Source organism: Zingiber officinale, chromosome 8B (genome assembly GCF_018446385.1).
Source record: "Zingiber officinale cultivar Zhangliang chromosome 8B, Zo_v1.1, whole genome shotgun sequence".
NCBI lineage: Eukaryota > Viridiplantae > Streptophyta > Magnoliopsida > Zingiberales > Zingiberaceae > Zingiber > Zingiber officinale.
In genome coordinates, this window is record NC_056001.1 from 8,754,997 (window position 1) to 8,881,452 (window position 126,456).

At 36.9% G+C, this 126,456-nt stretch overlaps 6 protein-coding genes across 7 annotated transcripts; 3 read left to right on the top strand and 3 right to left on the bottom strand.

Moving 5' to 3' along the window:
* Positions 1-7,493: 7,493 nt before the first annotated feature.
* Positions 7,494-8,790, top strand: LOC122015212 (NAC transcription factor 29-like). The gene is made up of 3 exons (XM_042571978.1): positions 7,494-7,721; positions 7,790-8,118; positions 8,198-8,790. Exons 1-3 carry the CDS (start codon positions 7,541-7,543, stop codon positions 8,585-8,587), a joined length of 900 nt encoding a protein of 299 aa, XP_042427912.1. The 5' UTR covers positions 7,494-7,540; the 3' UTR covers positions 8,588-8,790.
* Positions 8,791-12,156: 3,366 nt separating this feature from the next.
* On the top strand, positions 12,157-29,668 carry LOC122015211 (alpha-L-arabinofuranosidase 1-like). 2 transcript variants are annotated; one of them, XM_042571976.1, is made up of 18 exons: positions 12,157-12,378; positions 12,777-12,989; positions 13,649-13,703; positions 13,846-14,054; positions 14,552-14,673; positions 14,771-14,924; positions 15,232-15,301; positions 16,989-17,134; positions 17,251-17,296; positions 17,374-17,426; positions 17,740-17,884; positions 18,861-18,979; positions 19,089-19,160; positions 19,271-19,374; positions 28,028-28,084; positions 28,660-28,858; positions 29,064-29,204; positions 29,381-29,668. In XM_042571976.1, the coding sequence occupies exons 2-18, from the start codon at positions 12,813-12,815 to the stop codon at positions 29,501-29,503; spliced, it is 1,992 nt and encodes a 663-aa protein (XP_042427910.1). In that variant the 5' UTR covers positions 12,157-12,378; positions 12,777-12,812; the 3' UTR covers positions 29,504-29,668. The 2 variants fall into 2 exon arrangements, with proteins under 2 accessions (XP_042427910.1, XP_042427911.1); XM_042571977.1 differs by lacking the exon at positions 12,157-12,378 and adding an exon at positions 12,457-12,480.
* A 968-nt stretch (positions 29,669-30,636) lies between these two features.
* LOC122017503 (proteasome subunit alpha type-3) lies at positions 30,637-40,527 on the bottom strand. The gene is made up of 10 exons (XM_042575139.1): positions 40,288-40,527; positions 40,113-40,152; positions 39,949-40,032; positions 34,621-34,694; positions 34,332-34,418; positions 34,163-34,247; positions 33,581-33,627; positions 33,370-33,435; positions 31,969-32,059; positions 30,637-30,925 (listed from the first exon to the last, which is right to left on the bottom strand). The coding sequence occupies exons 1-10, from the start codon at positions 40,389-40,391 to the stop codon at positions 30,854-30,856; spliced, it is 750 nt and encodes a 249-aa protein (XP_042431073.1). The 5' UTR covers positions 40,392-40,527; the 3' UTR covers positions 30,637-30,853.
* A 4,541-nt stretch (positions 40,528-45,068) lies between these two features.
* LOC122014342 (putative RING-H2 finger protein ATL69) lies at positions 45,069-45,660 on the top strand. The gene has a single exon (XM_042570554.1). It carries the CDS (start codon positions 45,069-45,071, stop codon positions 45,543-45,545), a length of 477 nt encoding a protein of 158 aa, XP_042426488.1. The 3' UTR covers positions 45,546-45,660.
* Positions 45,661-47,856: 2,196 nt separating this feature from the next.
* On the bottom strand, positions 47,857-50,610 carry LOC122014341. The gene is made up of 2 exons (XM_042570553.1): positions 50,446-50,610; positions 47,857-50,238 (listed from the first exon to the last, which is right to left on the bottom strand). Exon 2 carries the CDS (start codon positions 49,918-49,920, stop codon positions 47,902-47,904), a length of 2,019 nt encoding a protein of 672 aa, XP_042426487.1. The 5' UTR covers positions 49,921-50,238; positions 50,446-50,610; the 3' UTR covers positions 47,857-47,901.
* Positions 50,611-50,905: 295 nt separating this feature from the next.
* Positions 50,906-77,938, bottom strand: LOC122014340 (long chain acyl-CoA synthetase 6, peroxisomal-like). The gene is made up of 23 exons (XM_042570552.1): positions 77,672-77,938; positions 74,828-74,888; positions 74,685-74,762; positions 74,349-74,420; positions 74,180-74,261; positions 72,992-73,097; positions 72,830-72,906; positions 72,411-72,455; positions 72,239-72,325; positions 57,504-57,593; positions 57,331-57,410; positions 57,149-57,242; positions 56,301-56,389; positions 56,106-56,194; positions 55,718-55,847; positions 55,512-55,630; positions 54,050-54,173; positions 53,881-53,967; positions 53,052-53,155; positions 52,893-52,978; positions 51,558-51,644; positions 51,390-51,476; positions 50,906-51,308 (listed from the first exon to the last, which is right to left on the bottom strand). Exons 1-23 carry the CDS (start codon positions 77,787-77,789, stop codon positions 51,210-51,212), a joined length of 2,091 nt encoding a protein of 696 aa, XP_042426486.1. The 5' UTR covers positions 77,790-77,938; the 3' UTR covers positions 50,906-51,209.
* Positions 77,939-126,456: the final 48,518 nt, after the last annotated feature.

The window sequence follows — 126,456 nt, forward strand, 5'->3', positions numbered from 1 at the left end:
GCGCAGAGGTCGTCCATTTCTAGTCACTCGTTCAGGTTGGCCTCCTGCTTCTTCTTCTACTTTCTACATTCCGAAGATTTGTGACAAGTTCGACCACAGTTGAAGCACTTCCCAGATAATTTCTTAATGCCTCCTCTGGGTCCCATCTTGGAAGTCTTTAGGTTCTTCTGCTTCGAGTTTTGACTGTGCTCGACCATATTGGCTTTCATAGTGGCCTGAGAAAATAGCTTTCTTTCTGAACTCTTGTTGTCTTCTTCGATGTGAAGTCTAATATTGAGTTCTTCCACATTCATCTCCTTCCGTTTGTGCTTCAGGTAGTTCTTGAAGTACTTCCAACCTGGAGATAACTTATCAATAATAGCAACCACCTAGAAGGTTCACTCAAATAACCATTCCTTCTTATTGGCTCTTGTGTAAGATCACCTGAAGCTCCTGACTTGGCTGATCATCGTCTTGGAGTCAACCATCTTGTAGTCCAGGAATCGACCCATGATGAACTTCTTGGCCCCTACATCTTCCGTCTTGTACTTCTTATCTAGGGACTCCCACAACTCCTTAGTCATTCTCTTCATGCTATACACAGCATACAGTAAGTCGGCAAAACAGTTGAGGATATAGGTTTGACAAAGGAACTCAGAATGAGTTCATGCCTTTACTGCACTGATGGTCTATACATCAGCATCCTCGGCACACTTGGAAGGGTCCTCGGTCAAGAATTGATCAATATTGAGTGTGGTCAAGTAGAAGAGAATCTTCTGCTGCCGCCTCTTAAAGTTCACTCCAGTGAACTTCTCTGGCCGTTCCCCATGGTTGATTGGCACAGTTCCAATCAGGGCGGAGGGGGCCTTAAGGTGTTGAGTTTATTGCACCTCAACACTTTATTCTGTAGCCATCTCAATAGAACTCGATTCTGTTTCAAGATTGTTAGACAATCTGTTGCTAGAGATATTGGGGAAAATTATAAAATTAAAATTGCACAAAATCAATTCTAACTTATCTGTTGAGATGACTTGAGCGGATAATCTCAGGTTGTAGCGGGACTGGTTCTGCCAAGCTTCCGATGGTCCGAGTTGTGGAGTTGAGGCGATGCGTAGCAAAATTGGGAGTTGATTGTCGAATTGGAAAGAGAATTCACTGACTAAGATACCGAGATTTGCATTCAACGTAGTTTCCCTGAAACAGATTCATCCCACCTCCGGCTGTGCTTTGAGGTTCTTTCAGGTCGTCTATTTCCCAGGATACAATGGCAAAACCACGCACGTAACCAAGCACTTGTTGTTCGTGGTGAACTGAGAATGTACCTTAGTGTTATCACGAGTAGTTCAGCCGAACGGATAACGATTGAGAGAAAAGAATCAGGGAACGAAGGTGAAGAAACTCTTTTGCTTTTGCTTTTGCTTTTGCTTTTGCTTTTGCTTTTGCTTTCGCTCTTGCTCTTGCTTTGCTCAAGATCCGGTCTCCTTATATAAGAACTCTCACTTTGCCTGCAATGAATGACTAAATTATGGTTATTTAATGTTGGATTTAATGTCGTCATTAATGAGTTTAATATCTTCATTAATATCAAGATGTTGCGGAATCATTATTAATGAGTTTAATAACGCCATTAATGTCAAGACGTTACGAAGTCACCATTAATGAGTTTAATGTCATCATTAATGTCGAAACATTACGGAATTGTTATTAATTTTATATTAATGCTTCTGTTATACTCTTGAACAGATAGCAAAAATAGATTCAGGTGGCAAAACGTTGGTTTATTCACTTGGATAAATCTTGTCTCGATCGGTCTGGCATTCAACATGCACAGGTCGTGCTCGCACACGAGTCAACATTGGTTCAGTATAATCCGAGCTCTAGATTTACACCCACCCCTGTGTATCCACACGTGAGAGTCTCTCCCCATGCATATGTTTACGACATCAATGCATGTGTCATAATTTAAATCAACAATAAAACCAAGAGACTTCTAATGTGGAACAAATATCTCATGCACAATAGAGTCTTTTCGTCTCCATCTCTTTATTCCATTCACACTTCTAACAGATTACGATATGATTTTTTGAAAGAGGAACCAGAATCACAATGAAAAAATCTCATGATCTTCAAAATCCCGCGCCACTAGACACTGGGTTAATTTTGCGACTTGCCTCTATAAATCCTTAATTGTCATCATGTATCGAACGTTATGACCACGGTGCTCAACTTTCTCAATAGAAATCTGTTGTTGTGATCGCGACCATGACTACGACGACATTCAATTAAATCTGATAAGCTTTAATATCAACTAACGTCAAACAGAAGAGCAAGTATCCTATAGGTAAATGTCTCCCTTATGTGCTAGTTACTATTCCAAAAATTAGTAGCCGTCGTTGGTCCTGGGATGGGTTGGCGGGGGCATTGGGGGCGAGTGTATTCGCCTTTTGCCACCAATTGATTTGTTTTGTTGCAATTGATTGTTAGAAAATTTTAGGTAAATGTCTTTAAAAAAATTTCTTTTTAGAATTTTTTTTTTCCAAGTATATATAGTTTATCAAGAATTATCTTAAGCATTTTTTTAATTATTTCAAAAATGAGCATTTTAAATTTTAGAAATTTTATATTCTTAAAAGTTTTAGTGATTTTAAAAAGAATGAAATTAAAGAAAGTGAGGAATTGAGTCCATGCATACTTTAATTTGGATTGGCATGTCGGATTGATCCGACGTCAAATAAATTAAACTTATTGAATTATAATTTTATCAATATATCTTTAAAGGTTAGTCTAGATGGGCCGATTTATCTGGGCCTGTGATTTGCATGGGTCGGCCCACAAGTTGAGAAAAGCCAAGAGAAGCAATGCAATTCCTCGGATCACAAACACAATTATCTTCCATAGCATGGACTTGTTACTCCTAAAAACAACAGGATTTAGAGATAACCTTGGACCTTCACTTGGTGCAGGAGGAAAAACAATCTCACTAGACTAAACCACTCACATCAGGCAATTACACCACTCAGGCAATTACACCACTAGGCACAGGAACAATAATATTTAAGAAATTAATAGATACAGATAAGTTTGTATCTGTAAAATCTAATTTAGGCAAGTTGGTAGCGGAGAGATTTGTGGCATCGTAGGCAAGGAGACCAAGCACAGGAGTCAAGTAGGTATAACAAGGAAGAGGGTAGTAGAATGAAAATCAGTTGCTCAGATTCTGATAAGCCAGAACCAACCTTTTTACATAAGACTGAACAACAATATCAGATGGGATGTCAAATTCCTTATAGCTATCAACTCCTCTTCTTCTCATGCTCCCATTTCTAAGTCTTATTATTGCAATCCTAATGCCGGTGAGACTGGAAGAGACAGTGCCATCATATACAAATCTAATGCGGGGATGAACATGAGCACATATAGTAAGCATAGTCTTGAAGGAGAGTATCTAACGATCTTACATCACTTGTAGATGAACTTCGTGACTGGGTCTCACGGGCATGTGAATGACACCTCGAGAAGCATAAGGTGAGTATTGTGCCCTAAAGATATTTATACATTTTTATAATGATATAATATTATTCACAATCTACTCTTATGACTTTACTCTTAGATTCTATCCTAAAAACTTTATTATCATACATCTTTTTAAATCCATAATCTTTCTCAAATCTTTTCAATATGGGACTTTGATTGAATTCCAACAATCCTCCCTTCAAACGAAGGACCAACATTACTCTCATGATCCGGGCCTCCCGCGAGCATCTTGTCACTTTTGACCTGCTTCGGATCACTCTGTGAGCATCCGGTCATCCTGACCTATTCCAGATCTTCCGGCAAGTATCTGTGTTTGGTCACTCTTGACCTACTTCGAGTCTCCCCGCAAGCATCCAGTCAACCTGACCTGCTCCGGACCTTCCCCGTGAACACTTGGTCACCCTGACCTGCTATGGGACCTCCCTGTAAGTATTCAGTCAACCTGACCTGCTCCGAGCCTACTCTTAGCTTCGTACAAGGTCTCCCCACATGACATCTAGTCTAGGCCCAAAGTGGATAATATCATGTCATTATGGAGATATGTGAACATCCTTTGGGCAATCAAATGATATCAGAGTCATGGTCCAGACTAGATGTCATGTAGGGCGGTCTTGAACAAAGTTGAGGGTGGGTCCGGAGTAGGTCGGGTGACCGGATACTCACGGGGAAGCCCGGAGCAGGTCACGAGGACCGGATGCTCGCAGAGAGACCCAGAGAAGGTCAAGAGTGATCGAACGTGAATGCTCGCAGGAAGGTCCGGAGCAGGTTAAGGTGATCGGATGCTCGTGGGGAGACCTGAAATGGGTTTAAAATAACCAGATGCTCGCAGGGAGGTCCAAAATAAATCAGGGTGATCGGATGCTCGCAGGGAAGACCCGGAGTAAGTCAGGGTAACTAGATACTTGTGGAGAGGCTTATAGTAGATCACGATAACTGGATGCTTGTAGGAAGGCTCGAAGCATGTTAAGGTAACCGGATGCTCAAGGGAAAGACCCGAAGTAGGTCGGGGTGATCGGATACTCGTGGGGAGGCTTGTAGCAGGTCATGATGAACGAATGCTTGCGGGGAGGCCCGAAGCAGGTCAACAGTGATCGGATGCTTGCGGGGAGGCAACAAGTCACGATTACCGAATGCTTGCGAGGAGATCCGAAGCAGGTCAAGAGTGATCGAATACTCGCAGGGAGGCCCAAACCATGAGAGTAATTATGGTCCTTCATTTGAAGGGAAGATTGTTTGGATTTAATCAAAGTCTCACATTGGAAAGATTTGGAAAATATCATGTATTTAAAAATGATGTATGATTTTTTCATTAGTATGAGGGTCTAGATCCAAAATCAACAAGTCATTATAAAGATATGTGAATATCCTTTGGGCACAACATAAAGTAATGCAGTTAATGGTGAAGGGACTCTGTGGATTTTAGTGGGGCTCGCGGGTTGATCTGCCTAACCCACAACCTGTTTTGGATTAGGTTGGGTTGGGTTAAGAATTTCCCAATCTATCAAGATAATGGATCGGCTCGTCTCTCCTCGCCTTGTCAAATGGTCAGTCCACTATGAGTCAGTCCACCCCGATATGGATTGTTATGTCTGACAATTAAGCACGAATCCTCTATACCGCAAAATACTATCTAAAGATATACCACTCCATTCATTAGTGGGATCCTCTGGACCCCACCTATTATATAAATGGAGTTCAAGAAATCCCACCTACAAGATACCTCTGGTCGGAATGAACCAGGGATACGGGTCCATAGGATCCCGTCCGCTGACAACCCTGCATCCAGAAGGACAGTGAAAAGAAATACAATTTTAAACCTGTCAAGTCGCATATGCTTCAATTGAAGCAGCGAGGGGCTTTGCTCATCAAATTTTGACCAGCCAGAATTTAAGAATAAGTTCTAATCCTTAAATTGAGTTTGTGGTTTTGTTTTATAGCTAGTGTATGGGTGCATGGGTGCTTTTATGGTTAAGACATCCATGAAGTTCTAATTAGTCATATTCTTTTTATTCTTTTAGAGCAGCTTATAAATAACCTAATTTTCAATCTTTTATACAGTTGAATTATTTGCTTCTAAAGCCTCAAATAATGTAACGGCAATGGCTTTTAGTTGTTATTTAGTTCCTCATAATGTTGAGGGAGTTTCATTGGTTGACAAAAACTTCTACGGTTCGAATTTAGTGCGTATTCATCAAGTACTCCTACGGTCCTACCTACTTTTGTACCTCGTAACTTGGCTCAGGATGCACCAAGGTCGACAACCGTTATGATAAGATCAGATTTGAATTTGGCATCATGATACACCAGGGCCAACGCTTCTGTGGCTTCATATATAAATCCCCTTCCATTTTATAGAAAAGTTCTCCTAATATTATACTTTTAAATCCTTTATAATTTTACCAATAGTAATTACTACTTCCAACTTCCTAGCAATACTTAGTTGTAACCATATGAAACTTACGAAGTTGTATGTTTTTGTTTTCAAGCTGTAGTCAACTTTACCTTTTAATTAAATTTTCTTCTACCTGCTGATAATATATATATTGAGCTTTAATTTTGGTCAATGAAGGAACTCCTCCACACGTCACTGGTAATTGTCAACTTTGAATGATTGCTATGAAGAGTTCAAGATTATGGTGTGGTTTTCCTAGTGCGTACATAATTTTATCCTAGTGTTTATACGAGGCTGTTTTCATGATTCCAACCTTTAATCACAAAATAATAAATTTACTATTGCACTAAGGTTCTCTTTCTAAGCAAAACTAGTTAAAAAAAATCTTACAAAATAATAACAACCCTCCATAATTGTTACATGCAAGCTATGCCTGCCCTAAATTTAGATTATTAAATTTATACGATAATATATAGATGATAATATATCTAGAGGACAAATAAAAAGATTGTAGGAGTTGAAAAAAAAAATGCATGACTTTAGATTAAAAAAATTAATTATAGGTTGAGTCGGTCCTCGCTGTTTGAATTCTCCGTCGATTTTAATTTAGAGTCTTTCATGCTGCAACATGTGATATCTCTCGTTCTAAATATTCAATATCGTTAGCTCACATATAAACGTATGAATTAGGTACCGAGTAAACTTCGACGTGGTAGGATATTTTTCCACGACTTCACCATGATTCAACTCTTATCTCATGTTATAAATATACCGATATGATTTGACTAAGCCTGGGGGGATTAATTTAAAGTCTTTCGATTCCACAAGAAGTCCTCATATGCAAGTTCAACGTAAATTCTAACATAAATTAATCAAATATAAATTAGCTTAACTAAAATAAGGTCGACTTAGCATTGCTGCCCAGGTAATCATAGTCCTTGCCTAGTGGGCAAGCAAAGTAGATCATCTTTTTTATTTCATTATATATTATTTTGACTATCGGAATTGACTAACAACTTGTTTTTTTCATGGCCATATCTTCTAATTTCTATATTTATCCTATATAATTAATTTGGTAAGTGTGGTTGACCAAGATCTAGTCTATATATACAATATAGCATCTCTCTCTATATTAATTCCATTTGGAAGAGTGAGTAACCATCTCTAAGCAAACCGATCGAGTCAAACGATGAATATCCATTCGAGCCATTTGGCACGTTAGTCAAATCCTGAATATCCAAATTCCAAAGTAAATCTTTTAATTTTCTTGACAGAGAATAAATAAAAATCTGAACTTCGTACGTAGGTAATTAAGATGCATGATACGATCTTCCCCGGTTTGAATTGGACATGGCCGGTACTTATATTATATATATAATGCTACGACTTGTTCTTGTGAATGACAACTTGAACACATTCATACACGATTACGTGATCATTATTCACTTTAATTGGTTCAAAATTAACTAATATCCATAGCTTACGTACGTCTGTGATAACAAAACAAGGAAAAAATCCGCCATGAAACAACTATATAAACACGCTAATTGTCCCCCTCTCTATCAAACTTAATTCTCCATAGAACTTCTTCTCCATCGGCATCGATCGACCAAAGCAGCTGCATATTAATTAAAAATGTCGTCATCGATCGGAAAATGTGATACCGTCGTCTCGCTTCCACCGGGATTCCGGTTCCACCCGACTGACGAGGAGCTCATCCTCCACTACCTCAAGAACCAGGCCGCCGGCCTCCCCTGTCCGGTCCGGATCGCCGCCGAGATCGACATATACAAGTTGGACCCATGGGACCTACCCGGTGAGTACTCTGATCATTGTTTCGTGGATGGTGCTTATGAGTGATTACATATATATGTATGAGTGCAGAGAAGGCGGTTTACGGGGACCGGGAGTGGTATTTCTTCAGCCCGCTGGACCGAAAGTACCCGAACGGCGTCCGGCCGAACCGGGCTGGGTTGTCGGGGTACTGGAAGGCGACCGGGACTGACCGGGCGGTGTTGACGAGCCAAGGGAAGGTCAAGATCGGGGTGAAGAAGACGCTGGTGTTCTACAAGGGCAAGAACCCGAAGGGGGCGAAGACGGAGTGGATCATGCAAGAGTATCGACTTGCTAACGACGACGAAGACGACGACGACGACGATTCATTAATTGGAAGACCCAAGAACAATTTTGGACCATTTAATTCTTCCATGAGGGTGCGTATTTGTCTTGCCATAATTAATTATTATATATGCGGTCTCAAATACGTGAATTAAAATTTTCAAGTTGATTCAGTTAGATGACTGGGTTCTTTGCCGGATCTACAAGAAGAGCAGCCAGCAGTTTTCAGTAGCCGATACGGAGAGATCAGGAGACTCGGTGACATCGCGTATGTTCAGATGTTCGCCGGAGATTCCCGGAGCGGCGGACTCGGCTGGCTTTCCTGCAGTCTTGCACCGAGATTTCGACGACGACGGCAACGTCGTCGTCCCTGCTAATTGGTTGGCGGAGGATTCGGCTAGCTCGAAGCGGAGGAGGGCGTCAAATAATGGTGGGTTTATTCATGAAGGGATCAGTGAGGGTTCCAGGAGATCGACGGTCGGTAATCAGTTGGATGCCATGTGCCAGTCTGCGTTGATGCAGCAGTTGATGATGAATCTGGCAGTGAGCTTGGGCTTGCACTGAATTAACTCTGTGGCCCTGTCCTGCATCAAATCTCCAATATTTTAGGATCTCACTTGCAAAGAGAAATATTAAATTACAGTGAGAAATAATTTGGGTTTAGATGTTAGGTTTTTTTTACGTCGACCACTCCGTAACTTGTTCATTATTTTAGTTGGGGGTGTATTTTATTTAAATTATCATATATAATTTTGATTATATGATTATTGAATAATCATATAATTTAAATTATAGAAATAAAACATAATCAGATGTCATGTGGTTATAATAAAAATTTATCTAAATAATTTAATAAATAACTTAATTTAATATTTTACTATATTATCTTTAGTTATAAAATTAATCATATATATTATTATTATTTAAATTCTACGTTTTTTTATATGTTTTATTATTTTTTCTTTTTCACATTTTTTTTATGTTTTTTTATTTTTTTTTACATTTTTTACCTTTTTTACCTTTTTTAATTTTTTTACATTTTTTATTTTTTAATATTTTATGCTTTTCCTTTTTTTATTTATTATTATTTTTTTATATTTTTTCTAATTTTTATTTCTTACTTTTTTTCCCCTTTTTATTTGTTTATTTAATGTTTTTTTAATGCTTTTGTATGTTTTACGTTTTATTATTACTTTTTTATTGTTTTTATTTTTTTATTTTTTTTAAAAAAAATTACAATTTTCTATTATCGGAGGATATTTTTGATAAAAAAATTCATCAATTTCAGAATTAAAAAAATTTAGTTTACTGATTTGTATACCTTTTTTTTGTTGTATGTCCATTAAGAACTTTAAATGGATAATCAAATTAAAATCAGTAATTTTATTTCATCGCCTCCCATTATTGCTCCTTAAGCCATCCCCGTTAATTAGTCTGAACTTAAATATATGTTATTTCTTTTTTAAAAAGATATAATATTTTATTTTATTAACATATATTTATATTCATTTTAAGATTATTTATAAATTTCAATGTCTACCTATTATTTATGAGTCCGTCCACTTATTATTTATGAGTCAGTTGGCCCAAACCAATATACGCATGCTCGAATGATTTTCTCTTTTTTTTTTAAAAAAAATTACTTATTAACAAAGAATGGACTAAGGGCATCCATTTTAGGACGTTAAATGAATATTAAAATACCTATTTAACATACTTATTTATTATGAGTGGACATGAGAGAGCAAAGAGGATGGATCATTCTTCATCAATAAAAATGATAGCTCTATATGTAAAATAAATGAGAGATATCACTCTCCACCAATGATAAAGAATGACTCATCTTCTAATCCACATTTTACAGATTAGATGATCCGCGCTCATGAGAGAGAGGGGGAGACATTTAAATGCATTTATGCCTTTGAACGTCCCTCTCTCATATTTTCTTTTTTTTTCTTAATTTTTTTTAACTGTAAAAAATTTATATTATTTTTTAAAAATAGTAAATTTTTTTAGAAGTACTATTATTATTAAAAGAATAATATTTTAAATATTTTAAAATATATTTATTTAATATTATATAATTTTAAGATTAATTGAATAATAGATGATGAAACTTATAAATAATGAATGTTAATAAATATATAATAATAAACTCTATATTTTTTTATGAGAGGATAAATAACATGTATATTCACGTTCAATGATGAATGCTATAAATGCATATTGATATTAACACCAATGTGATGCAGTGTTAATGCTATCACACCATTGAACACTGAAGTTCAATGAAACATGAGTGGATTAAAAAAATTAGAAAATATCATATGCGCACCAGATGAGATTTGAGAAGAATTTGTAAAGTTATATATTCCGCAAGAATATTAGGTTGTTCATAAGGTTTTTTCATTTTTGTAATAGTAATATTAAGTCTCCGGCTCACAGAATGTAATTTTTTTTATATATTCACCTGTAATACTTCGATGCTTCTTGTTTGACCCTCTATTAAGAAATTAGAAAATTCAATATAGATTATGACCTAAATTAAATTGATCCTTGTATTTTTTATTAAAAAATAAAATTAATAAATAAAATTAAATTAGTGATGTATTTTTTTATGAGATTAAAATAAAAAAAATTATACAGCTAGTTAACAACTAGTAAATCTATATAACAGCTGGTTAATAATTATATTAATAAAAAAATTAAATTTTCATCTATAAATACTCATCATCTTGTTACTTGTACAACTTATTTCAATCATACAAATAACTAAATTTCTCTAAATAAATATATTAATTTAATATGCATATAACATATGTACCCCACAATAATGAGTATTGATGTTAAAATGAATATGAGAAAATGAAGATGTTAATAGATATATGTGACATGTGAATCTCATATTTTTTTATGAGATAGTGGGTGTTTATAGGGTATCCATATTGGATGCATTAATGAGGTGTTACAGTACTCCCTTGGTGTAAAAATCAATATGAAGGGGTGTTATAACATCCTTTCTCTTAAACACATTCAATGTGGTAAAAAGGTAATTCGCTTGCCCCCAGCGTCCCTGCCAACCTGTACTCTTGAACGCATTCAAGATAGCATGGGTGGGCGGTGGCCCACCCCACATGAGTATATTTGTTTTTTGTTAAATTTTATTTATTTAAAAATATATAAATTGGGTAAATAAATAATTATTTATTTAAAATTATTATTATTATTATTTTAAATAATAATGGTTTAAATTGGATAAATAAAATTGAAATTTAATTTATTTAATGTAAAATAACGATAAAGATAAATGAGTAGGTAATGAGACCCACAAATAATGAATTTATTTGTTAAAACGAATATAAGAGAATGAATGTGTTAATATAATAAATGTGCGGCATGTGAAACCCACACTTTTTTTAATGAGATCATCCACATTGCCATTAACACGCATTAATGACAATATGTTATATTTTTTTAAAAAATTTATTTGTAGCCATTAACACATTCAATTCTTTGAATCGTTAATGCTACAGTAATATAAAAGCATTACATGTTGCCGTTAATGCTTGAAGCATTAACGACATTGCAGAAACCCTTAGAACCAATGTGGATGCTCTATATCATTAAGTATTATAACAACCATATATTAATTTAATATGAATCCTTTCTTTTCCTCTAAATGAGACTTGCAACTGAAAGATACTAAATTTCTACCATCGTAAGTACTTCCTGATTTATTCTGATGATCAGTGGAAAACTTTTATAGGATCGAATTGATCATCCCAGATTCAATATTACTCAATCTGATTAATCATTTTTTTTTAATATGGATCCTCTTTTAGTGAGAAGTCGTTCAAGTCATTTGGATAAGCCTCTGCGAACGCCTTTTAATTTTTTGTAGTGATTGATAAGAAATTTTTGTAAGATCATTTTAAAATTAATCGGATCATTGAATTGTATATTTAGATAATAATAATAATAATAATTTAAAAATGATAGGGGCAGAATGATATTTTTTTAACTATTAGAGGTTGAACGAAAACTTTGATAAAAATTTAGGGGTCAAGTTAAATTCCCCCCCGAGACCAATCCGTTGCCGGATAACTAGATAAGGAATATGGCGGCTGCGGTGGGACCGCAATGTGAAGTGGAGGCTTCCAAGCAACAAGAGGTGGAGGCGGGGTGCGAAGTTTGCGTGCGGTCTGCAGATCCCAACAAGCGTAAACACAATCGCACTTCCACGCGGCTCTGCCCTCTGCCGATGTGTTTTTGTCGTCGACTTCAGCCTCCCTTCCGCCCGGTTGATGACCTCGGCATGATTTCAGCAGTCATCGCTTCGAAGGAAGATATGCTAGGTGATTCTTTCCCTGTAATTCTGTCCGTCGCTTCTTTAAATGCAATCTGGGTTTGCCTTTAGCTTTACTTTACTGAAAAGAAGAGACAAGTACATTTTAGCTGTTGAGTTTCCACTTCGGATGAACGTTCATGTTCATTTGTTTTCAATTTCTGCATTTTGGTTTAGAACTTGCTGGGTCTTTAAATTTATTTTACTTCACTTTCCAAACGATTGTTTTCTTACTAAATCCTTCTTGTTTCTTTTTATCTTGTTAAATTGACGCGTGAACTCACTATATGTTTGTTTTCTTGATTTTCATTTAACGATGCATTGAACCCCTAATGTGCGTTAAGGATTTTAATTCGGGTTTTCTTATTTTCTTGACTTGTCTTTACCGTTCCTATTTTACTAATGCAGGCTGCTTGGTAACCAAGTTGAAGCTGTGAAATCATAATGGGTCTTGGAGGGACATCTCGAGGTGCTTCACTATGCATCGTTATTCTGCTATTTGTTGCTCCTCATTGCTTTACTCATACGTTGGAGGCCAACCTGTCTGCCCTGCTGACGATTGATGCTTCACCTCAATCCGGTCATATAATTCCTGAGACTCTATTTGGTATCTTTTTTGAGGTCTGTAACTTCTTTTGAGCATACATTTATCTCTCTGTTTGCTGACACCACATATTAGGAAAGGCTCTTGAGAGTTAGGGCATGTCCAACTCTTGAGATTTTTATCCACTGTTTATGCTTATCCTCTACTCTGTTGTCTTTTGGTTACAGATAACAAATAAACATGAATGCACTACTTTCAAATTATGGTGCTAATTCTGCATATTAGTTGAAATAGTTTCACACTCAGTTCTAAGATGTAGGTGAATTTGAGGATCTCTGTTGTTCTTGTCAATTCAATTCAATTGTTCCAGCTATTTGTGCTTTCTCGTCTCTATATAAGGTCCATATCTTGTAGTGTAAAAGACACAACACACACATCCAAAAAGAAAAAGAAAATTCCTTTCATTCCAGATTTTCATTGCTAAGCTCACTCAACCTTGATGTATATTTAAGAAAATTTGTTTTTAGCAATATTCATCTACTTAAGCATAAGTCAATTTTTAAGCTATGTAAGAAATTCCTGCTGGTCTATGTTACTTTCTTTGTAGTCTCTAAGCTAAGAAGTTCCTACATGGTTTATAGTTTATAAGCTACGTCACTTAATGAAACAGTAGCTAGTCTATTCTATTATCTATTAGCAATTACATGTATATTTATTAAATTTTACTTGAACTCAGGAAATCAATCATGCTGGAGCTGGTGGGATATGGGCAGAGCTTGTGAATAATAGAGGCAAGTTAAATACTCAAATCCTGAAATCTCTGAAGAAAAGTTTCTGGGAAAGTTATAGGAATGAACTAATGTTCAATCAAAGCTTTGGGAAATGATTCAATTAAACAAATCTTAATTATTCATCATTTATGAATCATCTCAGGGTTTGAAGCTGGAGGTCCCAACACGCCTTCAAACATTGATCCGTGGGCCATCATTGGAAATGAATCTTCCATTTATGTATCTACTGATCGAACATCTTGTTTCAGTCGTAATGAGGTGGCACTAAAGATGAAGGTATTCTGCGGTGATGGAGAATCTGTTGCCTGTCCAGATGGTGTGGGCATATATAATCCTGGGTTTTGGGGCATGGTATGCATTTTGGATTTGCTAAACTCATTGTTCCCTTTTGAATTAACAAGAAATTATATGATCTGCATTTTACAGAATCTGAAATAGCCTTTTAGTAGGAGACATAAGACAATTCTTTATTTTTGCAGAGTATTCAATTTTCTTTTGTAAAATTTCTTTTCATCTTCTCTCCCATTTTTACCAATACTCCATTCCATAATGGCCTTATTTTGGGATAAATACTTCTTTTTGAAACATATATATATATGGTCAACGTGGTTCTGTTAGAATCCCCTTCACATGAATGCATGGAAGTACATGCTATCTACATCCTTCATCTTAATTCACCGAAATACATGATATCTATATGCATAGTCTTATCACTGTAGGTAGTGAAGCCCCAGGGTTTTTTAGGCCCTTCACTCTAACTATTTAACTAGACAGTAATTTCCAAAAAAACTGATAAATTTCTTATGGCTAACATTTCTTCCCACTGTTTTCTTATTGGCATTCTTCAGAATATTGAAGAAAAGAAGACATATAATCTTATATTGTATGTAAAATCACTTGACATGATCAATATAACTGTTTCACTTACAAGCTCAGATGGATTGCGCAAACTGGCTTCTGCCAATATTATGTGAGCATCTATATAGTCTTGAGCATTTGCTATAGTCCTTGAATCTTCAGATACTCTACATTAAAGTCGAATCCATTTTTATGATTGTTTCTGGTAGAGCTGATGCTACAGATGTGTCAAACTGGACAAGAGTAGAACTACAGTTGGAAGCTATGGCAACAGACAGAAATGCAAGGCTTCAATTGACTACTATGAAAAAAGGAATTATTTGGTTTGATCAAATTTCGCTTATGCCATTAGACACTTATAAGGTATGCTATGTTTAAAAGATTCTGAGTTCACTTTTTCTAAAGAGGAAGGAAATTTAATTAAGAGAAACACATACAGATAAAGAAGAAAAAACAAAAAGGAACATTCTATAGCCATCAGCACAATTGAGTTTCATAAATTGGAGCTTAATGATTTGGTTAATACTCAAAGCCCAAGAGTAGTTAAGCAAGTAATAAGCATACAATAATTTTAAAAATTAGCTAAACATGAGATATTCGTAGTGTCTTACACTGAAGTTCTCATTTGGATTGTTTATGGCCTTAAAATTGGAACCTTTCTATTACACAGGGACATGGCTTCCGTAAGGAACTGATATCCATGATTGAAGATCTGAAACCCCAGTTCATTAGGTTTCCAGGTATGAAATTGCTTTCATCGTAATTTTGAAAGTTTATATGTGGGTTTATGTTTTCTGTTTATAAACAGTAAGTGTTGCGATCTAAACAATCGAATCATTAAATCAAAGGGAATTTCACGAAAATCTAAAATAGTTATTGTTGCAAATTTATGCTTTCAGATTTGAATGGAGATATTAGGCTGAGAATATGGAAAATATACAAGTATTCGTGGAAGATGTGGGTTTGCAGTAGGAAACAAGGACATTATGATTTTCGACTTTTCTACTTCACTGTTAAAAGAAAAATGCATTTGATATCGTAGACAAGTGACTAATTATAATCACATAAACTTTCTCTCAAACAAATGTAGATAGGATTATGTGTAAAAAGTTGTAAAGGCATGCTCAGTCAAGCACTATGTAGATGTTAGATACTTGTAAAACTAACCTGATTTATGGGTCAATTGTTAGGGGTAATGAAACATCCTCCAAAAAGTTAAAAGAGGAGATGAGAATGTTGAGATAAATGTGTAGTTCTAAGAGAGGTAAAATAAAATATTATTATTTATGAGCGATGAGATATAGCATCAATACTACCAAGTTGAAATAAAATAGATTAATGTTAAAGAAATTGTTCAAGACAGCCGATAAATTTTATTAAGAATATCAACATAAGGTGAAAGTGGAAAATACCACCTGCCTTTCTGAACCTTTTTTAAATTGCTTACACACCTAGACACTTGACTTGAATAGTGGGAACTACCCCAATGCTCTAGTGTGAACATGAACAAGAATTCTCTTATAAAAATGAACTGTATACAGCAGCTGATCATTTTATAGACTAGTTCCTTTCCTAACAACCTATGATTGATGATGAGTAAAGAGATATGATTATCCACTTGGTTCCCATGGAAATTAAAGTTATAGAAAAAATGTAATGTGCATGCAAAGGGGAAAAAATTGTATTCTAGACATATAAAATACTTGTGTTTCCTCATTAGTAAATGTGATCATGATACAATAGGGAGAAAATGGAACTTTCAAAGTTGAGCACATCAAATTCCTCTACTTACAGCCCTTTTCTGTCGGTCACAATTTACAAGGTGTTTATTATGACATCTTAACAACTTTTTTTTTGTTATGGTTTTCCTTTTTTACATTTTTTTTCTAGATGGTCTGTAAAAAATTCTCTCACTATCAAATGACTTGTAAGTTGAATGTTAAAATCATTAACTCCATATTTTCTCTTGTTTGGCACCCTATTATCTTGGAAAGAAAATCATCCAAGAATCTAAGGTGTGCTTGTCCTTCATGAGCTAGGTCATTTATAAGTTCCCACGAGAAGTTTATATGGTCAAATCCTCTTGCCGGATTAAAAATACTAGTAGTTGTTGGATATTTGGAAGGTTTTATCGTATTAGCATTTGTTTTTTAGCCCTTGATATATGGTTATTCTGGCAATGCTAATTTTTGTACCAAATGCTTGATTTGAGATTTTCAGAAGGGGTAAATTTTTTTTTATTAGTTAATTTGTTCTCAATTTTGTCACTCTATTTTTCACAATCTGGAGTTTATTAATATAGTATTAGCTACAACAATAACTTAGTTCCTTTTTCGATTTTTATAATATTTATCATTATGGCTAACTATATGTTTTATGTCTCATAATTTTTAGTTTTTGGACTTATCTGTATCTTCATTGTTATAGGAGGTTGCTTCGTTGAAGGCGAATGGCTAAGGAATGCATTTCGGTGGAGAGAAACTATTGGGCCATGGGAAGAGAGACCTGGGCACTTTGGTGATGTTTGGATGTACTGGACTGATGATGGACTAGGATACCTTGAGTTTCTTCAGGTTTGATTTGGAAGCTTTTTAGTTCAAAGTTGGAACTTGGAAGTTCCAGTATAAAGGAAAGAAATTCCATAATTCACCTAAGGTTCTTATCTTATTATCTTGATGGTCTATTGCAGCTTGCTGAGGACATTGGTGCAGCCCCCATTTGGGTATTCAATAATGGTATTTTCATCTGCATAGTAAATCAATTGCTTAAATACAGAAAATTTGACACTTTTCTTTGTGCTCTTTTAATTCAGGAATTAGCCACCAGGATCAAGTGGATACTACCAACATTTTTCCTTTTGTACAGGCATGATTTGAACAGATATCTTTATAGTCTTACATGCAATTTATCTTGAAATTTATAACATGCTTTTGTTTTCATTCTGTTACTATATCCAACCATTAAACATTTAATTTATTGGCATATTACATGCGATTGCACGAATATATGCAGTCTAAATGTGAGGATACTATATACCTTCCGTGAATGTATTTTCTTCTTAAAATTAAAATCATATGTAAAATTTATTCACAATTTAAAATATGTAAAATTCATTGACAATTGAAAATCATATGTAAATTTATCTTCTGGAAATCACTTACACCTTTGTTTAATTCAGGATGTTTTAGACAGTATTGAGTTTGCTAGGGGAAGCCCTGATTCAAAATGGGGCTCCCTTCGTGCTGAGATGGGACATCCAGAACCTTTTCAACTAGAATATGTTGCTGTTGGAAATGAGGACTGCTGGAAGAAAAATTATAAAGGTAGAGGATATATGGGAGAAAAATTATTCAGAGCAATGCCAATGCATTATCTTAATACTAGACTTATTTCATGAGATAATAGTCAAGTTAGGAGTTCACAAAGGCACAACTGGTACAAAACTTGCCATTATAAACAACCATTCTTTTGCTTCATTATTTGTGCTGTTTTAGGTTTCTGTGGGTTAAACTGATGATTTATGCACAAATAATTAATTACAAGAGTTTGATTGTGAGCTTGTGTCAATCCACGGATTTATTTGGAGTCCATACTGGCGAAATATACACATGTTACTTGCAGTCTCATAGATCTTAGAATTTATATCATTGATGTAACAATGTGTTTTCCTTTGTATCATTGAAGTTACTCTATATGAGAGATGTCAATGCTTGTCATCATATTTATGAAGCTTCAGAATTACATCAAATTGAGATCCAAACAAGTACTTCTTTGGAGATTGCATTGAGGCAATTATTTCCTTCTTAACATCTCATTAGGTACTAAGATCAACTGAATCAAACCATATTCACAGGATCAGTTCTTGCAATGCATAGCAACTTTTTCCCCTCATATTCTCCATTCAATGTGCATAATTACATGAATTGGGTTAGTTTATCTTGACTAGTTTTTATGGGTGTTGATATTGCAGTTTAACAAATCAATTTCTGCTGGCCATGTTTGACATCCTTCAAAAATCCAACCATCAAAGGAGACCAATTCTGTTGCCCATCAACTAAATGGTGTTGAATGAAACATTGTGATTTGTGATAGCCTTTGGTCTTCCTTTACCTCAGAAAAGGAATAATTGATATCTGTTGCATGCACAATTTCTCAATCATGCTTCTTGCTTGATTCTCATTTGTAATTGAAATTTTAACTACCATCCAAAGTATTAAAATGACTTGGAAATTTAGACATGTAGCATAAGCAAGAAAAATTTAAAGTCGGGGTGATGATTATGGAATTCTCCTTGGACAGGAAATTACCTGAAGTTCTACTATGCCATAAAAGCTGCCTACCCAGATATTAAGATTATATCAAATTGTGATGGTTCATCTAGTCCATTGGATCATCCTGCTGATTTTTATGATTTCCATGTAAGTTATGCTCTTCACATCTTCATTTATTTTTTGTTTCATAGGTATCACAATCATACTAAATTATCAAGCTTTTATATTGTTACTAAAGTTGGCATTTCTTTCATAGGTTTATACCTCAGCTAGCAGTCTGTTTATGATGAATAATCAATTTGACCGCACATCACGGATTGGTCCTAAGGTGTGTTAGCTTAAACTTCAAAAAAAAATTGTGTGTCTTTTGTTCTATAACTCTGGACTTGTAAAAGCCCTATATGATCCTCTTTTTTTTTTTGTGTGTAATAATCACAGGCTTTTGTTAGTGAGTATGCTGTGACTGGATCAGATGCTGGGAATGGTAGCTTGTTAGCATCACTAGGAGAGGCTGCATTCCTTATTGGAGTAGAAAGAAATAGGTAATGTTGTCATCATCATCGTTATCTGTTTAAGTTCTTTCATTTATGTTTCTAAATAGCAACTTTCTGCAAGGGATATTCAGTCATTCAAGTTGGATTGGCCAATATTTTGCCCCAATTCCAACTGAACTGATTTTTTTTTTCACGTAAAAAATGAGTTATTGAAAAAAAAAAGATGTATGATCTTGTCTCAGTTCTATTTTCTTTTTCCCCCAAGGTTTTTTCTTGAATAAAATCTGGGTGTAGCTTTTAGATATTTTAATTCTATATTTGATTTTTTTTTTAAGTTTAATTTTAAGTTTCTTGATAAAAATGTGGAGATTTAGAATAAAATGCAGGATCTTGTTTCAGGGATTTTTTTTTCCTTGAAAATTGTCTTCTTCAAACTTGGTCTCTCTTTTAAATATTTTATTCTTTATTTGATTTTGCGTGCAGAATTTTTAATTGCTTAAACCAAAGCTTGGTTAGGTTGGGCGATACAGGGTTGATTCAAGTATTTATTGTTTCTTCAAATTTTATAGATATTTCGTTTTTAAAGTTGTATGCATGTTACCTTTTTTTTTTAAAAAAAAAAACAAAACTCAGGGGCAGGTTAGATATTCTAGGTATTTTAATTGAAAAGCAATATCTCAAATTCCCTTAAATAAATTTTGAGATGTGCCTAATCTGACTCCAATAAGAACTCTGTTTTTCTCCCTCTCTTCTTGTTTTTTTTTGGGTTATGGTCGGTTTTCTATGCAAACCTAATCAGATCTCTTTTTTGGACCATCAAGCTCAATGCAATTAACTTTATGAAGATTGAAGACTATGATCAAGTTATTGGATAAGAATATGAGACCATTTTGTTACTCCTTGGTGGATCAGACATTTAATGTCCTATCTTAAAATGTGCATAATGTGCAGTGCCAATAGGACGGACCTTACTGATAAAAAGTGAAGGGTTGGGGATTAGTTCTGGCATTATAGTTCATCTATGTAAATAACTTCATTCATGAATATGAATCTTAAGTGTATTCAAAATTTTTAACATGTTACAATGTTTAATGGTCAGATCTCATTGTTTTTTGGGGTTTTTTTTTATAATAGTGTTATAACTTTTTTTCTCTTTATCTGATAATGCTGTTCCTGTTGGTGCAAAATCCCTCAGGTCAAGGTTGACCTGGTTAACCAAGCTGAGTCTTGGTTTGGGTTTAGATGTTTGACAATAAGATATTGATCGAAGAAGAGTCAAGTAGGTCAAGGTTGACCGGATACTTGACTAGGAAGTCCTAGTGAGTGAAGCTAGGCAGAAGGAAATCCTAGTGAGTGAAGCTAGGCAGAAGGAAATCCTAGTGAGTGAAGCCAGGTGAAAGTCCTAGTGAGTGAAGCTAGGCAGAAGGAAGTCCTAGTGAGTGAAGCTAGGCAGAAGGAAATCCTAGTGAGTGAAGCTAGGTGAAAGTCCTGGTGAGTGAAGCCAGGTGAAAGTCCTAGTGAGTGAAGCTAGGCAGATGGAAAACCCTAGTGAGTGAAGCTAGGTGAACGTCCTGGTGAGTGAAGCCAGGCAAGGAAGGAAATCCAGATGGATCAAGGATGATCGGACATCTGGTGTTGGGAAGTCCAAGTAGGTCAAAGGATTGACTGGATACTTGGCAAGGAAGGAAGTCCAGATGGGTCAAGGTTGACCAGACATCTGGTGGAAGTCCAAGTAGGTCAATGGAGTGACCGGATACTTGGCACGACGAGTAAAAGTCCAAGTAGGTCAATGGAGTGACCGGATACTTGGCACGACGAGTAAAAGTCCAAGTGGGTCAAAGGAATTGACCGGACACTGTGGGAGTCCTAGCAGTCGAGGGTGACCGGATGCGAGGCATGATGTACCAACAGTCAAGGTTGACGGATGTTGGTTAGGAGGTTTGGGACTTGGTTTGGGCAAAACCAAGTCGGATCGATCCGTGGATCGATCAGCCGTGGATCGATCGGTGGATCGATCCGATTCTTTCAGTAGAAGCTTGGATCGATCCGTGGATCGATCGAGGTCCGATCATCACCCGTCGATCGGCGATGCTGCTTCGCGCGATAAGCGCCGGATCGATCCGTGGATCGATCGAGCAGCCTGGCGCTCCGGATCGATCCGTGGATCGATCGAGCTCTCCGATCGATTCGGAACATTCGAATCGATCGGATCCGACCGCTGGCGCGGGTTTAAAGCCGCAGGCGAGCGTGGTCTTCGGCAATCTTTTCACAAGCTCTTCTCGATTCATTCCAGCTCCTCCACGGCTCTCACAAGCGCGTGATCGCCAGTTCTTGAAGGTTCTTGGAGGCTTTCCGTCAAGAGGCGGATATTGCAAGAGGAAGAAGTTAGGGTTAGGGTTTTTACCGCATCTTGTAAGCTTTTGCTTAACTTGTATTTCCCTTTCTTCTTCTTGTATTGAGAGTGTTGTAGGGCTTCTCCGCCTTTGGTAGTTACCATAAAGGAGTGTTATTCATAGTGGAGGGTGTGTGCGTTGGTGTGGATCCTTGGATTAGTCACCTCTTGTGAGGTGGATACCAAGTAAAATCCTAGTGTTAGCGTTTTGTGTTTGTTTCCGTATTTTCCGCTGCACATCCAAGAAGAAACAAGCAACGGCAAGCAACAAAGCGCACCGAGCGAACGCGACGAGCTATTCACCCCTCAGCTACTTTTGGTCCTAACAAGTGGTAGATCGAGACCGCTCTTCACCGTAATCATCGCCGGAAGGGTCAAGCATAAATAAGAAAAGCTAGAGGGTGAAGAAGTTGGAGCAAAATTTTCAAGTTCAAGACTTTATCAAGCTCAACTTCAAGATGCAATTCCAAGATGGGCTTGGATTTGACACAAGGGTGGCTCCACCATACACTTCTACGAGTTTCGATTCTTGGAAATCAAGAATCGAAAATTTTCTTATGATGGAGATAGAGCAATGGTTTGCTCTAATGGAAGGCTTCAAGGATCCAAGAAATTCAAAGGGCAAAGTTCTAAAGAAAAGCAAATGGAGCCCGGAGCTAGTCCAAAGGTGCGAGGCCAATAACAAAGTGACCAAGCTTTTGGTCAATCTATTGCCAAGCACCATCCTTTGCAAAATTGGAGAATTTGAAGATGCAAAGGATTTATGGAGCAAATTGGCCAAGCTTCATGAAGAGATCCCCTCCACTGTACCGAATCAAGAAGTATCTAAAGAGGGTGACTCTTTGGAGCAAGACCAAGAGGAGGACTCCGAGGTTGAGAGATGCTCAACCTCCGAAGAAGAGGAAATCCAAGAAGCTTCATCCTCAAGGGAATGCAACGAAGGGAACAAGGAGGGAGCATACTCCTTGTTTCATATTCAAGATGATGAAGCCTCCACCTCTAGGATTGAGGGGGAGCAATCCTTGGTGACACCGGATCAAGAAGAAGGAGAAGCTTCTACATCCGGGTCAAGAGAAAAAGAGGAGGAAGAAGCTTCTACCTCCACAAGTCAAGAAAAATCAAATGGAGAAGCTTCTACATCCAAAACAAGTGCCACCCCTACAAGCAAAGGTATAAATATTTCAATTAATAATAAAAATCATATAATATGTTTTGAGTGTAGGGAAAGTGGGCACTACAAGAGCAAGTGTCCTAAATTGGCCAAGAAGAAGGGCCAAGTGGCACAAAAGGGCAAGGTGAAGCCCAAGGAGACCATCCCCGGAACAAAGAAGAGCAAGGAGCACATTGTGTGCTTTTTGTGCCAACAAAAGGGACATTACCGTAGTCAATGTCCCAAGGGGAAGAAGATGATCAAGGCTCAAGGAGGCACCAGTCAAGGGGGAGCCTCCAAGGTAAAGAAGAAGGTATCTTTTATTGAGCCTACTCCTTTACATTATGGTAAAAAGCATGCTAGGTCAAATTTATATCATTTCAATGCTATTTACCATGAACATAGGAAGCATGATAGCATTAAGGAAAAACATGTAGCTCTTCATGCTAAAACTACCACTCTTAGGGCTAGGAATGTAGGTAAAAGTCTAGGCAATAACTCTAAGGATTGTAGCTACAAGCCTAGAAACAAAAATGCTCATGAACTAAATGGAAAAACAAAAACTAAGGACTTAGTGATGGAAAATCAAGTCTTGAGGTCAAGACTTGATAAAATGGAAAAGACCCTAAAAAGGATGGAAAATATCCTATTAGGGCAAAAAGAGCATAACCTAGGTTTAGGGGTACAAAAGCCATCCAATGGCCATAGAGGTTTGGGATACAAACCAAAGGCTAAGAAGGATGTGCCCTCTTACCATAGAGTTCCATATAGTTATGGAACAAACCCTAGGTCTAGTGGTCAAGCCAAAACTAGGGAAGTCATCCCTAAGAGTATTTTTGCAATAAATGTGACTAAGGCTTCTAAGAAGTCTAAGAAAGTCACAAACAAGGTCACAAGGGAGGCTATCCCTAGAGTTGACCTAGAAAGTGTGACCAAGGCCTCCAAGAAGCCAAACAAGGTCACTAGGAAAGTATCTAGGGAAGTTATCCCTAGTGAATACCTAGAGCATCCAAGGAGCATCAATAGGTGTTGGGTTCCTAGGAGCATCTTCTCTACCCCATAGATGGGTTAGAGAGTGTCAACTCCGATTAGAAGGGTAGTTAACCCAACTTTGAGGAAATTGACACTCAAGGAGCATTTTCAAGGTTTTTGTTAACCTTTGAAAATGAAATGGAATTATTATTTACTCCTTGAAAGAGTAAAATGTGCCTAATGGTGGAAAAATTGATTTTAATCTTAAATGGCACATATTGGGAAATTCATAAGAACTACCAAGTTGGGATTTTGGTATGTTCTTAGTAAATTTAAGGCAATCCGGGCCTTAATTTAAAAGTGCTACTCTTGTGGAAAAATGAAATATGCCAACATTTGAGGATATGCTTACTTTTGACTGGCATAAATTAATCAAGGGAATTAGAAATGCCAATTTAAGCTTTGGCATTTTCTTAAAGCACTTTAGGGCAAATCTAGGTTTAAGTTGTACGTTTAGCTAAGGTTTTAAGGATACTTAGATAGTTAATCTAGGTATATTTTATTTATGCTAAATCTTGCCATGATTGTTTGCCCATCATATGTCATGACATCATGTCTATTTTTGCATTCATGACTTATCATGAAAAATACAAAAATACCATGTCATGCCATACATACATCATGTAGCTATAGGATATCTTTCTTTTGAAAGTTATTTTATTTTGATGTATGCCATAACATTATCATGCATTAAGTTTAATTCCTTGTAATTAAGGACAAATGGCATTTAACAACACTTATTAACAAGTGACATCCTTGGTGGATGTCTAATATATATCTAAAATGCCTAGATAGATATGCATGATCCCTAGATTAGGGCAAAACCAAAATCTACATCTCACAAGACCTATAAGATGACTTGTATGTGTTTTAGTGCACATTAGATACAAGTGAGATGTTAGGATGATGAACAAAACTCAAGATGTTGATTGAGTGCATTCTTTTGAGTTTTAGGTTCATCAAAACACATAGTTATGTGTTTTCCCATCATTGGGAAAGCTAATGTACAAGTCATGTGCATTAAGCCCAAGGAATATGGTGGGATATTGGTTTTGAAAATGTTTTCAAAATGATTTTGGAAAACCTTGGTGAAAGCTATCTTTTGATAGTAATCACCATTGAATAGTTAGACACAAACTTGAAGAAAACACTAAAGTTTTTGGAAGTTTTCAAGTTTGTGTCAATCTTTGAAAATATGATGTATTTTCATAGAAAACTATTTTTCCTGGATAGTATATGCCCTAACTAATGTCTACACGAAATTTCATAATTTTTGGATTTTTGTAGAATTTTCTAGGGGTTTCTGAAGTTGACTGAAATGGAATTTCAGCAACTATCAGAGCTCCGATCGATCCATGGATCGATTGGAGTTCCTGAATCGATCCATGGATCGATTGGAGTTCCTGGATCGATCAGTCGATCGATCCAGGGTAGTCTGAATCGATCCGTGGATCGATTCAGAAGGCATTTCCTGCGACCAGAAGCTCGCTGGATCGATCAGCCGGTCGATCCAGGTAGTTTGAATCGATCAGTGGATCGATTCAGCCAGGTTCAATCGATTGGAACCCAACTCCAATCGATCCAAGTTGCTGATTTTGGCTGGGAAAGCCTGATTTCAGCACTTTGAACCTATTTTAGTCAATGTAACCTTTCCAAACCCCTAAATATACATTTGTATACATAAGGAGGGTGTTTTCATGTGAAAACAAGGATGGATTGGTTAAGGAAGGCTAAGTTGAAGTTTAGGTTGAGGTTTGTTTCAAATTTTGAATATTTGAACCTCAAAACTTCTACAATTGGGTTTCCTAAAGGTTTAGGGATTCCAAGTCATTGTTGGTGCAATGACAGAAGTTACCACCATGTCTTTAGGGGGAGGTACTCTTTAAAGACATGAAAAATTATTTTTCATGAACCTTGGAAGGTGGTTTACCTTCTGTTTAAAATATGCTCAAGGTTGAGCATGGGTTGAACTTGAATGAGGAGTGTATATCCTCATTGTTCAGTGATTTCATTGGATAATGCTCAAGGATGGGCATTTGCCTACATTGGGGGAGAATGTAGGGGTAAGAATAATGAAGGGTATGGGACCTTCAGTATTGAGTTGATCACAATGAGTGAAATTGTGATCACGATGAGCAACTCTTCAGGGGGAGAGTCTTCAACAAATGGAGTTGTTGAAGTGTGTCCAAAGACGGGTTGATGTGTTTTATTAGTAGGGGGTTGATGTGTGCCAATAGGGGGAGAATGAAAGGAAGTAAGTTAGGTTTCATTACCTAGAGGAGTTTGCCCTCTTGGGGAGAATGAAAAGCTTAACTTATGTTCATTACCTAGTGGCGTGAAGAAGAAGGCTATAGGATTAGCCTAACTTACATGTGGGATTGTAAGTGTTATTGTGGTATTGTCAAACATCAAAAGGGGAGATTGTTGGTGCAAAACTCCGTCGAGTTGACCTGGTTAACCAAGGTGAGTCTTGGTTTGGGTTTAGATGTGACAATAAGATATCGATCGAAGAAGAGTCAAGTAGGTCAAGGTCGGATGCTTGACTAGGAAGTCCTAGTGGTGAAGCTAGGCCGAAGGAAATCCTAGTGAGTGAAGCTAGGTGGAAACCTGGTGAGTGAAGCCGGTGAAAGTCCTAGTGGGTGAAGCTAGGAAGAAGGAAGTCCTAGTGGTGAAGCTAGGCGGAAGGAAATCCTAGTGAGTGAAGCTGGGTGAAAGTCCCGTGAGTGAAGCCGGTGAAAGTCCTAGTGAGTGAAGCTAGGCGGATGGAAAACCCTAGTGAGTGAAGCTAGGTGAGCGTCGGTGAGTGAAGCCAGGCAAGGAAGGAAATCCAGATGGATCGAGGATGATCGGACATCCGGTGTTGGGAAGTCCAGTAGGTAAGGATTGATTGGATACTTGGCAAGGAAGGAAGTCCGGATGGGTCGAGGTTGACCGGACATGTGGAAGTCCAAGTAGGTCGATGGGTGACCGGATACTGCACGACGAGTAAAAGTCCAAGTAGGTCAATGGGTGACCGGATAGCTGGCACGAGGAGTAAAAGTCAAGTGGGTCAAAGGATTGACCGGACACTTGGTAGGGAGTCCTAGCAGTCGGGTGACCGGATGCGAGGCATGATGTACCAACAGTCAAGGTTGACCGGATGTTGGTTAGGAGGTTTGAGACTTGGTTTTGGGCAAAACCAAGTCTTGGATCGATCCGTGGATCGATCCGGTGAGGATCGATCGTGGATCGATCCATTCTTCCGTGAAGCTTCGGATCGATCCGTGGATCGATCCGAGGTCGATCGATCGGCCGATCGATCGGGACGATGCTTCGCGCGATAAGCGCCGGATCGATCCGTGGATCGATCGAGCCGTCGAATTCAGAAGCTCGGATCGATCCGTGGATCGATCAAGCCTCCGATCGATTCGAACATTCGAATCGATCGGGATCCGACCGCTGGCGTTTAAAGGCGAGCGTGGTCTTCGGCAATCTTTTCACAAGCTCTTCTCAGATTCATTCTCCTCCACGACTCTCTACAAGCACGTGATCGCCAGTTCTTGAAGGTTCTTGGAGGCTTTCCAAGTCAAGAGGCGGATCTATTGCAAGAGGAAGAAGTTAGGGTTAGGGTTTTTACTGCACATCTTGTAAGCTTTTGCTTAACTTGTATTTCCCTTTCTTCTTCTTGTATTGAGAGTGTTGTAGGGCTTCTCCGCCTTTGGTAGTTACCATAAAGGAGTGTTATTCATAGTGGAGGGTGTGTGCGTTGGTGTGGATCCTTGGATTAGTCACCTCTTGTGAGGTGGATACCAAGTAAAATCCTAGTGTTAGCGTTTTGTGTTTGTTTCTGTATTTTCCGCTGCACATCCAAGAAGAAACAAGCAACGCCAAGCAACAAAGCGCACCGAGCGAACGCGACGAGCTATTCACCCCCCCCCCTCTAGCTACTTTTGGTCCTAACAATTCCGTTGAGCTGAGACTATCTCAAGTGGTCTGCCATGTACAGATCAATCTGAATGCAAGTAAAACCTGAATATACTGGATTTTTTATATCTCGATGGAATGCAGATATTGGATTAGATATTTCTTTACATGAATGTTGAGTAGTGATTACTAACATCACAATTTTATTTTTTTTTCAAATGCAGCGATGTTGTATCTATGGCAAGTTATGCTCCTCTTTTTGTCAATACCAATGATCGCAGGTAATGACAATGCTCCTCTTTTTTGTCATAACGATTACTAAGTTCTGAAGGTCTTTCATTCTAAAATCAATTATAATAATTCACTTATTACACGTGTATATTATGATTAATAGATGGAATGATAATCTTTTCAAATGCATGATACTACAAATGCTGATCCCAAGTCTGGACTCATGTAAAATTATTTGTATGGACATAGATTTAGCTTATTTTGCTTAAGATTCAATTGTCTCTACCTTTTTATTATTGAGGAAATAACCAGACATAAGGCGCAATGTTGCAAAATGATCCATCCTGAACTTCTTATGGCTAAAATTACTAATCTGTGAAGTATATAATCTTAATGGCCATTCCAAATAAATAAAAAAATTTGAATTGCATCAATATCAATATTTCCAGTATATTTTTTGAGGAAATAATTTGGAGGATGTAAACACAGAAGAATCCACATCTTTCCAGATTTCCCTTGTCACCTTATTCAAGTTCACATATTACTGCAACTATGTGATTGTACTAATCATTCAATCTATGACTCGTTTTATCTCTTTTAAACTCATCTTATGTGCATTTTTCAGGTGGAACCCAGATGCTATCGTCTTCAATTCCTGGCAGCAATATGGAACTCCTAGCTATTGGATGCAACATTTCTTCAGGGAATCAAGCGGTGCAACTTTTCACCCTTCAACAATTCAAGCCAACTTCTCTGGTTCGTTGGTAGCATCTACTATCACTTGGAAAGACCCAACAAACAACCAGAATTATTTGAGAATAAAGGTGGGAACAATAGTTAAAATGTTAACTTTAGCACATATACAAATCCTCACTATGCAGTATGGATAGTGTGCCTGAATTTGTTGCATAAAAATTTCAACTTAAATCGAGGCAAAGATGGGTGGTATTTAAAAAAGTCTTGATAAATTCTCAGTCCCTGTATGATTATTGTTAAAGGAAAAGGTAAGTTTGATAGATCTCCTTGCAGGTCATCAACTTTGGGAAGGTTAGTGTGAGTTTGAAAATCTCCATTAATGGACTAGAAGCTGCCATTAACTCATTTGGATCAGCAACCATACTCACATCTGATAATTTGATGGATGAGAATTCCTTTGCATATCCAAACAAGGTAAATTTTTGGTATTGACGGGAAGCTATGTTTTCTCATCTTAGGAAAGCTCAAAGTGCAGAACTGCAACATTTTTGAGTTCCTAGTTCAGAAATTTAATGAATACTATGGTTGAACTGAATTTTGATTTATTAATCTTCGGTGTCCTGTGTTTTTGTTTCATCTTCTGTTTGTAGGTGGTGCCAGTGTCAAGCGTATTACCTAATGCAGGGAGAGCGATGGATGTCGTGATTGCTCCACAGTCCTTGACTGCATTTGATCTTCCATTAACTTCTGCTAAATTGAGATCTGCAATTTGAGGATTTGAGATTAGACGAGAAGTGGTGGTGAAGTATATCAAATGTGAGAATGATTGAATGACAATAAATCGTCTATATGACGCGAAGTAATATTTGATGTTGTATTGGATAGGGTGTCCTTTGGCTGGCTCTCTTTATTTCACATAAAATATCTTTTGGGGGGCTTTGTTTTGTGCAAAGTGTTTTTTTAATATTTTAAAACTTTTTAAATATATAGTCATTTGATGAAACAAATTAATTGATTGATAAAATTCTAGTTGATGAAACAAATTAATTGATTGATAAAAAAAATATATAGTCATTATTGAAGGACAATAAATTTGTAGTTGAAGTAAAAAAAAAAAAGTAATTATGCTTATTCCGTCTTTAGATTATGTAAAAGAAGATAAATTATAAGATTAATTTATAGTTGATTATCAGATTATGTAAAAGAAGATAAATTATAAGATTAATTTATAGTTGATTATCAAATAATTTGCCGTTGATATAAAATGATAGTTGATGAAATAAATTAATTGATCGGTAAAACATATATATATAGCCATTATTGAAGGAAAATAGATTTGTAAGTTCTATATATTCACTAATAAATCTCCTTTCTATACTTCATTTTTTATGAAGTATTTCTTTTCTTATCCATGGTTTGTCAATATTCAGATAGACTAGACTATTTGGATCAAGAGGATTGATTAGATCAATTAAATTGATCATTTACCTACAGGTTGTACCTACCCTGCCCAATGTTAATTTATTGGACTAATTAAATCGATCAATTTGCTTAGATTGGTGTCACTAGATTACTCCGCTCATCAAGTTTAATAAATTCATTCGAATAGACCCATTGGTTGGACTAAGAAAAAAAATGACTTAGCTACCTCACCCATCAACCTTAATAAATTAAAGCAGGCAGATCCACAAACTAAAGAAATGTTCTCCAACAAGGAAACAAAAGGAAATGCCTGTTCAGCACAAATAAAACCATCTAGGAAATATTAGCAATAGAAGAGCAAGAAAAGCAAGTTCTTGATTTTAAGATGACAGCAAATATTTAACACTGTTATATTGCAAAGTTCATAAACTGTAAATTGAAGCTAGATAACTGACAGGGAGGGCAACCAACCATAGAAACTAAGTTCAGGGTTCAAGGAACGCCACCTAACATTTGAATCATGTGTAACGAATATACTGGTTCAGAGACTGCAGGAATTGAAACTATTTCTCTGGCTGCAGAGCAAATGTATTCGCTAGCATACAATGAATAACACAAGCAACACGGATTCCCTTGTCAAAACCGTCAACAATGGTTATATTACAAATGCCAAACTAAGATACGAAATGAAAATATTTGCCCTAATCTGCATCCATCTCCTCCAATGCAGCTTTTGCAGCCGCCTTGGCTTGCTCCAAGAGTTCGTCTGGAACCTATGACAATAAATGTCTTGTACTTTAAAAAGAACGCCATGAAATATCGAATAAAGGGTATAAATGAGACTAATGAGGAAAAACATGAATTAGAGAAGTTTAGAAAAATAAAGAGAAGTATATATTGCAGACAAGTAATTTTCTTGTAATATCCTGTTTCTATAAATATTATAAAAACTATTTGCCTGAAATATCATGTTTTCTATAACCCACCATGGTAGTTGTTGTTGTATCGTGTTGCTATAAAGAAAAGGAAATGAGCATGGTGCGACTGTATGCTTCAGGAAATGCAGCGCAATAAGCTTTCAGAAAATGTGTTTACTTAAAAAAAAAAGAAGACAATATTTAGGTTAATGACAAGAGCTAGAGTTTGTAACATGATAAAATACAAATTTGTTGGGAAAGGCCATAGGCACATATGAAAAAGAAACTTCATTTTCTTTGTTCAAAATATCTTAAAAGGGAGTTAATTGAGAATTGTCTGAAGCAAAACTATTTGGACAGGAAGGATTAATATCCCAAATCCTATCCAACAAGCAAAGCTGCTCAAAGCTCCAGCTCAGGTCAACATATAACTTTAGTTTGCCCATAACTATAGAACAATTGCAAAATTTATGGACACATACAGCGTCAAACGATTATTATGCAACTAATCAGTGATTGAGGTCATTCAGACAAAAAAGCAGAATTAGTAAAATCAATGAACCAATGTACCTAAATTAGTTTGGTTTTTAACAGTTGTGATAGTATTGCCAAAAGCCTATTCATTAGGATGTTCCACAGGAGACTTGGGCAACCAATAAGGAGGAATCGTGATGTATGGCAGAATAGAAGGCATCAGCAAACAAATGAGAACTATATTCTACCATATTTGCATGATCAAAGAAAAAAAAGTAAATAGACAATTCAAGGTAATTGTAAAAGTGGCTTTCTTTATGCATAAGAAAGTTCATGGTACAGAAAAAGAACAGGAAATAAACATTACTAGACAGCTCTAACTAAATTACTGTCTAAAATTAACAAGTCCAATTAACAACAGCTACCTTCTGATGCTGGCGGTTTGATTCATCACAGACCCAGCTCATTTCTAACTCAAATGCTTTGTCCTTTGCTTCATCGTGCACTCCAAAAATTCTGCTTGGAAATACAAGGAAAACAATGCAAATATCAATTTCAATTTGCATTAAGTTCCGGAAATAAAACATATCCAGAAAACAAATATAAAAAAGTCATTAAAGCTCTCTTCTCCTTTGGGATATTGAGCTGTATCATTTAGTTAGATAAGAGTCTTTCTCCTAGTATCCTAACGTGTTAAGAGTTAATTGAGATACCAAAATAACAAAAACCAGTAGACCGTCACACAAATTAACCACGAGTGCTCAACTTATCTAGTAATATTCAGAAATATAATTGAGCAACAAAGAACACAATATTCACAAATCAAGGTGGTCAATTAGGAGGACCCATAAATTGTCACTTTTCTCCACAAGTACTATAGATTTATTGATGTTGAATCTCTAATCTAGTACTTGATGAGAACAGAGAATAATCAAGTTTCATTCACATGTTTAACTAATATGATAAGAAACTAAGACAAGTGTAAACAAATTAACAGATCTATAGACATTAGTAAAGATATCCAATAATTAGTGTATGAAACTCAACAAGGATAATGTAGGATAATTTCTAAACTAAGAGTTGCAGATCCAAGAATGAAATTAGATATATTTATGAATAATGAACTTACAGAACATCCATTTTTCCAAATAAACTGTAGAAAACCAGACTAACTTGGACAGCAGTCTTTTTAGTAAAAAAACATATTAGTAAACCTAATAAACAGGAAAATTGTGGATTTTTTTTCTCAGATTAGTATACCTAATATTGTTCAAATATGATCAGACATCGCACCAGAATCTCATCATAGAGTTACAGCTAGCACTTATAAGGCCACTAGTCCTCTGGTTGAATAAATGTTGTAACAATGGCCCAAGATGCCCACATTCATGTTACTCGGTAGTTGCTATGCAACATAAGGACATAACCACCTTCTACCTTGACACAAACAATTATCTCTGTGCAAATCCTTGACAATCCAAATCAAACATTTCCTTTGATAAACTAACAAACAGCATACACCAAGGAACTGATTCCAAGGAATAAAAGGCCCTGCACAATGAATGACAACTTGTGGGGGCAAGTTTGAAGTTTTGATAAATCCAGACAACAATTATAAGATGTGACAAGGCCACTTAGCATAGTTTAGTTGTTTTATTAGGTTCTTCGGTTAGTTGGGAAGGCACACAAAAGAGACTTCCAACTACCAAAATAATTAATAAGATAACCCAAAGTCTATAATTTCTACAATGGAAGTAAATAATCAAACAACATAGCAGGATTCTCTGTTGGAAATCCTGAGAGAGCTGAAATAGGACACAACTTACATCTTGGCTACTTCAATCACTCCTTCCCTGCAGGTCATCTCAGAAAGCTTCAGCTTTTCTATCTCTCTTGAGTAAGAAAAATAGGAATATTAGGTTGAAAAAAAAAAAAATAACTAGCTGTTCACAGAAAAAAGAATTGATTTAGAAATGACTGATTTTTTTTCATCGCATGACTTGCAAATAAAAAAATTCATGTTGCAAATTCAATTACGTTTTAGCAGCCTGTCTTCCTTTTCCAATAGCAGCACCAAAATATCTCTGCATGGTTGCACATTTAACAAGCACATATTTAGCCACTTATAGAAACTTCATGATGTTGGAGACATTAGTAAACTCCCCACAGAATGCTATACAAAATTTAATTTTTAATGCCAAGGAATATGAAGCCACCATGAAACTTCATGTAACCTCTTCCCTTGTTCTACTTGTAGCAGAAACATAGCACAAGAAAATCTTAGAAAGAGGGGTAGTATTAAAAAAATAATTGAAGATGCTATATATATCTTCAAAGATGACTAATAAATTTTATAATTGGATATGTAAAATCCATTCGAGTTGAAGCGATGAGTCATAAAAAGAGACCAAAGATAACTTAACATAATTTAAGGTAAGATAAAGCATATGGATACTATTAATGAGATAGCCTTTACATAAAGTTGGAGATCCGTAGTGCCAAATCCAAATAGTTGATAATCATAGTTTTGTTTGTTGATGTTGTTTGGTTGTACAAGAGAAGTATATAATCTATGTAGAGACTCCAGTAAAATGTTTATAGACAAATATGAGAACTTACATATGATATTCCAGAGGGTTCAATCATGTATAACTGAGGTCCCTCTCTGTCATAACCACCAAGAATAATCCCACAGCCAAAAGGTCTACAACAGCAAGACAAACATTGTCATCATGCATATGATAATCTTCAGAAATAAGCACCAAAAATCAAGGGAGTATAATCCTACCTGAGCCACCAATAGAGTGTACAAAGATGAACATAACTTGCAACACGATCTGCAAGCTCCTTGACAGGTATGGGTTCCCCGTATACTCTGCACATGTTGTAGAAATTGAAATGTATGTCAAACGGCTAATGTTATTTCCATATAATGTGTGAAAAGTTGCATAGTGAATCTTTAGAATCAATTAGTTAATGCAGATACTAATTAATTAAAAGATGAATAATATATTTACATTACATGTAGCATCTTAATTATTGTCTATATGAACTTATAGGATCAGTTCTTTACAGACCTCTCATAACTTGCTGCTTCAGATTTTGCTCGTGCAACAATTTGCCTACCATCAGCTGCTAAGCCAGCCACAGCCTGCATTCACAGTCACAGTGACTTGAGCCTCTAAAAGAATTACCATCATGTGATTAAAGAATTTTTGCAAGTTATATTAATTGAATACAGAATGGTGTGTGTGCACTGGATTATTAAATGGCTATACCAAAGAACCTTGCTCTGAATAATTTGAATTAGAACTATTCCCCAATGATTACTCTTTTTTTTTTTTTGGTAATCCAAGGTATCTAGGCCTCTGGTCCAACTAGTCTTGGAGGTGGACTGCCCGGCCCCATAGACCGGCCACTAGGTAAATTCAGAAAGCGCAAGTGGGTCCTGGCATGGCACCCCAGCATCACCTGTGGTTCAAACTCTGTAAGAAATGACCAGCATGAGATTTGAATCCTCGTTGCATGGGAATCATCCTTGCCGCTTACCACCGCATTGTGCCCCGTGGGGCCCTCAATGATTACTCTTGAATATAATATAAGTGAGAAATATATGTAAGTGAAACATGCCACTAGAAAAATTTTGCTGAGACAAAAAGAAGCACATAGTATACTGGATAATTCTTTTTCCATGCCCTAGAACTTACTTGGAGACATAACCATTGTCAAGGTGAAAATAAAATTTTGTCAACAACACAGAATGGTTACAGTTCCATCACACCAATAATAGTACAGAATGAGATAATTATAAATCAGATTTTGAACCAAGAGTATGCCAATGTAAAAAGTAAGCATGTTGTTTTTTGGTATATTTAGAAAATCATTATGGTAAATACACTATGTTGATGATATGAAGACAACTAGTGACAGTTTAACCATCTTATCATGAAACATACATAGCAATGAGAATTGCCAGCAAAAAACAAGTTATTATAAAGAAACAAATTAATTCTATTATTTTCATGATTTATCAATCATCAATACAACAACAACAATCAATTTTTATCCCACTAGTTGGGGTCGGCTATTCCTTTTACGTCATCGAGCTCTATCTCATACTATATCATCATCTATACTTAAATACATTTTATTTTATTTTATTATTACTAACCAAGTCTTTTTTGGTCTTCCTCTTTCTCATTTGATATGCATGTTTGTCATAGTTTCATATTGCCTAACTAAAGCATTTATTGGTCGTCTAAGTACATGCCCGTACCATCTTAAACATATCTTTTGGAGTTTTCCCTCAATAGATACAACTCCGACTTTCTCTCTAATGCTTTTATTCCTATTATGTTCATTCTCGTATGTCCACACATCCACCTTAAAATCCTCATTTTAGCAACTCTCATCTTCTGCTCATGTGCTCGAGTCATAGCCCAACATTCAGCTCCATACAACATAGTAGGTCTAATTACGGTTTTGTAGAATTTTCTTTTAAGTTTTAGAGGTACTTTACAGTTACATAAAACATCCGACGCTCTCCTCCATTTTGACCATCCTACTTATATTCTATGTAAGACATCTCTCTTAATCCCTCCATCATTTTGATGATCCTAAATATCTAAAGCTCTCAGTTCTAGGCAACTCGTCATCTCCTATCTTAACAATTATCTCATTATGTCTAATATTGCTAAATTTAAATTTCATATATTCTGTCTTTATTCTACTAAGTCTAAAACTTTTCTCTTCTAGTATTTCTCACACAGATTTTAGTTTAGCATTTACTCCTTTACGTGTCTCATCTACCAAATCAATATCATCTACAAACAACATGCACCACGGTATAATTAGCGTAAAAAGATAGGGACTTAGAACTGATCCTTGATGTAACCCTATCTTTATTGAAAATGTTTCAGTTACTCCGCATGAAGTCTTTATCGTTACGTCCTTGTGCATATCCTTAATTAATTCAATATATGTTATGTTAACACCTCTCTTTTCTAGAATTTTCCATATAATTTCTCTTGAGACTCTATCATAAGCTTTTTCTAAATCAATGAATACATGTGTAGATCTTATTTTTTTGCTCCCGATATTTTTCAATTAATTGTCTAAGAAAATGTATAGTTTCTATTTCCGACCATCCAAGCATAAACCCAAATTGATTTTCGGTCATTGAGATCTCCTTCCTTAATCTTTTTTTGTATTACTTTTTCCTAAAGTTTCATGGTAAAACTCATTAGTTTAATACCCTATAGTTTGCACAATTTTATACGTCTCTCTTGTTCTTATACAAGGGAACTAGAGTACTTATCCTCCATTGATCAGGTATTTTTTTCGTTTTCAATAGCATGTTAAATAATTTTGCAAGTTATTCAATACCTTATTTCCCTAGGCACTTCCATACCTCTATCGGAATATCATCTGACCCAACGGCTTTTTTATTGTGCATCTTATTTAAAGCTTGTTTTACTTCTGAAGTTTGAATTCTACGATAAAAATTTAAATTTCTATACTCATTTGACCTACTTAAATTACCTAAGTAAAGTTGATCACCTAAATCTTCATTAAAAAGTTGATAAAAATACCTCTCTCACCGCTTTTTTATTTCTCCATCGTTTACTTGTACCCTATTACATTAATCTTTAATACATTTTATTTGAATAAGATTTCTTGTTTTCCTTTCACTTACTTTAGCTATTCTATAAATGTCACTTTCCCCTTCTATTGTATCTAATTTTTTATATAATCATTCAAAAGTTTCATTTTTTTGCTTCATTCACTACTTTCTTCGCTTCTTTCTTGGCTATTATATATTTTTTAAGTTTTCCTCGTTCTTACAAATATATAATTCCTTATAAGCTATTCGTTTTTCCTTCACTTTCTCTTATACTTTCTCATTCCACCATCAAGATTCCTTACTTAGTGGTGCATGTCCTTTTGGCTTACTAAGTACACTCTTAGCTACTATTTTCAACTTTGATATCATCTTATCCCATGTCCTATTAGAGTCACCGTATATTTCATCTAATGCTTGTACTTCTACCTTCTCCTTAGATATAATTTGCTTCCCATCCTTTAACTTTCACCATTTAATTTTAGGAGTCGTATATATTTTCTTTCTATTAATATTATATTTGAGGCATATATTCAACACACTACTAACCTATGTTAGGTATTTAAGCTTTTTCCGGGGATGACCTTGCAATCTTTACAAATTTTTCTATCCTTCTTCTTAACTATAAGAAAATCAATTTGTCATTTATTATTCCCACTTATGCACGTGACTAAATGTTTTTCTCTTTTCTTAAAAAATGTAATAGCCAATATAAGGTCATATGTTATTGCAAAATCTAATATAATTTTCCCATTCTCATTTTTCATTCCAAACTCATAACCCCCATGTACTCTCTCATATTTCTCATTTTTCACTCCAACATGCTTATTTAGATCGCCTCTTATTAAAATCAATTCATTTGGCAAAATGTTTTGTAATATTTCATCTAAGTCATCCCAAAACCTTGATTTAGTAGCTTCATCTAATCCTACATGCGATGCATATACACTAATTATGTTAATAGTTTCTTTCATCACTATTATCTTAAGGGTTATAATTTTATCCCCTTTTCTAACTATTCCTACAACTTCATCTTTTAACGAACTATCTACAACAATACCTACTTCATTTCTTGCTTTACTCTTTTTTTATGTATCATAACTTAAAACCCGAGTTCTCTATCAATTTTGCCTTTTCGCCTACTCATTTTGTCTCTTGTACAGACAAAATACTAATTCTTCTCCTAATCATCATATATTATCTCAATTGATTTAGGGTTCCTATTTTTGTATATTCTAAATCTTAGATTATTAGTTTTCCTACATATTTGTTCTTATCCAATATATGGTGTGAGAAATTTTGCCAATTTAACGCTATACCTAAGTTCTCATGAAAATGTAGCGGTCATTGCCGATACGTTACCGTCGGACCCTACAATGCGAACTCTGGCATATTTAGATGTAGCAGTCTTTGCTGAGATGTTACAGTCGGACCCCGCAATGTGTTCCTTCTAGAGAACAACCTAGCATTAGTACAATAGTTTAATGGATCCATTCATTGAATATGTCATAGTTTTAATGCTAGTTGGTAACCTAACACAACCCTCCTCTTTTATCAATCATCAATGAACGGTATAAAATACAAAGCATACATATAAAGAAATTATCACATCAAGTATCCGCAAAATAACTCTAGTTCATTAAAAAAGCATCAGTGACGTAAAATAACAAATACAAATATTGGAGGTATTATATAATGTATTTCAAATGGAAACAAAATCAACTTTGTAATAACCATGCCCCATAGGATAATTCCAATATCAATCACGCATATCATTGCAAGTGTGTAGTTAATCAGTTCGAGTTGCATTCTTATTTCATATTTTCCTGATATTACTATCAAGTATTAGCATGATATAAGTACATTGCAACAAGGAACTCATCTTGAAAATTTTCAAATTTCATAAATACACAGACTATTTGATGGAACATTAACGATGTTCACCACCATTACACTTAAAGATGCTGCACCCTGGCATTTTTATAACCAGGTTTTGAGCACTATCACAATCAGGGGAAGACATGAAGCACAAGTATATAATTGTGATTACCCGTGCAATACAAATAGATAACCCTCATAAGAATATAATTCCAAGTGAATTGGCAGATCATCAATCAACTTCTTCCTCACACCAGACATAATTAATCAAGAAATGTGATGTCCATTCTTAACCAAAAAGTAAGGCTAAGAGTTCACATATTTAAAATTAAAGATCATACAAGGAAATGTAAAGTCAGTATCAATATCTGGTCCATCTACCCATGACCCACAATGACATGGTTGAAGTAAATAGTTCCAACTACAGCAAAATTATAATTTGTCGATGCTTTATTTTACTGGCATTTCAAAAAGCATCAAATTGTACTGAGGTATCAATCATTTGCCAATGCGGAGTTTTTCCCCTAGGCACGGCAACAATACCATTTGCTGAGTTGGTAGAAAAAAGTTCAACACCACGATTACTGAATCTTTTTTGATTCTCTACAGAGCATATTACAACTCTGTTAATCTTGCATGCCGGCACATAATAGTGTGGGCAATGGGATGATTTAACGTCAGTAAACTGTATTTTTTTGCTGTAGTGGATCCACACGCCACTTCTTGTAGTTGCAGCCAACATGACTGATCAGGCTTTATCAAGTTAATGTAATCACTATAAGCATCCCACCTCCTTTCACCGAGAAAGCTAAACTCCATATGCTCAAACACGACTAAAATACAAGAAAGATTTATATCTGTGGTACAGAAAGCGAATGATGAACCCACTTAACATGTGTAAGCTTACCATGCCAGAATGGCGGTGAACCGCATGGATCCTCCGGTTGGATCCCGCTAACATCATCTTCGATGAAATCAACTTCTCCACACCCTAATTCCCAGCAAACATCAATCCACTACTCACGAACAACATGAGGACAGAAAACAAAAACCAAGTTCTCAGAAACATACCATCACGATTCCATCCTTACATTTGATTCCAATCACAGTCCTGCGACGCCCAAGAAAAATAGAAGCAATAAAAACAACTTTACCTTAGACAAACACCCAAAACGATAAACACCCTAGAACTGGATCGAGGGAAAATCTAGAGAAAGGAGGAGAAAGGGAAGGGAGTGGAGCGAACCCACTATTGTCGACAGCTTTGGCAGCGTACTCGATCTGAAAGACTCTCCCATCGGGCGAAAATGTGGTGACAGAGAGATCATAGCCTGTGCCGATGCTACTCATCGCGCTAAGCCTCCTCCGATCGCTACGCCTTCGAGATCAAATTGGCTTGCGAGAGCAAGTACTTTGTGGCCGAACTCCGAAGGGTTTCGTACTTTCGTGCGGCACAAGAGATATATAAAGAGCATCAGTATGCTTCTGGACGGGTCTGTTAAGACCTTACTACGATTTGAAATTTATTACAGTCCGACGGTTCTAAACTCGGTTCCACCTGATTCTTAATTTTAACGTTTTAGTTCAGGATTTAGGATTTTTGATTTAATTAATAATATATCACAGTTAAAGATTATTATATTAAAAATTAAAATTTTAAAATTTATTTTAAAAAATAACTTATAGTAACTTAAATTGTCTATATATTCTTTTAAATTATAAATAAATCAAAGTCTACGTAGTTCTTTTATATTTTTATCCTTTTATATCGGACGTTGTTACTTACTTTTATTTTCCGTTCACATTATATTCATTCTTTTGGTATCAAAATCTTCGATTTCGTCATCTAAAAATTACATTCCTTTAAATATTTTATCAGCTCCGATCTAATCGTCGAATAATGCTTGGACTTCTAATGAATCGAGAGATAAAGTCGATCGTCGTTCATTTGATATGTTACCGTCAGCACTGAATGTCTAATCCACAATACTAGTTAATACTGGACAAACTAAAATTTCTTTAACGATCGTGAAGAGGGACGGGAAAACTTTGAGCCTCTATGACCATTACTTTAGGATACCAAAATTTTCACTATTTGCTTTATTAAAATCAAAATAAATCGTAAAATAATTCTTAAGTTTCTATATGATAACTTAAGGATCCTAGTAAATATTTTGTTTGTTCTTTCAATAAAAGTTGTGCTTTGTAAATTTAAATTACTATTAGTAGTTTATTGTGGTTTGGAAATATTAATTTGTATTCCATATTTTACATAATAATATATAATATAAATAAATTATAATATTATATAATATTAACTATATCAATAAAAATAAAAATTAAATGGAATTAAAGCATCATAATACAAAATACAAAAGTTAACATATCTACTAAAATTTCTAATTTAAATCATTTAATTTTTATATCTAATATGTAAAAACACAAAGATTTAATATTAATTATTCATTTAAAACTAATATTATGCTAGAAAAATTCTTTAAAGCTAAATAATCAGTGAGATAATAAACACTAAAAAGTTATTCAGTTACATTGTTAAATATTTTTAATATTTCACAAATATTATCATAAATATTTTATTGTTGTAAAAATAAATATATATTAGTATTAATTTTTTATGTAAAATATGAATATAATAAAATTTTATATTGAAATGAATCTTATAATAATTAATATGTTGAATTCCAACATTCTACTAGGGTGGAAAAAGAGCAGGGATCTCCTGGTCCGTAAATTACGGACCAGGGGATGATCCACTGATCTGGACCTTTGATTTGAATGGACCCCATCTTTAAATAAGTAGGGTTCATTCAAATCAAAGGTCCACATGTAGTGGATCATCCCCTGGTCCGCAATTTATGGACCAGGAGATCTGCTCCCGTGGAAAAATTTTTAATCCCATTTCCTTAGTTTTACAAAATTTATCATATTGTTTTATTATAGATGGATACAACCATAAATAAAAAATTACAATCATAATTGGTTTAATATGATTTTCTAAAAATTTTAATCTATCTTGTACACAAAAATTTAAAACATATTATACATAACGAATTTAAAAAATAAACCGTCAATATAAGATTGATAGACAAATTTTAGATATGTTAGACAAGTAGTATTAGTATTAGAACTAGTATTATCTAATGATATTAAAAATATTTTATGAGTTAATCTATATTTTTCTAAAATTAAACATAATAATTGTGTGATGTTATAAGCAGCATGTGATTAATAAAAAACTCTATGAGTGTGTTTGATTCAAGTTATCATGTATAACCTTGTTTATGTGATTAGAGAAAAAATATAGAACCAAATATTGTATTATTCAACTTAAGTAATGGAACAAAAACTTATTTGTTTAAAGGTTTTAATGAATAACCTAATTTAATATTTTACTATACATATTATTATTATTATTTAAATTCGATAATTTTTAATATTTTTTTACTTTTTATTTTTTCATGTTTTTCTTTATTTTTATGTGTTTTTTTTATTTTTTATTTTAATTTTTTATGATTTTTCTTTAAAAAAATATTTTTTTTTTACTTTTTTATTTTTATTTCATTTTTACTTCTTTTTTTTATTTTTTTTCCCTATTTTTTACTTTTTAATTTTTTTTACTTTTTTTAATTTTTTTAAAAACATTTACCTTTTTCTATTATTTATTTATTTTTTACATTTTTAATTATTTTTATTATTATTTACGTTTTTCCTTTTTTTTCTTTTTAATGTTTTTTTTATTTCTTAGGTCATTTTTCTTTTTTAAAGTTATTTTATTTTATTTTTTATCCTTTTTCATTTTCTTAACATCGGTACTTCCTAGTATTTCGGATGTCGGAAGGTACTTGGTCTTATTATCAATGGATTGAATATTGGAGTTCTTATGTGAATTTACTATTTCCTTTCCCCTTCGAGATTGAAATGATGAACCTCTATGACCTCCTCCCATTATAGTTGAAAGTTGGAAATAAAAGTGCATAAAAATATAGGCTAAGAGTTGAAAACGTATAGAGAATGTGAAATTGAGAATGAGTAGACAAAATGTGTGTGTAAATGATGAAATAAACTTTCTATTAATATTTATAGAGTTTGGATAGTAACAAACACTAAATCATAGTTAATATGACATATAATGGAAGACCCTGGTAACATGGGAGGTTAATAATCAAGATGACGTCACAGTCAAAAGTCAAAGAGAGGTGGCAGTCAAAGCTGGGAAGTTCTTGGCTTGGTCCCAAAAGGAAAGCAACTGTTAAGGCTATGAAGGTCATCTGGGACTTGGCTCTCCCACCTCATAAGCATGCTCTCGATATACTCCCGATCAGTTTCTTAGCTGGTCGGACCCCAGGGCTCAGTCCCCTCGCTTCTCCTAGGCACTGCTCCAAGTTACACCCAGTCGAATTCTTAGCTGGTCGGGCCCAGAACTCATTTCCCTCACTTCTCCTAGGAATCACCCCATGCTACTCCCGGTCGGTTTCTTAGCTGGTCGAGCCCTAGGGCTTAGTCCCCTCACTTCTCCTAGACACCACTCCAATCAACTCTCGGTCAATTTCTTAGCTAGTCGGGCCCCTAAGGTTCAGTCTCCTCACTTTTCTTGGGCACCACCCCAGGCTACTATCGATCGACTTCTTAGCTAGTTGGGCTCTAGGACTTAGTCCTCTCACTTTTCTTGGACACTGCTCCAGTCAACTTCTGATCAATTTCTTAGTTGGTCGTGTCTCCAAAGCTCAGTCCTCTCACTTCTCCTAAGCATCGCCCCAGAGTACTCTCGGTTGGCTTTTTAGCTGGTTGGGCCCTTGGGACTCAGTCCTCTCACTTCTCTTGAGCATCGCTCTAGTCAACTCCCGGTTGGCTTCTTAGCTGGGCAGTCCCTCTGGGCTCAATCCCCCTCATTTCTCCTGAGCACCGCTCTAGTCAACTCTCGATCGGTCTTCCAGGGCTCAATCCCCTCATTTCTCCTGAGCACCACCCCAGTCAACTCCTAGTCGTCCCCAACGCTTGTCAGATTATTATCAGGAGGCAATACTATCAGAGAATCTCAACAACTTGTCAGAGAATAACGACTATTCATTAGGGAATATTTCAATACTCGGTCACTTGCATAAGGCGGAACCTTCCTTTACCCAATGGGAATTCGTCGTACTTCATCCATCACCCGACATACCCTGACACCTAACATTCTCTGATACCTCATTATTGTGGAGGTTATGAGAGGTAGCATAAAAAAGAAGATCATCTCCGTTGACCAAGTACGCGCACATATACGTATCTACTGTAGTACTATTGTGCATCTTCTTTCTAGACTTTTCACTTTGTGCTGCTCCTGATTTGAACTTCGGAGGCCCTGCGCATGAGACATCTTTCAAGGTTCTCACTCTAACATTCTTGTGTGATCTCTCTATGTATGCACAAATTCGTGAGTACCATTAGCGCCCTTCATTCACCCCACCCCATTCCGTTGGAAGGTAGAAAAACATGCAATGCTCTTGTAACGTCAACATCCTTACCCCTCGTCGTCGGCTCTCCCATCTGACTTAGCTTCCTGACGAGATCAATAATCATTAATCAAAAAATAATTAAATAATTTTAACCGAAAAAATATCTAAAATAATCATTTCCATCCCCCGCTGAAAAACTAATCTTGGAACGGACAGTTAACCAACGGTCGTCAATTTTTGCCGGGCTGATTACGATTCAATCCGACAACTCAGATCAACAGGTAACTAGTATGATGATCCAGTTACAAGCCCCAGCCAAATCTGGGCCGGTTCAGGCCCGGGGTCAGCTCTAGTCGTGTTCCTGGATGTTTAGTGAAGGAAGGAAACCAAACCTGATAAGTGCACTGCAGTTTACTTTAGTGGTCTTTCCTAAATTCATTTATTAACATTGTAGCTTTATGAGCAAAGCTCATGATATTAAATTAATAATTAATGCGATGGGCCCTAATTTAATGCACCGGCCACGCTGCCCCAAAAAGCCTCCAACTCCCCATTCGCTCATTAAGCTTCCATGTGGCCGGATGCGCCGCCCTCCGCCGCCGGCGTCGGCCTCGGCTACGGCATAGCCATCGCCGTCGGTGCCCTCGTCCTCGTCTCCACCATCCTTCTCGCCTCCTACCTATGCATCCGCGCCAAGGCCAGCGGCCGATCCCCTCCTCCCTCCACGCTCCCGGCCTCCCCGTCCGCCGCCGCGGAAACAGTTGGGCTCGACGGGCCCGCCGTCGATGCCTTCTACCCGAAGTTCGTCTGCAGGGGCATTCCTCCGGCTGGGCCATGCCCGATCTGCCTGGCGGAGTACGAGGGCGGAGAAGCACTCCGGCGAGCGCCGGAGTGTGGGCACTGCTTCCACGCGGCCTGCATCGACGAGTGGCTTCGGGTCAGCGCCACGTGTCCGCTATGCCGCAGCTCGCCGGTGACCTCAGCGGCGGAGACGCCGGTGGGGACTCCGCTATCAGAGTTGATTCCTCTGGCAGCGCACCGACGGTGACGGGGATCTCCGATGGGTGCGTGAGTAGATCTGAGAACGGTGAGGGTAGTTAAGCATCATTAATATTTTATCCCTTTTATTTGTTATTTTTGACTTATAATGTTTTTTTTTTAAAAAAAATTGCGTCCCATTTATTAAATCAATGAAATCATAACAATAACAATTACTTTTCAACGGTGTGACGTATTAATAAGAACTATTATTTAAAAAGCAAACGCAAAATAAATAATAAATAAAAAGAGAGAGTATTTGTAGGTTCATTTATACCGTTGGAGAAGATTGTTTAATATCCGAAAGGCTTCTAAATTTGATTTTTTTTTACTTTAATATATTTATATTTATCAATAAAAAATTAATAAAAATGTCTATATAATTAATTTTTATAAAAAATATTACTTTTTTTCGCAAAATGCATAACTATTTATAAAAACAGTTTAAAGTTAATTTTTATTCAAATAAATTTTTAATATAAAAAACAAATAATATATTTCTCAATATTTAACATTTTAATCAAGTTGTTTTTATTAATATGTCATGTACTTTTATACCGATGGTATAAACGATATAAACGTCTTAAGTTTTAAATATTTATAACATATAGATCCTTAATTATATGAGTTTAATTTTTTAAGGTGTAAATATACAAAATATATCAAACAAGTATATTGAATTATAAACATTTATATTGAGAAGCTTACCAATATGATAACTTCAAAAGTCCTGATGGTTTTGATGAGGACTCGGCGTTAGAAATTCGCAAGCAGTTGCGTGACCACGGAACATCAAAAAATCAACGGAAGAGTGCTGAATTTGTAAACAATTATGACAATAAATGAATAGGACGTTAATGAATAAATTTGATATTTAATTTAATAAGAGTTTATTGATATTTATATTCGTTCAACACAAAGAAAATCAATAAATTGAATAAACTTAAATAATTTATTAAATTAACCGAATAAAGTTAAATACATATGTGTTCATGAATAATATTGTGAATCATATTCATCAATAAAATTCTTATCAATATATTAAATTTAAAAATAAAATAAAATGAATAAATGAGTTTATATTTTTAAACTCAATAATCAATCAAATAAATTTAAAATATAAAAATTTTAAACAATTAAATATTTGATAACATCTAAATAAATCAAATTTAAGCTAAGTTTGAACCACGCTCAAGTTCATAAAAAAGAAACTTGAAAAATTATTTCAACAATTTGATTCAATTTTAGGTTCAACTTGGCTCAATTATCTTATTAAACAAACTTGAACATTATAAAATTTAATTTAACTCATCTCATTTACAACCCTATTAACAACAAAACTCAAAACTATTTCTTACAATAGTGGTGATTTTACATTAGAACCGGAGGGGTCACAACTCTCCAAATTTTTTTAATAACATTATTACTATATAGAAAATAAAAAATTTCCCAGTATATATATTGTTTGACTCTTTTATATATATATAGACTAATAATGTGTTTTGTTTTTTTTAACACACACATGGAGTTCGAATCCTGTCCAAATTTTATTTTTTTTTATTCGGAAGATTATTATTATAGAGTGCATTTAATAATTATTTTAGTCATTTAGAGAATTCACATCAGATTCTTTAAATAAAGATTTTATTTTAAAATTTACATTACTTAAAAAATATTTATATTAGTTATCCTATTCATTTCTTAAATTTAAATTTTATAAATCTATTCCTTAAATATTAAAATATTATTTTCTCTATTCTCACTTTAACTTTGTCATTTTATAGATAATAAAAAAATATAAAGGAGAAAAAATAATAAAAAATAAAGATATAATAAATTATAAGGAACCTGATGGATTATTTAGTGAAATGTTAATATCTAAATTTAACATGTAGATCTTCAGTCTTAAATTTTAAATTTTGAATAGGAAAGCCCCTCCAAATTTAAAATCGGCCTTATCTTAAAAGTAACTGAAAGATAAAACGGAGAACCCACATACAGCAGGACCATTCCTGACTTAGCTTAGGAAATTCGACGGAACAAAGGAAACAAGAGAAAGGAAGACCATTTGTTACAATAACCTAAAGATAAATAGGAGAGGCCCCATGCAGTAGAACCATTTCTGATGGAGTTGAGATCCTCTGTCCCCAAAATGGGGTGTCCCCATGTCCCCTCGCCGATCGGACGGGTTAAATCATATCTCAAAGATGCAGTGCACATCACGAGGCCATCATGATCGTCCGATTTTAAATCATATCTCAAAGATGCAGTGCACATCACGAGGACATGGGGACACCCTATTTTGGGGACAGGGGATCTCAACTCTTTCTGATGTCAAATAGATAGGATGGGTTCTAACTTGCCATCTACCGCCATTCTTCCATGAACCTTTTTCCCCGAGGATACTTAGCGACCATTCCTTTAGTTTCAAGGTTTTCGATAATGGCCTTTGTCTCCCCCAATAGAAGAGGTGTTTCCCTAACGCCCTTCCCTAGTTTCTGAAGACCATCGCAAAAGGATTTGTTGAAAAAAATATGTGGCAAATTGGTCAGACACGCACACAACGTGCCACGAATGGTGCTTTTTAACCACTCCAGTAGTTGACGATCTCCATTTTCTGCCCCATACTTGGCGTCATAGTCTTGCAGTATGATTGCCGTCACTCTGGTAACACACTTTGCTATGATGGTGTCTCTTCCCGATTTGGCTTGATTTCCTTCGCTGAATTTTTTGAGTTCTTCGATGATAGTCTTGGAATTAGCACTCCGTCGTCGTCGCAGCGGGTGATCGAGCAACTTGTACTGGAAATCAACTCCTAGCCAGAGACTATATGCTGCTATTCTCATGTCAATGAACGTTTCATGACCCAAATAATCTTCGACGTGTCTGACATATTTGAGGCCTTCTCTCACCCCATTTTGGAGCTTCCGCACCGAGTCAGGATCGATACTGGCTAGCGCCACCGTGATTGCGGTGAGGGTCACCAATGGCAGTTCCCAACACATGGTAGCTCGATCCACCACTGCTAGTGGTACATTTGAGGATTCCATCGAGATATAAGAGTGAAGGAATGTTTGCAGATTTTGAGCATCATATCCTTCTACATTGGATATTAGCTCAATTAGACACGAAGGTTTGTATTCTGCTCCCTTCTTGATCAATCGCTCAAATTCGTTGCATTGCATCAGAATCACGAAATTAACCAAATCATCTTCTTCCCCTTCCAAATCCTGCACATGTCGTCGCAGCTCTGCTGCAGTACCTGAAAGAGCGCGAGGCCCCGCAGCATTCTCTCCAACTCTAAAGAAGAAGAGAAGCAAAGCTCTAACGACGCAATGGATCCACCTGGCTGCTGAGCATATTGTCTTGCAAACCACTACTAATCCGATTTGAACTCCGACAACGAAGCAGAAGACAAGATTCTTAAAACCGCATGCATTCGTCCAAGGAAAGGATGCATCGTGTTTCCACTCATCCAGCTTTTGGGTCCAGTAACTCTCCACTCCGAGCTCATGTGAGCATCGTCGAGTCAGATAGACAGAATCGAACAATCTTAAAGTTGGAGTGACGGTGCCAGCCATGACTGCAGTCAGTTGGGAGAAGAACACGACCTCAGCTGACCGCTTGTACTCCGACCGTCCCTCGCAGAAGCTCATGTAAGAGGACCTCAAAGTAGCTTCGACTAGGACGACGCAGGCCATAAGGCCGAAGAAACCTGATGCCCTGCAGGTGGCTGAGCGGCCGAGAACGTGTTGATGGCTCCAACTACGTGCCATCAACCAGCACTTCTTCACGGACTGTTCAAGAGAGGTGATGTTCAAATAGTCATCGAAACCCGCCATGACCCTGTCGGTGTAGATCTGGAACTTGAGCTCTAGTGAACGCTTAGTGGCAAGAACGAAGAGGGCGGAGGAACAAAGGACGAAGAGAAGGGCGATGTTGAGAACGACGAGGGCCACGTGCTCGGGCACGAAGGCGTAGATGACACTGGTGGAGACCTGGATCGAGATGTCGACCATGAGAGTAGCCACGAAGATGGCGAGCGCGATGAGGTCGGAAACAGAATCGAGGGAGGGATGAAAGTGACAGGCAGCGGCGGCGACCAGGGCGGAACCACTGAGCTTGGCTAGCTGGTCGAACTGAGAAGGCATGGAAGAGGAGAGGTCAAGCGGGAATTTGGTGGCGACGGAGAGGAGGGTGATGGTGGCCGCATTGAGGGAGAAGATGGCGGCAGGGTACGAGGGGCGGTCGTGGCGGCAGACAGCGTAAATGGCGTCGTAGGCCATCGCTACCGCGCAGATGGCAGAGGCGGCAGCCGCATAGAGTCCGATCACCGGCAACGGCCGGGAAAAGCCCGATGGGTCGACTGCACAGCTTCCGTGCATTGTGATTTTCTATCGCATAGCAGGTAGAACGACGACAGGTGCAGTTACTCGATGAGTTTCAGATGACCAGTGCTTAAATTAATTAATCAGACACCTGTGCTGGCGATCGAAGGTAGTCAGGCTGAGCTAAACTAAAGAGACGGATAACTAATCCTTCACTTAGATAATAGCACTAGCAGACAAAAAAAAAAGTCTTCAGAAAATAACAAAGAAAAAAGAAGTCTCAGGAGTCAAACAAACCGGAGAGTTATATCAACCTGGCCGTCTTGTCGGGTTGTGCTTCTGCAACCAAACCGTTTCATCACAAGCATATTCTTCCTGTAAAACGAGCCCAACAGCATTTTTCATTTTTACAAGCCCAACAGCATTTTCATTTTTACAAGCCCAACAGCATTTTCATCGATTAATTGATGATTCCGGCCAAATAATAATAATAATAATAATAAATCGACAGATTAACTATCTAAATTACCTCTAAATTACAATTCTAACCTCCTATATGAGATACAAAATTACAATTCTAACCTCTAAATTAACGCCGAGCTTCGGCTTTCCCGGTCTCATTCCAGGAGTCCGTGCTGTACGTTTGACGGCCTGGATAACCTATTGCCAAATATAGAAAAGATTGAAATGTTTAACACAATAAAAAATGCAACACAAAATATAAGGAACTGAAGCAGTAAATGAACATCATAACTACCTGCTCCAGAAGAGTGAAAATCTCTTCGGACTTCGTTTACAATCGATAACAGTTTTTTTATCTCAGTATGACTCTACTTTGATATATATATATTATATTAACTAATTCTGAGGATAACTAATCCGACCTATAAAATTTTTCCATCAATATCAAAATAAATCCGAAAACCACCAAATGAACCCACAATCATAATCAAACTTTCTAGAATTAATCATACTTAGCAAATGCCCTTATTGCGAATTAACCCCAGATGAGTCTGTTAGTGCAACGCCCTGCCACCATTGCTGTGCCCAGAAGGTAATAAATAAATATATTTGAAGCGTCAAAATAACAACGGGTAGACTAATACATGCACCACAATATCCATCCTCACGATATGACACGTTGGCACATGATAAACTTTTAAAAGATCGATTGGATAAAATAACGACGATGAAATCTCCTACCCACCCCAGAATCCTCTCGAAACTTGTAGCCACCAATACAGCATCGCACGCAATTATTCAAACACGATTAATTTTATTTTGTAGGGTCTGTGAAACCACTTCTTCAGCTTCCAAGATAAATCGGCGTGTAATTTTGATGCAATTTATTTTGGTTTCTGATGTAACGAATCAGAATTAACTAACTCGGCGTACATATCTGCTATCGCCTTGGCAAAATACGCCTTTGCTTGAGGTCTCTTTATCTGGAAAGATGAACTTGAATATAACTATAAGGAGCATTTTTCAATCCAATTAAATGAGGGAAAAGAGGTTATAACACTTGCCTTGAATGTTGGGGTAAGTAGACCATTTTCTAAAGAAAAGGGCTCCACAACTAAAGTGACAGCTTTCACAAATTCAAAACCTCTCAGCTGGAAGGCATGGACGTCAAGGATTAGGAGAAGAATTAGACATGTAAATATCGGATTTGGTAACGCAAGGTGAAGAGTTACCTGAGCCTGCTTTCCAACATCATCCATGTCAGCAAGGACTGCGGCCCTTGTCCGTGGGTCGCTGCAGAGCTGGGCTAGACCTTCATACTGAAAATAAAAAAGCGAAACATATTTAAACAATCATTTTTTAGAAAAGTTAATGATCAAGTCTGGATAATTTCTTAATAATGGGAATCAACAGTCAAAGATAACATGCAATGCAACCTTCATAATGCAAGCTAGAGATGTCCCCGGGGTCATGGTACCGCGATAGGATATCTAAGTTATCTCTCAGGCATCCGCGGTTCGAATCCCAGCTATGGCGTATTTGTAGGAATTTTTCCTCCAAATGGGAGACGTAATCAAAGGATGCTGGGCTTCTGGGCTGACCGCCGCGTGCGCTTCCCGATTTACCCTGATGGCCGGTGGGAAACTTCCGTAGGACTGGACCAGTCACTCCAGAGATAATTAACGATGCTAACTAGGATTATCATAATGCAAGCTAGAGATATCTTTAGCAGAAAGTGCCCCTCATGCGTAGGTTTATCTCATACAGGATGTTGAACAAAGAACCAAAGCCCCCAGGGCGTAGCGCAGATGATGGGCGCATGGTATTTCTGGCGTAATGGCCAGGGGTCGATTCTCAGGAACTGACGACCTGAGGTTTACCCCGCTATACGCCTATGGCCTGTGTATCTGCATGAACTTCCCTCCATATCCATGGGGCCGGCACTAGGAGGACCGTTAAGGTAGCGGATCTACCTTTTGAACAAAGAACCAAAGAAACAATAATCGCAGTAGCATTAAAGCTGGATCTCACATGACATATAGTTGCAAATAAACTTTTCATAGGACGGGATGTTTAATTGTATGTTTTCTGGCGTTTAACAGTGATATTTGGACTAGCACATAATCTACCAAGGATCAACAGAGTTAAATTTCATATAATTTCGCATAGGTACCAGTTGTAGCTGGGCTTTAGCATCTTTGGAGAGGACTCGCACTCGCTATGCTATTATCTTTGGTGGACTAGGGCTACCTGAAGGGTCCCTTTTAAATGGCATTGATACCCTTATGCATTATTTTTTTATAGCAATTACTGGTATTTGACTTTATTTAACCTCAATGACCATGATATTTGCCAGTCAGTATATGGCAATTAGGTTACTCGGACATCTCAATTTGTCCATCTTATTTTCCACCTAACTTTATACAGAATATTTCAGTCCCCGGATTCTGGTTGAGTGCAATGCCAACAGAGAACTAATCTTAGGCATGTGGTGAATAGACTTGAGCACAAATAGGTTCCATAGTTAATGGAATTCCAATGCAAAAGAGAGATTGTTGCAAACCAACCTTTATTCCTTCTGATGTAGCCCAAGCTTTTAATACATCTTGATCCACTGAAACTACTGCAACTAGATAGGAATTGAAGCTATCACCTGGCGTCAATTAAGATTTGTATTGCTTAGCATGTCATATGTTCATAGTCATGATGATAGTTGAAGAACTTACCGTAGACAAAGCATTGAGACACAAATTTGCATTTGGCATATACATTCTCTATCTTTTCTGGGGCGATGTACTCACCCTGAGCCAACTTAAAAATGTTCTTTTTCCTGTAATTTTTCCATTAAAAATCAGATGATGTAATTATAAAGATGAAAGTTGATTACAAAATTACGAAAAAAATTACCAATCTTAAATTACACATATTTGAAGCCATTTTGCAGAAAAGAGTTAAAAGTTACAGCAAATAGCATGTTCCCGTTCAAAAACACCATATTCCAGTCTATAAAGAATGAGGCATATTGTCCAGGAGGCAAATTAAGATGACATAATCCTTGCATCTAACATTATTCAAAAGAGGTATCTTAGGCACAATGCATATAACTCTTAGGCATCAGCTTAAGTCATAAGCCCCACACCTATTACTGCTCAGAAGACATCAAAACCATGGTTAGAAGTTAGAATTCTTAAGCATAGTGTAAATGGCACATGCACATCCACGTCCACATCCACAAGGGTTTACAAGTACATTAACAAATATTCTATCCCCAAAAATCTACGGCTTCAGCAATACTATTATATTTATCACTAACATCATGCCCCAAATAATTGAAAGTTATGATTCTTACACCTGGTAATAAAAACAATTAAAAAACTCAGCTATCCTCTCGTTACTAAATGTTTATTTTGACAGTATACCTATATTTCAGTTCCCTTGTGGGTGACACAATAGTTAGAAGACAAAAAAACTACAAACTTTATATTTTTAGAAACAAAGTAACAAAGAATACCATGGTTATACTTGCTGCTGAGCAAAAATAGTAAATAAATTTACCTGTCAATGATCTTTAAACGTCCTCCAGGTAACCATAATCCTATGTCTCCTGTGTGAAGCCATCCATCCTCATCCATTACCTCCTTGCTGTCAAATTAGTTAAGGTTTCAGAAATTTTAAGATCATTAAAAGTTACATAAGGAAACCAAACAATAAGAATTTCAATTACGTCTGCACTTCGTCCTTGTAATAGCCTTGAAACACGATTGGACCTCTTACACAAATTTCTCCACGGGGATACGGTTGATCATCAGATGTATAATTCATTTCAGGAACATCTTCAAGCTTGATCTCTGTCAAAACATCTCCATTTTCATAACATCAAATATTAACTAAAAATAGTAAGAGAGTTGAGGAGGATAAACAGTGAAACCCTAACATTCAATTTCAATGCTAGGGATAGAATTCCACATAACAATTATTGAAAATAAAAAGAAATCAAACACGAATATCTTGGGATATCAGTGGAAATAATGAGCGGATACACACTGTTAGAATTTTCTTTCTTCCATAAAGAAAATTCTTGGAGATAAAGAAGAAGAAAGTTATGTTATTTTTCACTGAAAATACATATTCACCTTTTCAAACTATGAAATACTCAATTTGACATTACAAAATCTAACAGCACATATGTATCTTTATAATCTAGAAATCTAAAATAAATTTCACTATGGAACTAAACCTAGATCAATGAATATTGGTTAAAATTATATACATACCGCTTATTATAATCTTTTTGTTCACCCTCAACAAAAATAGCACCAAACCAATAATGGTAAAGAGGAGTGACACTAGAGTTAAAAAAAAAAAACTAAGATCTCTTTGTTCGTATCTTGTTCCAATTTTAATTGAGTCCAAATCTAACTTTGATGCATCACCAACTAATATCTGTAAAAAAAAAAAATTGAAACTTGCTATAAATCTTGTAAAAGTATAAAATTGATAATTGGTTGAGACACTTGCTATAAAATTGAAACTTATTCCAGTTAATCTTGAAATGCTTTCAAGTGTGCTGACATGGCTTGATATTAAAACCATTTAGCGTCCAATAGAAGATGTTTCTGGCATGTAAGGAATCAACAAAAGTTCCATCCAGTCTACAAAATTTGTTTTGAGTTCGAAGTAATATTCAAAAAAGGAAGGAAAAAAAAAAAGAATTCTTGATTGCAATTGTTGATGGATTCACTATATGTTTAACCATTAATAAACATTAAAACCCAACAATAACAGTGCATATAACTTAGTCACCTTGAAAATAGATCATGAGAGATATTGAGATGACAATTCCATGCCTAAGCATAAAAAATGTGAAAGCAGTACACTTCACGGGAGAGAGTTAATAGAATACTAGATGCATTGTTTAGGTTAAAAGTTTAACTAATAATCAAAGACCAATTAAGTTCTTTAAATTTAGGCATGTGCTCAAGAAGAAATGGATTACCATGTGGGAAAAGAAAAGAGAGTGAGAAAAAGGAAAATCACATAATTATATTTACTAGATAGAATACAACCTTAAGCTTGCTATAGAATAGTGTGAGAAGTATCCATCAAACAAAAGACAACTACAATGTCTGCAAGTATGAAAAAGGGAAATATCAGATCACTTTCCAATTAGTGATATTCATACTCACCACAAGCAGGATTTGGAGAACCAACATGACCAGTTAAATTGTCGCCCACATCCATTCCACTTATGACACAAGATGTCTCTGTCATCCCATAGCCTTCAAGAACTAAACCAACAAAGCAGCTGGAAGGTAGGATAGCAGCAAGTTGGTGAGACAATCACAAAACTGTAAAGGCGGATCAACATACAATATCCATAAATCTTTCTTACACTCTTAGGAAGTCCATAACATCTGCCGACAATGGAGAGGCACCTGAAGTCATGAATCGGACACGGCCTCCAAGTTTTTCTCTAATTTTGTTAAATACTAGTCTATCCCAAATTGGTGACGAGCTCTTTCCTGAAAAGATTATAACTTTTCTTGACAAAAGTTACAAAGATCTCAACTACGAATCCTTCTCATAATTTTCTTATGATCATATGCAAAGAACCTTTTAGATATTTATCAGTGATTCTTGGAACCGATATGGTTTTGCTAAGATAGTTCACACTGATATGCGCAGCAGTTGTTTGATAACTTGATACCGGGAAAAATGACATCTAGCATAGGTATGATTTTTTTTTTAAAATTAAGTATGCTTCATTTCTCAGCTCTTACCATTTGCTATTGCTTGCATCTTGGCATTGTAGCCTGCATTAAATATCCTCTCTCGCAAGCCACCAGATGTCTTCACCGCATTCATCACACTAAAATCAAATGTGGTAAATGATGCATTATTTCATGTATACAACTATAGAAAAAAAATACATATATCTATCTTTTGTTGGAAAAATATAGATAACGCCAAGTTACCCATCATAAATTCTGTTGTATAATCGAGGGACACTAGAAAACAGGGTAGGCCTTAGAGCTTCCATATCCTCCATCAGTTTCAAATTATCCTGGAAGTAGAGCAACCCTTATAAAGAATCTAGAAAAGATAATATGATACAATTTCGCAGGACTAACAAAAAATGGAACTTTGAACATTCAAGGAATTTAATCACGGGCATACCAGCAATTGAAATGGTAATGGTACTTCCAAATAATGAAAAAACTATATAGTAAGAACTAAGAAGAGAACCACTCTGGATAGTAGATGATATTTTTTATTTAAACAAATAAATAGGTGGGGCAGAGTTAACACAACTAGCCTTTTCATTCTCTCACTATTAAATTGAACTGAAACAAAGTGATCTGGTTAAAATAATACACTCCATTCAGACCACGCTATCTAATTCTGAGCAGTCTGTGTACAGTTTGAAGAGATAAATGACAAATATCAACCAGTTCGATCATCATTTCATTTATTGTGTCTAATCATGGTTTTAAGTACTACTAAGAAGCATATGAGAATTCATATTTCACATTCAACTATCACAAACAAATTGTGCAGGTTAGAACCACTAAATATGTCAAAATTCATGGTAATGTTAGTTGGTACAAATTAGAAAACCAACAAAGTTATAAGTCCTGATCAAACTATATAAAAAGTTTTATACAAACTAAAACTAATACTGCTCTCAACATTTGATACAAAAATCCCTAACCAATTCAGAAGTCCTATCTATTTATGTATCTTATTTTATACTCTTAGTATTTCTAGACTTCTAGAAATTTTTGGCTTAACAATAAAGTTATAGCAGAATTGAAATACATACCCCCTGATAGAAACCAACTGCAACTCCAAAATATGTCACCATAATTTGGTTAACACGCTCATAAATATGGGCCAAAGGAAGATATGATATATACCTGCAAGAGCAAACAAAGAAATATTTTAGACATGCCTTAATCAACATGATAGATGAATAACAGTAAGCCCCAAATGAAAATCACTAACACATCTGAGGGGTAGAACTTGACACTCATACTAGATCCAGCAGCATTTGCAATCAAGTTTCCATGAGTAAGTACAACTCCCTATTGCACATCAATCATCCATGACTCATCAGATACCAAATATGATGAAGATTTATACAGTATTATTTGCACCAAACTGAAACTTTATAGTACCTTAGGTGTCCCAGTTGTACCACTGGTATAGCAGATAGTTGCCACATCTTCAGGTTTTGGTGGGCAATATCTCTGAATATTACTTTGCCCCTAATTAACAAACCAGATCTGAGGATCAGGCTAGAATATCATACTTAAAGATACATGTAGGTCACAGGAACTTATGTTGAAAGAGAAACACAATGATTTTGATTAAAAAAACAACAGGTCAGGGATTTATTGCATGTATGATAAAACCTACTAACTAGGACATAATCGGCCATAAAAGACAAGATTGATGGAAGAGCACCACTAAATATTAATTGCAGTGAAGGTGAAAAAAGTAAAAGTTTGGAGTCTGTACATGTTGAATACTTTCGAAGATTCCCTTGATTATAGGGATTATGATTGATTTGAATCCCATGATTATAAGGCTTGAGATTGATCTTGATCGTATTCCCTTGATTGTAGGGATTGAGATTGATTTTTTCCTTTTCCTCCTTATATATATAAATACCTACATGTAAGTAGATTAATAGTGAAAATAGAGAGATTTTTTCCAACTCTTCTACATGGTATCAGAGCAAGGTTAACCCTTCTCTGACCTAGTTTTTTTTTTTCTCTGCCGCCACTACCAGAAACCCTAATATTGAGTTGTTGCGTCACTACCAACCCTCTCCTTTCGGCCTAATCTAATCTATTGGATCTTATGTAGTTGGAGTAAATAGTAGATTGGAACTTCTTGATCAGCCAGCTGCTTGATCTCAAGCGTTGCTGGATTGCCAGAAGGGGAATCAATCAACACTATTCCAATCTATTACTACTCAGGTTTCTATCTCTGAATTTCTCCTACGACGACGCCTTCCTATTCTAAAACTAATTTGGCTACCACTATCAAATTGAATAGAACCAACTATCTCCTATGGTCACGTTTGTTTGAACTATTCCTTATAAGAAGAAGGATCATATTCTGTTCGGCCACTCTAAAGATCGGAAATATTCAAATTGGTTTTGGATGACTGTTTTGTTATGGCTTGGCTTCTCAACAGTATGGAGTCTGTAAGCACTAATGTTATGTTCGTGGGAATTGCCAAAGAGATGTAGGATGCTTTACGTGGTATGTATTTGAATGACAAAAATGTTTCTCGATCGTTCGAATTATATGAAAAACTCTTCTCTCTTCACCAAGACGGTTAATCTGTTAGTAGTTATTTTGCTACTCTTAAAGGGGTTGTCGAGGATATACCGTCCTCTCTCTTGTGACGCTCAGACTCGAAAGAATCAGTGGGAGGAATATTTGGTGGCAAAGTTCCTACCCGATTTAGATTCTACTCTACGACTAGTTCAGGATAATCTACTAGCAAGTGATAACATTCCTACGTTATCGAATGCTCTGTCTCGGGTTCTTCGTGTGACCACGGGCCGTCCTGATACCAATTTTTCTTCATCTTCCGACACTTTGACTATCGCTGCTCGCAGTCAGATGTTCTTTCGGGGTCACGGTCGTGGAATTGATACCACCGAGAAAGGTCGTTCGTGTGTTCACTATGGTCGGTCCAACCATGCCTTCGAGAAGTGTTAAGCGAAGTTGGGTTAATAATGCATCTACTGAACTATCGACTCCATCACCGGACACTGGCAATCACGATGATATGATCTCAATTTCTCGTACTGATTATGAGAAATTGCTTCGCTCTTCTGCTAGCATTCCCCCAACCATGGTTGCCTCATCCTCTAGGTGTGTTTGTTGTGTCTCATGAAAAGTCTTAGATGCTAAATTTCGGTGCTTCTGCTCATATTACTGGTACCAAGTCTATTTTCTCTTCCTCTTTTGTTTCCTCATCTTTATCCTCTATCTATCTATCTAATGACACTTATTCTCTGATTATAGGAATAGGTGTTGTCAGGTCCAATGCAAATATCACTCTTGATAATGTCCTCTTTGCTTTGCAGTTAAATTTTCTATTGTTTTGTATCTTTTTATCCATCCTATTGTATTTTTTAAGATCTGGAAACGAGGATGATTGGTGGAGGACATGAGCATGATGGTCTATACTATTTGGATTTGGTTACACCTAGAACTCTAGCACCTGTCTCCTTATCAGTGGCATTGTCATTTAGGTCACCTATTTTCTGCCATTCTTATAAGTTTAGTTCTTGTTTAGTCTATCAGTGCGAGTCCTATAAGTTTGACAAAGACCATCATACTTCTTTGCCTTCTAGAATTGATAAACGTAGTTCTTTTGCATTTGAGCTTGTTCATTGTGATGTTTGAGACCTAGTAGAGTTGAGTCTAGAGGGGGCTTTTAGTATTTTATAATTTTTGTTGATGATTATTCTCGCGTAACATGGTTATATTTACTCAAAAATAGGAGTGAGATTTCTGAGGTGTTAATATCATTTTATAATGAAATAAAAGTCCAATATGCTATTGTCTTGCACATTCTTCAAACCAATAATACACTTGAGTTCACTCAGAAGACTGTGTCTACATTTTGTGATTCTCATGACATAATTTATCAAACCTCTTGCTCACCGTCATATTTTAAATGTAGCTGATACTCTTCTTTGTCACATGCATGTTCCGAAGTTTTTGTGGGGGTGATGCTGCACAGCTTGCTTTCTTATAAATAGGATACTGATAAAAACCCAATTCCAGATGTGAACCTGGGTTATGAAGGAAACATGCTGGATTATCTGGATCATGTGGGAAACAAGCCTAAAACATGGATTGTATATTCCAAGAGGGCCAAAACACAAAAAGGGTAGTAGGTAATTTATATTGCAGCAGTTATGTTTTCATGTTTGAGTATGTGTGCGGTTATAAGTTGGTAGAAAGTTAGTGGAGAAGGATCTAAGAATTATTATCAAAAGAGAGTATGGGCTTTGGCTGGTGGAGAAAATTTCTCTATCAAATTCGAGTGTTTTTGTTATACTTTTCTGTTAACTATAATACAATTCTGTGTGTTTCTTTATTCTGAGTTTTGGAACCCTAACAGTATTCAGACCTGTCGGATGTAAGAGGGGTTGTATGCTTAGAAGGAATGCCAAAGATGTCAAATAGGGTTAATGTTTTGGGAGAGATGCAAGAAGGAAGTAGGGAGCAAATCAAAGGTATAATGCAACGATTCTCTGCAGTGCAACAACATGGTTCTCTTTTACAAGAGATCAGCAAGCAATTAGGAACAAGGGTTGAAGCAACACCATTGAAGGGGGCATCCATTTCAGCTAATCAATCATCAGACTCAAGAATATCAAAGTGATCAATTGGAGGAGTACAAGATGTCTATTAAGAAAGTAGCATTATCAGTGTTTGATGATTGGGATCCAGTGGCATGGATTACTAGGGCTAAAATTTATTTCAAAGTCCAGAATACTTCTGATGAAGTTAAGATCAAGTTGGCACATGTAAGTATGGAAGGCCCTACCATTCATTGGTTTAGTCTTCTTAAGGAGACCGAAGTTAATCTAATTGGGGAAAATTTTAAACGTGCTCTCATTTCTCGTTATGGAAGGTGTAGACATAAAAATCCTTTTGAAGAGTTGGCAGCATTAAAACAAAATGGAAATGTAGAAGAATTTACTAAAGCCTTTGAGTTGATTTCTTCACACATTCCACGTCTTCTAAAAGAGCAGTATATTGGCTATTTCATGAGTGGATTACAACCTCATATTCGAAGAAGAGTTCGAATGTTAAATCCATTCTCTAGAGGGCAAAGGATGTTGAAGAGGAATTGTTAGAGGAAGGGGGGATTTCACAAAAAACATTCGAGAAGGAGAAGTAATCAAGCAATTTTGGCCAGGCAATGCTGGTCTGGGCAGTTTTCAACCATATGTTGTGAATAATTCAATTCAAAAGAAATTGGGTCAGTCTTTTCAAATGGGCAACACTAGTAAAACATCAGGATGGGGTTCCAATTGGATTTGTGACTCTAAGGAAGCTAGTAATGCAGGTTCTACATCAAATAGAAATCCTTCTTTATCCCAAGCCTCTACGGCATGAAAAGGAGAAGGAGATAAGCGAGGGTTCATGGAAAAATTCAGAGGAATTCGTTCCATTTCTTACCCAGAATTATTGGAACGAAGGGCCAAGGGATTATGCTTCAAATGTGGTGAAAAATTCCACCCACTTCACCAATGTGTAGAGAAACAATTGAAGTTATTGGTGTTGGAAGAAAATTTAAAAAAAAAAAAAAGGCACCTCGATGTATGAAGCTTTCACTATGCGGGGTCCCGGGAAGGATCCATTGTAGCAGTCTTACCCTGCTTTTTGTAAGAGGTTGTTTCTAAGATTTGAACCCATGACCTTTTGGTCACAAAGCAACAACTTTATTGATTGCGCCAAAGCTCCCCTTCTAGTGTTAGAAGAAAATGAAAGGTTAAGTTCGGATGGAGAGATAGTGGGTCTTGAGGCAGAGACTTCAGAAGATGAGGAGTAAATTCATATCCCTCATCTCCTGATGCTCCTCGCCCCTCCGATATTGATCTACCTATTGCTCTTCGTAAAGATATTCGATCTTGCACTACCCATCCTTTGTCTAATCATATCTTGTTTGATTACATTGGTCCTGTGTTCTGCGCTTTGTTATTTCTCTATCATCTACACAAGTTTCAACTTCCTACTTTGAGGCTTATCAACACTCGACTTGACAAATTGCAATGGAGGAGGAAATGTCTATCCTTATCTCTCATGGTATGTGGGAGTTGGTGGCTGCACCACCTTTTGTTGATATTGTTGCATGGGGTATTTACTCTGAATTTAAAGTTGGTGGTACTATTAATCGATACAAAACTCATTTGGTGGCCAAAGGATTTACACAAATTTACGATATTGACTACTTTGAAACGTTCTTTCCTACCGTCTGCTTGAATTCTATTAGAATTTTATTCTCCTTAGATGTCAATCAATCTTGCCAATGCATCAGCTAGATGTGAAGAATGCCTTCTTTGATGGCGATTTGCATGAGACTGTATTTATAGAGCAATCTCCAGGGTATGTTGCTATGGGGGAGAATGTTACTATAGTCTGCAGACTTAAAAATGCTATTTCAAGTCTTATACAAAGCCCCAGAGCCTGGCTTGATAAATTTAGTAATATAATTAGAGTTGTTGGCTTCAAATAGTGAAAATCTGATCATTCTGTGTTTGTATGACAGAGCACGAATGGAATTATTATTCTTATTGTTTCTATTGATGACATCCTAATATCTGAGAGTGATATATGTGGGATAGATGAAACTAAGAAGTATTTACAATAACACTTTGTGATGAGTGATATGATAAGATTTGATGAATGTCATTTTCTTTGATGATCTTTCCTTTAAATAAAAATTGTTGTACAACTTATTTTAGACAAGAAAATATTTACAGCAATTACACTAATTACTGCTACTCTACTTTAGGTTAGAAGATATATACAGTAATTACTACTAATCTATTTTAAGTAAGAATATATACAGTTAATACACAAATTATGATAAATTATATCTTGAAATCTCAGCCATAATTTCTGTCATAATTTTAGCAATTGATTGCCCACAATATCTGTCATTGATATCGCTCCTCAAATTGATGCCAAATGATCAGAAAACATCAATTTGGTAACAAGAAAATGATGTCGTTGTCGTGAGAGAGCCTTAGTAAATATATCAGCAATCTGTTGAACAATGGTCATATGAGATAGAGAAATGACATAGACATCATATGCTTCACGAATAGAATGACAATCCACTTCTATGTGCTTGGTGCGCTTGTGAAATACTAGGTTAGTTGAATTTGGATAGCACTAGTATTATCCGCATGAAGCGGAGTAGGTTCCATTTGAGGAAACCCAAGCTCTCACCCAACAGTCCTTGAAGCCAAACAATCTCAGAACATGCAGAAGACAGCACGATATTCAAACTTAGTGGATGATTTTGACATCCGATCTTGCTTCTTGCTTTTCCAAGAGACAAGCGAGTTGCCAATGTACATGCACCAGCCAATAATGGAACGTCGAGTATCAAAACAACAAGCCCAGTCAGCATCACTATATGCAACCAAGCGAATAGGAGAATCCATAGGAAAGAAAAGACCTCTGGTAGAAGTGTCTTGCAAAAAGCGAACAATGCAATGAACAATAGCCAAGTAAAGGTGTCGAGGGGCCTGCATAAATTGGCTAACTTGTTGGACAGCAAAAGAAATGTTAGGCCAAGTAATAGTTAGATAATTCAAGCTCCCCACTAAATGTTTATATAAGGAGGGATCAGGAAGAAAATCACCCTCATCACGATGATATTTAGCATTCATTTCTAAGGGAGTATCAACAGATCGACCATCTCGAAGACCAGCTAATGTAATTATTTCCTGAATGTATTTTTGTTGATTTAAGAAAATACCTGTCACGGTAGAGTTTGTTGGGACCTTGACGCCGCTAGAGGGGGGGTGAATAGCGACTCACCTAACGTTTGCTTCCTACAATGGTTAGTATGCACAGCGGAATACAAAAACAAATACTAACAAGAGAAAGCAAACCTAACACGTTGATTTAACGTGGTTCGGAGATAAAGCTCCTACTCCACGGTTGTCCGAAAGGTGGACGATCCCGATCCGTCGGTGAATGACTTCTCGAAAAACCTCCGGCTAGCTCGAGTAGCTCCTTATGGATGGAGAAACCTCGCCACAAACTCGCACAAGCTCTTGATCACTTAAAAAGACCTTGGAGACTCTAATAGGGGTTAACCACCTCTATTTTCGTTAATCATGGCCAAGCACCCCGAGCTCTATTAAATAAAGCTTGGGAGAAAACACCTAGCTGTGTTTCCCGCCACCAATCGACTGGTACAACCACCAGTCGACTAGTCATAAGTGAAATTCGATCGTTACAAGCCAACGGTCGGTTACCAGTCGACTGATGAAAACACCAATCAATTGCTACAGTACTGCTACAGTAACGCTACAGTACTGCTGCAGTGCACACTGAAATTTTACCCTAGTACAATCTCTCATGCACTCGTCATTGCCCACACAACCTAGACCTAGCCTTTTAGCCTCCATCAATCTGCGTCCCTCGGATGTCTCCCCATCCTTCACGCCTTGCCTTCTGGAGGTTCCATTAGCCTTGTTATCATTGTCGGGTCTTCACTGCCAGGAGCCACGCTCCGGGACTTCATCCTTTGCCAAGTCACATTTGGACTTACATTGTCAAGACTATATACTTGGACTTACACTGCCAAGACTCACCCTTGGACTTCCTCCTTTGCCAAGATCACCCTTGGACTTTCCTTGTGTACCTGTATCCTGCACACTCACAATGCATATCAAATACAATAATAAACCTAACTTAAACCTTTGCCCAAACATCAAAACCTAGGGTACCCAAATTGCTCCGAGTTCACTTCAAGGCCTAAAAAATAACGTAAAGGACAAGGTCTTTCATATAAAAAAGAGCTTTGAAGGCGTTGAAGCTGAGAAATCAATTCAGAGTCAGTCCGTATAATAATGATATCATCAATATATACTAGGAGCAAAGCAATTCCTTTAATAGTCTTGCAAAGAAACAAAGAGGAATCATATTGACTCTGGACAAAAGAGAAGCAAATAAACGTGGATCAAAACTTATCAAACCAAGCACGCGGAGCCTGTTTTAAACCATAGAGTGACTTTTTTTAGTTTAGAAACATCAGAAGAGGATGTAGAAAATAATCTTGGTGGCGGAGTCATATAAATTGCTTCCTTAAGATCCCCATATAAAAAGGCATTCTTAACGTCCATCTGTCGTAATGACCAGCCCTTAGAAGCAACAATAGCTAGAACAAGTCACACTGTCGTCATTTTTGCTACTAGTGCAAATGTCTCCTCAAAATCAACTCCATACTCTTGTCAATTTTCAAGTGCCGCCAACCTTGCTTTGTATCGGTCAAGTGATCCATCAGATCACATCTTAATAGAATATACCTATTTGCAACCAATGGATTTAATACCAGTGGGACAAGGAACAATATCTCAAGTATGGTTCTCTTGAAGAGCTTGAAGTTCCTCTTGCATACATAGCTTTCTCCCAACATACATGTTTAGTGGTCTGAGAATAAGAGGTAGGAACTGTAATATCAGCTAAAATAGCAAAAAAACCATACCTATCAGGAGGACGACTGATATGATTAGATCTTCAAGGAGCCACTGAAATGGGCACTGGATCAGGAAGGATTTGCAATGATGGGGGTTGTCGTCGCTAATAGACAAAACTAAGTTTAAAACGCTCAATGGAGGGAGATATATCATCAAAGCTAGGAAGAAGAACACCATTTGAAGGGAAATCTTGTTGCTGAAAATAGTACTCATGTTCAAAGAAAACCACATTTCTAGAAACACGCAGTCGATTAGCGGTAGCATCAAACACAGAAATCCTTTGTGAGTAATGTTATATTCCATAAATGCACACCTTACTGATTGAGTTGTAAGCTTGTGGCGTTCATGTGAAGGAAAGTGAACAAAGCAAACACATCCAAAAGTGTGTAGCATATGATAATTAGGCTACATACCCAAAAGACGAAAATAAGGAGAATCAAAATTCTATTATTGAGAAAGTAGCCGATTAATCAGATAAATTGCAATCGACAAAGCTTCCACTCAAAATCTAGGTAGAACTAATGTCTCTAAGAGTAAAGTGCGAACCATATCCAGCAAGTGATGGTTCTTCCATTCAACCACCCCATTCTGTTGAGGGGTATAAGGACATGATCGTTGAGATATAATGTCTTTCTATTGTAGGAAAGCTTGGAAATCATGTGACATATACTCACCACTATTATCGGACGTAAATTGCTTTTCCCCCCTCCCGATGTGACACTGCACCCCCCTCCTCTCCTCTCTCTCCCTGTCAAATGACAGATTTATCCTTTTTCTTTTCTTTATTTTTTAAAATTTTTATTTAATTTTATTTTTAATTAATTTTATTTATTATTTTTTCATAATACTTATATATTTTTAATTTTATTTAAATTTTATTTAATTTAACTTTTTAATTAATTTAGTTTATTATTATTTTCATTAATACTTATATATTTTTTAATTTTATTTTTAAATTAATTTTGATTATTATTTTTTAAATTTTGATTTAATTTTATTTTTAATTAAATTTGCTTATTATTTTTTTATTTTTTCAAAACACCCTTTTCTTTTAAATTACGATCTTAACTCTTGACATATATTAGAATCTCCATTCCCTTTAAATTATCCATCTTCCAACCTTAACACATGTCAAAATCTATCATCCCTTTAAATTACCCCTCTTCCAACCCATGACACATGTCAAAATCTTTCATCCCTTTAAATTACTCCACTTTTAACTCTTGAAACATGTCAGAACTTATCACTCTTTTTAAATTACTCATGTCAAAATCTCTCATCCCTTTAAATTACCCCCTTCCAACCCTTGACATATGTCAAAATCTTTCATCCCTTTAAATTATCTCACTTCCAACTCTTGGCACGTATCAGAATTTCTCACTCTTTAAATTATCCATCTTTCAATCTTTGATACATGTCAAAATACTCCTCTCCTAAAATATATAACTAAAAATAAACAAAAGATTATAAATATATAATAAAAAATTATAAAAAAAATATGGATCAATAGCTTCTTTTTTTTTAGCTTGAGCAACACATTTAGAGAATTCCTAAAAAAAAATTATTTTAAAAAAATAAAACGGATAAAAAAATAGATTAACAAAAATAAAATAAAATTAATAAAAAATAAAACTTAAAAAATAATAATAATAAATTAAAAAATATAAGTATTGGTGAAAATAGTGAATTGTTTGAAACAGTTTTTTTTTTAAAAAAAATAAGGGTAAACATGTCATTTACGAGGGAGAGAGAAGGGAGGGGGAGGGGATACTGACAGTTGGGAGGGGGAAAAAGCAGCTCTCTTATCGGACCGTAAAATCTTAATGGAGGTGAAAAATTGAGTCTTAATATAAGCCACAAAAATTCTGAAAATAATTAACATTTCAGCCTTAGTATGAAAAAAATATATCCATGTGAAACGATTATAGTCATCAATGAATGTCACGAAATATTTATACTGTGCATGCGAAATGATAGGAGTAACACCCTAAACATCACTATGTATAATCTCAAAACATATATTAGCATGAGTACCATAGGTAAGAAAAGATAACACTTTACCCTTTCCTAATTTACAAACAGAGCAATCAAGAGATAAACTATTAGAAGAACACTGATTTTCGTTGCCAAGAAAACCATGCTTTAGCAAATGAGACGATATCACATTATTTGGATGGCCCAATCATTTGTGCAAAATGTTAGCCTTATTTTCGATAATAATAGAAGCCAAAGACAAAGTTCTAGGAATAGTAAATTGCAATGGAAATAATCTGCCCACTTTAGGCCCCCTCATGATCACCTTCCCTGACCTCTGATCCTACACAAGACAACCACAACGAAAGAAATTTACATCACAGTTATTATCCACCAACTGCCCAGCAGAAATTAAACTAGTAGACAATCTAGGAGAGACAAATACATGCCAAAAGGAAAGTCCAATATCACCAATGGCTGTAATTAGAAGATTACTACCATTAGCAATTTGAATATTTTGTTTACAAGTATACTTCTGAAGATTATGTAGCCAATCAGGTGATCCCGTCATATGATTTGATGCCCCAAAATCAACAAACCAAGGAGAAGAAATAATCTTACCTTGACCATGAAGTCCAAGAGTAGAAAATGCTGTAATGATCATCTGTTGGACCATTTCTGGAGTAGTAATAGGCTGATTTGTGCCAGCAATTGTGGATGTAGAACTGATAGTGGTAGGGTCTAAGATAGCAGCTTGAAAAGCTTGGCTTCGTCAATTTTCTAGGAGTATAGAACATTGCTTGATAATGTGTCCATTCTGTTTACAATAATTGTAGAACTTCTTACCACAATTGCGGGCAATATGCCCAAACTCTTTGCAACTATAGCACTACATTTGTCCCTTTCCTCGGTTCTTCCCTTGAGCAGCATAAGCAACATTAACAACCTCAGATATCTCCTTGGACAAACCTAGAACAACTTGTGTAGTCATTCTTTATTCTTCACACAACAATTCTCCAAGACATATATCCAAGAAAGGGACAAGATTTCTATTCAGTAATCCAGCCCGTGCAACTTCAAATTCTGGCCTCAGTCTCATCAAAAACTAATCGCGTCTACTATCTCCGTAAATCGCTTGAAGGCTGGCTAAGGCCTCATTAGGTTCCTTCGAATAGATAAGACCAGAATATTCACTCCATAGATTAATAAATCCAGAATAATACTGCAGAGATTACCTTGATTAAAATTACTAATCTCAAGTTCTAGTTGAAATCGTCTTGCAATGTTATCTTGATGATATATGCGTTGCAGATAATCCCACATCTCCTTAGCTGTACTAAAGGAACGTAAATTGTTCACCATATGAGGTTCAATAGAACCTAAAACCCAAGAGATGATTCGAGCATCCTTTGTCTCCCATTGACTAAGTTCTGTACCTTCTTTAGGAGCATAGAAGACCAATCAATGTAATTCCAAAGCTTCTTCCCTTTCAGAAACATTCTGAAAGGAAATTCCCATGCTGCATAATTCTTTCCTAAATTTGATAGCCAAAGTCTCTGTAGATATTCTTCCAAGAAAATTCTCAGCAAACATTCTTCCGAGCAAAATAAAATCTCAAAGCTAAAGTAGTTGATCAGAAATTAATCAACCCAAAAAAATGAAAACAAACCAGAATACTCTATAAAACAGAAGCAAAAGAAACTTTCGAAGATTCAGGGGGCGTTTGGTTTAGGGTAATAGGAATGGGGAATGGGAATGAGAATCATTTATTACCATTGTTAATGTTTGGATTATAGGAATAGGAATACAAATAAGGGAATGAATCCTTGAAATTGGGTAATAACTCATTCCCATGTACCTCCCCTTCAATGAGCCATTACCCTATTTTCATCAATCAAAATATTCCCTTATTCCAAAAATACCCTTGACTTAAAACTAAAATTTTCTCCATTAATATCAAATATCAAAATATATTTATTTATTTTTTCTTTCATATCACTTCTCTCTATTTGTTCTCTCTCATCATATTTTCTCTCTCATCATTTTATCACACACTTTCTCTCTCATCATACTTTCTCTCTCCTCAATCTCTTCCATCACACTCTCTTCCTTTTTTTCTCATTACACTTTCTCTCTCATCATACTTTCTCTCTCCTCAATCTCTCCCATCACACACTCTCTCTCATCATACTTTCTCTCTCCTCAATATCTCTTGTCACACTCCCTCCTTTTTTCCTCAACACACTTTCTCTCTCATCATACTTTCTCTCTCCTCAATCTCTCCCATCATACTCACTGTTCTCTTTTTTTCTCATCATACTTTCTCTCTCACCATACTTTCTCTCTCCTCAATCTCTCTCATCACACTCTCTCTCCTCATTTTTTTCTCATTATATTTTCTCTCTCTTCATCCTCTCTCATCATACTTTCTCTCACATCATATTTTCTCTCTTATCTTCTCTCATCATGCTCTCTCCAATCACACTCTCTTTTCTCATTTTCTCTCATTACACTTTCTCTCTCTTCATTCTTTCTCATCACACTTTCTCTCTCATCACACTTTCTCTCTCATCATTCTCTTTCATCATATTTTTCTCTCACATCTAATTTTTTCTCTTATTTTCCTTTAAGGGTAAAAAAGGAAATTTTGATTTATTCCGATAGAAGATATGCAACTAACCAAACATTGCTTTTAAGAGTGATATCTATGCTCATACCCATTCCCATTCCACAATACAATGATTCTCATTCCGATTCCTATTCCTAGGAAAGAACCAAACGCCCCCTCAATTATGAATTTTAGAGCCTAGCTCGATATTATGACAAAATTTGATGAAATGGCTAAATGCCATTTTCTTTGATGATCTTTCCTTTAAATAAGAATGGTTGTACAACCTATTTTAGACAAGAAAATATTTATAGCAATTACACTAATTACTATTAATCTACTTTAGGTAAGAATATTCTATTTTTGGTAAGAATATAAACAACTAATACACAAATTATGATAAATTAGATCTTGAAATCTCATCCTGCATAGGATATGGGACGTCCTAAGTATTTCTTCGGAATTGAAATTGCTCTTAACAAATCTAGAGTTTTATTATGCCAACGGAAGTATACCACAGATTTATTCAAAGAAATTGGATTGCTTAGAACGAAATCAGTTGATACGCCTATAGATATCAATTCAAGTGTTTGGGATGATATTGGAGAGTTATTTGAGGATAAGATAAAATATAGACGGTTTGATGGGAAACTCATCTACTTAATAATAACGAGATCTGACATCTCTTCTATAGTTAGAATAGTCAGTCGTTTTACGGATAAGCCGAAGCAAGTTTACTAGGATTCTTAAGTACATTAAGAAATCTATAGGAAAAGGGTTGTCATTTAAGAGAAATGGGCATCTAAAAATCGAAGCTTATTCTGATGCCGACTATGCTAGATCTAAGACTGACAGATGGTCCACTTTTGGGTATTGCATTTACGTAGAGGGAAATCTAGTAACACGGCGAAGTAAGAAACAAATTGTTGTTGCTAGGTCAACTGTTGAAGCTAAGTACAGAGCCATGACTCACACCGTAACCGAGATGTTATGGCTAAAGAATTTGCTTGAAGAATTAGGATTCATCTACAATGAACCACTACCAATGTGTGATAACCAAGCAGCTATCACATTGTAAGTAACCCGATTTTTCATGAGAGGACTAAACATATTGAGATTGGTTGTCACTTTATTCGCGAGTGTGTAATGAGCTAGAAAATTACTACATTCATATCATCATCCAACCAAGACGTCAATCTCTTCACTAAAGTATTAGGAGGAAAACGATTCTCAAGAACTCTCTGACAAACTGAATATGATTGACATATATGCTCCAATTTGAGGGGGAGTGTTGAATACTTTCGAAGATTCCCTTGATTGTAGGGATTATGATTGATCTTGATTGTATTCCCTTGATTGTAGGGATTGAGATTGATTTTTTTTTCTTCCTTATGTATATAAATACCTACATGTAAGCAGATTAATAGTGAAAACAAAGAGATTTTTTCCTTCTATTCTACGGTACAAACTTGTGGGCCAAAGGTCTTTTTCAAAATACCTAGATCATTCACTTTGGATTTTGCCTTATGTATCCACTTGAGAGAATTTACCTCAACCATCCTCCTAACAACAAACAGCAGACCAAATATCTCTCCACTATGGCCATCACTCAGAATGTGAAGTTGGGTTTCAAGCCTTTGGTCAAATTATTTGGTGGAGTGGAAATGATGTCACTGATCAATAACTTGACTAGATGGATGGATTACTTTAATATTTTACACATTTCGGAATTTATGCTAGGATAAAGAGCAGATATGATCAAATGAAAAGCTCAAGTTGCACAATTTTAATGAAGAGGCAACTCTGTCAAACAACACAACCAATTAAGATCATTACCTACAGAAATCCATTCGTATCAAATTAAGTGGTGGACATAATTCTGTATTTAAAAATAAAACCCTGTTCATTGAATATTTACATCGTTATCAAGCCTTCTTAAGCATTTCTAAAGTACAAGATAACATGATATAATTCTACATCCTTTCATTTAATTATATTTGCAGTATAATCTTAAGTTTCTTAACTCTCGAGTAAATTTCAGTCAAGATATATGGTAAAAGAAACTTACTTCACTAATCAGTTTTGAATAAGTAATAATCTTCACTGAAGTTGCTGAAGAAATTGAGGGCATCTTCTCATCTATTCCACCAACAACCTATCAAAGAAATTGAAAATAAGCAAAAACTAGACACAATTATTCAAAATCAGAATTTAAAAAAATTAGCTTTCAACAACCTTACCACTATTAAACGAACAGATGACATCTGAGATAAGAAGATAAGTAGCTGCAAAACAAAAATATATGAAGGTTTCAACTGTGAAATCAACAACTAGCTCATTACAGACTAAGAATAAGACAAAGTGGTAGAAGTCAGGTCTTCAGTTTCAAACAAATTAAAGTACTTCAATAGTAAAAATATAACTTAGGAGGAAATCTGCACGGCAAGGATTTGGGCTAAGTCTCTGAAAGAGTAAATTATCCACAAAAAAGGAGATAAATATTGGTTTTTGCAACTTTAAAAAATCCTGGGTATGGACGCCTATGAAATTTGGCACAAAGAGAAGAGCAAATAAATCATAAATGCATGTTAAATTTGATTTATCATGCCTTAAACAAAAAAATTGAACAGCTAAGAGAAAGCATAGGTTCGGAACTCACAGTGCTCAGTGTTTGGGGTACACAAAAAATGACTTCAACTGATGCATGATTAACTATATATTGCACCGCATCTGGTCCTGCAGATGTGCCAATGCCTGTATTTATTACGAACCAAAAAAAATAAAAAAAAATAAATATAAAGACTAGTGAACTAAGTCATACCCAGTGTATCATAAAGAGGCACAGATATATAAGAATATGCTGAGCAGGCATGATCCAAAATAATCCACTCTGGTCTGTTTATAAAATAGAGTCCTATGCATGCACCCTGTCCAAATAGCAAATTAGAATGATTTCTTGTTAAGAACAAGATAAAGAAAAATCAATCATATCTAACACTTAATGGTTCATCAAGAGCACAACCACAAGTAAAAGAACTTAAGATGCAGGAAGTGATAGACGTTTTGCTAAGTGTGGGCATGGGTCAGGTCAATTTTTATTTTTATTTTTTAAAAAATCAACCCTGTTTGTTCTAGGTTGCAAATACATAGATCAGTACCTACTGATGTTTTTTGAATGCAATGCCTACAAAGATACATACAAGAACTATACTAGAACTATGAAATATACATATAAAAGAAACACAATAGCGCTTCTTTGTTAAGTTTCAGTTGCAAGCCACCACTATCGATAGAAAAGAAATTGTTTAACAATTCTTCTTAGTAAATATAAAATATTTTAAGTAACAAAATAAAAGTGTCAAAAAAAGAGAAATAGGCATTAATGCATTATAAGCTATTTACAATAGATGGGGTGACTACGGAGACAGACTGAACAATCTCATGGGATCATAATATAGTAGAAAGCACGAGAGAGCTCAAACACAAGTCACGAAGCAACTCCTCTATCGTTATGTTGATATTTCACAGCATATAGCATATAGATAAATATTTTAATTAATTATATCATATATAATTTAATTAATATAATATACATTACATAAACCCAGTTGGGTTGTATTTTTCCATGTTATAAATAAAAACCCAAAGCCCAATCCAAATCTGAAATACAGAATGTTAAATATTTGAAACCCAAAAAACTCCTGATCTTTGGGTTGGTTCAGTTTGGTTTTCAGTTGGTTGAGATATATTGGTTTTTATGCCCACCCTTACACTTAGACAGTGATGGCTTCAAGCCTTCAACAATTACTAATCCCAACTACTTGAATGTCGGCTAGAATGAATATTTGAAGCCATTTATAAAACAAAAGGAACCTTTGCAGGAATTATTCATTCCTAATGACATATTAAAACAAATTCTCTTATTCATTTTAGCTTGCAATAACTTTTATTTACTCAGCTTTTCATCATAATACAACAAATGTAATACATCTGAATCATTATTACTTACCCTTGGTATTCCATGATAAATAAGGCCAGATCCTACTGCTGACCGAGAGGTGCCGGCTTCTCCATAGGTCATCCACTTGTATCTTGAAAAAAAATAATAGAACAGCAACACAATCATTAAAAAAAAATGACAAGATGGGCATCTCAACAGCCAAAATGTAGATTCTTACTCCCCAACTGTTCCATCCATACGAATCCTTGTACCCAGGTATTTGTAATTTCGAAAGGTCTCTACAGCATGTCTAATGGTCATTGAAAGCAAAGCAACATTCAGTTTGACAGTAATTACATTTGAATAAGTAATATTTCTAAGGAAAAAACTTGTATAAGGTCTTGTATTTAGAAGATAATAGTTTAACATGAATTTAATGTTCATATGGTAATAAAGCTAAAGGAAAAACACTCTTCAGAACCATCTTATGGGGTGTGTTTATAAATAAAAGAACTAATTTCATGAGCTTGAAGAAGAACTTTAATAAAATAGAATAGCCAAAAGATATACTGACTCAAAATTATCATGCAGTGTTGCGATATCAGGATGCTCTGCAAACCTAGAAACTAGCTGCAGTGGGGATCTTGCGGATCTGCCAAGTTAAAATAATTGTTAGATAAATGATAGGCAAATGCGCAACACCAATGTCATGTCTACCTATAAACATTCCATTTCCCAGTTTGCAATTTCTCAGGAAGAACAACACTGTAACCCTGTGCTGCACAACCAAAATACTTGAGATCAAATGAATTAAATACTAATGTTGTGTTTAATTGGAGGGAAGAGGAATAATTACAAGAAGATAAGTGATTTAAGATAGGAAAAAGCAAAGAAATAAAATCATTCACTCGTTTCTCTTCATCTTCATTTACTTGGATGAAAATGAGAGGAAGAAAATAATGTCACAGACATATTATTGTTTTTATTCAATATTCAAACTTCATTTCCTTCATTTTCACCAAATTAAGGAAGGCATAAAATGAAAGAAATGCACAAAATTATATTCATTCATCCTCAATCTCTGCCTCCTTGCCAAGTAACAAAAGAAATTGAGAATTCTTTCATCCTTTTTCCCCCTTCTTATACTACTTCTCTCAAAGTAATCACACCATTAGAAATAGCAGGAGCAAAAAGGGGGGGGGGGGGATGCACAAAAAGTCTCAACTTGAGTAGATTATAATACTAAAGGAAATACTTAATATTTGTCATATGAACCATAAACTGTCATAAAAATCTAAGATTCAGCTGGGTGGAAGAGAAAACTATAAGTAAAAAAATCTGCTAGCAGGTGTAGAAATGAAGAGGGCTTGTAAATGTAACAACTTCAAACATCCATGCAAGCAAAAGATGAGGGCTACCACCTAAAAGCAAGAGAAAAGGAACAGAAATTTCAAGTACTTTTATATCTTTACAGACCTAAACTTTCAAATAAACTGAATGACAGATAAAGTTATTGCATTATTTAAGTAGTGGCAACCCATTTTTGCTTATAAGAAAAATAACAAAGTAGCGACAAGCCATCAAGCAGATCTAAGATTCGTAATACATTAAGCAAATAATCTTTTTAAGAGAAAAAAGTTGCACATTTGATCCCCAAAATGTGGGCAAAAAATAAGTGAAAATTCATATCTAGGTACTAGAATTTTGGAAAAGGATTCTAAGAAACAATTAGCATCACAAAATCTAGATGAACAAGCATTTGAGATATCAGTGAAAAAATGCCACAAACTAAGGGCAAATAGCCTACTAATTCAAGGATTTTATTGGCGATATAGAAGCATCATGATTTAGAGTGGAGGTTCATGAAATAGCTGGATAACTATTCAACACCCAACAACCAGACGAAGAGATGCCACAGCCAAATTGGATAGCTCCTACTTGATCCTGCAACATTTACTAAGATAAACTTTACAGGTAGAGCGGTTAAAACCACTAAACCAAGCCAAGTATCTAGTATGCATGTGAAATGATCTCAGATCCATCAGGACAAAATCACAGTACATTAGCATCAAAACATTGACCATAACCTGACTGTTAAAAACTCATCAAGATGGACAAGTTCCATAAATACTAGAGAGCAAATCCTTTGCCCCAACGGCGTAGCTGAGTTGGTACTCGGTGGTACATTTGCATCACATGTGGAGAGTAAATCCAACTTCCATGCTTACAAGATTAAGCGATTGCATGTCACATCAAATTGACTATGGTCCCACTAGCACAAGCAGGAAATTTTTTCCCCCTCCCCATTTACTTCGGAGTCAGATTTGACAATGGTGAGAGGTCCGAAGAGTCAATTCACCCATTACCAACTGGGTAATTTTGCATGCAGTCCCTATTAGCAAACAAATCTTTGCATGCAGTCCCCATCCATGAAAATCTTTGTTTTCACTCCCCAATTAAACATCTTTACCTAATTACCCATGATATTTTTAGGTACAAAAAGTCTAAAAATTAGTATAAATCCTCTTAAATTGAGTATATTAACTTAGAATCTAGTATATTTTCTATCAAATTGAGTACGATTCTTTTTTCACCTCAAAATATACTCGATTTTAGTTTAATGTGCTGAATTTAATAGGAATTATACTCATTTTTAGACTATTTGTACCGAAAAATATGAGGGTTAATTTCGATAGAAAATATACTCGATCCTAGTATAGAGTACTAGATTATAGTGTAAAGTGCTGAATTTAACATGAATTATACTTATTTTTAGACTTTTTATACCTAAAAAATAAGATGAACAATTTTGATAGAAAATATACTCGATTTTTAATATAAAGTACTAACTTTAAGAAGAATTATACTCATTTTTGGACTTTTTGTACTCAATTTTGAAATTTTTGTACCTAAAAAATCTGAGGGGCAATTTAGGTATCAATATTTGCATGAGGGAGTTGAAACAAGTAATACTTTGCATGCAGGGAATGGAAACAAAGTTTTTTGGACATGGGGATTGCATGCAAAGTTAACATTGTGATTGGGGATTTTTCTCTAATTTACCGTTACCAACTTTAAATTTAATATAAAAAAAAGTAGATTACATGGCATTGACATCGTAAAGTCACAAGAATCGCATAACATCAAATCAATGAACGAGAAGCGAGTAAGGAGTCAGCCAACTGCTAGAAGGTAGCAAAAGAAAGGATAAGGGTGGTCGAGCTAGAATCAAGTAGTCACGTGTATAATTTTTAAGCACGCAATACCAAAGCCAAACAAAAAAATTGGGAGCCAGAAACCACTCCATCGGAGCTTCTCTTTATCCTCCGTTTTCCCCATTAATCACTGACTATTTTTTCCGCGATACTTGAACAATTCAGGAATTACTTTCTAGCTACTTCAATCGACAAGAATAACTCTTTCACAATATTCATATTGCTGATTCAAGAAGAAAATGAGCATGTTACTGATTTTAAATTAAAGAAAAAAGGACAAGAAACGGTAAGAAACACTCCATCTAGGACCCAATCTAGAACCAAGAGACGGGAGGAGGACATGTACCGAGCACGAACTCGCCGACGGTGGTGTTGATGCTAAGGTTAGAAGTCTTATCCGGATCGCTAGAGGCGATGAGATGACCGGAGATGGCTCGCAGCCGGCGTTGGGCAGCGGATTCCATATCTCGATTTGCTCTCTTTCTCCCTTCCTTTCCTTCTTACTTTATTCCTGGGATTTCCTGCGCCTTTTGGCCGCCGATTCCCTACTGATCACGCTCAAATTAAAAATCAAAAAAGGAAAAAGAAACAGACATTGACCGTGAAATATCTCTTCGATTGCGTGCATGGCCTCAATACCCACATCAAATCTTAACCCTTCCGTCGCTGTTTGCATCAGGGCAGCAAACGTCGTTTCTGTAAAACGTGGCAGGTACGCATTGGTAAGCCAGTAGTCCCAAATGTGGTTCCGCATAAATGACGACTGAGAAATGTGAAATAGAGATTCTTCAATTTAACCCGTGATCTTACCTGCCTTTTGAATTAGAGTTAGCGTGGGTCCCGCAAACTTTTGAGATGGTAAAACGTTCAGGTCGACAAAAGTGGTCAGACTCTTGGGATATAGAAAAAAATAAAATAAAATCCGCTACCCGGCGGTCTCATACCCCCATACCATCAGTCTCGTGACAAAAAAATAAATACGTTTGTTTCTAATATCTTCGTCAATTCGTCTTAAAATTAATATAGAAGAGATAAATTATAGACAACTATTATCCTTTAGAATAATGATTAACATATAAGAGAGATATTTATCTCGATTTTATCAAGATTTGAACTCCAGACATTATGTTGACAACCCTTTATGAGCTAGTCATTAGATCGTTCCGAGGAGACCTCATACGATCAGTCTCATGGTGGTAAAAGATGAATACGCTTGCCCTCAGTGTCTCCGTCAACCTGTCTCAGGGTCAACATGAAAAAGATAAATTACGAACGACTATTAACTTTTAAAATAATGATTAATCATACGATGGATCTCATGATCATATATGAGAAGATAAATTAAAAATTTATAATTAATGAAATAAAATATGAAATTATACTTGATTAACATAGAAGAGGACCTTTTTCTTTCTTGACTTTATAAAATTTAAATTCTTATACTATAATAATACCTTTATTCCGTACTGACGGACACAATTTTACCTGAGACATCTTTTACACTCTTTGAATATAACAAGAGAGGCGCACCGGGAGGATGCTAAACCATCACGCCATTGCCCACCTTAAAAATTCAAAGAAACTCTTTATTATAATTATCCGTTAAAATAATGTCTCCTTTCTTAAAATAGTGTCTCGATATTTTCTAAAAAAATATGCTTTTATAACAAAAATGATAATCCTTGTAAACTCTTATCCATCTAACACAAATATAAAACACTCTTATGAAGTAATAGTGAAACAGTCTGTTTTAAACGGTTAATTAGATATGTAAGGATTGAATTTTAATTATGATGTACTAAAATTTTTCTCCGGTGGTCATTTGTTTGAGTTTTCATTAAGACTTTCTAATTTATATGGAAATATTTTATAGGCAAACCCGTCATTTTCAAATTTAATTGATTTGAAAAATTGAACACATGAATTAAAAAATTTAAAAAAACACACATATACTCTAATTTGAAAAGGATCTTTACTTTTTTTTAAAAAAAAATTATTTATTTAATATAGTATCCAACAGAGAACTTTTATAGGTACAATCTTACTACTTTCATAAAAATAACAATATCTTCTAATAAGTTTGAATCTTATCGTACTCAATTAAGTTTAAATTTATTTTACAGAATGTGTAAGACGTAGGTGAAAAGTTATTGTATAAATATTAGAAATATTTTATTTATAGGTTTAAAAATAAGAGAGTAAAAAAAAAATAATATTCTAAAAGATAAAGTAAAATAAAAAATTTGTAATAAAAAGTTTGTGTTAATCAGTGTATAGTTAACTCTCTTTTTAATTATGAGTAATATAATTAAATTTATAATATAATAAAATTATATTGTAATCTAATTTATATAATTTTTATTATAATGATGATTATATTTTTTTTTATTTGATGTTTAATATTTTTTATAAGGAATGTAATTTGTATTATTATAAAATAATAAAAATATCTTACGACGTCGATGACCAACAACAACGGCGACCGATGATTGGCGATGGTGGTAATGACATCGATGGCCGATGACGACAATCGGTGTCCTACATGATGTTAACTTTATAATCTAAATTATAAAATTTTATTACTTTTTAATTCAAATTATATTATATTATAATTTTAAAATTATATCAAATAAAATAATGAATATTATAATATAATTTTAATTATATTACCATACAACCTCCTATCAAAGATAGCATAAATGGAGCCCAATTACTCCCCATCTCGCATACTACATGGTGTACCTTCACCTGTCTAGCCATTTATAAATTCGTATTTACATTAATGTTATACCACTTATTAGGCATTTCTTATATTAATGTTAGAGTAATGATGCTCGCCGCGAACTTGCTCCGCGAATTCGCTGCGCGACTGAGCTGGCATCGTTCGTGGCCAAGTCCACGTAGGACAAAAAAATGCTGACGAGGCATATGCCCCCGCTCTTCCTCAATCGCGACCCCGACCCATGCCCTAACTCTTCCTCATTCGCGACCCCGACCATTGCCCTAACTCTCCGCCGCCTCCGTTTTTTAGCGACCCACCCTCCCGTGCCCTGCCCTAACTCCCCTTCTCCTTCCCTCGCGCTAACTTAGCTGCGCCTCCTCCTTCTTCTTCCCTCCCCCTCCCAGAGAATCGAAGCCTTCTATATGTTTCGGCGCTGATCTCATCGTCAGTTTTGTGGAGTGGTGTGTGAAATCAGGCGTCCGCAAAGGACATCGCAGAGTACATCAACAAGGAGTTTGATAGCAAGTACGGTAAAATTCTTGAAGGGTTTTCATGTTTTTGTGGTTCCACAGTGTCATTTTATTTGGAGATTTGTGATTTTCATGTTCATAAGTGGATTATGTTTATGTTGAATTTTGTTTTTGATTCCAATCAACCATGGTATGTTGCTATGTTTTAACAACTTAAAGTTACTGATTAGGTTAATGTAGTTACATTATTTCATTTGGACTGACATTCGTCTCTTTTAATGTAGTCATTGTTTCATTTTTTTTTATTATGTCTCTGTTTTCTATTTATTTTTGGCCTTATAATTTTTTAAAAATAAATGTAGGTGAAGAAAGTATCATGAAAAAAAAAATGATTCAAATGAGATAAAGGATAACAATGACCATAGGGATCAAGACCCATCTCCATCTAGTGTAAATGAAGTTAAGCTTCCTGAGATTGAAATACATTTTCATCTGAAGAAGAAGTTCGTACATTTTATAATTCCTATGCTCAGAATGTTGGTTTCGGTATTTACAAATTAGGCGGTAGAAATGGAGATGATGGAAAGCAAAAATATTTCTCTATTGGATGTACAAAAAATGGTAGGAAAGTATTCCAAGCAAAAAAACATTTTATACCCTCGACCTTCTACCAAGACGAATTGCAAAACTAAGATTAATGTTGCTATTCGAAATGATGGGAACTTTGTGATTATTAGTCTATGCCTTGAACATAATCATATCTTGAGTCCTGGAAAGTCACGACATTTTAGATGTAATAAAGTATTGGATTCAGCTATAAAGAGAAAATTAGAGTTAAATGATCAAGCTGGAATAACTTTAAGCAAAAGTTTTCAATCATTTGTAGTTGAGGCTAGAGGCTATGAGAATTTGACATTTGATGAGAGAAATTGTAGAAATTATATTTCAGAAGCTAGAAGGTTGAGGTTAGGGGATGGAGATGTTGAAGCTTTGAGTACTTATTTTTGTCGCATACAAAGTAGGAACTCAAAATTTTTTTATGTGCTTGATTTAGATAGGGAATCTCGAATAAGAAATATTTTTTGGGCAGATGCAAGATGTAGGTGTTGGAACCCCAAGGTTGTTTTGGTGTGATCAACAAGTTAAGTTAGGTCCTGTGTTGTTCTAACCTTGTGTCTAAGTGTGCAGGAGCTTAGGAACACAGGTAGTCGAGCGGAAGATGCAGATAGCGAGAAGGACGGCAGTCCGAGGGACTAGGTGCTACGGAAGAGTACACTGACGGACGAGAAGGAAGCGCGTGGTGGTTCCGAGGGACGAAAGCTGGAGCGGAAGATTGCTCGGGGAGCAAGAGACGCAGCTAGCAAGAAGGACGACACGCGGTGCGTCCGAGGGACGAAGACTGCGGATGAGTACGCCGGCGGACGAGAAGGGAACACGCGGCAATTCTGAGGGATGAGAAGCCGGAGGGAAGCCCGCTCGAGAAGACTGGAAGTTGGATTCGGGTGAGCCCTATTCCGGATGACAGAGATCACCCAAGCGAGCGGAACCGAAGTTGAAGACCCGGACCGAGGCGAAAGAAGTCAACCGGAGTTGACTTAGGGTCCGGGGCACCCGGACCAGCCCAGGGCGCCCGGAGCAATCCGAGGCGCCCTGAGCAGCCCGGGGCGCCCGAAACCCCTTCCAGGCGCCCGGAACTTGAATTTTGACCAGAACGCGTCTAATGCGTTCTGAACGTTGGGGAATAAAGTTTTATCCTCCCAGGGCGCTCGGAACCCTTCCAGGCGCCCCGACCAAGGCTATAAATATAGCCTTGGTCCAGAAACTTTCCAACGAACTCTGAATTGTAATTCCAACGCTTGTAAGCTTTAGTCTAGAGTTGATCTTCTGTTTTCTGCACTTCAACGTTGTACGAGGCTTCTCCGCCTGAAGGAGTTTTTAGTGAGCTTAATCTTCCTTGGATTAACAACCACATCGGTTGTAACCAAGTAAATCCTTGTGCCTCACTTTTTTTTTTTATGCTTTTAATTTATCAGCTTACTTTATATATACAAGTGTCAGCTTAAAGAGTTCGAAGAAGGGTTGTTTGGTTTTTTATTTTACAGGACTATCCAACAACCCCCTTCTAGCCGACCGCAACGATCCTACAAGTGTTAGTTTAGTAAATTTGAAAAAATATTTAAAATAAATTCTAGCTAAGTCTTGTCCCTTGGAAGAATTAGATAAATTAAAAATAGCAAATGAAAAATTGAAACTTGAAAATGATTATTTGAAAATTAAAGTAGATAACTTGAAAAATTATGCATGTTCATCTAAAACCAATTTTAGAAGATTTAATAATTTAAATTGGTACTTTAAATATCACCCAGGACAAATTAAGAACATTTCAAGAAAATATGTCCCTAAATTTTTTTTGGTTAATCCAGTAGGCTGGAACCTATATTGGGTTCCGAAGTCATGCTTAAATTAATTTTAAAATTAAAATTAGCGCTTTAAGTGAGAAATTAAACAAAGAATTTCTTTATGAGTCTTTGTCAAGGAAGTGGTATCAGAGCCGAGACGCCTCAGAAGGACTAACCGCCGTCTGAAGCAACAAAGAGATGGTCAGACCAAGCATCCACCCACCGAAATTCGAAGGGGATTTCACCACTTGGAAAAAGCATATGCAGGTATTCTTTACCACCGATATTGAATTAATTTTAACAATGAAACTTGGCTTTGAAGCTCCAGAGGACAAGGAGATAAATCAATGGACAAAAAGGGAGTAGGTCGACTTCGTGGCGAACGGCAAAGCAGAATACCATCTGTTGAGCGTTCTTCCGCCTCAAGAAGTCAACATGATCGGTAAATATAACTCCGCAAAGGAATTTTGGGAGAAGTTCCTCGAGCTGCATGAAGGTACGTCCGAAACTAAGCTCGCTAGACGAGATCTGCTTCGCAATCAACTCACTAGCCTGCGACTTAGGGAAGATGAGACAGTCGCACATCTGCACTCCAGAATAAAAGAAATCATCACCGGACTCACGAATCTCAGAGAAAAGGTAAGTAACCAAGATTCGCTCAGGTACGCGTTAAATTCATTTCCGAGAAATTCAAAATGGGCATCACTAGTAGATGCTTTTTACATTTCGAAGGACTTAGAAAAAATTTCATTAGAAGAATTTTTTTCAACATTTGAAGTGCATGAGTCAAGATGTGTAGGAATGAAGGAGCCCAAGAACAGCGTCGCCCTCAAAGCTTCGAGAGACGAACCTGAGTCGGAATCTTCTCTCGACAACGAGGAAATGGTAATGATGGTAAGAAGATTCAAGAAACTTTGTAAATCTAGATCTACTAACCATCCGCAAGGGAAGAAGAAAAGGGCAATCCACTGCTACCACTGCGACGAAGAAGGGCACGTCAAGGACAACTGCCCCAAGCTAAAGAACTCAAGCATTTCTTTCAAACACTTGTACGCTCTCTGTAGTTAGCTTCTGTTTCCTGAGCTTCAACGTTGTAAGAGGCTTCTCCGCCTGAAGGAGATTGATAGTGCGATCATCTTTCTTGGATTAACAACCACCCCGGTTGTAACCAAGTCAAATCCGGTGCCTCTTCCTTTTCTTGCTTTTTCTTGTTTAAGTTAATTTTATGCAAGTGTTAGTTTAAGAGTTCGAGAAGAGTTGTTTTGCTTTTTATTTGAAAAAACAAACAAAAAATAAATTGCAACCTATTTAACTAATAGTTATGACATGTCATTTGCTCCATTTGTTGGGGTGAATCATCATGGTCAATCTATTATGCTGGGATGTGGATTATTATCAAGCGAAGACTCAACAACTTTCATATGGTTGTTCAAATCTTGGTTGACATGTATGCTCGGACATGCTCCAAAGGCTATAATCACAGACCAATGTCATGCCATGACAATTGCAATTGAAGAGGTATTTCCAAATTCGCATCATCGTCTGTGTCTTTGGCATATCATGAAAAAGCTTCCAGTAAAATTAGGTGGTCATGCTCAATACAAAATGATAAAGAAACAATTGAAAAACATTGTTTATGACTCACTTACAGTTGATAAGTGTGATGAGAATTGGTTGAAAATGATTGAGGAGTTTAATTTGGAAAACAATGATTGGTTGAAATCTTTGCATGAAGAACAGAATAGATGGATACCTATATACGTTAAAGATTGTTGGTGCAATATTCCCTAGGTCAAGGTTGACCTGGTTGACTAAGCTTGAGTCTTATTGTTTGGGTTTCAATGTTTGATAATACATGGGGATTGCAGGTGCAATTGTCCATGTGAGAAGATTGTGAAGAAGGAAATCCTGGTGAGTGAAGCTAGGTGAAAGACCTGGTGAGTGAAGCGAGACAGTTGGGGAATCCTGGTGAGTGAAGCCAGGTGAAAGACCTAGTGAGTGAAGCTAGGCAGAAGGAAATCCTGGTGAGTGAAGCCAGGTGAAAGACCTAGTGAGTGAAGCTAGGCAGTTGGGAATCCTAGTGAGTGAAGCTAGGTGAAAGTCCTGGTGAGTGAAGCCAGTCATATGAGAAGTCCTAGTGAGTGAAGCTAGGTAGAAGGGAAGTCTTGGTGAGTGAAGTCAGACACAAGAAAATCCAGATGGATCAAGGTTGATCAGACATCTGGTGTTGGAAAGTCCAAGTAGGTCAAAGGGATTGACCGGATATTTGGCACGAGGAAATCCAGGTGGATCAAGGTTGATTGGACACCTGGTGGAGATAAGTCCAAGTGGGTCAAGGATGACCGGACACTTGGCACGAGGAGAAAAGTTCAAGTGGGTCAAAAGTATTGACCAAACACTTGGTGAGGGAGTCCTAGCAGGTCAAGGATGACCGGATGCTAGGCATGATGTACCAACATGTCATGGTTGACCGGATGTTGGTGTAGGGGACTTTGGACTTGTTTTTGGGCAAAAATAGGAGCTGGATCGATCAGCCGATCGATTGGCTCATGCTCAATCGATCGGCTGATCGATTGGGTGAGTCCCCGCGACAAACCTTCTCCCAATCGATCAGTGGATCAATTGGGGAGAAGTGTCGCATGAACAAAAAGTCTGCCAATCGATCGGGTGATCGATTGGGAGTCTCCAATCGATCGAGCGATCAATTGGGAGGTGCGCTTTCACACATTAAGCCCTGAATCGATCAGCCGATCGATCCAGGCAATTCCAAAGAGCACAGAGGCACTTTGGATCGATCGATCGATCAATCCAAAGCCTCCCCAATCAATTGGGAGCAATCCAATCGATTAGGATTCGACCGTTGGCGCTGGATAAAGACGTTGGCGTGTGATTTCGTCGAAACAACGAGAAGATCTCTCTCAGCTTTCTTCTCTAAGACAACAGATCTTCACAGCGACTTCTCCACAACTCTCACTCTAGATCTTGAAGGTTCTTGGAGGCTTGTGCTGGTGCACGTCCAAGTCAAGAGGTGAGGAAGAAGCTAGGGTTAGGGTTTCTTGTGCATATCTTGTAAGCTTTTGCTTGTATAGTATTTCCCTTCCCTTTCTTCTTGTACTGTGAGCGTGTAGGGCTTCTTCGCCTTTGGTAGTTACCGTAAAGGAGTGATTTCATAGTGGAGGGTGCGTGAGTGTGTGGATCCTTGGACTAGTCACCTCTTCTTGAGGTGGATACCAAGTAAATTCCTTGTGTTAGCATTGTAGTTGTTGTTTCTTGTATTTTCCGCTGCACATCATCGAAGAAACAAAGCAACGAAGAGCACAAGATCGCGCCGAGCTATTCACCCCCCTCTAGCTACATTTCGGTCCCAACAAGTGGTATCAGAGCAAGGTCGTTCTTCACCGGAATCATCACCGGAAGGGGCAACAAGCTAGAGGGTGTAGAAGTTGGAGCAAATTTTATCAAGTCGAATACTTCATCAAATGGCTCAACTTTAAGATGGAATTCCGAGATGGACTCGGATTCGACACAAGGGTGCCTCCACCATATGTATCCACGAGTTTCGATTCTTGGAAATCAAGAATTAAAAATTTTCTTATGATAGAGATAGAGCAATGGTTTGCTCTAATGGAAGGCTTCAAATCTCCAACAAGTTCAAAGGGCAAGATCCTCAAAAAGAGCAAATGGAGTCAAGAGCAAATTCAAAAGAGCGAGGCAAATGATAAAATGACCAAACTTTTGGTCAATTTGTTGCTAAGCAATATATTGGCTCAAATTGGAGAATTTGAGGATTCTAAAGAGCTATGGAGCAAGTTGGCCAAGCTTCATGAAGAACCCTCCACTGTACCAGTCCAAGAAAAATCTAAAGAGGGTGACTCAATGGAGCAAGATCAAAGGGAAGATGATTTCGAAGTTGAGAGATGCTCAACTTCCGAAGAAGAGGTCCAAGAAGCTTCATCTTCAAAGGAATACAATGAAAAGGGCAAAGAGAGAGCATACTCTTTGTTTCATGTACAAGATGAAGATGAAGAAGCCTTCACCTCTAGGATTGAGAGGGAGCAATTTTCATTGACACCAGATTAAGAAGAAAAAGAAGTCTCCACATCCGGGTCCAGAGAAGAAGAGGATGAAGAAGCTTCCACCTCCACAAGTCAAGTCAAATCTATTGGAGGAGCACCATTATCGGAACAAGAGGAAGTTTCTACCTCCAAATCAAAAGGAGAAGATGTCATCCCTACACACGAAGATATAAATGTTTCAATTAAAAATAAAAATCATAATATATGTTTTGAGTGTAGGGAACATGTGCATTATATGAGCAAATGCCCTAAAATGGCCAAGAATAAGGGCCAAGTGGCACCAAAGGGCAAGGAGAAGCCCAAAGAGACCGCTCCCGGAACAAAGAAGAGCAAGGAACACATTGTGTGCTTCTCTTGCAATCAAAGGGGACACTTGTTAGGGTGTATACTAAAAGTCTAGCTTTTGGTATAAACATTTATCTAGAAATAAGAATCACATTGGTCAAATGTCTACATTTATGATAAATGTAGTTGTTCAATTAATTTATATTGTAGATAACATGATGTGTGGAGTCACACACAGAGGATCATGTTATCAGTACCTTATAAATTATAAGCAGTAGCTCACGACCAAGATGGAAAGGAACAAACCATTGGAAGGTCGTAGTGTAATTAGGTATTAGTTTATCTTAACTATATAATTACACTAGTGCACTTATAGTGTATTGAGTAGGACCATTAGAGATCGTTTCTTTTTATACTGACTTTAAAAAGGAACAAAGACCTCAGTAATTATGGAAGTGTGTGCTCTTAATCCTAATATAATAACAAGCACATATATTTGATATTTATTGCTTTAATTTATCAATGGGTGAGATTTAGTTCGATAAATCAATAAGCCCGATAAGTTGGGAAATGATATTACTTATAGTGCGTGTTATTGATTATAGAAGGAAACTGTGTCCTAGTAATCTATGTTGAGAATGACCTCAAGAGGAGTTCATAAGGATTGTCATGTTAAACCCTGCAGGTAGACTTAGTCCGACATGACGATAAGGTTGAGTGATACTACTCTTGGACTAAGATATTAATTAAGTGAGTTGTCAGTAACTCATTTAATTAGTGGACATTTATTATCTTAAACACAGGAAGACTATCACACTCATAATAAGAAGAAGCCCAAAATGTAATTTGGGATTTGTGCGGTAGTTCAATAATAGTTCTTTAGTGGAATGAATTATTATTGATGAAATTAAGTTGTGTGTTCGGGTGAACACGGGAAGCTTAATTTTATCGGGAGACCAAAACCAATTCCTCCTCTCGGTCCCTATTGTAGTATCTTGTATATAGAGAATTATACCCACCTATACCCACCTTCTTACCCAACCTATAGGGGTCGGCCAAGCCAAGCTTGAAGCTCAAGCTTAGGGCCGGCCAAGCCTAAAGGTTGAGCCTTAAGGTGGCCGACCAATTGCTTGGAGCCCAAGCTTAGGTGGCCGGCCACATCATATTACAAAGGAATTTTTATTAAAATTAGTTCTTATGTGGATATCATGGTTTTAAAAGAGAGTTTGAAATTTAAATATTTCATTTTATAGCTTTCTACAAAAGATTAAGAAAAGATTTGAAATCTTTCTTTATTTGTAGATTGAAAGGTAGATTTTAATTTTGAGAAAACTTTCATTTTTTAACCATGTTCATGATTTAAAAGAGAGTTTAAAAATTAAATATTTCTTTTATAAAGCTTCTACAAAAGATTTAATATCTTTCCTTATTTGTAGATTAAAAGAGATTTTAATTTTTAGAGATAACTTTCTTTTTATCCACATGTTTAAAAGAAGGATTTTAATTTATAAAATTTCCTTTTTACAAATCACCATGAAGGGAAAAATTAGTGGAGAATTTTTTATAAATTTCCGGAAACAAATAAGGAAGTTTTAATTTGTGTTTAAAATTTTATTTGCTTGGAGATTTGGTTGTGGCCGGCCATTATAATAATAAAAAGCGAATTGATTTTTAATTAAAGAAAATTTCCTTATCATGGCAAAAGAATTAAGGAAGGTTTTTATTTAAATTTCCTTATTTGCCAAGACCAAGGATTATAAAAGAGGAGGTAGAGGTGTTTTCATGGCTAACGATTCTATTCTTTTTCTCTCCCTCTCTTCCTTGGTGTGGTCGGCCATAGAAGTTTTCTCTTCTTCCTTTTCTTTCTTCTTCATTGGCCGAACCTCATCATCTCATGGAGCTTGAAGGTGGCCGGATTCTAGCTTGGAGAAGAAGGAGAGAAAGGAAGCATCCCTTGGAGCTTGGTGGTGGCCGAACCTCATCCTTTCATGGAGTTATTGTGGTGGCCGAATATTGCTTGGAGAAGAAGGTGGCTTAGGTGGATTCTCATCTCGGTAGATCATTACCCACACAACGCCCAGGATAAGAAGAGGAATACGGTAGAAGATCAAGAGGTTATTTGCTTACAAAGAAAGGTATAACTAGTAATTGTTTTCCATATCATACTAGTTTTCTTTGTATAAGTTATTTTTGGAAATACCAAACACAAGAGGCATATAATTCTAGAGTTTTCAGATTTGTTTCGAATTTATGTTTTTGTTTTATTTTTTGAATTTGTGATTCGATTGTTCTTTTTTGGTTAACTTAGAGTTATTTAAGGAAATTAAATATTAGCTTTCCTTAAAAGACTTTGTCTATGCGGTGGTGGTTGCTCCCATATCCAAGAAGGGCATGTGCCTCGCCATACAGTCCTGGAAGCCAATTTTGGAAATTAATATTTAATGAAATTAATAACATAGGTGGATTTGAATCAATAGTGTTAAGTTCCGCTTGCGATTCAAATCTAAACCATTAAGAACAGATAAGTTAAATTTGGAATCAATGATGTTAAGTTCCTTCTGCGATTCCTAATTTAACTTCTAAAGAACACAATAGGTTATTTAAGGAAAGGTTCGACACTTGTACAAAAAAATTTTGTACAGTGGAACCGGTACAATTTTCCTAGGACTAACCAACAATTTGTATCAGAGCTAGGGTTTGTTTCTGTGTGTTTGGTTTTCAAATTAGGTTATGCACATGTCATACATAATTTAGGTAGGATAATAGTAGGATGTGCTATCTTTGTGGTTGCAGGCTCCAACTATTATGGCTTATAGATGTTGTGTGTGATTGGACCCTTGGACATGTCAAGGGCATTATTTTGTGTGTGCATAATTGTATGTAACTAATACAGCAGAAGCTGTATTAGCCCTAGGATTTTAGAATTTTATTTTCGATCTAGATTACATGTACATTCCCTCGTGGAATATAGGATCGATATATGTAAAATTCTATTTTTATCGCGGATCAGATTCTTGCGAGGCGTGGTACTTTTGGAGCACCAGAGGCGCAGCGGAATAAGAAGCAAGATGGATGCAACAACTCGACCCGATGACGGTGGCTAAAGATGGCAGCAGCTAGGATTGGAGCACATGGAGGACAGTAACAGGAAAAGGTCATAATAGTTGGAAAATAATTTCCATATTTATTGCTTTTATTTACTGTGATGTGTGTGTATGCATGTGATGTATGCTAGGATAATTTAAAATTTCTCACTTTAAATAACTAAGTGGGAGAGGGATTTATTTTAATAAATTCCACGGTCTCCATTACTGGTTTGTAAGTGATGCAAACAAACTTGCGCATTGGCTCTGAGTGTCTTCCTCCATATCAGATGAGTTTGTTTGCGGATCACTAGATCAAACTTCCATTTAGGATGACTATAGGAAATTAATTAAGAGCGTGTGATCTTCCCCATCGGAAGGGACACAATCTTATTAATGGACTTAGTGTCAAGTAATGGTATACACTTAGGCACGTCTAATATTATCCTCCCCATCGGAGTCACTGCTATTATTTGTGTGACCAAAGGAAAACCAACTATTAATTTGTCAAAAAGATAAGTTGACAAGATAATAAAATTAAAACCCCCTCTTACAAATGTCGAGTTTTTGTATACGTCCACACTATCGTAGCATACAAAATTCACGGTGTATGAAGTAATTTTATTTGTCAGGATGACAAGAAAATAAAATTAATGGGAAAAACTTCTCTTACAAATGTTTGGTTTTGTATACGTCCACACTATCGTGACATACAAAATTCACGGTGTTTAAGGTAATTTTATTTGTCATAAAGACTTATTGACAAGATAATTAATGGGTAAAATCCTCCTCTTACAAATGTTTGAATTTATATACGTCCATACTATCGTGGCATGCAAAATTCACGGTGTTTGAGGTGTTGGTGAATTTAAATGATATTGTTTTGAGGAATCAATATTATTTCAAATTCAAAGTTTTTGACCAAATATTTGATAGATCAACTATTAATTTTATTTGTCATGAAGTTAGGATGACGAGATAATAAAATTAATGAATAAAATTTCTTTTTTGATTTTGTATACGTCCACACTATCGTGGCATACAAAATTCATGGGATTTTAAGGTGTTGGTCTTGACCAAATATTTTTGTGATTCTTAGGATTTAAAATGTTTGTCAATCCCCTATTTGTTATACTATAGAATAAACTTAGTAGTCCAAATTGTAATGATTGGAAATAGGACTTGGACATTAAGGTAGACAGTCTTCTTAGAACTAAGAATAATTCAGGTGTATTTTATTCATTAGTTGTAACATGTTTAGTGGAGTTATCTACCGGTACCTGGCGTGTAGATACGGAAACCACTGATCATGTCTGCAATTTATTGCAGGGTTCCAGGAAACCCGACAACTATATAAAAAGGAAAACACCGTCTACATGGGCACTACTGCAAAAGTAGCAGCTGTTGCAGTGGGAGATGCTTATCCTCTGATAGGAATAAAATATGGATTTTCAGAAATTATCTTTACGTACTAAGTTTAGAAAGAATCTGATTTCGGTTTCTAAACTATCGAAGAATAGATATTCTATCTATTTTGATAACAAACTTGTTATCAAGAAAATAGGAAAGATATCTGTTCTGGTACGTTGGTTGACAATTTATAAATCCAATAACTCCCACAATGAATAAATGGAAATTAGTAACACATCTTCTAATTTTAATAAGAGAAAGGAACCTTCGGAAATGAACCAATCACATCCTTGGCAGTCTAAGGCTAGGTTATATTTACTTGAGTAGGATTCAAAGGATAAAAACCAATGAACTCTTAGGTTCATTGGTAGTGGAAATCTTTCCAATCCTACGGGTCTTACTTGGAAGGAAAAATAACCAAGAAGCTTTTAAAGTCTAAGGGGTATAGAGCCGAGGATGTGTTGGAATTGGTTCATTCTGATTAGTGTAGACTTTTGACTATCCAGGTAAGAGGTTGTTTCGAATATTTCGTCTCTTTTATAGACGACTATTCGAGATAAGAATACATTTACTTGACGCGTCGCAAGTCTAAGTGCTTTGATTAGTTCAAAGAGTACTAGGCTAATGTGGAGTAACGTCAAGATAAAAGTATCAAGCCACTATGGTTAGATCGTAGTGGCGAGCACCTCTTAGGAGAGTTTAGAAGTCATTTATCAGAAGTTGGGACTCAATCCCAACTAATTACACCTGGTACACCCCAATAGAATGATGTAGTAGAAAAAAGGTATAAGACTCTTATGGAATAATTAGATAGATGATGAGTTATTCAGAAAATTACCAAATTCATTTTAAGGATATACACTGGAAACGGAAGTGAACATAGTACCTTCTAAGTCAGAACTCTCTACTCCCATAGAATTACAGAATGGGCGTAAGCCTAGTCTGAAGCATATTCGGACTTGGGTGGTCTAGCACATGAGAGACACTGATAAGTTGAACATAAGTTCACTTGTTTGTGAGTTATCCTACAAAAATGAAAAGAGGTTTATAGTCCTTAAAATCGGAAGGTCATTGTTGGCACCAATGCCCGATTTTAGAAAAGGACTATACTATGAACCATAAGCCCATAAGTAAATTTGTTCTTAAGAAAATAATAAAGGATATGTCTAATCTAGTACCAACTGTACAAGATGAAATATCACAATAAACTACAACACGTATCACAATTGATACACAACAACAGACAGTGTCTCGTCGTAGTGGGAGGGTTGTGAGGTAACCTGAGATATTCATGTTTTTGGGAGAGTCTTCAGACTTGATCCCGAGTAAACATGAACCTGATCCCCAGATATATGACGAAGCACTCCAAGATAAAGATGCAGCATCTTTGTAAAATGCAATGAATACAGAATTAGAATATATGTATTCTAATAAAGTCTGGGAGCTTGTAAAATCACCAAATGGTGTAAAAGCCATTAAGTGAAAATAGGTTTACAATAGGAAAAGAGGATAGACGAGAAGGTGGAAACTTTCAAAGCAAGGCTTGTTAGAAAAGGAAACTTTTTACCGGTAGCCATGCTTAAGTTTATTCGGATTCTTTTATGAGATTTGACAAGTGGATGACAAGATAACTTTCCTTAATGGAAGTCTTGAAGAAAGCATCCATATAAAACAACCACTAGGGGTTTATTGCAAAGGGCAAAGAGCATCTTATGGACTGAAGCAAAGCTTCAAGGTCTTGGACATCTGGTCTAATGAAGTAATCCAGACCTATGAAATTATTTAGTGACCAAATAAGTCTTGTGTATTCAAGAAGTGTGATGGAAACGTGGTGGTATTTCTTGTACTATACGTAGATGACATTTTTGGTAGTTGGAAGCAATATCAAAGTGTTGTCAGAAGTAAGGGTACGATTGTCCAAGTAATTCGATATGAAGGACTTGGGAGAATACACACATATTCTCGCGATCAAGGATCGCAAGAAAAGAATATTATGCTTATCTCAAGCTTCATATATCGAAACGATCCTTGCTCGATTTAGAATGCAAGACTCCAAGAAAGGTTTTCTATCTTTTAGGCATGGAGTAACTTTATCTAAAGAGATGTCTCCGAAGACATTAAATGAGATAGAAGTCATGAAAGTAATTCCTTATGCTTCGGCAATCGGAAGCCTAATGTATGCTATGTTGTGTACGAGACCAGATATCTGTTTTGCCCAAGGCATAGTTAGCAGATATCGAAGTAACTCAGGAATGGGACACTAGGCTATAGTAAAGCATATATTAATAGTACCTTAGTGGGCTAGAGATTATATGCTAGTTTATAAGGCAGATAATTTGATCCCTATGGGTTACATGAATTTTTGACTTCCAATCAGATAGGGACAATAGTAAGTCGACTTCGGGGTTTTTGTGTTTACTTTAGGAGATGAAGTCATAACTATAGAGGAGTGTTAAGCAAAGGTGTTTTTTCGGACTCCACCACAGAAGCTGAGTATATGGCAGCCTCTGAGGTAGTCATAGAAGCTGTATGGCTCAGATACTTCAAGATAGACTTAGATATGATTTCTGGTTTCCCCAAAATAATTTGGTGCAGTAGCAAACTCGAAGAAACCATAAGTCCATAAGGTAAGTAAACACAATAGAGCGCAAGTACTACCCAATACGAGAAATCGTATAACGAGGAGAAGTTATTGTCGCTTAGATTGCATCAAGTGATAACCTGAAAAATCTTTTCACTAAGGCCTTTAAGGCAAGAGCTTTTGATGGGCATGTTGAAGAGTTGGGAATCAGATGTATGGCAGTAGATATGGCAGCTTAGTCTTTTAGTATAAGTGGGAGATTGTTAGGGTGTATACTAATGAAGTAATCCAGACCTATGGAATTATGAAGGGTATGATACCTTCGTTATTGTGTTGTGAACAGCGAGTGAAGTTGTAAACAATGTTGGGTAACTCTTTAGGGGGAGAGTTTTTGATGTGTGCCAATAGGGCGAGAATGTGTGGTTAAGTTAGACCTTCATTACCTGAAGAGGGAGTTTGTCCATTATAAAAGGAGGAGAATGAAGGAAATCATCATTCATATATTGGCATGAAAGGAGTTGAGGCTATGGGATTAGCCTAAATTAAAAGTGGTATTGTCAAACATCAAAAAGGGGGAGATTGTTGGTACAATATTCCCTAGGTCAAGGTTGACCTAGTTGACTAAGCTTGAGTTGACTCAAGCTTGAGTCTTGTTGTTTGAGTTTCGATGTTTGATAATACATGAGGATTGCAGGTGCAATTGTCCATGTGAGAAGATTGTGAAGAAGGAAATCTTGGTGAGTGAAGCCAGGTGAAAGACCTAGTGAGTGAAGCTAGGCAGAAGAAAATCCTGGTGAGTGAAGCCAGGTGAAAGACCTAGTGAGTGAAGCTAGGCAGAAGAAAATCCTGATGAGTGAAGCCAGATGAAAGACCTAGTGAGTGAAGCTAGGCAGTTGGGAAATCCTAGTGAGTGAAGCTAGGTGAAAGTCCTGGTGAGTGAAGCCAGGCAGATGAGAAGTCCTAGTGAGTGAAGCTAGGCAGAAGGGAAGTCCTGATGAGTGAAGCCATACACAAGGAAATCCAAATGGATTAAGGTTGATCAGACATCTGGTGTTGGAAAGTCCAAGTAGGTATAAGGGATTGACTAGATACTTGGCACGAGGAAATCCTGGTGGATCAAGGTTGATCGGACACCTGGTGTGTTAGAGTGTATACTGAAAGTCTAAGTTTTTGAAAACATTTATTTTGAATAAAGAATCACATTTGGTTAAATTATCTACATTTGTTTGTAGTTGTTCAATTAATTTATATTGTAGATAACATAGTATGTGGTATCACATACAGAAGATAATGTTATCAGTACCTTATAAATTATAAACAGTAGCTCACGACCAAAATGGAAAGGAACAAACCATTGGAAGGTCGTAGTGTAATTAGGTATTAATTTATCTTAACTATATAATTACACTAGTACACTTAGAGTATATTGAGTAGGACCATCAGAGGTCGTTCCTTTTATACTGGCTTTATAAAGAAACAAAGACCTCAGTTATTATGGAAGTGTGTGCTCTTAATCCTAATATAATAACAAGCACATATATTTGATATTTATTTCTTTAATTTATCAATGGGTGAGATTTAGTTTGATAACTTAATAAGCCCGATAAGTTGGGAAATGATATCACTTATAGTGTGTGTTGTTGATTATAGAAGGAAACTGTGTCCTAGTGATCTAGGTTGATAATGTCCCCAAGATGAGCTCATAAGGATTGTCATGTTAAACCCTGCAGGTGGACTTAGTCCGACATGACGATAAGGTTGAGTGGTACTATTCTTGGACTAAGATATTAATTAAATGAGTTGTCAGTAACTCACTTAATTAGTGGACATTCGACATCTTAAACGCAGGGAGACTAGCACACTCATAATAAGAAGGAGCCCAAAAATGTAATTTGGGATTGGTGCGGTAGTTCAATAATAGTTCTCTAGTGGAATGAATTATTATTGATAAAATTAAGTTGTGTGTTCGGGGCGAACACGGGATGCTTAATTTTATCGGGAGACCAAAACCAATTCCTCCTCTCGGTCCCTATCGTAGCCTCTTATTTATAGAGTACTATACCCACATATACCCACCTTCATACCCATGGTGCAGGGGCCGGCCAAGCTAGCTTGTGGATCAAGCTAGGGTCGGCCAAACCATTGGTTCATGGGTGGCCGACCCTATCTTGAACCCAAGCTTAGGTGATCGGCCCTATTAAATTAAAAAAGAATTTTAATTTTAAATTTTTCTTATGTGGAAGATATAATTTATTGGAGTGATTAAAAATTAAAATATATCTTTTATAAGTTTCTACAAAAGATTAAAGAGAGAGATTAAATCTCTTTCCTTATTTGTAGATTGGAAAGATATTTTATTTTTCTTCTTTGTAAATTATTCACATGTTGAAAAATTAAAATTATAGAAATTTCTTTTTATCAGCCATGAAGGGATTTTAAAGGGAAATTTTATTTTTTTAAATTTCCAAAGATAAATAAAGAATTTTTAATTGTTGATTGAAAATTGTCTTGTTTGCTCTCCATGAGGTGGTCGGCCATGACATGTTTAATTGGGAAATTTTATTTTATTTTTCTTAATTAATTCATGTCAAGGAAAGTTAAGGAAATTTTATTGTAATTATATTTCCTTATTTGCCAAAGCTAAGGATTATAAAAGAGGGGCTTTTGGGAGCCTTCAAGGCGAACAACCTCTATTATTTTCTCCCTCTTTTCTTCCTTGGTGTGGCCGGCCACTTCCCTTTCTCTTCTCTCCATCCTTGTGGCCGAAACCTTCTTCCCTCTTGGAGATCAAGTGGTGGCTGGTTTTTAGCTTGGAGAAGAAGGAGAGAAAACTTACATCCCTTGAAGCTTGGTTGGTGGAAAAAGATCTTCATCTTTTGGAAGCATTGTGCTTGGCCGAAACTTGAAGAAAGGAGAAGAAGGTGCTTTGGTGGTTTCTCATCTCGGAAGATCGTTGCCCACACAACGTCCGAGGTTAGAAGAGGAATACGGTAGAAGACCTAGAGGTTTTTGCTTACAAAAGAAAAGGTATACTAGTATTTAATTTCTGCATCATACTAGTTTTATCTTCATGTAAAAATACTAAATACAAGAGGCATGCGATTCTAGTATTTCGAATTTGTTTTTGATGTTGTGTTCTTTTGTTTTTCTTTTCCTCGTGATTTGATTGTTCTTTTCGGTTGACCTAAAGTTATTTAAGGAAATTAAATATTAGCTTTCCTTAAAAGGCTTTGTCTAGGCGGTGGTGGTTGTTCCCATATCCAAGAAGGTCATGTGCCCCGCCATGCAGTCCTGGAAGCCAATTTTGGAAATTAATATTTAATGAAATTAATAACCTAGGTGATTTGGATCGAAAGTGTTAAGTTCCGCAGGAGATCCAAGTCTAAACCTAAAAGAACAAATAAATTAAACTTTGGATCAAATGTGTTAAGTTCCGCAGGCGATCTAAGTTTAATTTAAAAGAACACATGGTAGCTAGGAAAAGGTTCAGACCTTTGTACAAAATTTTTGTACAGTGGAACCATTAGGTTTTCCGAGTAGCAACCAACATGGTGGAGATAAGTCCAAGTGGGTCAAGGATGACCGGACACTTGGCACGAGGAGAAAAGTCCAAGTGGGTTAAAAGGATTGACCAGACACTTGGTGAGGGAGTCCTAGCAGGTCAAGGATGACCGGATGCTAGGCATGATGTACCAACAGGTCATGGTTGACCGGATGTTGGTGTAGGGGACTTTGGACTTGTTTTTGGGTAAAAACAGGAGCTGGATCGATCAACCGATAGATTGGCTCATGCTCAATCGATCGACTGATCGATTGGGTGAGTCCTCGCGACAAACCTCCTCCCAATTGATCAATGGATCGATTGGGGAGAAGTGTCGCAAGAACAGAAAGTCTCCCAATCGATCGGGTGATCGATTGGGAGCCTCCAATCGATCGGGCGATCGATTGGGAGGTGCGCTTTCACGCGATAAGCCCTGGATCGATCAGCCGATCGATCCAGGCAATTCCAAAGAGCACAGAGGCACTCTGGATCGATTGACATATCAATTCAAAGCCTCTCCAATCAATTAGGAGCAATCTAATTGATTGGGATTCGACCGTTGACGCTGGATAAAGATGTTGGCATGTGATTTCGTCGAAACAACGAGAAGATCTCTCTCGGCTTTCTTCTCCAGGACAACAGATTTTCACAGCGACTTCTCCACAGCTCTCACACTAGATCTTGAAGGTTCTTGGAAGCTTGTGCTGGTGCACGTCCAAGTCAAGAGGTGAGGAAGAAGCTAGGGTTAGGGTTTCTTGTGCATATCTTGTAAGCTTTTGCTTGTATAGTATTTCCCTTCCCTTTCTTCTTGTACTGTGAGCGTGTAGGGCTTCTTCGCCTTCAGTAGTTACCGTAAAGGAGTGATTTCATAGTGGAGGGGTGCATGAGTGTGTGGATCCTTGGACTAGTCACCTCTTATTGAGGTGGATACCAAGTAAATTCCTTGTGTTAGCATTGTAGTTGTTGTTTCTTGTATTTTCCGCTGCACAAAATCGAAGAAACAAAGCAACGAAGAGCACAAGATCGCGCCGAGCTATTCACCCCCCCCTCCTCTAGCTACATTTCGGTCCCAACAAGGATAACTTTTGGGCAGGTATGTCCACATCTCAAAGAAGTGAAAGTATGAATGCTTTTTTTTTATGACTACGCCCATTCTAAAACATCCTTGAAGCAATTTGTTGAGCAATATGATAATGCTTTGAATAAGAAGATTGAGAATGAAAAACATTTGGATTTTATTTCTTTTAATTCTACCATATCAGTTATTCTTGGTCATTCTATTTAAAGATAATTTCAAAATACTTACACTAACAACTTATTTAAGTTGTTCCAAGATGAAATAAGAGGATTGATGTTTTGTGATGCCTCATTATTGAAGGAAGAAGGGACCACTTTAATATTTGAAGTAATAGAAACTATCTTGGGAAAAAATAGAGAACCTGTAAGAGAAGTTTCCTTTAGGGTACATTATACAGAGTTAGATTGCAAATTGAAATGTGTGTGTCGTCTATTTAAGTTTTGGGAAATATTATATAGGCATGTGATCAAAGTGTTGATAAGGATGAAGGTGACTGAGGTTCCTATGAATTATATTATGGATCAATGGTGCAAAGATATTAAGCGTGGGTATCAAAGTATCAGTAACATCTATGATGATTATGTTTGTGATGAAGAAAGACATCGGTATAATATTCTCACTCCATTAATACAAGAGATTCAACAACTTGGTGCAAAAAATGATGACAGCTGTTCTATGTTGGTGGAAATCTTGAAAGACACGAAGGGAAAACTGATTGTTAATGATCTTGAGCATTCAAGGGCTGAACAACTGAAATGAGTATCTACATCTGGTGCAAAAGTAATACACTCTCCATTAAAAGTAAAATCTCGAGGTCGTCCCCCCACAAAGAGAAAATAATCTAAGATTGAACAAATTGTGAAGAAATCAGTTGCAAAGGCCCGAAAAGAAGGTAAGTGATACATATAATAGATACGTAAAATAATTATGCAGTATTGTTTTGTTCAAGTATATTCATGTGATTGTAGCTAGTCTAAATTTTTTTTCTAATCTTTCTTACAGCAGTAAAGATTGGAAAGTCGATGAGTTGATTGTGGAAGACTCATGGAAAAGTGCAGGCAAGGACTAGATGGTGAATGAGCATACTATCCTTTAGTTTACTTTTACAAAATTGTGTTTATGTTTCAAGTATTTAATATCAAACAAGATATAACAGCCATCTTTTTGGAGCAGAAAGATGAGTATGATACTAGCTCTCATTGACTTACACAAATTTCTTGTATTGGACTTTGGGGGCGATCACTATTAGGTGTTGTTACAAGGTATCATTTTTTGCTGCATAGTTATTATTGTCATATGCCATTCACTTATCCTTAGTTTTGTTTATGATATAACAGCTTTCTTTTTGGAGTATAAGATTCCCCTATTGCTGGCTTGGTGTTGGATAGTGCCTTCTTAAATTTATTTGATCTTATAATGCTTGTGGATGTTTTGTAAATTTGTTGGAATCTATCAAATTGAGAACAACTTATGTAAATATGACATCTTGTTTTCCTTTTGGTTTTTGACAAGTAGCAGCCTGTCTCATGCATAGGCAGCCATTTATGGACACTTCCATTTCATTTCGAGTTAATTATACTTCCATTTCTTGAGTATCCGAACTCTATTTCATTTCGAGTTAATTATACTTGTATCCGAACTCATTTGTGAAGATTGGAGAGCAGATTTTACAATTTGAACTTGACAGATTCCAGAGTCAAGGTATATTCTGAGCTCAATGTATCCGAACTCAAGGTATATTCTTGGCTATATGGAGTCATTGATAACTTCCATTTTCCCTCTTTCTACACTTCCTTTTTTTGCTTCTGGAATGTTTAGTTTATTGCTTTATTTCTATTGTAGGCAAAGCATGCAATTAGATGATTCTGAATTCATCATCATTGTTGGATCGAGACGCGCTAGAGGGGGGGGGGGGTGAATAGCGCTCGCGGCTAGTTCTTTCAATTATCGGAATCGTAAAACAATCGTCGAGTAATTAAAACGCAACGGAATAAAGAAACACAAACACAGAGGAATTTACTTCGTTCGGAGCCTAAGGCGACTCCTACTCGAAGGCCCGCGATCCTTGATCGCTTTCCGTGGGCAATAACTATACGCTCGTAAAACTTTTACAAACTAATTACAATTCAGAGCAGTAAAAAAGATTATACCGACAACAAAAGACTAAATCTGAAGCTCCGGGTTGTCGAGGTATCGTTGCAGCACTTCGGGATCGTCTCGTAGGCAGCTTGTAGCAGAAGGTTCGCTTGGAAGCAGATAATTCAAGCTGCTGGTCGAGGTGTCCTTTTATTGGACGTTCAAGGCACCTCCAATGCTAGTTAAGGCGCCTTGAACCCTAAAACTTATCCCTGTTCCTGCGCTGTGATAACTTCCGCTGACTACTGCTTATCCCAACCTGAAGGTGCCTTCATCAAAGCTCCAAGGCGCCTTCAATCAATGGTCCGAGGCGCCTTCAATCCCTATGAAGGCACCTCCAGTTCCAGTTCGCAGTCAGCTTTGTTAGGATCCTTCGTACGGAGGCTAGAGAGGGGGGGTTGTTAGAGTGTATACTAAAAGCCTAGCTTTTGGTATAAACATTTATCTAGAAATAAGAATCACATTGGTCAAATATCTACATTTATGATAAATGTAGTTATTCAATTAATTTATATTGTAGATAACATGGTGTGTGGTGTCACACACAGAGGATCATGTTATCAGTACCTTATAAATTATAAACAGTAACTCACGATCATAATGGAAAGGAACAAACCATTGGAAGGTCGTAGTGTAATTAGGTATTAGTTTATCTTAACTATATAATTACACTAGTACACTTAGAGTGTATTGAGTAGGACCATTTGAGGTCGTTTCTTTTATACTGGCTTTATAAAGAAACAAAGACCTCGGTTATTATGGAAGTGTGTACTCTTAATCCTAATATAATAACAAGCACATATATTTGATATTTATTTCTTTAATTTATCAATGGGTGAGATTTAGTTCGATAAATCAATAAGCCCGATAAGTTGGGAAATGATATCACTTATAGTGTGTGTTGTTGATTATAGAAGGAAACTGTGTCCTAGAGATACTAGGTTGATAATGTCCTCAAGAGGAGCTCATAAAGATTGTCATGTTAAACCCTGCAGGTGGACTTAGTCCGACATGATAATAAGGTTGAGTGGTACTACTCTTGGACTTAGATATTAATTAAATGAGTTGTCAGTAACTCACTTAATTAGTGGACATTCGATATCTTAAACACAGGGAGACTAACACGCTCATAATAAGAAGGAGCCCAAAAATATAATTTGGGATTGGTGCGGTAGTTCAATAATAGTTCTCTAGTGGAATGAATTATTATTGATAAAATTAAGTTGTGTGTTCGGGGCGAACACGGGATGCTTAATTTTATCGGGAGACCAAAACCAATTCCTCCTCTCGGTCCCTATCGTAGCCTCTTATTTATAGAGTACTATACCCACCTTCATACCCATGTTATAGGGGTCGGCCAAGCTAGCTTGGTTCATGGGTGGCCGGCCCTAGCTTGAACCCAAGCTTAGGTGGCCGACCCTATTTAATTAAAGAATTTTAATTTTAAAATTTTCTTATGTGAAAGATATAATTTATTGAAGAGATTAAAAATTAAAATATCTCTTTTATAAGTCTCTACAAAAGATTAAAGAAAGAGATTAAATCTCTTTCCTTATTTGTAGATTAGAAAGGATATTTTATTTCTCTTCTTTATAAATTATTCACATGTTGAAAAATTAAAATTATAGAAATTTCTTTTTATAAACCAATCATAAAAGGGATAAAAATTATTGGAGAAATTTTTTATAAAATTTCTGGAGACAAATTAGGAAGTTTTAATTAATTAAAACTCTCCTTGTTTTGTTTTTAAAGTGGTCAGCCATTGTGTTAAAGAAGAAAATTGTTTTAATTAAAATAATTTTTCTTTACATGACAAAAGAATTAAGGAAATTTTGTAATTAAATTTCCTAATTTGCCTAGGCCAAGGAATATAAAAGAAGAGGTGAGGGTGCCTTCATGGGAACAACCTCTATTATTTTTCCTCCCTCTTTTCCTTGGTGTGGTGGCCGGCCATCCTCTACCTTTCTTCCTCTTTTGTGGTGGCCGAAACTTATCTCTTGCTTGGAGTTCTTGTGGTGGCCGGATACTACTTGGAGAAGAAGAAGAAGAAGGAGAGAAAGCTTGTATCCCTTGGAGTTTGGTTGGTGTTTTGTTCTTCGTCCTTGGTGAAGCTTCTTTGTGATTGGCCGAACCTAGCTAGGAGAAGAAGAAGGTGCTTGGTGGTTTCTCATCTCGGAAGATCGTTGCCCACACAACGTCCGAGGTTAGAAGAGGAATACGGTAGAAGATCAAGAGGTTTTTCTACAAGGTATAACTAGTAAATTTTATTTCCGCATCATGCTAGTTATTTATGGAAATAATACCAAATACAAGAGGCTTACGTTCTAGAATTTCGAATATATTTTTTTCGAAGTTGTGTTCTTTTGTTTCTTTCTTTTCCTTGTGATTTGATTGTTCTCTTTGGTTAACCTAAAGTTATTTTAGGAAATTAAATATTAGCTTTCTATTAAAGGTTTTGTCTAGTCGGTGGTGGTTGCTCCCATATCCAAGAAGGTCATGTGCCTCGCCACGTCAGTACTGGAAACCTTTTATGGAAATTAATATTTAATGGAATTAATAACTTAAGGAGACTTGGGTCGAACGTGTTAAGTTCCGCAGGAGATCCAAGTCAAAACCTAAAAGAACAAATAGATTAAGTTTTGGATCAAACGTGTTAAGTTCCGCAGGCGATCCAAAATTTAATTTAAAAGAACACATGGTAGCTAGGAAAAGGTTCAGACCTTTGTACAAAATTTTTGTACAGTGGAACCTATAGGTTTTCCGAGTAGCAACCATCAGGGGTGTGAATAGCCGCCCCAAATCGCTCGTTTCTTTCTACAAATCAGGTTAGCGCAGCGGAAAAATAACAATAGAAACGTAAATGGAGAAATCAAACCTTAGACGCAGCGATGTAACGAGGTTCGGAGATGATACTCCTACTCCTCGGCGTGTCCGTAAGGTGGACGAGCCCTATCAATCCGTCGGTGGATGAGTCCCCGGAGAACCGGCTAATATCAACTCCTTGTGGGTGGAGAAACCTCGCCACAATCACTTGCAACAGCAAGCTAAGAGTACAACAGAATACAAGAAGTAAATACAATGAATGTAACAATACAAGCTTGCCTTCTTGTCGTCGACTGAAGTCCTGGAAGCAGCAACTTCACGGACGAATGCCAACAAGCAACTCAGCCGAAAGAAGCTCACGCGGGGCTTCGGAAGTGAGCTCAACAAAGCTCAGTCAAAGCTTAGCAGCACCAAGAACAGGAAGAAGGAAGAAGAAGATTCACCGAAGTCCTGTAGCCCTCTTTTATACCTGCGAAGAAGAAGAGCAGAGAACTAGCCGTTGCGTCGCAACGGCTAGATTCCTGATCGGTCCATGGTCCGATCAGGGAACCTCCTGATCGGTCCACGCCCTCAATTCCTCTCCTCTGATCGGCGTGGACCGATCAGGAACCTCCCGATCGGTCCATAGACCGATCGTCGGCCGATCGATCGCCGGCCGATCGGGTGGATCGGCCAGACCGATCCACGGCTTCTTCGCGGGTTGCGTTGCCTCGATCGGTCTCGCCGCATCGATTCTGTCAGATGAGCCATCGATCGATTACGATCGGTCACCGATCAGGCAACGCAGATCACCGGATCGGTCACGGACCGATCCAAACTTCTCACCCTAAACCTAAGGCTTCCACACCAACATCCGATCAACCTTGACCTGTTGGTACATCATCCCTAGCATCTGGTCACCCTTGACCTAGCACCCCGCTAAGTGTCCGGTCAATCCCTTTGACCCACTTAGACTTTCCACACCGGATGTCCGATCATCCTCGATCCATCTGGATTTTCCTCTTCGTGCCAAGCATCCGATCACCCTTGATCTACTTGGACTTTCCAACACCGGATGTCCGATCACCCTTGATCCATCCGGATTTTCCCTTGCATGGCTTCACTCACCGTGACTTTCACCTAGCTTCACTCACTAGGGTTTTCACCGGCTTTCTCACCAGGATTTCCACACCGCCTAACATCCCAGTTAGGACTTTCCCACTGCCTGGCTTCACTCACCAGGACTTTCCACACTGCCTAACATCCCAGTTAGGACTTTCTCACTGCCTGGCTTCACTCACCAGGACTTTCCCTCGTGCCAAGCTCCCTGCTTGGACTTCTCCGTGCCAAGTCTCCATACTTGGACTTTTCCAGTGCCAAGTCTCCATACTTGGACTTTTCCAGTGCCAAGCTCCCTGCTTGGACTTTTCTGTTGCCAAGTCTCCATACTTGGACTTTTTCCCGAATCAGGTCAACCTTGACCTACGGTTGCCCCAATAATCTCCCAAACATCTATTCTTGTCCCATATCAAGAATACAACTCTTCCACGAGTATCAAACATCAACATGCAACTCAACTAGGTCAACCTTGACCTAAGGTTGCACCGACAATCTTCCTAAGTCAAACATCAAAATACAACTCGAGTCAGGTCAACCTTGACCTAAGGTTGCACCAACAATCTCCCCCTTTTTGATGTTTGACAAAACCCATAATCAAGTTAGGTTAACCCGACAACCTAACTTAGGTTTTCCAACCATCTTCCAATGTCCAATGTTCTTTCCTTGAACATTCTCTGGACATTCTCCCCTTAGGTTAACCCGATAACCTAACTTGGGTTCTCCAATAATTCTCCCCCTTTTTGACACACATCAAAAAGAATTCCAATGTTCTTCCTTGAACATTCCTTGACATTCTTCCCCTAGCTTAGGTTAATCCGATAACCTAACTTGGGTTCTCCAATAATTCTCCAATGAACACTCTCCCCTTTTTGACACACATCAAAAAGAAAAAGAGGGTATCAAGGTCAAAAGTTTATTCCTAATGAAAGTCCCATACCTTTCATTGAAACTCTTAATTTCCCCCTTGATACTAAACTCAACAATCAACTTAGTGACAATCCCATATCACTAATCCTCAAAAGTCTTAAGGAGTAAAAACTCCCCCTAAAAGTCAACTCCCCCTTGACAATTAGGTAAAACTCCCCCTAAAGGTCAACTCCCCCTTGACCATTGCACCAACAATGTCTTTGTGAGTTCCAAACCTTTAGAAATCCAAAAACACCATTTCCATAACTGAAATTTCAGACAACAGCTGAAAAATCAGAAATTCGGCACGCTCGGTCGATCGAAACCATGGATCGGTCCCTGCATCGATCAGCATTCACCGATCGCACCAAGCTCTCGGTTTCTTCGAATCGGTCCGCGACCGATCCATGCCAATCGGATCGGTCCACACCGATCAGATTCTGGATCGGTCCCCGCACCGATCCGGCACTGATAGGCGATTTCAAATTTCCTTCCAAATTCGAAACCCTAAAAATTCCAGAAAATTCGAAAATTGTGAAATTTTGAGGATACATTCCTCATAACATATACTATCATGGAAAAATAGTTTTCTATGAAAATAACTTCCACTTTTCAATCTTGATACAAAGTTCAAAAACTTTGAAATAGTTCAAGTTTAACTCAACTTTGTATCACAATGTTCAATGATGAATGCTATCACTAGGAAAACTTCATCAAGGTTTTTCAAATCAATTTTAAAATACTTTTAAAACCATTTGAATTTAGGACCATAATCTTAGGGCTAGATGTACATGACTTGTACACAAGCTTTCCTTATGATCCTTAATTTCTTGAATTAGGGTCATCTAGGTACAAGGACAATGCACCTTGATCCTAACTCATGATCCTAATATCTCACACACATCTAAGGTGTATCAAACCACATTCAAGTCAATTTGATGTGAGATATGGGTTAAGGTCAACTTAGGCTAAGTTCTCATGCATTTTCTAAACACCAATTTGATCTCAATATCAAATTATATGTTTGTCCTTAAATCAATTTCATTGATTATAATGCAAGAGATGATGACATGGCATATAATGATATCATAAGTAAAAATATGTGCCAATGTCATGATGTCATGGCATAAAGTTTGAAAACTTAAATAAAGCATGACATATAAACTAGCCTAAGCATTATCATGACATTTCAAATGATAATAAACTAAATATGATGTCATGGCATGGCATATGGCAACCAATCATGGCAAGTTAGCACAAATAAAATACCTAAATTCCCTATCTAAGTATCCTTAGCCTTAGCTAACTTAAAATCTAACCCTAGATTGCCCATATATCCCTAAGAGAAAACCAAAATCCCAATTATGGTATTTCTCTAGGTTTTCTTAAATTTTTCCAAATAAGATTAAAATCGATATTTTTCAAATATGACACAATTTACTCTTCAAGGAGTAAACGATAATTCCATTTCATTTTCAAAAGTTCTCAAAACCTTGAAAATGCTCCTTGAGTGTCAATTTCCTCAAAGTTGGGTTAACTACCCTTCTAATCGGAGTTGACACTCTCTAACCCATCTATGGGATAGAGAAGATGCTCCTAGGAACCCAATACCTATTAGAGCTCATTGGGTTCACTAAATATTCACTAGGGATGACTTCCCTAGCAACCCTCCTAATGACCCTCTTAGGCTTTGAAGCCTTGGTCATTTGGGACTCATCAATATCAACTCTAGGGGTGACTCCCCTTGTGACCTTGGTGGTGGTCTTCTTAGCCCTAGGTTTTGTTCCATAATCGAATGGAACACTATGATAAGTGGGCTTGACCACTTGGGACTTAGGTTTGTGACCCAAACCTTTCTTGTCCTTGGACTTGGGTTTTTGACTCTTAAACCCTAGAGATGACTTCTCCATGTTTTTAAGAGCCTTTTCTAAATTATCAAGTCTTGACCTCAAGACTTGATTTTCCCTCTCTAATACCTCAAGTGTTAATTTGTCATTTTCTCTTGAGATATTCCTAGGCATGTGTCTAGTCTTCTTGGGATTTCTACCTAGGTTTTCCTTAACTTTAGAAGCGTTAATCCTAGGGTTGGTATTTCTAGAATTATCCTTATCTAGACTCACATGTTTAGCTCCTAAGCACATGTATTGATTCCTAAGGTTATCATGCTTGTTATTATCGACAAGTGCAATAAAATTCCTAGCATGCATTTTATTAGAATTGCAAAAATGAACCTTAGAGGTTACCTTAGGGTTTGCCTTAGCTCCCCCTATCGATGTGCCCGGTCTCTTGCCCTTGTGAGGTTGCCTCCCCCTCGGACAATGGCTCTTATAGTGTCCCCTTTGCTTGCATTGGAAACACACGATGTGCTCCTTGCCCTTGCGTTTCGGGACTCCGGCTTCCTTGACCTTTGGCGCCGGTGGAGTCTTTCTTACCCTCTTTGGACATTTACTCTTGTAATGTCCATACTCCCTACACTCAAAGCACATTATGTGTAATTTATTTGAGATTGAAATGCTTGAGTTACCTAGGGTTGAGGTGGGATGTATGCTTTCTTCTTCATCCCTTCCGGAGATAGAAGCTTCTTCCTCTTGCTCCATTCTTGAAGAAGAACTCTCCTCCTCTTCTTCCTTAGATGTTGAGTAGCCCTCAACTTCTAATTCCTCTTCTCCATGATGTGAGCTACTTGGCTCACTTGACTCCTCTTCATGGCTTGAAGTGGAGTTCCCCTCATGGAACTTAGCCAAGTTGTTCCACAACTCCTTGGCATTGTTGTATCCATCTATCCTACACAATATATCGTTAGGTAATGAGAATTCAAATATTTTCATTACCTCGTCGTTGATTGTGGATTGGTGGATTTGCTCCTTTGTCCACTTCTTCTTCTCAAGAGGTTTTCCTTCTTTATCCATCGGAAGAGTGAAACCTAATTGTACACAAGTCCAATTTTCAATGTTAGTCATAAGGAAATACTTCATCCTTACCTTCCAATACGCGAAGTCGTCGCGATCGTAGAAGGGTGGAATGGTGATGTCTTCTCCGAGTTGATCCATCTCTAGCTTGTGCTCCCTCGGGTGTTAATCCGGCGAAGACCGACCTGGCTCTGATACCACTTGTTAGGATCGATGATCGCGGCTAGAGGGGGGGTGTGAATAGCCGCCCCAAATCGCTCGTTTCTTTCTACAAATCAGGTTAGCGCAGCGGAAAAATAACAACAGAAACGTAAATGGAGAAATCAAACCTTAGACGCAGCGATGTAACGAGGTTCGGAGATGATACTCCTACTCCTCGGTGTGTCCGTAAGGTGGACGAGCCCTATCAATCCGTCGGTGGATGAGTCCCCGGAGAACCGGCTAATATCAACTCCTTGTGGGTGGAGAAACCTCGCCACAATCACTTGCAACAGCAAGCTAAGAGTACAACAGAATACAAGAAGTAAATACAATGAATGTAACAATACAAGCTTGCCTTCTTGTCGTCGACTGAAGTCCTGGAAGCAGCAACTTCACGGACGAATGCCAACAAGCAACTCAGCCGAAAGAAGCTCACGCGGGGCTTCGGAAGTGAGCTCAACAAAGCTCAGTCAAAGCTTAGCAGCACCAAGAACAGGAAGAAGGAAGAAGAAGATTCACCGAAGTCCTGTAGCCCTCTTTTATACCTGCGAAGAAGAAGAGCAGAGAACTAGCCGTTGCGTCGCAACGGCTAGATTCCTGATCGGTCCATGGTCCGATCAGGGAACCTCCTGATCGGTCCACGCCTCGACTTCTGATCCTAAATGGCGTCTCTGATCGGTCCGTGGACCGATCAGGAACCTCCCGATCGGTCCATAGACCGATCATGCTTCGGCTCGTCAGTCGATCGGTCCGCCGACCGATCAATGAGCAGGTGGATCGGACCGATCCACGGCTTTCTTCGCGAGGTTGCGTTGCCTCGATCGGTCTCCGCATCGATCGATTACAATGAGCCATCGATTCGATTCTCGACGGTCACTGCACCGATCGTGGCAAACGCAGATCACCGGATCGGTCACCGCACCGATCCAAACTTCTCACCCTAAACCTAAGGCTTCCACACCAACATCCGATCAACCTTGACCTGTTGGTACATCATCCCTAGCATCTGGTCACTCCCTTGACTGCTAGCACTCCCGCTAAGTGTCCGGTCAATCCCTTTGACCCACTTAGATTTTTCCACACCGGATGTCCGATCATCCTCGATCCATCTGGATTTTCCTCTTCGTGCCAAGTATCCGATCACCCTTGATCTACTTGGACTTTCCAACACCGGATGTCCGATCACCCTTGATCCATCCGGATTTTCCTGCCCGGCTTCACTCACCGTGACTTTCACCTAACTTCACTCACTAGGGTTTTCACCGGCTTTACTCACGGATTTCCACACCGCCTAACATCCCTGTTAGGACTTTCCCATTGCGGCTTCACTCACCGGACTTTCCAACCGCCTAACATCCCAGCTAGGACTTTCTCACTGCTTCACTCACCAGGACTTTCCCTTGTGCCAAGCTCCCTGCTTGGACTTCTCCGTGCCAAGTCACCATACTTGGACTTTTCCAGTGCCAAGTCTCCATACTTGGACTTTTCCAGTGCCAAGCTCCCTGCTTGGACTTTTCCGTTGCCAAGTCTCCATACTTGGACTTTTTCCCGAATCAGGTCAACCAGGTCAACCTTGACCTACGGTTGCCCCAATAATCTCCCAAACATCTATTCTTGTCCCATATCAAGAATACAACTCTTCCACGAGTATCAAACATCAACATGCAACTCAACTAGGTCAACCTTGACCTAAGGTTGCACCGACAATCTTCCCAAGTCAAACATCAAAATACAACTCGAGTCAGGTCAACCAGGTCAACCTTGACCTAAGGTTGCACCAACAAGCTTCAGCCTTGCACCCGAGGCGTCTCCAAGCTCCATGGAGGCGCCTCAGACACTGTTCATCCGAGGTTAATCTTTGCACTTTGGTCTCTGCAAGATGCATTAATCCCAAATATACCCTGCAGCACAAAGTTATCACATAAAACATAATAGAAATAATAATGACAGTCTCCGGACTGTCCGAGTCTGACTTCGGATTTCCAACCGGAAACCCTAGGTCGACCCAATGCCTACTGTTCCCTCTACGGGGAACGCGTCCTCACCTACTCCACTCAGGAGATTTACCTGTTGCCAGTGCGATCCTCCAGATCGACTGGACTTTTGCTCAGCACTCGACGCTTCCGGACTTTCTGCTGGACATCCGCTTCCCGGCTAGTCCAGTCTTTCACCTGGTTCGCGACACCAAGACTTTCCACCTAGGGTTACCACCCCATAGGACTTTTGCCTGAAGCCATCGACCTGCCAAGACTTTCCGCATAGGGTTACCGCCCCCTATGACCTAGGGTTACTACCCCCTAGGGTTTTCCATTTGCCTAACCGTAGCTGGGTCTTTTCTGAAATACTTAAGCAGACATGTTAAATCACAAAATACATTAACTTTGAATCCTTTGCCATTATCAAAACACGAGTTCGATCGTCGGATGCTTCCCGCACCAATAATCTCCCCCTTTTTGATTATGACAACTCAAATTCAAAATTAAGTAAACAGATATCAAATAACGAATAGGTGAAGAACATTTAAAGCAAGCTTTAGTAAATTTGCTAAAGTAAACTCTATGAATTTAAAGTATAGTACCAAGTAAATGCTCCCCCTTAATTGTTACTCTCCCTTTAATATTCATTATTTTAAATTTGAATGAATTATATTGAGTATTTGAATTTCTATTGAGTATTTGAAATTTTGAGTATTTGAAATTTCTATTGAGTATTTGAATTTCTATTGAGTATTTGAATTTGCTACTCTCCCCCTTTGCCATATATTAAAAATAAGCAAAAATAATCATCTGATTTTTTTTAAAGAGGGATAACAAAATTTTGAGAACACTTAACAGTTTAAAATTTGGTTTAGGTTATTTATTCAAGGTCAGTTGGTCCTTAAGTCCAAGCATGAGTCAAGTTCAATAGATTGACTTTAAGAGGTATCAGAGCCCTAAAGATCAAACATACTTAACTAGAAAATTAAGTATCCTTTACCAACTATCTAACCCTTAGCTACTTGCTGATTACCTACAGGGCAACAACTTTCACATGGTTAGTCAAGTTAAGTTAATTTGGTCCAGTTAATTTTAACTAGAGCTGGAAAACTTGACTTGATTGATGTATATTACGTGTTTAACGCTCAGACTCATATAGATGCACAGATATAAGCATTCTTGAGTCCAGGCTGTACCCTATGCATCTCACACCATTCTATGTCTTTCAAACACAATCAAGGTATACCTAGGTGTTTGTGAGATGCTCTGGTTTAAGTCTAGGGGAACATGATTTCTAGGGGGGAACTTAGGCTAATTCCAACTTTTTTGAAAAATCTAATAAATTGGAATTTTGAAAACTGTTTTTCCTAGAATTTTAAAAATAATTAAATAAAACGAGACACCTACTCTACCTAACACATTCCTATTTACCTTCTAAGTGCATTGAACTCAAGTTCAGGTAAGGATTTTGTAAAAATGTCAGCTAGGTTTGATTTGGACTCAACATGGTTGACTGCAATTTCACTCTTAGCTACGTGATCCCTTACAAAATGATATTTTACCTCTATGTGTTTAGTTCTAGAATGGTGAATAGGATTTTTGGTCAGATTAATTGAGCTGATATTATCAATAAAGATTTTTTTATTTTTATATTCTAGTTGATAGTCTTTTAATGTATGCATCATCCACAACAGTTGAGATGCACATTCTCCTAGAGCTATGTATTCAACTTCTGTAGTGGATAGAGCAACACAATGTTGCTTTCTGCTTGACCAACTTACTAGGCACTGACCTAGAATCTGGCAGCTACCACTCGTACTTTTTCTGTATAATTTGCACCCGGCATAGTCCGAATCAGAATAGCCATAAAGGTCAAAGGTGCAAGTTCTAGGGTACCAGAGTCCTACATTTAGAGTTCCTTTAATGTACCTAAGTATTCTTTTAACATAAGTTAGGTGTGACTCTTTTGCACAGGATTGGTATCTTGCGCACATTCCTACTGCAAACAATATGTCGGGTCGGCTTGCAGTTAGGTAAAGTAGGCTACCTATGGCACTCCTATAGTACTTTTGATCTACTGGTTTTCCTTCAGGGTCAGAGTCAATGTTAATGTTGGTTGTCATTGGAGTATTTATAATTTTTTAATTTTCCATGCAGAATTTTTTAATTAACTCCTTAGCATATTTAGTTTGATAAATGTAGATTCCATCTTTGGTTTGTTTTATTTGTAAGCCTAAGAAAAAGTTGAGTTCCCCAACCATACTCATTTCAAATTCATTTTCCATTAATTTAACGAATTCTTTTAAAAACTTAGAGTTAGTTGAGCCAAAAATTATATCGTCAACATAGATTTGGGCTATAAAGATATCTTTCTCTATAGTTTTTACAAATAGGGTTGGATCTATTTGTCCTTGGTTAAAGCCTTTGGATATTAAGTAGTTAGATAATCTTTCATACCATGCCCTAGGGGCTTGTTTTAGTCCATATAATGCCTTTTTTAGTTTAAATACATGGTTTGGGTAGTCTAGGTCTTTAAATCCTGGGGGTTGGCTTACATAGACCTCTTCCTTGATGAATCCATTTAAAAAGGCTGACTTAACATCCATTTGGTATAATTTAAACCCTTTGTTTGCTGCATAGGCTAATAACATTCAAATGGATTCGAGTCTAGCTACCGGTGCATAGGTTTCATCATAGTCTAAGCCTTCAACTTGACTAAATCCTTTGGCTACTAGTCTGGCTTTGTTTCTTATTATGTCACCCTGATCATCCAACTTGCTTCTAAAAACTCATTTGGTGTCTATTATTGATTTATCTATGGGTTTAGGTACAAGGTCCCAAACTTGGTTTCTTTCAAATTGTGCTAATTCTTCCTGCATTGCAATGATCCAGTCTGGGTCAGGTAGGGCTTCTTCTATAGTCTTAGGTTTAATTTTAGAAATAAGGACAATCTGACTAAGATTTCTATAGGAGGATCTAGTTCTGACTCCTAGGTTTGGGTCACCCAAAATTTTAGCAGGTGGGTGAGAGGTACTTACTCTAATTGGTCTTATCTGTGGGTCAGAAGTTGGTTCTTCTGATTCAATAAGGTTTGGTTGGATTTCATCATCTTCTATAGCTCTTGGATTGATGTCAAAATTTTCATTTATATTAGGTAAGTTGTTTTCTTCATCAAATATTACATTAGTTGTTTCTTCAACTTTCAAGGTATTTTTATTATATACTCTAAAGGCCCTGCTGGTTGAGGAGTATCCTAAAAATATTCCTTAGTTAGACTTGGGTGTAAATTTTCCTAAGTAATCTTTAGTATTTAAAATGTGAACTTTACAACCAAATACTTTTAGATAGTTTAGGTTGGGAATTTTATGGTAGTAAAGTTCATAAGGTGTTTTATTGTGCAGTTTGTTAATTAAAATTCTATTTTGAATATAATTTACAGTATTTATTGCTTCAACCCAAAATTGATGATTTAAATTATATTCATTTAAAATAGTCCTAGCGGCTTCTTGTAGTGTTCTATTTTTACGTTCTACTAGGCCATTTTGTTGGGGGGTTCTGGGACATGAAAATTCATGTTGGTATCCATTTATTTTACAAAATTGAGTAAACTTATGATTTTCAAATTCTCCCCCGTGATCACTTCTTATTCTTTTAATTTTAGTATCTTTTTTATTTTTTGTTAATTTGTAAAAATTACTAAATGTTTCATAGGTTTCATCTTTTGTTTTTAGGAATTTTACCCATGTGTACTTAGAGTAGTCATCAATTATCACTAAGCAATATTGGTTCTTGTTTAGTGATTTGGCTCCATGTGAATCAAATAGGTTAAGGTGAAGGAGCTCAAGTAACGAGTTAATTCTTTCTAGGTTGGTTGACTTGTGGGTTGACTTGGTTTGTTTTCCTTTTTGACACGCAACACAGATTGAGTTTTCAATAAATTTTAATTTGGGCAAACCTCTAACTAGACCATTTTGACTCATTTTTAAAATGAGTCTAGTGTGAGTGTGACCCAGTCTTCTGTGCCACAGTTGGATTTCCTCTTGTTGTGTCAAGAGACACTTTATTGAGGAAATTGATAGGTCAATTGTGTAGATGTTATTCTTCCTAAGCCCCTTAAGTCTAATCTCAGGGTTTTCAATGTTTTTGACTAGACACCTAGATCTATCAAAATTGACTAGATATCCACTGTCACACAATTGACTTATACTTAGCAAATTAAAGTTAAAATTTTTAACCAATAAAACATTTCGAATAATGAAATCGGAACTAAGTTCAATATTACCTTTTTCGATTACTTTAAGTTTACCGTCGTTGCCGAATACAACCGATCCTAAATTCTTGTACTTGAGTTTAGTAAACTTCAGTTTATCTCCAGTCATGTGTCTGGAGCATCCACTATCCAACATCCATTGATCCAATTCCTACACATGAAGTAGTTGAATTGGTTTCTCTTTAATGGATCTCAAGATAGCTTAATTGAAGTTGACTCTCTAAAAATCTCACTCAATCTAAGCAAGCAATTAATCATATAGTTGTTTAACATTTTGAATAATTTAAGTTAATTAATTTTGAAAATTATCTAAGTTAATTAATTTTTGAAAATAATTTTAAAGTTAATTAAATTTTGAAAATAAGTTAAAGTTGATTAATTTTGAAAATAATTTTAAAGTTAATTAAATTTTGAAAATATTTTAAAGTTAATTAATTTTTGAAAATAATTTTAAAGTTAATTAAATTTGAAAATAATTTTAAAGTTGATTAAATTTTGAAAATAAGTTAAAGTTGATTAAATTTTAAAAATAATTTAAGTTAATTAAATTTTTAATTTCTTAGTTATCTCACCCGATCTAAATTTTCAATCAGAGAACTCTATAATTGTTGTGAGATGAATTATGGTTGAATTTAAGGGTCTGGTTTAACTTTGTGTTAGATTCAGGTTTAGTTTTGGGTTTAACAAGTAAGCATTCTTTGGATAAACTTCTGGGCTATGGTGAGTCACAAGGAACTCATTAAAGTAACCATGTCTTCGAGGTTTTTCAAATAGTCCTACCTATTGAACTTAATACTAAACCTTGGTCTAACTAGTTAGGATCCATTTAAGGGTAGCTTCGGTCAGTTCCACTTGGCCAAATGCACCATGTCGAAGCCATATCTTCCTAGACATGCGATGCCCAAGCTTCCCTAACGTACTATCATCCAAAAATTTCACCAGTACTGTGGGTCAAGTTAAACCTAGACCGTTTTAATCTAACCTTAATTACCCTGTCGGGTGATCTACTCTTGTTTTACCCATTTCGGGTAGATTAAGTTCAGTTACCCTGTCGGGTAGTTTAGTTGGGGGTGCCAGCTATTCTGGATTCTCCATCTATATTTTATTTGACTTTATAATTTAATTTCGAATTATTTAGACTTTATAATTTAATTTCGAATTTTGAATTTGATTTTGATTTTTGAATTTTGAATTTATAATTTAATTTGATTTTTGAATTTTGAATTTCAAAATTTTTAATTTGATTTTTAATTTTAATTTTAATTTTGAATTTATAATTTAATTTCGAATTTTTAATTTGATTTTGATTTTTGAATTTTGAATTTTTGAATTTGATTTTTAATTTTAATTTCGAATTTATAATTTAATTTCGAATTTTTAATTAGATTTTGATTTTTAAATTTTAAATTTTGAATTTTGAATATTTTAATTTGATTTTTAATTTTAATTTTGAATTTATAATTTAATTTCAAATTTTTAATTTGATTTTGATTTTTGAATTTTGAATTTATAATTTAATTTGATTTTGATTTTTGAATTTTGAATTTTTTAATTTGATTTTTAATTTTAATTTTAATTTCGAATTTTTAATTTGATTTTGATTTTTGAATTTTGAATTTTTTAATTTGATTTTTAATTTTGATTTTTAATTTATAATTTAATTTCGAATTTTTAATTAGATTTTGATTTTTAAATTTTGAATTTCGAATATTTTAATTTGATTTTTAATTTTGAATTTATAATTTAATTTCGAATTTTTAATTTGATTTTTGAATTTTGAATTTATAATTTAATTTCAAATTTTTAATTTGATTTTTAATTTTAATTTTGTTTTATTAAGATCGTTTTTCCTTTTGCTCCCCCTGGATCATAGCCTCGATATGGTCTATCGAGGTAGTGTATTTGATCCTTCGGGACCTAATATTGACCAAGTCCAACTTGATTGACCAATTTGGACTTGGGGACCCATGCTTGGACTGATTTGCTATTTGTTTTATTTATTAAAGATAAATAAGATTTATATTTCTTTTTCGTTTTATATCCTAACCCAGTTCTATTGTAAACGGCTCTTTGTGTCCCAAGAATTAGGTCAAGATTTTTGGAACCTAAAGAAAACCGTTCTAAGGTATTTTTTAAATCTTTGACCTGATTTTTCAAACTATAATTTTCTTCCTTAAGTTTTTGAACTTGAGTTGAATTTCCAGTCTGAACTTGATCAGGTAAGGATTTAGTGTCAGTCACTTCTTTAAGGACAGCTACTTCCTTTAGAAGTGACTTAATCTTAAGATTTGACTTAGCTAACTTGCGTAATAAATAATTGATTAAATTATTAAGTCTAGGAATACTTACAGTGGAGTCTGGCCCTTCTGAAATGAATGCGGATCCATGGCTTTGCTCGGACTCGGCCTCTGACTCGCTCTCGGATTCGACGATCTGGTCCCGGGCCATCAATGCGAGTAAACTCGTCTGATTGAGTTCGTTGTCGTCGTCTTCCAAAGAAGATTCGTCCCAGGTTGCCTTCAGGGCCTTCTTTCTTCTTTGCTTTTTGGCTTCCTTTTGGTTGGGGCAGTTGGCTTTGATATGCCCCTTCTGGTTGCACCCGTAGCAAGTAACTTCAAACTTTAATTTCGGACTCGGTTGGGTCTCCTTGGATTGAACTGCCTTCTTCAGGTCTTTTTTGTTGAAACCCTTCTTCTTCTTGTAGAGCTTCTTCACGAGGTTCACGAGTTCGCTGGTCAGTTCATCTTCTTCATCTTCTGAATCGGGTTCGTCTTCTGATTCCGGTTCGATTTTTCGCCGGGATCTCGGTTCGCGCGTTCTACTAGTACCTGCAAGCAAAGCTACACCTTTCTCGGATGGCTGTGCATTAGTTTGTTCATGATGTTCAAATTCACTAAATAATTCATCTAACTTTAAAGAAGATAAATCCTTGGAGACTTTGTAGACATCTACCATTGATGTCCACAATGTACTCCTTGGAAACGAATTAAGAGCATACCTTATTATATCCCTATTTTCTACCTTCTGCCCGATTCCGTGAAGGGAGTTCAGAATATCTTGAATTCGAGCGTGTAACTGGCTCGCCGTCTCATTTTCCTGCATTTTTAAGTTATACAATTTGTTAAGTAAAAGATCCCTTTTACTTACCTTAGTGTCGGAAGTGCCCTCCTGGAGTTCGATCAGTTTCTCCCACAGCTCCTTTGCGGAAGAGAACAGACCGACTCTGTTGAGCTCCTCCTTGGTAAGACCACACTGGAGGGTGCAGGTGGCTTTGGCGTCGGCTTCCACCTTTTTGATAAGGTCTGGCTCCCAATTCTCGCAGGATGTAGACTTGCTGTCTGCATCAATTGGTAGTCGTAGTCCCGTCTTGACTATCATCCAAGTGTCGAACTGGATCTTCAGATATATCTCCATTCGCCCCTTCCAATATCCGAAGTCTTCTAAGAAAATAGTGGGGGACGAACAGTGCTATATCCTTCTTGTTGGGCCATATAAATCGACAAAAACAAAAACAAGGAGATCTGTTCCAAGACTGAGTCTTGGATTAGTAATGCGGGAAGAATAGAAAAAAAAACGAGCTCAAGTGGTTTTGACCAACTTTGAGCAACACCGATTTTGAAAAGAATTAGAATTTTAGCTACTTAGCTAATTTCTAATTGACTCCGAAAGAAAAACAAAAAATACCACGAAAAAAAATGTTTTGAATGGTGGTTGCACCAATTCAAAACAACCTCGCTCTGATACCAATTGTTGGATCGAGACGCGTTAGAGGGGGGTGAATAGCGCTCGCGGCTATTTCTTTCGATTATCGGAATCGTAAAACAATCGTCGAGTAATTAAAACGCAGCGGAATAAAGAAACACAAACACAGAGGAATTTACTTCGTTCGGAGCCTAAGGCGACTCCTACTCGAAGGCCCGCGATCCTTGATCGCTTTCCGTGGGAAATAACTATACGCTCGTAAAACTTTTACAAACTAATTACAATTCAGAGCAGTAAAAAAGATTATACCGACAACAAAAGACTAAATCTGAAGCTCCGGGTTGTCGGGGTATCGTTGCAGCACTTCGGGATCGTCTCGTAGGCAGCTTGTAGCAGAAGGTTCGCTTGGAAGCAGATAATTCAAGCTGCTGGTCGAGATGTCCTTTTATTGGACGTTCAAGGCACCTCCAATGCTAGTTAAGGCGCCTTGAACCCTAAAACTTATCCCTGTTCCTGCGCTGTGATAACTTCCGCTGACTACTGCTTATCCCAACCTGAAGGTGCCTTCATCAAAGCTCCAAGGCGCCTTCAATCAATGGTCCGAGGCGCCTTCAATCCCTATGAAGGCACCTCCAGCTCCAGTTCGCAGCCAACTTCAGCCTTGCACCTGAGGCGCCTCCAAGCTCCATGGAGGCGCCTCGGACACTGTTCATCCGAGGTTAATCTTTGCACTTTGGTCCCTGCAAGATGCATTAATCCCAAATATACCCTGCAGCACAAAGTTAGCACATAAAACATAATAGAAATAATAATGACAGTCTCCGGACTGTCCGAGTCTGACTTCGGATTTCCAACCGGAAACCCTAGGTCGACCCGACGCCTACTGTTCCCTCTACGGGGAACGCGTCCTCACCTACTCCCCTCAGGAGATTTACCTGTTGCCAGTGCGATCCTCCAGATCGACTGGACTTTTACTCAGCACTCGACGCTTCCGGACTTTCTACTGGACATCCGCTTCCCGGCTAGTCCAGTCTTTCACCTGGTTCGCGACACCAAGACTTTCCACCTAGGGTTACCACCCCCTAGGACTTTTGCCTGAAGCCATCGACCTGCCAAGACTTTCCGTATAGGGTTACCGCCCCCTATGACCTAGGGTTACCACCCCCTAGGGTTTTTCCTTTGCCTAACCGTAGCTAGGTCTTTTCTGAAATACTCAAGCAGACATGTTAAATCACAAAACACCTTAACTTTGAATCCTTTGCCATTATCAAAACACGAGTTCGATCGTCGGATGCTTCCCGCACCAACAATCATCTCATGTGTATCTTGATTGGGGTGCAGGTTAAAATAAAATTAACAACTTTGGGGCATTATCAAAGGTTTGTTGGATTCTTTGCCCTAAGATTTCTTTTATGAAAGATCCATGGATTCCATATCTATGTTTTATTTGTCTTTTCCTTAGAAAACCTAAAGATTTACAAGTCAAATTCAATGGCATAATTCGTATGCAAAAGTTTCATTGCTAAGCAAAATTCACCAAGTTTGTAGTATCTTAAAATTGTTCTCAGTATTTTTTCCCTTTTTTTGTATTTTTTTTAGTGAGGAAACAAGAGCGAAAATTGGTGCAGGAGTGCGCGAGGGTTGGCGTAGAAGACGACAAAGGCTGTCAGTGCAGGATGATTGCTTTTTTGAATGGAAGAACATTATAGCTGAATTTGCTAGAAAGGGTTATGCTGGTGAATACAAGCTGCAATGGGATTCATTTCATACGCAGGAAAGACAACTAAAGCTGGAGTGGTTGGAGAGCATCGAGAAGAGGAAACAAATGCCTAAACCCAAAGGGAACAGTCGGGCACCAAAATCGTACCAGCAATGTAGAAAGATTTTAGAAGCAATCTTGGCCAAATGGACTAATCAAATAAGTCGAGGCTTTCCTCAGGTGTATATGAACTGGTTTCTCTTCAGAGGATGTCATACAATACAATTTTAAAATATATTTTATTACCTGTTTTAGCTTTTTGTTTGTTCCCTTATCGATACAATTTGTCCTTCAGAAACATCTTGTTGCACTAGTTTCATGGGTAGTAGCAAAATTTGTTTTTTTTCATCCTATTCTTCTTCTTCGCTCTATGAAAACTTAAAGGAATAAAGGTACTATTTGACAATTTTTTATATTCAAGGAATATCGAGCTCGAGTTTGTAGTGCGTTGAACAAGTATCATTCCATATCTAATCCAAGAGAAAGAAATCAAAGAAAACCTAGTAGCATACCTCCTACAACTGACACGGTGCCAAAGAAAAACCCTTGAGATGAAGCTAATTGTTGAAGCTGAGAAGGTTGCAAAAACCCTTGAGATGGTTGCACCAAAGAGTTCACTTGCACAGGCTTCCCTTATGGAAACCAGAATGCTCATTGCTGAGGCAAGATGATCCATTGGGATCATAGAGGCTGGAACATCGACAGTGCAGAAGTTTAGAGATGAAAAATCTTTAGACTCCAGTGGAAAATTAAATCATTTCCAGTCCATTTCAGGGCTACCGAACACTGGAAAATTAGATTAAAGGCCTGTAAATGGTTTCCATCATCCAATCTCCACTGAAATTCACCCAATAAAAACTAAATCATTTGGTAAGTCCCAGTGTAAAGAGTATTAAATAATAAAATACTCTACATCATAGTACTCGATATTAATTAACAAGATGAATAAACAAAATAACATATAACAAAATGTTTTATATCATCCAACAGTACTCAATACTAATTATCCTAACACAATTACAACACCAACATAATTCAAGATTCAAAAGTAGTTAACGATATAAACTAACAAACGAAATTTGTGTCCAGAATTACAAATATTTAGGTAGTTACATTACAACACCAACACTATTTAATACTAACTTGCCAGATGAACTAACAATCCAATAAGGATTACGGCTAAGAGAATCAAGTTTACCATCACTAATATCAAAATAAATTTCAGTACATTGATTATTCCCGGATAATGACCATGAAATGCATTGTGCTCACTTTCAATTTTGGCCGATGACCTAGTATCGATCGTCACCCACTTTTGCCATCCATGTTGCTCACATCTGTAATAATGTCTTCCAGGATTCTTGGTTGATCTAGAAACACACATAAATGTTCTTCGTCCGCAATCCCTACATGTTATAGGTTCAAATCTTGTATTGTCGATACTGCTATAACTTGAGGATGCTATGAAATAACAATCTAATAATCAAATTTCCTTAGAATAAAAATAAATAAATTTATAACATTCATATATTAAACAAACAAACTACAACATTCAGAGAGATTGTATGCTAAATCAATTGAGAATTATTTTGAACTTTTTATCACTAAAATAGCATATATCGGCTTAATAATTAAGAGATTGAACATATAACTTCGCAGTTAGGAGTGTTAAATTGGAATTACTCTTTTGCAACAATATTCCAACTCCTTTGAGGAATAGATCCATGAAACATATGTGATATTAAAATGAATCAAAAAATCATTTAGTCCAACTATTTGATATTGGTTGTTTATATGGATCTTGTTCCTCCATCCAACTACATTATCAGTTGGAAAATTATGTTAATCAGAGTTCTCTTGAACTTACTCTATATAACAAACTTCAACTGATTCAATCCACTGTTAGAACATAGCAACAGAACATGTTTGTTCCAAATTGTTCTCTTGACCATGATTGTTCCAGGACATTAACCTAATCAGTAACTTTAAGTTGTTAGCAACAAACCATGATTGATTGGAATCAGAAACAAAATTCAACAAAAACATAATCCACTTATGAACATGAAAATCACAAATCCCCAAATAAAATGACACTGTGGAACCACAAAAACATGAAAACCCTTCAAGAATTTTACCGTACTTGCTATCAAACTCCTTGTTGATTTACTCTGCGATGTCCTTCGCAGACACCTGATTTCACACACCACTCCACAAAACTGATGACGAGATCAGCACCGGAACAAATAGAGGGCTTTGATTCTCTGGGAGGGGGAGGGAAGAAGAAGGAGGAGGCTCAGCTGAGTTAGTGCGAGGGAAGGAGAAGGGGAGTTAGGGCAGGGCACGGGAGGGTGGGTCGCAAAAAAATGGAGGCGGCATAGAGTTAGGGCATGGGTCGGGTCGCGAATGAGGAAGAGTTAGGGCATGAGTCGGGGTCGCGATTGAGGAAGAGTGGGGGCATATGCCTTGTCTGCGTTTTTTTATCCTACGTGGACTTGGCCACGAACGATGCTAGCTCAGTCGCGCAGCGAATTCGCGGAGCAAGTTCGCAGCGAGCATCATTACTCTTAATGTTATAACATTTAAATGATATTATAATTAGAGAAATGTTATCAAGTATATTTTATCCCGAGCATTTAAACTTTTTTCAAATTTAAAATGTTTATATTTAATACTATAATTTAATTTTTAAATCTTAAAAATAAAATTTTATTGATATAATCAGATGCTTAAGAAAAAATAAATAAAAAAATTGTAACAGTGACTTATGCCGGCAACCGGAGCCTTGGCTAGCCGTGAGCAGATGCCTACAGCGGCCGACCGACCGGCCGCGAGTAGGCGTCTGCAGCGGTCGACCACGAGCAGGCGCCTGTGGCGGTCGACCGACCACGAGCACGTGAAACGGAAAAGACAAGGGAGGAGAGGAGCATACTTGAGTCGTCGGTTGCTGATCGCGGATCGCCGAGGACACGGAGAGGAGAGGAGATTGCCAAGAAAGTTCGCGAGGGAGAGGAGAGGGATATCGCGTGCCCTAATTTCTAATTGGGTTTACCGACGGAATTCAAATTCTGTCGGCATCCAACAATTACCGACGGAATTTGAATTCCATCGGTAAACTATATTACCCCACACTTGTGACCCCCTAAATCCGTAAACCCTAAGTCCTGATTTGCCGACTAAATTAAATTTCATTGGGAATCTCTGACTGAATTAAATTCAATCGGTATTTTTTTGACTAAATTAAAATCAGTCTGTAATTACTAACTGAATTATATTCAGTCGGGTATTCTGTCTTATTTGTATGATTTTTTTAGTGAGATTTTATTAAAAAAATTAAGGTAAATTATGGTGCAGCGGTAAGGTATCCAGGTTGTCACCCAGGTACTCGCGGTTTAAGTCCTAGCTATGATGAATTTGCAAGAATTTTTTCTCCAAATGAGGCACGCAACTAAAGGATGTTATGTTCCTGAGCTGCCGCTTCCCTATAAAAACAATGATTCTCATTTCTATAAAATAAAATATAATTTGCTTGAACTCAGGATATTTAAACTAAAATATAGTATATTTTCTATTAAATTAGTACAATTTTTTTTTCGGATTGATCAATCGATTAATATACTCAATTATAGTTAAATGATGTCGAATTTAGAAAAAAATATACTATTATTTTTATAAAATAAAATTATTCATTATTTTGTATTGATACAAAAGTCAAATATTTTTTTTGATTCAAAATCATTTAATTAAAATTGAGTATACTAATTGTTCTTGTCGGAAATCTGAGAAGACGGACCTGCCAGAATGATGCGTCTGGAATGTTGACCGCATCTCCATGACCCAGATGGTGAGCTGTCCTCTATGTTGATTAAGTCGTCAAAAGTCCTCCGGTCAATGCTACCTGCCAGCGACCGGGTTGTCCCGGTCTCTAGTACCCCGATACTCGAGGCGGGTCCTGCGGATATATAAGCAGGCAAATAATAACAGAACAATGAAATAAGTACAAGATGAGTACAGTGACGTACCCTGGCCCTGGGGGCGCCCTCGGATGGGTCAGTGAGCTGCCAGAATGATGCGTCTGGAATGTTGACCGCATCTCCATGACCCGGATGGTGAGCTGTCCTCTATGTTGATTAAGTCGTCAAAAGTCCTCTGGTCAATGCTACCTGCCAGCGACCGGGTTGTCCCGGTCTCTAGTACCCCGATACTCGAGGCGGGTCCTGCGGATATATAAGCAGGCAAATAATAACAGAACAATGAAATAAGTACAAGATGAGTACAGTGACGTACCATGGCCCTGGGGGCGCCCTCGGATGGGTTAGTGAGCTGATCGCGGTGTCGATCGAGTCGTCGTGGCCCTGACGAGTAGATGGGTGTGAGATAGCTGAGGAACCAGATCTGAGAGCGACGACATGGAATCCAGTACAGCAGGGATTCAAAAGGATGACACGTAGGCCGGATATGATAGCGGCTCGTAGGCCGACACATAGCACGTAGGCCGGATAATTCCAATAACTCACAATCATAATAACAGTGCGAATAACGGAACACGACAGCCTGATGGTCGGAACTACATCGACTCGTCGGGCGAACACCATCTCAGCTCGAAGGCCGGCGTAAACAAATAGTATGAGCGACGCCGGCTCGGGAGGCGGCGCCCGCTACTGTAGGTAGCGTCAGCGCCCGTTGGAGGGGGCATCGGCGCCCGCTGGGGGTGGCAGCGGCGATGGCCGTTGGAGGCTGCGAGGCAGTATCCGCCGGGTGCAGCTGTGATAGCCGCTAGAGGCGGCGGTGACGACAGTCACCGGAGGCGGCTGCGATGGTGGTCTCCGAAGGTAGTAGCGACAGCTGCTAGAGGCGACGACACGGTTCCTCGGCGACGTCAGCGCTGGAAGGAGGGGGAGGAGACGAGGCAGAGGAGAAGAGGAGGTGCGGCGACCGGCTTTCGTGAAGGCGGTGCTCCGTTCATAGCGTTGGAGATGGCGTCGATCTTCTGGCGTCGTGGCACTGATGGAGGGGGAAGGAACTCAAAGAGGTGGGAAAATCTTCCTCTAAGCGCCGGAGGGAGGGGACGGAGACGAGGAAGGGTATAAGAGAAGTAGCCGGCGACCGGTGTTGGCGAGGGGCATCCAGGGAGGAAGAAAGTCCTCTCGGCGGCGGCCAAAAGCACGCATCGTCCCTCTTTCTCCATGCACAGTGCTGCCTTTTAACACCAAATCCTACTCATGCCAAAAGATCAAAATGCCCCTCCTCCTTTTCTTAATTCCCATTGGACCATTCCTCATATATCCGCATCACTAATCAATTGCTCGGACGAAAAAAGTCATACTCAATTTAATAAAAAATATATTTTATTTTATTTTAAATTTACTGTATTTAGGAGGAACTCATTTTTTAATTTTTTTATTTAAACAATGAAGGTAATTAGGTAAATTAGTATGTATCATGGAGTTAGGAATATAATTAAAATAAAAAAAGTTTACATATAGGGTAATTTCTAACGTTATGGTAAAAGGTGAATACGTTCGCCTCCAGTGTCCCCGTCAATTCGTTTCAGGGCCAACACGGAGGAGGTAAATCACGGGCGACTACTAACTTTTGGAATAGTGATTAGCACATAAGGAAAGTATTTATTTTGACTTTATCAAAATTCAAATCTCAGACGTTATTATCACAATATCTCATGCAATATATTCATCCGACGTGACAAGG

What these genes read in the sequence shown, in the direction of transcription:
- LOC122014341 (XM_042570553.1), bottom strand. Translation starts at nt 49,920, where the DNA reads ATGCACGGAAGCTGTGCAGTCGACCCATCGGGCTTTTCCCGGCCGTTG.
- LOC122015211 (XM_042571976.1), top strand. Translation starts at nt 12,813, where the DNA reads ATGGGTCTTGGAGGGACATCTCGAGGTGCTTCACTATGCATCGTTATT. An exon ending in CATCACGGATTGGTCCTAAG is followed by an intron (nt 19,161 to 19,270) that starts GTGTGTTAGCTT and finishes TAATAATCACAG; the next exon opens with GCTTTTGTTAGTGAGTATGC. An exon ending in AGAATTATTTGAGAATAAAG is followed by an intron (nt 28,859 to 29,063) that starts GTGGGAACAATA and finishes ATCTCCTTGCAG; the next exon opens with GTCATCAACTTTGGGAAGGT.
- LOC122017503 (XM_042575139.1), bottom strand. Translation starts at nt 40,391, where the DNA reads ATGAGTAGCATCGGCACAGGCTATGATCTCTCTGTCACCACATTTTCG. An exon ending in GGAAGACAGGCTGCTAAAAC is followed by an intron (nt 33,436 to 33,580) that starts GTAATTGAATTT and finishes TTCTTACTCAAG; the next exon opens with AGAGATAGAAAAGCTGAAGC. An exon ending in CAAACCGCCAGCATCAGAAG is followed by an intron (nt 30,926 to 31,968) that starts GTAGCTGTTGTT and finishes TTATTGTCATAG; the next exon opens with GTTCCAGACGAACTCTTGGA.
- LOC122015212 (XM_042571978.1), top strand. Translation starts at nt 7,541, where the DNA reads ATGTCGTCATCGATCGGAAAATGTGATACCGTCGTCTCGCTTCCACCG. An exon ending in GGACCCATGGGACCTACCCG is followed by an intron (nt 7,722 to 7,789) that starts GTGAGTACTCTG and finishes GTATGAGTGCAG; the next exon opens with AGAAGGCGGTTTACGGGGAC. An exon ending in CATTTAATTCTTCCATGAGG is followed by an intron (nt 8,119 to 8,197) that starts GTGCGTATTTGT and finishes AAGTTGATTCAG; the next exon opens with TTAGATGACTGGGTTCTTTG.
- LOC122014342 (XM_042570554.1), top strand. Translation starts at nt 45,069, where the DNA reads ATGTGGCCGGATGCGCCGCCCTCCGCCGCCGGCGTCGGCCTCGGCTAC.
- LOC122014340 (XM_042570552.1), bottom strand. Translation starts at nt 77,789, where the DNA reads ATGGAATCCGCTGCCCAACGCCGGCTGCGAGCCATCTCCGGTCATCTC. An exon ending in TACCCCAAACACTGAGCACT is followed by an intron (nt 72,456 to 72,829) that starts GTGAGTTCCGAA and finishes TTTGTTTTGCAG; the next exon opens with CTACTTATCTTCTTATCTCA. An exon ending in CGTTTAAAGATCATTGACAG is followed by an intron (nt 53,156 to 53,880) that starts GTAAATTTATTT and finishes GAAAAATTACAG; the next exon opens with GAAAAAGAACATTTTTAAGT.